The sequence below is a fragment of the Pristis pectinata genome, chromosome 33, assembly GCF_009764475.1.
Source record: "Pristis pectinata isolate sPriPec2 chromosome 33, sPriPec2.1.pri, whole genome shotgun sequence".
NCBI classification, from domain to species: Eukaryota; Metazoa; Chordata; class Chondrichthyes; order Rhinopristiformes; family Pristidae; genus Pristis; species Pristis pectinata.
Window position 1 is genome coordinate 13,151,110 of NC_067437.1, and position 121,896 is coordinate 13,273,005.

Here is a 121,896-nt window from a genome sequence, read left to right on the forward strand (position 1 = left end):
GGTTAAATGCATTTCGCAACCATCAATCCCTCTATTTGCTCGATCCACAATAAATCTGAAATTTAAATATCTCATTACTTTCCCAGAATCAAAATAACAAGGAACCTATCCCACCCTCTTTAGCATCAACTCTCTCACTTTCCCCTCTCAGCTGATTTTGTGCAGTCTCTTGCTTCCCACACTTCTCACTGATTTGGCAAAGGTTCCATTATCCTGGTAGCCACAAATCAGCACTGAACCCAAACCACATCCATCCTCTGCACATTCTCATTTTCCCAGTTCTGATAAATGCACCTAAACTGTTAAGAGTGTTTCCATCAACTTCCGATTTTATTATTCTACAGATGTCCTCAAATCCTTTCTACTGGAGGAATGCCAGATATTCCGGAGTTCTTTTACTCACGGAGAAACAGCTGGCCAGTACCTGGTTCCTAACGTGGTCCAAGACAGGGAATTCCTACCACACCACCCCTCCTGTTGTGCAGAGAGTCCATCTGAGCACAAAGAAATGTCATCAATTCTGACCTTGCAGCAACTGTTGAGAAGAAACAAAGTTAAAAAAAAATCTGACACTTACCCACGTAAAAGTGTTTCCCCTGTACGCATGATTTGCTCACTAATTTGGTCTAAAAAGAAAAGAAACACAGTTAGATAGCACTGTTTGAATATAGTTACCCATACATACAGAAGCCCACTGCAGGGTACAATACTGCAGCTCAGTGTAAATACCCAGCACAACTTTCACTCCAAGTGAAAGAATCAGCGAGAAATAAAAGTCAAACTTAAAAATAGTTCCATATCTTGAAAAATTCAGTTAGGCAAGTAAAGGACAGCAAAACAGGGGATGGAACAAAAGTAAAATGGATTTTAAGATAGGGAGAGTAGCAACTTCCATTTCTCTCCTGTTCACACCTCCTCTAGACAGATCAACTGCAACTACACACACAAAATGCTGGAGGAACTCAGCGGGTCAGGCAGAGTTCCTGACTCGCATATGGAGAGAAATAAACAGTCGATGTTTCAGGTCCAAACCCTTCAGCAGGGCTGCAACGAAGAGGGTAGAAGCCAGAATAGGAAGGTCAGAGAAGGGGGAGGAGTACATGCAGGCAGGTGATAGGCAAGTCCAGGTGAGAGGGGGAGGGTGGGGGAGGGGGAGGGAAGAAGCAAGAAGCTGAGGAGTGATAGGTAGAAGAGCCAAAGGGCTGAAGAAGGAATCCAATAGGAGAGGGCAGTGTACATGGAATAAAGGGAAGGAGGTGGGGAATAGATAGGCAGGTCATGAGGGCGGGGGAAGGGGAAAAAGGGCCGAAGGAATGAGGGAAGACAAAGGAGAGAAAGAAAGAAAATGGGGGGGGGGGGGGGGGGGGGGGGGCGTTTAACTGGAAGTTAGAGGAATTGATGTTGAGGTTGTCAGGTTGGAGAGTTCATAGGTAGCTCTAACTTCAAATAACACCTTTCCTCCTGTCTTCCCTCATTCCTGTGGCCCCCTTCCCCGCCCTCAAGACCTGCCTATCTATTCGCCAGCTCCTTCCCTTTATTCCATGGTCCACTGCCCTCTCCTACTGGATTCCTGTTTTCTTCAGCCCTTTGCCTCTTCTACCCATCACCTCTCAGCTTCTTACTTCTCCTTGCTCCCCCAACCTCGTACCTTCCCCGTCTCACCTGGACTCACCCATCACCTGAGCTCATCTATCCCCTCCCTGCATGTACTCCTCCCCCTCCCTCGACCTTCTTATTCTGGCTTCTGCCCTCTTCCTTTCCAGTCCTGGTGAACCTCAACTGTTCATTTCTGCTGCAGATGCTGCCTGACCTGCTGAGTTCCTCCAGCATCGTGTGTGTTGCTCCAGATTCCAGCATCTGCAGAATCTGCATCTTGAACTGCAACTAAGTGCTTTCACTACCTTCTCTCAACCAGCACCACTACAGTTGCATTATTCAGAATATTCTCACCACCTAGCCCCTCTTCTCTGCAACTTTAAGACTTACTTCCAACTTCTCCTAGTTCTGAATAAAGGTCATAGACAAAGTTAATTTTCTCCCTCCACAGGTGCTGCCTGTGCCACTGAGCATTTCCAGTATTTCCTGTTTGTACTCCATTTGCAGTTTAACAGTAAAACATCCCCAAGGCAATTCTCAGAAACAACTTGATACCAATTCCCAGAAGGACACTTGAGGGGAAACCAAAAGTGGTTTTAAAGAGATTCCAAGGAGAGAGAAGTAGAAGGATGGAAAGGATTAGGAAGGGGACCAATGGAGTATTGATTCAGGTGTAGGATATCAGCCTGTTGAAACAGGAAAATTTTTAAAAAGTGAGAAATGAAAGCACGAGAGTATTAGTGTCTTCTGACCTCTAACTCCAGCCTACTTTGTGCAACCTATTGTCAGCAGACATGCCTTCGGCTATCTGGGTCCCAAACTTAGTAAATGCCTCCATAAACTTCTCACCCATTCAAAATATTACTCCAAACACACTTCTGCAAAAAGGCCATTGCAACCTGATGACAAGCTAAAAGGTCACGACTTTAGTTTAAATTATGCTCCTAGGATATGCCTTGGGACACTTGACTATGCTCAAAACCTTATATTAAACACAACGTACTGAGATAAGCTGCAGAGGTGAGATTGCAGGAGGCAGTTGTTTTGCATTATTGCAGCAATATCTATTCATCCATAAACTCTTCTAGGAAGTACTTAGTGTGAGCACACACCACTGGGAATATCAGACAGTAGTCCGATAAAATCAGATTAAGCTACTCCATACACAAAGAAAACCTTGGGCCTTCAGTTATTTTATTGCCACAGATGATGGAACAAAGGGAAGTAGTAAATGATGCTGTGGACGCACAACATCAGGAAGAATAGAAACGAGAACAAGCGAGTTTGTGGTTCCAAGAATTGCGAGTTTTCCCAGAAGTGATAAGCCTATGATAGGAAACCAGGCCACATGGCAGAAACTAAGGTACAGGGGCTCAGGATAATCCAAGAATGGAGCAGCTTTGCAGATACACACAGACACCAAACTACAGTTTTAGAAAGAACTTCTGCCTTTAATTTAGTGCCTTGACATGCACTCAATCCCAACCAGAAAGGCAAAGTTTCTTCAACAGACAAGAATACAAAGTAAGGTCCACTGCCAGGTACACTGACCAAGTGAGCTGTTTAACATTAGTGTTAAGTCAGGGTGACAGGTCAGTCTTAGACCATCCAAACTAACAGCACAAACAGACCAATCTGACAAAGGGTTACTGATGTTAACTCATCTTCACAGATGCTGCCTAATCTGTTGAGTATTTTCAGCATTCATTTTTTTTTTAAAAATATGATTTTCAGCACAAACAACCAAAATGCTAGCTCATTGGTCTGAGGTTTGCTGGGTTGTTCAGACTAACTACACAAGATTGATTCATAGTGAAGGATTGTGGAACACGAGTGTGACAAGGCACTACAAAGTGTTTGTTCAACTTGATCTATAACACTGGTTTCCACCTACAAAGAGACATCCTGCTTATTTTCATTTCACTTACTAAACTTACTTGTAAAACACTGCCACTTGTCCTGATATTAAATATTGTAGACACAAGATGTCCCAGAGTGAGACATGATCGTTCAGTCCAACAAGAAATCAGGGAAAACAATTAATAAAATTTGCACCAAGCTAACCTGTTCAGTGAAATCATTGAAAACTTGTTAAGCAGAACATCTTTTAGATAACAGCTGGAGTTCCAGACCTGAACACAAACAGTGAACACTGGCAAGACAAGGACCAAGTACAAACTACATTAAACTGCAATTGTTACAAAGCAGATAATTTAGAAAACAGAAGAATACAGCACAGAACAGGCCCTTCGGCCCACAATGTTGTGCCGACATAGCAAATCCCTCCTACCTACAGAATGCCTATATCCCTCTATTTTCCTCTCATTCATGTGCCCATCCAAGACCCTCTTGAAAGCCCCCAATGAGTTTGCCTACACCACCCTATCACACAACGCATTCCAGGCATCCACCACTCTCTGGGAAAACGTATCCCCCATGTCTGCTGTCCTTGTTAATGCTGAATTCTCTCATTCCACCAGTTTGTGCACTAATCAATCCCAATCTTGATCTAAAAAGGTCTGGAAAGTGTCTTCAGCCTGAGTACCAGCTAACCATTTGCTCTGGTTCCTGGTTGTATATCCTTGTAGTTCTCACAGATGGCACTTTCAAGAATTTCACTATGTCCTTGTGTGAGATGACATCCATAGCTCCTGGCGAGAGTAGACTCGCCAACATCTCACAGGTCCTACCACCAGCAACAACTCGCCTTCCCCTTCTTGCATATCAAAGTCAAAATCCAGTTATTTGTCCTGTGCACAAGTACATGTGCACACAAGTGCAATAAAAAACCCACCTGCAGCAGAATCACAGACACACAGCATCAAATAAGCAGCATTCACAAAAACAGAAACCAAACAAATCATACACAATTTTTACTAGAAACAGCACAAACAAAACAAAAGAGAACTGTCCATTTTAGCACAAATGGTCAGAGTGGTCATCATGTTGCCAAACTGCAGTGGCCAGGGCCCCACCGGCCAGTTCAAGAACCAAACGGTTGAAGGACAGCAGCTGCCCCCGAACCCGGTGGCGCGGGACCCCAGGGCCCTGCACCCCCTGCCTGATGGCAGCCGCGAGAAGATGGCATGGCCAGAAACTCTGTGTCGCCTAGTAAACACAGCTGAAAAGAGCAACCAGCTTCAGCTGTGCTGACACAGTCAAAATGTTTGTGATCTTAAATTTACACATGAAGCAAGACAATATGGATGATATCAAAGATGAATGAGATTTCATGTGCAACCAGTCTCAAAAACTAGTACACTCAACACAAAACTAGCTAATTAATCTACAAATACAAAATGAAGTGAGAAATATCTCCGAGAATAAGTGAAAACAGGTCAGAAGTTTCCCCAGACTTGAGAGAAAATCAAGTCAGCCCTCACTACCCTTTTCAAGCCCTGATGCAACATTAATCCTAAACTCTACTCAGTCCCTCAGGCAATATCAGTCATCATCCTCCCTCCACCTTGACTGAGAAGCCAGAAAGCGTCCAGGGGCTTTTTTTTACACCCCCGTGGCAAGGGAACAGAGCCTCCATCTCACCAGCAGATGAAGGAACATGACCACCACCTCCGAGTCCAAGGGGCCTGCCTACAATCACCACACGCACAGCGCCTAGCAGGCAAGCTGACAGCCAACACCCAAGCAAGGGGACAAGGCCTACGACACATTACTGAGCCCCCACCTCCCAAAAGGTGGCAAAACAGGGCAACCTCCACCAAAATAAATGGGACAGTGTTCTTCCCCACCATCACCCCCCCCCCCCCCAGCACCGTCACCTCCGCTGCAAAGGAGATGAGTCTCTCCTTTCTCTGCCAAACCCGACGCAACGGAATATGCCCCAGCAACAGGGCAGGCTGCATCCCTGCAATCCTGACCCGTTGAGGATTCCCAGCTTTTAATTCCCAGTTCCCTGCGTTCAGATTTTGCATTAATGGGAACGGCGCCCTCACCACCTCTGAGCAATGGAACAGGCCTCTCCACCCACACCTCCTCCTCCACCCACCTCACCCTCAGTAACGGGACGGGCCTCCCTCCCCCGAGCGGAGGAGAGAGGCCTCACCCCACCCCCAGGCAACCGGAGAGGCCTCCCCACGGCGCAAGGCCGGGCTGTTCTCCCCGGCAGCCCTCGGGCCACTCCTCACCCATCGATCGCGGCGGCGTCACCCGCCCGGGCACATTCCGGCTGCCCTGCCTCTCGGCATCGGCCGAGCCGCAATCGCCGGCGCCAGCTTCCGCCATCGCGCACCCAGCCGCCAGCCGAACCGCAGCCCGGCGCTCCCAGGTTGCTAAGGCGCAATGCGCATGCGCGACCCCGCCCATCGGACCGACCGACCGTCCGTTCCCCCCCTCCCCCCGCAGCGCTTTTACCGCCTCGCGGCTCCTCTCATTAATATTCATGAGCGCGACCCGCCCAACGTCCAATCGCTGAACGTCCCCATCCTGACTGAAGCGGACGGGCAGAAGGCACTTGCAGCGCCCCCTGGAGGACAGGAGGAGGTAACTTCCTAGAGGACTGTCAGGGGTAACAGGTCCTCCCAGAGGTCCTCCTAAGACCCAAATGAAAGCATAGAAAAGGGGTGTCCAAGTTCTTCCAAGCAAACACCCTTTAGTATTGGTTTATTATTGTCACTTGTACCGAGGTGCAGTGAAAAACTTGTCTTGCATACCGTTCGTACAGATCAATTCATTACAGGGTGCAGTTACATTGAGTTAGTATGGAGTACTGATGTAGTACAGGTAAAAACAATAACAGTACAGAGTAAAGTGTCACAGCTGCAGAGAAAGTGCAGTGCAATAAGGTACAATGTCACAACAAGGTAGATCGTGAGGTCAGAGTCCATCTCATCGTATAAGGGAACCGTTCAATAGTCTTATCACAGTGGGGTAGAAGCTGTCCTTAAGCCTAATGGTATGTGCTCTCAGGCTCCTGTATCTTCTACCCAATGGAAGAGGAGAGAAGAGAGAATGACCAGGGTGGGTGGGGTCTTTGATTATGCTGGCTGCTTCGCCAAGGCAGCGAGAGGTAAAGACAGAGTCCAAGCAGCCCGTTCACATCAAGCTCACAGAATAAACAGTATACATGGTAATAATCAATACAATAAATACAGTGATGAATGCAAAACAGCAGACGGTGCAAAGAGTATGGTGCAATCTGCAGTGAAACAAGAATACGGAAGTGACAGTAGTGAAACAAATGAAGGAGATAGAATCAAGAGCCTGATAACTTGGCAGCACCACTGGGAAGGGGACGTGAAAAAGGGGATGGGTTCAGGAGTCTGACAGCAGTGGGGAAGAAGCTGTTCCGTAGTCTGAACATCTGGGCTTTCGAGCTCCTGTGTTTTCTCCCAAAGGTAGAAGAGAGAAAAAGAAATGGCCAGGGTGGCAGGCTGCCATGACGATACCACCAGCCTTCCAGAGCAATGCATCGTGTAGGCGGATTGAGTGAAGAAAGTGACGAGCCTGCTCCCCTGTGGGCGAAGTGGGGTCGTGGATCACCCTAATTCTGCTCGGTCGTGGTGAGATTAGCCTCTGCCATGCCTTATGCCACCAGCTGGCATGGGAGCAGGAAGCAGAGGGACAGTTTGGAGTCCTGATCCGGGGACGGCCTACCGTGTCTTCTGGGGCTCAGGGCTACCAATTCCACCTCAGTCACCCCCCCAGTGGTACTAATGCCACTGCTCTCTGCCCTGTGCCACGGGGAGTCGGTGCAAGGGTTGAGACAGAGGCAGACAGAGAGGAGGGGAAATCATCTGGGCAGAAGATAGCACGGAGGAGAACATCGCCTGAACACCCAGTCAGAGCCTGAGCTTAGGCCCAGGCCTGACCGCAGGGAGACCACCTGCCCCGAGGCTAAGCAAGGGCCCAGGCAGGAAGATGGGGTGGCGGAGACGGAGACATCCTCTGTGATGGGTACATAGAACATAGAACAGTACAGCACAATACAGGCCCTTCGGCCCACAATGTTGTGTCGACCTTTAAACCTTGCCTATCTAACCCCTTCCTCTCACATATCCCTCTATTTTAAATTCCTCCATATGCTTATCTAGCAATCTCTTGAATTTGACCAATATACCTGCCTCCACCACCACACCAGGCAGCGCATTCCATGCCCCAACCATTCCCTGGGTAAAATACCTTCCTCTGATATCTCCCTTGAACTTCCCACCCATTACTTTAAAGCCATGCCCTCCTGTATTGAGCATTGGTGCCCTGGGAAAGAGGCGCTGGTAAATTGGAAAGTAAGCAAAGGAGGGGGTGTCCTTCCGACGAGGTGGAGTCCTGAAGTGCAGCGGCCATCTGCCGGAATAGAGTCTGCTCCTGGGGTGGGTGCCCCAACTTTTTCTCACCATCAGCACCACTGTGACCACGAGGGGGGCGCTTTGCCCAACCGGAAAAGGGGAAGAAGGAATCCCATAAAAATGCCCTGTCCTGTAGGGCAGAATGAGGGTACCCCTGTGGTTGGTAGTTTGGTTTATTATTGTCATGTGTACCGAGACACAGTGAAAAGCTTTTGTTTGAGTGCCATCCAGACAGATGATGCCATACATAAATACATCGAGGTAGTAAGAAGTGTTTTCTAGCAGAATACAATGTTGCAGTTACAGTGCAGTGCAGGTAGACAAATAAAGTGCATAAATAAAGATGAGGGAGATTGGGGGATCAAGAGTTCATCTTTGGCATATGAGAGGGCCATTGAAGTGTCTGATAACAGCCACGAACATCCCTTCCCCCCACTGAGCCACATCCCCTTCCACTGCTGGATCGGGCACCCCAGGCGGGGGGAAGACCAAAGCTGGTAAACGTTGGGTCTTTGTCCTGGGCAGGCACGGTAGTGTAGCACTTAGCGTAATGCTATTACAACACCAGTGACCCGGGTTCAATTCCTGCCACTGTCTGTAAGGAGCTTGTACGTTCTCCCCGCATCTGTGTGGGTTTTCTCCAGGTGCTCCGGTTTCCTCCCACGTTCTAAAGACGTACGGGTTAGGAAGTTGTGGGTGTGCTATGTTGGTGCCGGAAGCGTGGCGACACTTGCGGGCTGCCCCCAGAACACTCTATGCAAAAGATGCATTTCACTGTGTGTTTCCATGTATGTGTGACTAATAAAGAGATCTTCTCTTGATGCCTAAGAGCTGCCCAACCCAGAGACAATGATGGGTGGTGATGGGATGGGGCAGAGTTTCCCCTCTCTGCCTCAACACCTGACCCCTGAGGCGGGGGAGGATCCTGTCCCAATTCTGCCAATGGGCTCAGCCTTGTGGAGGAGCCCAAGGAGGATCCCTCTACCATCCATCCTGGTAGTGGGATCGTGACAATGGTGGGGCCAGCTGGTGCGGCCAAGGCACCTGCCGCACAGTGTGGGGTGGCCACATCGGCCACTAAGGGTGGCCCTGGAGGACAAGGGGGACGGTGTGGGGCAGGGGACGATTCAGAGTTCATCTCCAGTGAGGCAGTGAACACCTCATCTGCTGTACAGGCGTGCCATGGCAATCTGCTCTGGCAGAGAGGGGAGTCCTCCCACCATCCAGTGGAGGACCAGGGGTGGAGAGTGTTGCACAGAGCGGTGCCATACAACAGGTTTTTCAGTTCGACTCCCAGGCCACCTGCCATTTCTGCGGCCTGGAGGAGTCCATGTAGATGACACGAAGGTTGGGGGTGTTGTGGATAGTTTGGAGGGCTGTCAGAGGTTACAGAAGGATATAGATAGGATGCAGAGTTGGGCTGAGAAGTGGCAGATGCAGTTCAACCCAGATAAGTGTGAAGTGGTTCATTTTGGTAGGTCAAATATGTTGGCAGAATATAGTCCTAATGGTAGGACTCTTGGCAGTGTGGAGGATCAGAGGGATCTTGGGGTCCGAGTCCATAGGATGCTCAAAGCGGCTGCGCAGGTTGACTCTGTGGTTAAGAAGGCATATGGTGTATTGTCCTTCATCAAGCGGGGAATTGAATTTAGGAGCCAGGAGGTATTGTTGCAGCTATATAGGTCCCTGGTCAGACCCCACTTGGAGTACTGTGCTCAGTTCTGGTCGCCTCACTACAGGAAAGATGTGGAAGCCATAGAGAGGGTGCAGAGGAGATTTACAAGGATGCTTCCTGGGATGCGGAGCATGCCTTATGAAAGCAGGTTGAGGGAACTCGGCCTTTTCTCCTTGGAGAGACGGAGGATGAGGGGGGACCTGATAGAGGTGTATAAGATGATGAGAGGTATTGATAGGGTAGATAGTCAGAGGCTTTTCCCCAGGGCTGAATTGGTGGCCACAAGAGGACATAGGTTTAAGGTGCTGGGGAGTAGATATAGAGGAGATGTCAGGGGTAAGTTTATTACTCAGAGAGTGGTGAGTGTGTGGAATGGGCTGCTGGAAACAGTGGTGGAGGCGGATACGATAGGGTCTTACAAGAGACTGTTAGATAGGTACATGGAGCTGAGTAAAATAGAGGGCTATGGGTAAGCCTAGTAATTTCTAGGGTAGGGACATGTTCGGTACAGCTTTGTGGGCCAAAAGGCCTGAATTGTGCTGTAATTGTTCTATGTTCTATGTCCCATGTAAATATTGAGTGTGAGGGGTGGCTGTCTCTGTCTGAATATTTGAAGGGGCAGCTCCTCAAGTTCTGGTTGCACTTTATCCCCACTCTCATCTTTGGGTACCCAGTGTGGGAGTCAGTCAGGGGCCCCCCTCATCTGTCTGCTTCTGGGCCAGGCCAAGGTGGCCAGACACGGATTCAGTCAGCGGGCCATTGAGGGCCAACTACCTGCCCCTTTTCCAAGGTTATGTCCTTGCCCAGGTGTCCATGGAGAGAGAGAACGTCGTGTCCACCGACTCTCTGGAAGACTTCTGGGACCAGTTGGCACCACAGGATCTCCAGTGCATCCTGGCCAGTGAGGATTGCATTTTAATCTAAAATTGTTGTGAGCATTGTAAATAAATCGTTATTGTTTCAAAAAAAAATCTGTAGAAGCTGTATGGGGAAGCACCAGAGTATAGGGGCAAGTTGTTTTACACAGAGAGTGGTGGCGGCCTGGAATGCGCTGCCAGGGGTGGTGGTGGAGGCAAATACGACAGAGGTGTTCAAGAGGCTCTTAGAAAGGCACATGAATGTGCAGGAAATGGAGGGATCAGTAGGCAGAAGGGATTAGTTTTGTTGGGCATTTGGTTACTAATTTAATTAGTTTGGCACAATATCGTGGGCCGAAGGGCCTGTTCCTGGGCCGTACTGTTCTATGTCCTATACAGCACACAAATTAGTTAAAGTTTTTGTTCAAACCTCATGAACTACTTACTTGGTGTGTAAGTGGATGATAACTGATGTGTTAATTTTAAGTAATGGATTAACATTACTTAGAATCATAGAGCACAGAAACAGGCCCTTTGGCCCAACTGGTCCATGCCGACCAAGATTCCCATCTAAGTTAGTCCCATTTCCCTGCGTTTGGCCCACATCCCTCTAAACCTTTCCTATCCATGTACCTGTCCAAGTATCTGTTAAATGTTGTGATCACAAACAAAGTCTACAGGTTCCTTGCAGTTAGGACTAGAGCAGAGGTTAGACTAAACTGGCATGTCATGAAGAATTCCAGGTGGCTCTTATGTTGTGAGACCTCTACTAAACTCTTTCAGGTTCCGACACAAAACAGTAGCAACAAAGTGAACCAACAGGGAAAAAAAGCAGGGACCTGTCTGAACCTTGCACATTCAACTTGAGTTTGCTGCCTTTGTCATTAGCAAGGCACTTAATAGAAATGGCACGACATGAACAGCCCAATTGAACTAGGATGTTGTTAGGAAAATGTTTGAATGTTCTGTATTTATATTTTCTTTTTTTTCACGGTAAAGTTTATTTAGAATTTGTTTTAAAAAGGGATCATTGTCAGAGGGGCAATCCTGTGTGGTATGGGTCTGGAGGGCAAAGGACAATGATACAGTGAGGGGGGCAGCAGTGAGAAAGCAGGGCACTGTTGGAGGTATGCGCAGTAATTCGTTTCTTGTTATGCAGCAAACATGTGCATGTGTATTCTGTACCATGCCCACATCTCTCCATTGGGCACATCTCTGGGCTGCAGGGAGGGAAGGAAGTGTGACTGCATCAAAGGAGCAATATTGAGAGAGTGCAGTGTTCAGAGAAGCAGCATGGAAGGAGTGCGTTGCTGTCAGTAGGGTAGCACCAGGGAGTACAGCATCAGGATCAGTACTGAGAGAGGGATGCATAGTCAGCACAGAGATCCTTACAGATGGAGCACGAACCCAGGCAAAACTATTCACGTGGATATGGAAGTTTTCGTGGGATCGTTATTCACCACATGTTGTTTGACATGAAGGTGTTTGTATTTTCCATGGTCTTGAAGGCGTGATATAATTGGAGGGCATCAGATTATTGTGCAGTGTTATGGGAGGTCACGTTCCTAGAAAACAGTCCGTATCGCAACTTTCCCTAACACGGAGCCTCATCATCTGCGCATACATCAACAACAAAAGCAAGTTGATAAAAATTAATTTTGTGTTTATTTATTTACTTTTTTTCCCACATAAATTCTGTGAGGGTGAATTTTATTTTGTATCTCAAAATTTTTGGGTAGTGATTTGTGAATTCTGTAAGGACGAATTTCCATAACCCGAACGGCCATAACGTGGGAGTCGCCTGGACTAATAAACACAACTTATTTGTTTGCACATGTAAATCACTTTATTTTTCATTAACCATTCTTCAAAAATAATCAAGAATTTTGTTATTAAAGGGGTCAGGTAAAAGATAACACAAAGGAATTCACGTTTGTTTCATTAATAATTCCTTTTAGTAGCTCCTCACATTAACTCTGTAACAGCCTGAACCCTAAAAAATCCCTGGGTGATAAATTAGGTCGTCTGTTCTTTCAGCTTCAAAGACAGAATTGCATCTATGTAACAACTGGATAAATGGACAAGCATGTGTGCATGCGCACACACGCACACACACATACATAAACACCTACGCATGCACATACATACACAAGCACACAGACAACTACAGCATACACCCACAATTTGAATCAGTCACAATGAATAAAATACAAACCTTGCAGCTACTGGATATGCCGTAATCAGCCAACTTTTCTAACGAATAATTTGTACTTTCTAATCCCCTGAGGAAATGAAGTCACATGACCAAATGAAGTCAACGAGACCTGGAACCTCAGCCACCCAAATCACAAGCATTGGATCTTTATCCCGTTTTCCTTTAGGATGGGTGGGGGATGAGGAAAGAGTTCCCCCAGCAGTCCCACAATACTGGAGGGTCTCAAGCTGCCACGTGGTGGGGAGGGGAAGCCTTCTCCTGGAGAAGAATCAATATCTAGTGTGTACATTATTTACTAGCACCTATCAGAACTTTGCCCCTCCCTCTGGTAGCCCTTTGCTTCACGACTGTGGCACTGTTCCTGGTTGCCCACCATCGATGTTATCCGTGGTATGCATGCCATAAACCACTGACGATCTAGAACTCTGCACTCACTGCATAGTGTGAAGTTGTAGAAACATACATTGTCTTCACGGTATGGAGATCTCGAACTGCACTGTAGAGATTTGACAACATAGACTGTACAATATAGAGAGCACAGATCCTTCATTCACCACACAGTATGGTTCTAGACACATGTATGAATGGTAAGTGTGGAAACCTAGAATCAAGCCCAGATTTTACAGTTCTACACATGCTAGAACCATGTATAGTCTACACAGTACAGATATCTATAACTATTTGTCTGCAGTTGAGCTCCAGAATCACACCAACTGCACAGCAAGTAGAAATCTAAAACTGTGCCAACTCTTCAGAACAGACACCAAGCAGCATGCACTGATTGCACAGTATGGAGATCTAGAATTATGCACCAACTAAAACCGTGTAGTGAGATGGAGATCTAGAACGATGTGCTAATCACAACGAATGGAGATCCTAAACCATACACACACTTTACAGCAAAGAGATCTAGCGCCATTACTGATGGTACATTATACAGATCTAGACTTCACAGACTTCACGTATTGCAAACAAGTCTAAAAGATCCAACATCACTGCAGAGATCTAGAACCATACAACAACTGCACAGGATGGAGACCTAGGTTTCTGTATTGACTGCACAGTCCAAAAATTGACTGCACGATGTAGAGATCAAGATTCCCACAAATGCAGCCCAGAATCAAGATCTTGAATCTGATTTTGGATCAGAAAGAGAGCTAGCATCCAGGGCAGTTGATATGTTAGAGTTCTGTTAGCTTAACTTTACTGGTGGACAGGTTATTGGAATCGATTCTGAGAATTTAGAAAGTCACAGATCAGTCAAGGTCCAGAAGGATTTGTTAAGGGAAATAACATGAATGTACTTTTTGAGAAGGAATCAAGGGTGGATGAGGACAAGATGTTTGATGCAGTCTATGTGTATTTTCACAATTTTTTTGACAAGGGCTCACAATAAAAACCCGTGGGATTGAAGGGAGAGTGGCAAATTGAATCCGACATTGGTTCAGATACAGAAAGTGAAGGGCACTTGTTGGCAGGTGTTCTGTGACAGGAAGGCTGTTCCATAGGACTAATTACTTGGTCCCTTGTCATTAATAATACAAGTAATTTAGATTTAAATGCAGATGAAGATGTTTACAGATGATCCAAAAATGAGCTGTGGGGCTACAGGAAAACTTTAGATTGCGAGAGGACAATGAAGAACTGGTTAGTTGGGCAAAAAAGTGGCAGGTGGAATTTAAAGCAGAGTTATGCACTGGGGGAGGTAAAACAAGACAAAGGATGGAGAGACGCAAGAAACCCGCAACGTATATCCACTGATCCACAGAATATAGCAGGACAGATTAATAAGCTGTTGAAAAGGGCATATGAAATGCTTTCCTTTAATATACAAGAGCAGGGTGACTACCCTAGAATGGTATGCAACACTAGTTAGCTTGAAAACTGCGTGCTGGTACAGGAAAGGTGTGATTGCACTGGAAATGATGCAGAGGAGATTTACGAGGAAGTTGCTGGAAACTGGAAAATTTTAACTATGAGGTCGAGATCGTTTCCTTTAGAACAAAGGAGGCTAAGAGGAGATTTAATTAAGATATGTAAAATTATGAAGTGCCTGTAACAGTAAATGGGAAGGATCTATTTCCCCGAGCAGATGGGTCAAAACAAAGGGTCACATATTAAAAGTTATTGCTGGAAGGATGAGCTGGGAGATGAGGTGTGGTTTTCATCCAGAGGGTGGCAAGGGTCTGAAACTCACTGCCAGAAAGTGTGCTGGAGGCAGAAACCTTCATGGCATTTCAGAAGTGTACTTGAACTGGGCTATGGACCAAGTGCTAGAAGGTGAGGTTAGTAGCTGTGCAGCTATTTTTTGACTGGCACAGACACAACGGGCTGAATGGCCTTTTTCTGCTTTGTGAATTTTCTACGATTGTCCGGTACAGAGATGTAGAAACACTGCACAAGAGATCCAAAACACTCTTTGATGATTTGCATGGTGGGTATATGGAACAAGCTGCTACAGGAAGTGGTAGAGGCGGGTACAATAACAACGTTTAAGAGACAGTTGGACAGGTATATAGAAATATGAAAGGTTTAAAGGGATATGGACTAAACGCAGGCAAGCAGCACTTGTTTGGGTCAGTATGGACGAGTTGGGCCAAAAGGCCCGTTTCTGCACTGCATAACTGTATAAATCTAGAACTAGGCACCAACTGGGCAGTACAGACATTGAGATATATACAGATTGCACAGAGATTTACAACCACATCCCAACTGCAGGAAGAACCAGAACCACATGGCATTGATCCAGAATCCTGCATTGAATGAAGTGTGTGGGGATTTAAAACCACACACCAAGTGTAGAGCAGGGAGATTTAGTCATTTGACTGCACAGTGGAGATTTGGAAATGCACAATGACTGCACAGAATAGAGATTTATACCTTGCATCGACTGCATGGTAAAAATCCTGAACTATATACACTGCAAGGTTCTAAAAGCTTGCTGATCATTTCTTGTTTCTTGTTTCTCTTCTGTGGGAGACCCCAGAATATCTCATCCCCAACAGTGTGTTTAAATAACTAATTGTTGAACTAAACAGTGTTTAGTTTGAGTCTCACAATCCCTAGCCATGGGATCCATTTTCACGCGCTGTACAGGTTTGTTTCTCCCCACCCCCCTGCTACTCCCACTTTTACCGCAAACTCACCCCCCTCCCCAGCTCCTAAACCAATGGTCAATATTGTTTTCAAAGTTTTACTTCCCTTTGGGAACTCACTCTTCTTGTACCATGCTGTGTTTTTTTTCTGTATAATTAGTGATTCTTCTCATGCAAAATATAACTTAATTCTAGTAGGTTGTTGCTGAAGTGAAACTTTAGTAAAGGCAGTACCCATTATATGGGAAGATCCTTTCTGAAGGAACAATGTCTCTTTAGGATGTAATGGGTAGAGAGAAAATGTTCTGCTGGCCAGGACAATCACCTCCAAACCCAACCTGATTGGCAATGAAACACCCCCACCCAGATCAATACCAATGGGTGGCTGTGTTTAAAATTTTTTGCACCATATATTTTGTAGAAAGGCCTGAAGTTTCCTAAACAGAACAAGCTCCACAGGAGCTACACCTTCAAATCCAGTTCATGATTTTTGTCCTGTGACATGTCGCCCATTTCAAACACGTCCTCCTCTCCTTCCTCGTCCGAGAGCAGCTCGGACCTCTCCATACCTTCCTCTTCGGTCTCAACTTTCAGGTAGCCGTTTGGCCCCACTGCCTCATTGTCATTCTCATTCAGGGGGAAGGAAGCCTCATCTCCTGCATCAGCCCCGATGTAGACACACTCGGAGTAGTCCGTGCGACTGATCTGTCTGTCCAGCAGCACTTGCCGGATATACATGAGGGGGATGGGCAGGGAGGCGACTATAATCAGGAGGATCATCATAGCCAATGCCCAGTCCGGATACTCCAATAACTCTTCCTCTGCCTGAGAACACAAACAGATGAAAGGTATAAAGTATTACAGGTGATCGAAATCTGAAATAAAACAAGAAATGCTCAGGAGGTCCGGCAGCATCTGCGGAGATAAAAACTGTTAACATTTCAGGTAGATGACCTTTCATCAAATACATTTTGTTTTACACCATGATGAATAATCTTCAAGCTGGGCTGAAATGCAGTCCCAGCCGGCATTGGAATGTTTCTAATGTCCATATCTAGAGTGCAGAGGGCAAGGTTCCCCTGACTGGCCCCGTGGTCAGACATGCTGAGGACCACTGTACCATGCTGCAGGAAGGAATGCGTCCATGACACAGTGTGACAAGTGTTCATCTTCATGTGACCAGTTTATAGGAGAGTGTAGAGGGAGATTTATTCTATTGTAATTCACTGTGAGCTATACAACTGCAACATGACTTTTTATACTCAGCAGTGCAACCAATTAAGGCAAGTATGCCAATACGCCTTCTTTACCACCCTACCTACCTGTGTTGCCACTTTCAGGGAGCTATGGACTTACACCGTGACAATCTTTAATCTTTTCATTGCCACTTTGCACCTGAGGTTTTTGTTTGGTGGCAGATAGTGAAGCATCAGTTCTTGTGTATCTTATAGAAAGATATGGAGAGGTACAGCAGAGAAACAGGCCCTTCGGCCCACTGAGTCCATGCTGACCACCAATACCCCATTTACACGAGAGAGACACAAGACTGGAGATGCTGGAATCTGGAGCAACAAACAGTCTGCTGGAGGTGTCCTGATGCAAAGTTTCAACCTGAAACATTGATAATTCCTCCCCCACCCCCCCAAAACAGATGCTGCTCGACCCTCTGAGCTCCTCCAGCAGATTGTTGACCCATTTACAGTAAGATAAGATTAAGATATCTTTATTAGTCACATGTACATCAAGACACACAGTGAAATGCAACTTTTGCGTAGAGTGTTCTGGGGGCAGCCCACAAGTGTCGCCACGCTTCTGGCGCCAACACAGCATGCCCACAACTTCCTAACCCGTACGTCTTTGAAACGTGGGAGGAAACCGGAGCACCCGGAGAAAACCCATGCGGACACGCAGAGAATGGACAAACTCCTTACAGTGGCCGGAATTGAACCTAGGTTCGCTGGCGCTGTAATAGCATTACACTAACCGCTATACTACCATGCCTTCCCTACATTAATTCTTTTTTTTATTCTCCCCAGATTCTACCACTCACCTACATACAAAGTGATAATTTACTATGGCCAATGAACCTACCAACCTGAACTTTTTTTTTTGGGATGTGGGAGGAGGTTGGAGCACTTGGAGGAAACCTGCCTGGTCACAGGGAAAACGTACAAACTGCACACAGGCAGCACCTGAGGTCAGGATTGAACCCAGGTCTCTGGCGCTGTGAGGCAGCGGCTCTACCCGCTGCGCCACCGTGCTATCCTGTTTCGGTTCTCACTGGTTTGGCTCAACACATAGACAAGGGCTACAAGGAAAGTTACAGCAAGAGTATAATTCCTAGCTCCATTTTCACCAAAGCAAAGCATCCTGATTAGCACGCACAAAACGCTGGAGAAACTCAGCGGGTCAGGCAGCATCTATGGAGGGAAATAAACAGTCAAGGTCTTGGGTCGAGACCCTTCATCAGGACTGTTATTTTAGATTGCACAGAGATTTGTAAATTATTTCCCTCCATAGATGCTGCCTGACCTGCTGAGTTCCTCCAGCATTTTGTGTGTGTTGCTCCAGATTCCAGCATCTGCAGAATCTCTTGTGTCTCCATCCTGATTAGAGCACTTCCAGGAACTTAGTTTAATCACAGTAATAATTAAGTAAGCTGTGGGTGATCTTACCTTGGTTTGATTCCATGCTCGATATGTTGGGTGTTTGATGCACATACGGATCAGACTGGCAAGAAGTAGAGCCACCATAATAATGGGGCAGATGAATTTCCACAAGTACTTGTACAGAAAGAAAGGCCGACGACCAATCATTGCCTGGATGTCATCCATAAACCTGCAACAATAACTTTAGTTACAATGATCTGCCGCTACATCACGAGTGCCAGCACCCTGCTCTCTCCTCCGGGATGGGGGAAACAAAAATCACAATGCAATCATGCTTTGGGAGGAGCGTGTGAGGGGACGATGTAGTGGGACCTCATTTTAACCCTTGCTATCCCTGCCCTGGGTGTCTGTGATGGGATAGTGCACTTTGTATTTAACCCATACGCTCCCTACTGTGAGAAGTACTGAAGAGAATTTTGAGCCTCAAACAATTTAGTGAGTACAAATCTTTCTTTACCGTGATTGGGGATGTTGGGAGCAACTTCACACCTCATCGTCATCATCACAAACACCTCACATAATTACAGCCCATCTCAGACCCTCCTCTTCCAAAGGTAGGTAAACGACAATTATAGGTCAGGGCCTGTCTATGGCAGGTGGGTACCAGGAGGTCATAAATGGCATGGTAAGGCGAAAACTCAGATTCAGAGTCATAATGGCACAGAAGGTGGTCATTTGGCCCATTGAATCCCTGCTGGTTCTCTTTAGAAAAAGCGAAACAATCCCGTTCCGCTGCTCTGTCCTTGTTACTTAGCAAATCCCTTTCCCCATTCAGTCCGTTTGGCTGCCCCACTTCCATCACGTGCTGCCTAAACAAACTATTATCTTCACATCATTCCATGTGTCTTGCAACTAAACTGGTGTCCACAGTCCTTGTACAATCAGCCCGGGGAGAGTGAAGGGCTTGACCACAATGCCAATGCACACCAATTATCCTGAGTACCCTATATTCACCACTCACACTCCACCCATCATCTCCAGGACCACACTCCAACTACAGTTCCTCATCACAGACATTGTGGTCGAAGGATCGACTCATTACAGTCCTGACGCAGGGTTTTGAGCCGAAGCAGCGACAATTCCTTTCCTCCTGCGGATACCGCTGATTTCTTCCTGCAGATTGTTTGTTGACTCATGTTAACCTGTGGTATGTGCGGCACCTCTCGAGCGACCACACACCAATTACCAAATGGGGAGAGAGAGGGCAACAGCTGAAGGGCAGGGGGAAACAAGAGGGTGGGGAAAGATGGGAAGGGTGCATGCTTCAATATACAGTAGGAGGGCAAGACCCTAAATATGGGCTGTAAGTACACTTAAAAAAAGTTTTCAATGTGGATAGTGAAGAAGTAGTGCCAGACAGATAAACGATTTTCTGTGGTTAATAACAGGATAAAGATCACAACAATGATATAGAGGAAGAGGGATAAAGTGAAATTCCAATAATCTGCTATCCCATTGTTCGGAAATCCCAAGGATTCAACATCTGGCTCAACAGTTGTCAATCCCCATGCTCACTTAGACACAACGGGATCCTGTTTCCTGCACTCATTTGAAACTTACTGGGTTCACTGGAAAATTTATTATACCACTGTGCAACATCTAAAGAGGTGAATTAAAAGTGTGTTGGAGGATTAATTGGAATAACATCCAATAGTCTAGAAAATCTGCCACTAAGGCCAGATTTATAGAGCTTTACTGTAAAGAGAAGACACACAGACACAGAGAGAGGCATGTTGGGAAAGGAATCAGCGAATCAGAACCCAAGCCTACCTGTCAGTTCCATAGATCCAGGCGACGGCTATCAGTTCAAACAGGACAACGATAATCAGAGGCAGTGTCGCAGAGTAATCATCAAACATGGTGACAAAGTAATTTCCCGATCGCTGTGTAAAGATCATTCCAGTAATAAACCCCAGGGTACAGCAGAACACTGGAACAAAAAGACAGACAAGGCGTGAGGGACCCAGGGAGAGGGGAGGCAGGGTACACAGGGAGAGGTAGGCAGGATACAGGACCCGAGGGAGGGGTAAAACAGGGTGCAGGGCCTCTGGGGAGGGGGACGCAAGGCCATTCAGCCCATCATGTCCGATGTTACTCTGATCAGGGAAATCCTATCATTCCCATTCTTCTCAGACCCGGGGGAGAGGCGAGGTGGGGGGCGGGACCGGAGAGAGGCAAGGTAGGGGGCAAGACCCTGGGAAGAGTGAGGTGGGGGGAGGGACCCTGGGGAGAGGCAAGGTTGAGGGGGGGGGCGGGGGTTGGGATCCGGGACCCTGGGGGGAGGCGAGGCGGGGCACGGGACCAGGGATCTAGGAGACAGCAGATGCAGAATACAGTATCTCAGGGAGAGGCAAGGTGGGGTGCAGAATTGAAGGGAGAGGCAAGGCACAAGGTGGAATTGTAGGGCTGAATGGCCTCCTCCTACTTTACAGCCAAGTGCAGAAGCAGGACAGAACAAAGCAGAACTTCTACTTTGTGATTTACCAAAGCTGTGGGGCTGAAGTAGTTTCCAATTGAGGAGGATGAAGCTGGAGTGGAGGCTGAGTAGGTTTAGTGTGTCCACAGACATTAAGGTGGGTTTGGATCAGGATGGAGCGGTGGGTTTGGTGATTATTGAGTCAAAGGGAGCCTGGTCAGCTTTGACTGCGCCAGACATTACCTGTGAAGAGCGACTTCCTCCGGGACAGCGAGGGGAAGTTGTCAAGGAGTGGAGTGAGAATTCCCTGCATGTTTCCGAACATTGTGCTCATTCCCAAGTTCAGTAGCATCAGAAAAAACAGGAGAGACCAAAATGGCGATGCAGGGAAGTGTGTGATGGCTTCGGTGAAAGCAATGAAGGCAAGTCCTGTGCCCTCAGCACCCTGGTGTATAGAGAGAAGCAACACTTTACTCAGCAGCAGAACAGACAAAAATCAACAGGCTATTACAGTTAAAATATCTTTTCACTCCCTCCCGATGCATAAAATCCCGATGGTGAACCCTCTTCCAGACTAGTGCCTATTTCTCAATCATAATAAGTTGGCTGACTTACCTTTTGCATTTCTTTTTTGAGGTCACACTGCTGGATACCATAAGGGACCAGCTCCGATCTCCGAGAGTCAAACCACTTGCTGTATTGCTCGTGCGATGCCATTGAAAAGTTTAAAGACTCAGGGATCAAACTTCTTTTTAAAACTCCACTATCAATCAGATCTGTCACTAGAAGACTGTTCCTGAAATACAGCACCATCAACTGATGAATAACTCCACACTGAAGTCAGCTCCTGAATCACACCAGCCAACTCAGTACAGGTCCAAGTCAAAGCTGGAGGATTCTGTCTGTGGCCCTCACCACTGTTTGCCTCCCAGAAGTAGTTCAACATTACCCACAACCAAACCCTTTTAATCCCATTAATACACCAACATACAATTCATTTTTAAACCAGGGATAACCTATTTAGCCCAAAAGCGTAGACACTGTTTATCAGTGTCAATTCTCATGCCTTGTACCTTTGCAGACATTTCTGAATGAGGACATTTGCTCTGAAGCCCAGCACGGCGAAGACAACCAGCGTGGCAAACACAGATGTGAAGAAGTTGATGATGGAGACAAGATAGGCATCAAAATGGCAATTATTGGTGTGGGAGTTGTAGCTGGAATAAGCAATGACACTGCCAAAGCCCAGACCCAAGGCAAAGAAGACTTGCGTTGCAGCCTGACGCCACACTTGAGTGTCCACCAAGATTTCAATCTGCAAAAGATGCAAATAATCTGAAGTCAGGAGAGAGATCTCATTTAGAAATGTACAGCAACTCTGCAAGTGGAGATCAAAGCAGAAGATCGCCTAATCTTTAACGTGATGCACTCTTTAAATTTATTAATGAGCCACAGGCTCCTAAGCTTCAGCCATACAGCACAGAAACTGGACCTCAAAGTCTGCAGTGACCATCAACCAGACATTTACACTCATCCTATTTTATTCTCCCCACATTCCCACTGTCCATCCAGATTCTACCTGTCACCCACACACTTGGGGCAATTTACAGCAGCCAATTAACCTACCAACCCTCATGACTTTGGGATGTGGGAGGAAACTGGAGCACCCAGAAGAAATTGCATGGTCCAGGGAGAATGCGTAAACTCCGCACAGGCAACACCAGAGGTCGGAATTGAATATGGGCTGCTGGAGGTGTGAGGGAGCATAGCTGTACCACTGTGCTGCCCTTAACCAAGGTCTCATCCTGCCAGGGCAGTGTGACAGCTGATGTGCAATGGCCACCCATGTCAAAAGAAGTTGTACGCAGGCATCTCCCACTCTTCAGAAACGGAGTGGAATAAAGTCACCTTTGTCCCCGAGGGACTGCCTAGTAAGATGACGAGACAGAGCAAAACCTCCTCTATAATGCCCCATGAAACACTGGCAGACACAGTATATTACCGTTGCTTGATCATGAGAACCTGGCTGAGAACGTTGCAAACTATCTTCACTTTCTGAGGTTCCTGGAAAGAGTCCGAGACATTTCCTCCATCAGTCTATCCCTTTGGCTCATTCTTCCCTGTCTATAGATCCACAGCAGTGTCAGCACCATTTGTCCATTTGTACGCCAACCAGCAATTAAATCTCACTGAGACAGGAGGAGAAAGAATTCTGATAGCAGATTTAATGGACTGATTGAATTTCTTTTCCACACACAGGGGCAGCTGGCAACTGTTTCCCAGTCACTGCTGGATTTACACTGACCCTGCTGCCGCTGGGTAGGAACGAAACTTCTGTTGTTACTCCTGCTCCACCTCCTGCACAGTGACACTTGTCGACAATGGGCACATTTGGGAAAGTGAAAGATTCTACCCCCCCCACCCCAGTTACCTTCCCCACCTTGTCCACCTGCGAGTTAAAGTAGAATGGATGCAGGGAAAGAGGGACACAGCTCTTGTCACAGTATCATAGAACATTACAGCACAGTACAGGCCCTTCGGCCCACGATGTTGTGCTGACATTTTATCCTGCTCTAAGATTATTCCCAACTTCTTTTTCCCATTATTGAGTCATCCAATACCAGAGGGCATGCATTTAAGGTGAGAGGGGGTAGGTTCAGAACAGACGTGAGGGGTATGTTTTTTTACTGAGAGGGTGGTGGATGCCTGGAATGCGTTGCCTGATAGGGTGGTGGAGGCAAATTCATTGGGGGCTTTTAAGAGGGGCTTGGATGGGCACATGAATGAGTGGAAAATAGACGAATATGGGCATTCTGTAGGTAGGAGGGAATAGCTACGTCAGCACAACATTGTGGGCCTGTTCTGCGCTGTACTGTTCTATGTTCTAAGATCTATCTAACCCTTCCCTAGCACATAGCCCTCCATTTCTCTATCATTCACGAGTCTCTAAGAGTCTCTTAAACGTCCCTAATGTTTCTGCCTCCACTACCTCTGCCGGCAGTGCGTTCCAGCATGAGCTCCTGCCCCAACCTTTCACCAGTCAGTATTACTGTCTGAAGCCCCTCCCCTGGTCCAAGTGTAGCCCCTCCCTTTTAACACTGCCTCAACGTTTCCCTTTACCTTCGGAGTGAACATGTAGCGAATTCCATCCGCTGACCCTTCCAGCAGGAGACCTCGAACGAGGAAGCAGAAAAGCACGAGGTAAGGGAAGAGGGAACTGAAGTACATGACCTGCGGGGTGAATGGCAAGGACGTTAACAACTCTCTGCTCACCAGAGCAACGCACTGACAGCCACCATGTATGGGTGAGTGCGCCGAAAAATATTCCCGCTCAGAAACACGAAGGGAACAGAAGAGGCTGTTCAGCTCTTCCCGGAGCCCCTCATTCACACTAATGCAGACCTCTAGTGCCACTGGTTCTCCCGCTCCCGCTGCTTACTCCCATCCCTCTACGAATCAACTCTTTGACCCGATCTGTGTTTCATACTCTATATTTTCTGCATCATTAAGATCACTAATTATTGCCCTCTGACACTGCCCATCTCTGCCCAACCCCACAGTCCCTCTTCCAGTCTGTCATTACCGGGGCTCAATTATGCCTTGGCTTTATCTTCTTTCTTTATCCACACTCAGTAAGCCTCGTGCCCGGTTTCGACCTGCTCGCATCCTGCCCAACAACGTCTTGTTCGTCCGACCACACCCATCCTCTCAGTTGCACTCTACGCAGGTCATTGAATTGTAAGCCAGTGTCCTTGTTTCCAAGAATTGGCTGTGGCCACTCCCTGCAACCTTCTCCACCTTCCGTCCTGACTTTGGTTTCCTCAGATGGGCTTCCTGTACAACCCAGCCCCCCAACAGTAGCAGAGAGATGGATCTGCCCAGGTTGCACTTTGAAACAATCTCCTAAGACCTCTCTCCCTTTCTTTCCTCTTTAATGAAAACTTCAACTTCCAGAACCCCCTGAAACTTTCCGTCCCTGTTCTGCAAAACCCCAGGGGACATTTTCTACACAAGGAATATCTGACTCGTTCCCTTTTCTATCCAACCCATTTTCTCCAGGAGCTGACTTGCTCCCTTGGGGAATTCCAGGGGACGCAGTGGAAATTTCTGGGTACCTCCTGCCACCATCCATTCAAGAGATGAATGTTAAATCTACGAGACGTTTCAGTCACTGGGCTCAGACACCTCACTAACAGGAGTTGCTGTAGTTCCCTCTGGAAACGAAGATAATGGGATCATGTGTTACCTTCCCTGAGGACTTTATTCCCTTGATCATTGCAAGGCACACAATGACCCACGCAGCAAGCAGGCAGCCCGTCATGGTGGGGTCCAGGCCTCCGCTCTCATTGATGGAGCTGGTGATTTTTAAGGCTTCACGGTACCAGAAGTAAGTGGTGGGAGAGCTCTCACTGCACTCGGTCACTGCAGCAGAGAGTGGACACAACATCAGGACAAGTACCGGTGTGGAAGGGAGCAGACACAGGGTTGGGGGGTTGGGGTGGGGGGAGGGAAGGAGGGGGAAGACAACCTAAAGTGTAGATACCTACCTACTCCTGTGTTGTTGGGGAGAGAGGGACACGATTCCCAGGGCAGTGGGTACTGGAAGGAGTGACCAAAGTAGAAGAGACTCCAGGCAATGATGACATTATAGTAGAGCGAGACAAAGGTGCAGACCTGTGGAGTCAGAGGCAACAAGTAAAGCAGGTGTCAATCCTGGGTCTCACAGAGTAACCTTGCCATCGACTTCTGTACATCTCCATCCCATCCCATCCCATCATCTCTGATTAATCCCCTCCCTGAAAAGCTGCAGTTTCCCACCAGTCACCTCACAGCAACTAACCACGTTCCCACCCACCAGCACGCACCCTGCCATCCTCAATACCCGGACCTGCAGCCATTCCATTGCGCGCCCCTCCCCCACCCCCTCACTCACCATACAACTGGCAAATCCAATGCCAGCCAGCTTTGGGTTAATGTGCTTCCAGACTCCAATGCTGCCTTGGCGAATGCTCTGTCCAGCTGCCAATTCCAGGAAAAACAGCGGGATTCCCATCACCCCCAGCAGAATTAGGTAGAGGAAAAGGAACGCGCCTGGAAGAGTAACATTTTGTTTACTAGGTCATGGACCATATTTCACTGGGCAAAAGCAGCTTTGCTCATCTCTAGTTGCCCTCTGAACAGAGTGGCTCGCTGGCACGTTTCAGTCAATCATAATTATGGAGCAGAGAGATAAACTATTTCCTCTAGTGGGGAATGGGTTGGGGATTCCAGTAGGGGATTTTCAACCCTGTTAGAACCAGGCTGAACGGGTGTGATGTCAGGAAGCATCCCGTCAAACAAAGGCTGCTGAAAGTTGTGAACTGTCTCTCGTCGTCTTCTGGACCTTCCAAGGTTCAGATGTCAAGTTTTAGGGTACTGGGAATATAGAGCAAAGGTTTGTAACAGTGCTTACAAGGCATTTGGACAGGTCCTTGGATAGGAAAGGAATAGAGGGATACAGGACTAATGCAGGCACATGGGATTAGCATGGAAAGGCATCATGTCAGCATGAGTGAGTTGGGCTGAAGGGTCTGTTTCTATGCTGTACAGCTCTATGACTATAAACCATGGTCCAGTTGAATGGCAGGAGGTGATCACAGGACCAAATGGCCCCGTCCTCCTCCGAGGTTCAACGCATGTGATGCACCTCGCTCTGTAGCACTATTACCTCTGCACGGATGCTTGCTGTGCACAAATTGGCTGTTGTATTTCCAACTTTACAGTGGTGAATACACTTCATAATATACTTCCCTGGCTGAAAAATTCTTTGGACACCAAGCAAAATTTCGAAAAGGAAGTATTTCTTACTGGGTTTGTCTCACATTAATCAGAAGATACTTCTTAATCTCTCTCAGGTGGGTGTCACTGGCAAGGCCAGCACTTATTGCCCATTCCTTGAGATGGCAATGAGCTGCCTTCTTGAATTGTTGCAATCCTTCTGGTGAAGGTGCTCCTACCGAACTATTGGATAGGGAGATGAAGGATTTAGACCCAGTGACAATGAAGCTCTGGCAATTTATTTCCGACTCTGGTAGGTGTACAACTTGGAGGAGGTCCTGCAGGTAATGGTGCCCCCTCCTCTATCTTCTCCCTCATTTTAGAAGCACCGAAAATTTAGGCACAGAAGTGGCTATTGTGCCCATCATGTCTGTGCTGGTCAATGAAGAGTAGCTAACCTAATCCTATCTTGGCTCAGAGCCTTGCAGGTCACGGCTCTTCAAGTACACATTCAGGTGCCTTTCAGACATAATGGGGGTTTCTGCTTCTACCACATGTAGAGGCCACAGGACTGGAAGGTGCTGTACATGCCCTTCCCTCCCCCTATCAATCACAGACTCTTGTCCGCTGTTTCATCCACTTCCCTTGAATTGTGGAATTGTTTCCCTGGAAAGCTGTAGTGCCGCACCAGTGAAAGGTTGCTGGAGTGTATTTTGTAGGTTCCCAATCCATGGTACAGTCATCTATGGCCCACTGCAGGGTTAGTTTCAGCTACGGTATCACTGGATTGGATAGTGTATGGATCAGACTGAGGTGTGCTGCTTTCCATAGGGGAACATACTATCACCTGCTATTCTGATGAGATGCTCAAATCATCCAACAAGTCGGCACTTAAAGAGGAGCATGGAATAAACCAGCGATAAACTACTTACCACCCCCATTCTGGTGGCAGAGATACGGGAATCTCCAGACATTTCCGAGTCCCACGGAGAATCCCACCTGGGCAAGGATGTACTGCAGCTTGTTCCCCCATGCAGGTCTGTGAGGCTGCTCCAGCACTAGCCCCGTGCTGGACTCAGTTGCATCGACACTCTGGGAATCCGTCTTGTTCTTTTCCATTAGAGGACAACGTGAAGGAGATGTGGCTGAGCGGCAGCAAGCTTTCAAGGAACTAGCTGAGGGAGGTAAAAATGCAATGCGTGATCAAGGAAACCCAACACCTAAAGTGCCTCATTACAGCAGTGGAAAATTCCACTGGCACCACTTTCTAAAAACAGAGAAATATCTCAGTACCAAAATCACACCGTGTATCACAGTCAATGAAAGCAGATCCCCCAGAACACATCCAAGTATAAGGTTTCTGGACCACAATTTCTGGCAGCAAGTTCCAGACTCCTACCAACCTCTGGTGAAAAACTCCTTCCTTATCTACCCGCCAACCTTTCCAACAATTACTTTAAAGCTATGCCCCCTAATTTTTGACCACCCACCCCCCATCCCCCATCTTAGGGAACTGGGCCCTTCCTATTAAGCAGGACTCGCTTTATTTCATGTACTTCAATGAAGTATGGGCTTGGCTTCCTCTGTACCAAAGAGAACCTCCTCTCCTCTGTACTCTCTCAAATGCTATCACATCCTTTCTAAAATATGGTGACCATAATGTTTACAGTACTCAAGCCATGGCCTGACTAGTATTGGATACAGTTATAACCTAACCTACCTGATCTTAATATCTATACCTCCTTGGCTAATAAAGGAAAGCAACCCATGTGCATTTTTAACCACCCTATTGACCTGTTTTGCTAGACGGCTCCCAATATCCCTCTGTTACCACACACCCATGTATTGTACATCCCCTTGCCCTGGTGCACCACCACAAATGCATTAACTCACAATCCCGTGGGTTAAATTCCATTTGTCATTTTTCTGCCCGAATTACCAGACCATCTATACCTTCCTGCTGTCTGAAGCTTTCCTCCTGACTGTCAACTACACGGCCAATTTTCTTATCATCTGCAAACTTCTTTATCATGCCTCTAGATTTGGATCTAGATTTTTGACATATATATTACAAAAACCAAGTGACTGAGTATGAAACCAGGGAACAACAATAACAAGAAACATCAGTCAACTATTATCATACTTTGCTAATCTAATTTATGCACATGAAAGCACATGGGTTGCTTTCCTTTTTTAGCTGAGGAGGTATAGATATTAAGATCAGGGAGGTTAGGTTATGACTGTATAATAGTTAGTAGTTAATTTTTAGATTGAAGCTAATTTTTAGATTCAATCTGTCACTTTCACTATATCTTAAGATTTTCTTTGATTTCAGAGGTTTCCCCCAGTTAACAAATCTTAACAAATCTTCGCTAAAACCAAGGGTTTTATTTAAGTTTAATTTGTTAATAAAGGTTTCATTCACTACAATGCAGGAAAGGGAACAGATTTAGAGAGTACTTTTCAAACACAGGTCAGTGAAAATCAGTAACATTTAAGAGTTTTTTTTGATTGGGTTAATGGGAAGGAATTTGTAAAATAAATAAAACTGTTTAAAATGGAAGAAAATCTCACTTCAGCACCTCTGCTTTTTCATGTGGCAATAATGGCCAGTAGATAAATGACTTTAAGCTTCAGCAAGCACAGTCTGCTTTACATTCACTGCATCCTTGCTGGGAGGAGATCCAACTAGCTTCTGAGTTCATACTGCCCACTTACCATACCTCCTGCTGTACAGATTTTCACAGAATGAGAAAATCTCTGTTAATTGGAGGAGAGATCTCCTTGCCTATATTTTTTCCATAGCCTAATTTTAAAACACTCTCTTTGCTTTCCAATCTTCTTCCCTCAGACACACTGCTACATTTTTTACATTCTTTCAGTCTTTCTGCAGCATTAGGCTCTTGGTATCTGACATAAGCTCCTCTTTATGGACTTATCCTGTCTTCTATACACTTGTCATCCAGTAATCTCAAAATGGGGCAGTCTCACACTGTTTGTCCCTGGGAATATTTAATCTGAATATCTCACATCTACTTCATAATTTCCTTCCACTGCTCTGAGACTGATTTAACTTTAAGTGGCTATTTCTAGTCCATTTTTATGAAATCACTTCACAGTCCAGTAACACTGGCCTTCTGCCATATTTGAACCATTACACCTATTTTCCTAAATCTAACTGATCTACAATCATCACCAGAAAAGTGCTCTCTCATTGATACTTCTTCTACCTGTTCAGCTTCATTCTCTAAAACTAAATCAGGAACTGCCCCTCTCTCTTGTTGGGCTTGCTATATACCAGCGAGAAATAATCTCCAGAACACAAACTAGGAATTCTGTACACCAACTAATGTTAGGATAATATTAGTAAGTCATTTGACCCCTGATTTAATAAGGTCATGGCTGATCTTTTATCTCAGCACCACCTTCTTGTGCTAATCCTGAATCTCTTGATTCCCTTCCTACGCAAAAATCTATTGATCCATGATACAAACTGTACTCAGCAACGGAGCTTCCACAGCTCTCATGGTTAGATGAACTTCCATGGGATGAAGATTTTTTTTACTCAACTCTGTCTTCAATGGCTTACCCCTTAGTTTGAGACTGTGACCCTTGGTTCCAAACACCCTGACCCGGGAAACTGTCAACTCTGGACTGACTCTGACAAGCCCACAAGAATTTTCAATGGGATTATCTCTCATTCTTTTAAACTCTCTACTAACGTATGGGCTCAGTCTGCTTAATGTTTCGTCATATAACAAATCTGCCAACCTAGGAATGAATCTGATGAACTTTACTGTACGTACATCCTTCCTAAGATGGGGAGATCAGACCTGAACATTACCCCAGGTCTCTAAATAAATGGAACATCTTTCTTCTTGTACTCAAAACCTCTTAAAATAAAGGCCAACATACTGTTTGCTTTCTTCACTGCTTGCTGAACCTAACTTTCAGTGATTTGTATACAAGGCCATCCAAATCCCACTCAGCTACCAACACCATTGAATATCTCGTCATTTTGAAAGTACCGTGCCCATCATTTTTTTACCAACGTGGGTGACCTCACATTTTTCCACATTATATTCCATCTGCCAAGTCCTTGCCTTTTCATTTAGCTTGTGTACATCCCCCTCCAACCTGACGGCATCAACACTGATTTCTCGAACTTCTAGTGACCACTCCCCTCTGTTTACCTCTCCCCCCCCCCCTTGTTTTACCTCATTCCTGTGCACCTCCACCTTCCCCTCCCCCACCCTCAGGACCTGCCCACCTCCTTCCCTTTATTCCATGGTCCAATGTCCTCTCCTATCAGATTCCTTCTTCAGCCCTTTGCCTCTTCCACCTATCACCTCCCAGCTTCTTACACGATTCCCTTTCGCACCCCCCCCAAACACCCACCCACCTTTCCCCTCTCACCCGCCAGCTCGCGTTCCTCCCCCACCCCCTACCCTTTTATTCTGGCTTCTTCCTTGCCAGTCCTGATGAAGGGTCTCGGCCCGAAACGTCGACTGTCCATTTCCTGCCACAGATGCTGCCCGACCTGCTGAGTTCCTCCAGCATTTTGTGTGTGGTGCTCCATATTTCCAGCATCCGCAGTCTCTCTTGTGTATAAATCCCCCTAAAGCCTCTCTGCCTTCCTCTTATTGCCAAGTGGCCAAAGCCCGTATTATGGCACAGGAGGTCTGTATCCATTTGTGGTCTCTTCGCATGCTCCACATAGCTTACATTCCCATCTACTTAAGTATCATCTTACATTTGGTCCCCTCACCTATATCACTGATTCTGGGCGTGCAGTACTCTAACAGTATAAAGTGCTGGGCAGATTACTCGCCACTGATTACAAGCCAATTGGCCCTTTGTCCCCGTTTCCTACCTTCCTCCCTTCTTCAACAGCAAGATTATGTTTGCTACCTGCTAAAACCCTTTAGTTACCTGCAAGTGACCATTCCAACATCCTGGCCTCCTTTATTGTCCTTTCCATAACCAGATCATCCAAAGCTCCACAACACGTGTCCTATTTCACACCAGATCCTGTCCACCTATAAACCTAAGCTTTGCATTAGATTGAGTCTAGCTATAAAGCATCCTTAGTTTCAAATCTCTCCCTGGCTGTTCCTCTCATCTTTGTAACCCACTCAGTCCTAGAACCCACCTCCAATTCTGGCCTGAATTTTAATCCCTCCTGCACAAACCCCCTGCCTTTAGTAGCCAAGATGTAATGCTCTGCAATTCTTTGTCTAAACTCATCTCTCTCTTTTACAATGCTCCTTACACCCCATCTCCTTGACAATCTACACTTATACCCCTTTATGTGGCATCATGTAGATCTTGCCCGATGACGCTCCCATGAACCACACTGAGAGAACAGAGTATGCTAAAGGCAACATATAATTTGATTTCTTGTTAGTCAAGGGGGTCTTGTGCCAGTAATTGAATATTTCAGCCACACAATCCTCAAGGACACAGAGGGAACTGAGAGACAACAGTGACTAAATACAACAATGAGAGAGGTGGTCAGTTTCATCAGTCACTACACAAATAACTAATTGAGAGAAGTGGAGAGACACCAGCTAATACACAAACACCTAACGGGAGAGAGAAGAGGTAATTCAAGACACCTGCTGGTGTATAGATGTCTCAAAAGGTGGAGGGAGAGGCAAACAGTGGGGAAAGAGTCAGGGGATGGGGAAGGGTCAGTGGAGGGGTGTGTGGGAGAGGCAGAGTGAGAATGGTGCAGAGTGGGAAGCAAGGGGATGCCAGTGATGATACCGATACTTCCCACAGGAGGGACCTGAGCAAGTTGAAGGACACCAGACATTGTACAGCTCTCTCCCAGAAGAGGGTGACTGACACACACCAGTGGATAAATCCATTCTATAGGAGTGGCTAGAGTCATGGTAGAGAGGGCATAGATACCTCCCCATGGGAGCCACACCAGTCAGCATGAGGGGGACAGAAGCGGAGGGATTTACTGGGTCACCAGTCACGGTAAACCTACCTCTGAGAGAGAAGGACAGAGATACCCGTCAAAATAAAAATATCTGCCTGAGAAAGAGGGAGCTTGTAGATGTACAAATATCTGCGATAGAGAAGCCGAGCCACACCAGTGTACAGGCATCAGTGAGAGGGGCTGAGAGACACACCAGTGTACAGGCATCGGTGAGAGGGGCTGAGAGACACACCAGTGTACAGGCATCGGTGAGAGGGGCTGAGAGATACACCAGAGTACAGGCATCGGTGAGGGGAGCTGAGAGACACACCAGTGTACAGGCATCGGTGAGAGGGGCTGAGAGACACACTAGTGAACAGGCATCGGTGACAGGGGCTGAGAGACACCAGTGTACAGGCATCGGTGAGAGGGGCCGAGCCACACCAGTGTACGGACATCGGTGAGAGGGGCCGAGCCACACCAGTGTACAGGCATCGCTCAGTGGGACTGAGACCGCAGTAAACAGGTATCTGCAAGTTCTATAGAACACACATTCTCTGATTTGGACACACTCACATATTCTCCTGTAAGCTCCCCAACACACTCACTACTTCAGTGGCAATCTTTTCCTGATGCTTCTTGGCCAGTGATTCCTGCTGTCAGTTTCTGAATATGGTCGAATGCAATACTCAGTAACAGCTGCTCGCTGTTTCTTAAAAACTAATCTTCATCAGTGTCACATTCAATCACCACCCCCAACTGCTCGTCCAATCAGACTCTGGCTTGGTCTCAGCACACGTGGGTTCTGGGCCAAGTGCTTGTGAACTGTGGGAGACGGTGGGACACACTGTTCCAGGATAAAACCAAATTTAACATTAGCTCCCCCGTAACTGAGTCCCTTGCACTTGACAAAAGCTTAAAGTCAGTCCATCACCTATGATAATGGTACCTCCTGATCCTTTAGCTTAGATTTAACAGAGCAAAGGAACTCATTCCGCCCACATCACCACAGAGAGACAGTGATACAGAGGAGGTCACTGCACTGGAGTGGGAAGAGATTCAGAGTCACATCAAGCATTCCATCTAGGGACAGCAGACAGATTAGTTTCAGGGTGAGGTGCCATCCACACTGTGGTTTCCAACATTCCAGGATAGGCTGAGAATTGGTCAGAGCTAAAGTAAAGCTGTCCCATCAAACAGTCCAAGGCAGGTGCTGCATAGGTTAGAAAGAGAGCAAAACAGTACTCTATGTCAGCCCACAGCAGATACAACATGGGTTACAGTCCTGAGGTAGTGACTCTCGGTGATCACCTTGCACAGCAAGGTGTTCCAGACAACAAGCAGAGGCACCAAATTTTAACTGAGCCTTTCCCGGGGCTTGCAGGCCAACACGTTTTCTAAACAACGTGCTGTAAAGTTGAAGGTTAACAATGCCAATGTCTTGCTCTAACTGCAGGGGATGTTACAGACAGACGATTTTGACTGAGGAGCACGTGGATTGTATGTGTACCTGCTGAGACGTAGCACTGGCTAATGCACCGAAACTGCCACCACCCCTGATCCTTCCATGTCCTGAGGCACAGAGTAATTTAACTGGTTGCTCGAACTACCATTCCATCTGCTATAACCCTGAGCCTCTAGTTTTCCACACTTCTGTGCTGGGCCAGATTGGGCTGCTTGTTCCGGTTTGCTGATTCCCAGTCCTGCGAATGTATCTATTTCAGATTAGCGTTGTCACTTGACTAGCAGTATGAACGCAGCCAACACTGGACACTTGATCATACTCCCTCACTGACTGGACCCAAGGACAAGGCAGAGGGGTCAAGGATTGGGGTGGGATTGGTCTGCGAAGTGGGAGAAGGGCAGGGGCAGGGAATGCTGGAAACCCTGTGAAGAGTTCTGCTCCTAGTGTGCCAATTACTGAGATTAATGGTTAATGATTACTGAGACGGTGTTTCACGGGGCCGAGGGTTCCATGTGCCCTTGATGTTTATTCTCGTGGAGCTTATCGCAGATTGAAACACAATTGAGAATCATTTAAACCCACAGCTGGAAACAGGCCAGAGGTGGGGCCAAGGGACAGCAGGGTGGGGGAGTGGAAGGGGAGAAGGAAGGTGGGGAAGGAGAGCAAGCACTGGAGAGGTGGGGGGAGAAGAGAGAGAGAGAGAAAGGGGGAGAGAGAGAGAGAGAGAGAGGGAGAGAGCAAGAGGGAGAGAAAGGGGGAGAGAGAGAGAGAGAAAGAGGGAGAGAGCAAGAGGGAGAGAAAGGGGGAGAGAGAGAGAGAGAAAGAGGGAGAGAGTGTGGCGTGGGGTGAGCAGCACAGAAGGATGATGAACACTCCAGGTGGGAGTGCAGGGTTTGCCAATGTGTAGTGTTGGGAGGGGATGTGGGGTTGGAGGCAACTTCTGCTTGTCTCAAACTATGGAAGAATTTGCTGTCAATTACAGGAGTTTGTGAGCTTAACAAAGCCTCCTTGACCTCCTCTGCATCCTCAGAACAGGTTGTCTGCCCCAGACACCCCATTGCATCTCCCAGACCACCCAATGGACAGGGGCTATGACTGTGGTTTCAATCCAGGGCTTCTCCAGCTGAGTTGTGGACTCCCAAAAGTCTGCTCCCTGCCAGGGTATAACTCTACAAGTTGGGGCTGCAACACAGGGCAAAGGTGCTGAAACCAAGGAGGATGAGGGAAGCCAGCCACATTCATAGAGATACAGCATCGAAACAGGTCCTTCAGTCCAGAGTTCATGCTGAACATCAACCACACATTTATACTAACCTTACATGAATACTTTTGTAATTCCCTCCCACTTTCCCATCAACTCCCCCCAGATTTTACCACTCACCTACACACTAGCGGAGGGGGGAGAGAGTCAATAGGGAGTAGGGGGTAAGAGACAGCCAAGAGAGAAGGAGGGGAGAGAGAGTGAGAGAGAGAGGGGGGCAGGGGGAGGAGGGAGAGAGAGCTGGAGTGAGAGGGGATGTGGGAGGAAACTGGAGCACCTGGGGGTTGGGGGGGAGAGGCAGGGAGGACCCACACGGTCACAGGGGAACGTGCAAACTCCACACAGACAGCAGCTGAGGTCAGGATTGAACCCGGGTCTACAGCGCTGCAGGGCAGTGGCTCTGCTAGCTGTGTTGCCCAGAGTCTTAGAGAGGCAAAACTGGATCTGGCAGTGCCCTGATTAACAGGGTCAACTCAGTGCTCAGCTGGAGTCTGAGAGGGTCTGAAGGATTAACACAGACCTATCCCAGTACATCCCCAAGGTCTGTAACTGCTCCCCCCCTCAACCCTGACGGGTAACGATTGAGTACTGGCTCACCTTCCACTCCAGCTTTGCTCCAAGTCCTTCACACAGCTGCCGGTGGTCTTCCTTCAGCTCTAAGCATTTGCAGTGGAACGGGTGTTCAGGTTGCTTCCATAGGGGAGAAAGCAGAGTCCAAGCAGGAGACAAGCAGCGATGTCCAGTTCAGAATGGACTGCAGGAAATGAGACGTTCACCTTGGAGCAGCACGCAACCCAAACAGCCCGAAAGACTCAGCAGGCAGAGCCCCTCAGTCGCAGAATAAATTCAACCTACAGAAAGAGCAAGTGTGTTAATGTCAATGTGTGGTGCTTGCGGGAAAAGCAAGAGAATGTTCACAGAGGGCAACGCTGACTGGCGACGTCTGTAACACGATCACCAGTTTGGGAGTTAATAGGTTAACTGACTGGCAAACTATTTTGAAAGATAAACAAACAAGACAGCAACACACAGAGGACTCATTCTAAGCCCTGCACACTCCTGGGACACTCCTGCCCTATTTCCCTGCATCCGGTCTTACCCCTTGTGCTACGTTCCATAATCGCTACTGCCTAAAATATTTCAGTCTCCAAACCCCCCATACGTGTGCTCAAACAATGTCAAACCCCAAGAGGGGTGGGAAAGACGCAAGATTCAATGACACAGGCACTTCACTCTGCAGTCAGTTCCAGACTGAGAATCAGTAAAGACTTTACTTTTTACAATAGAAAGAATGTTCAGGGAACAAAAAAACAAGTGTGGGGTTGCACAAGTGGTCTGCAGATGTTCAATCTACCTGTCAGCTGCTACTTGTGACCTGCGATGCGGGGCAGAGGCTGAGAGTGAAGTGTACAGCTGCCTCCTGGTTGCAAGAGTGCTGCTTCTGGCCAGTCCAGCAGTGGGAGCTGCAACTGAGGCAGTCAGCTGCTGCCACATCAGCAAGGGAAACTGTCCAGCTTTCCTTGTTGGGAATGTAGGAAATCCCTGGCACTGGAGGTCCAGAAGAGGGTGGATAGGGGACGGGGGGGTGTGGGGGGGGGGGGGCTGAGGTTGGGGAGACTGTGGGGGGCTGAGGTGGGGGGAGGAGGTGGGGGCATGCTGTGGTAGGGGGGATTGGAGGGCTGTGGGGGTGGGGCTGAGGTGGTGGGGGGCTGAGACTGGGGAGTGTGACGGGCTGAAGTGGGGGGGGACAGGTGGGGGGACAGGTGGGGGGAGGGCTGAGGTGGGGGGGCTCTGTTGGGGGGTGCTGAGGTGGGGGTGGGGTGTGGGGGGATGTGGGAGGGAGATGTGGGGGATATGGGGAGGGGGTAGGTGGGGAGGTAGGGGGAGGGGAGGTGGGAAGGGGTAGGGGGAGTCAGAAAGGGGAAGGGTGGCAAGAGGGGGAGAGGGGAAGGGGAGGTGGAGGGTGTTGGGGAGGAGGGGTGGGCAGTGGGGGGGAGGGGGAGGTGGACGGAGGTAGGGGTGGAGGGGGAAGGTAGGGTGGAAGGGGGAGGTAGGAGGTATATGGAGGTGGAGGTACAGGGGAGGTAGGGGTGCGAGGGGAATTGGGGAAGTGGTGTGGGCAGTGGGGGAGGGGGGAGGTAGGGGGAGTGAGAGGAGGGGGAGGAAAGGGGAGGGTGAGGAAAGGTAAAAAGTGAGACGAGGTTTGGGTCAAGTGGAAGAAGAGGGCAGGGGAGAAACCGTACAGTGAAGGGGTTTTGTCTGAGGATTGGCAATTCCCTCTGCTACTCTCTCCCCACACATCTTCCAACCACTCTCGTTCTGAACATATGGATTATGATTTGATTGAATTTTTTGAAAAGGTGACCAGGAGGATTGACGAGGGCAGGGTGGTAGATATTGTCTACATGGTCCTTAGCAAAGCCTTTGAAAAGGTCCCACTTGGTAGCCTGGTCCAGAAGATGAAGGATGAGCTAGCCAACTGGATACAAAATTGGCTTGGTGGCAGGAGTCAGAGGGTGGTAGTGGAGAGTTATTTTTGAACTGGAGGTGTGGGACCAGTGGTGCGCCACAGCGATCAGGGCTGGGTCCCCTGTTTGTCGTATATATTAATGACTTGGATGAGAATGTTGGTAGCATTAATAGCAAATTTGCAGATGACACCAAAATTTGTGGTATAGTGGACAGTGAAGAAGGTTCTCTCAGGTTACAACAGGATTAGATCAACTGGGAAAGTGGCAAAGGATCGGCAGATGGAACTCAGACAAGTTGCAAAGTGATGAATTTTGGGAAGTTAAATCGGGACAGGATATGACAGTGAATGGCAGGGCCCTGGGGAGTGCTGTAGAACAGAGAGATCCAGGGGTACAAGTACATAGTTCCCTAAAAGTGGAGACACGGTTAGACAGGGTGGTGAAGAAGGCATGTGGCATGCTTGCCTTCATCGGTCAGGACATTGAGTGCAAAATTTGGGATGTCATGTTACAGATGTACAAGATGTTGGTGAGACTGCACAGAGTTTTTCATAGAGTTCTGGCTTTCATGCTATAGGAAGGAGGAGATTAAGCAAGAGAGGATGAAGAAAATATTCACAAGGATATTGCCAGGACTGGAGGGCTTGAATTACAAGGAGAGACTGGATAGGCTTGAGACTTCTTTCCTTGGAGCAAAGGAGGCTGAGGAGTGACCTTACAGAGGACTGTAAAATCATGAGGGGCACAGATAAGATGGATGGTCACAGATTTTTCCCCAGGGTAGGGGAGTCTATAGAAGTAGAGGACATAGGTTTAAGGTGAGAGGGGTAAGATTTAAAGGGGACTTGAAGGGAAAGCACAGAAGTTAGTTCTGCTGCCTCAAAGCTCCAAAGACCCAGTTCGATCCTGATCTCAAATGCTGTCTGTGTGAAGCTGGCACAATCGAACATTACGTGGGTTTCCCAATGTGCTCCAGATTGCCACCAGCCCAAGTTGCGCTGGCAGATTAAGTGGATACTGAAAATCACCGCTGTTGTAGGTAAGTACCAAAATAAAAAGGGAGTCCTTCCATTCCCTGTGAGAGAATAAACTTCAGGATTACAGGGGAATAAGGGGATGAACGGGGTTGCTCCACTGGGAGCCATGGACTGGATGGCATATTTTCTGTGTTGTAGCAAATAATAACTATATTCATTTCTCTAGTATCATTTGTCCTATGCAAATTTACAGGTGTTTGAATCTTAATTTAGTGCCATGCTTCCCATATTGACTGTACAGAACCTCCTTCTCTGACCCCCACATCAATAGGGCCACAATGACTGACTCACACCCCCTCCTCACTAGTTCTTCTCCAGCCCATAGCAGATATCCCAAAATCTTCCCTTTACTTCGATGTGCCACCTCATTTCACCCCACCCCCTTCTGTTCCTTCCCGTCAGTTCCTTCCTCCTCCTCGTTCACAGTTTATCCTGCCTTTCTTTGCTCCTGATCCCCTTCTATCCTCTCTCCTTCCCCATCTCCTGACCTCACTCCTTTGCCCCCTCCTGACCCCCCCTCCATCGCCCCTATCCCTGCCCCATTTCTCCTGCCTCCTGCCCTCCTTTGACCTCATCTGCTCTCCTTCCTTCTTCCGCCTGAATCCCCTTCATCTCCTGCCCCTGCCCTCCCCAACCCCCTCCCCTGCCCTGATCCCCCTCCCCTGATCCCCTTCCCCTGCTCTGATCCCCCTGCCCTGATCCCCTTCCCCTGCTTTGATCCCCCTGCCCTGATCCCCCTGCCCTGATCCCCTTCCCCTGCCCTGATCCCCTTCCCCTGCTCTGATCCCCCTCCCCTGCCCTGATCCCCTTCCCCTGCCCTGATCCCCTTCCCCTGCCCTGATCCCCCTCCCCTGCCCTGATCCCCTTCCCCTGCCCTGATCCCCTTCCCCTGCTCTGATCCCCCTGCCCTGATCCCCTTCCCCTGCCCTGATCCCCTTCCCCTGCTCTGATCCCCCTGCCCTGATCCCCCTGCCCTGATCCCCTTCCCCTGCCCTGATCCCCCTGCCCTGATCCCCTTCCCTTGCCCTGATCCCCCTGCCCTGATCCCCCTGCCCTGATCCCCTTCCTTTGCCCTGATCCCCCTGCCCTGATCCCCTTCCCCTGCTCTGATCCCCCTGCTCTGATCCCCTTCCCCTGCCCTGATCCCCTTCCCCTGCTCTGATCCCCCTGCCCTGCCCTGATCCCCTTCCCCTGCCCTGATCCCCTTCCCCTGCTCTGATCCCCCTGCCCTGATCCCCTTCCCCTGCTCTGATCCCCCTGCCCTGCCCTGATCCCCTTCCCCTGCCCTGATCCCCTTCCCCTGCTCTGATCCCCCTGCCCTGATCCCCTTCCCCTGCCCTGATCCCCTTCCCCTTCCCCGATCCCCTTCCCCTGCCCTGATCCCCTTCCCCTGCCCTGATCCCCTTCCCCTGCTTTGATCCCCCTGCCCTGATCCCCTTCCCCTGCCCTGATCCCCTTCCCCTGCTTTGATCCCCTTCCCCTGCCCTGATCCCCTTCCACTGCTCTGATCCCCCTGCCCTGATCCCCTTCCCTGATCCCCCTGCCCTGATCCCCTTCCCCTGCCCTGATCCCCTTCCCCTGCTTTGATCCCCCTGCCCTGATCCCCTTCCCCTGCCCTGATCCCCTTCCCCTGCTTTGATCCCCTTCCCCTGCCCTGATCCCCTTCCACTGCTCTGATCCCCCTGCCCTGATCCCCTTCCCTGATCCCCCTGCCCTGATCCCCTTCCCCTGCCCTGATCCCCCTCCCCGATCCCCTTCCCCTGCCCTGATCCCCCTCCCCGGGCCTACCGACCTGACATTTACCTCAGACCGCCGGCCCCGAGCCGATTCTGCCGCCGCCATCACCGCTCCATCCCGCCAACAACCACATGGTACCGATTCCGACAGGCCCATTGCATCAGCCCAGCTCCGCCCATTCCCTGCAACCTCCCGCCCTATCGGCGCTTCCCTTTCCTCCTCTCCCTCGGCCCCCAGCATTGGGGGGGGGCGTCACCCTCGGAACTGCCCTGGCGCCGACACTCAACAAGAAGCACCTCTGGCCCGGACGGTGAGAGGCGGCGGCGGGTGTTGTGCTTTCACTCGGTTGAGGAGGCTGTCCCCAGGCTGGGAGGGCTGCCAGTATGGTCTTGGAAGCTTATTCAAATATGCGCAGTTATGAGGAAACCGACAGAAAGCCATGAAACGGATTACAAATGTTGCAAAGGAAATAATGTGGTAAAAGGGACATGAGAGGCACATATAAGTACTTTCTAGTCGAGCAGGTTTGAGTTGTGAATTAAAGCAGTGATAATTGTGTCTGTGGTACTATTGTATCTGCAGGCTGGAGATTGAAGGGCTGGAGGACTGATCATTACAGCACCAGAACATGGGCGTAGGGCTAAATAGGAATGGGATGGCAGATGGCCAACAATTGAAAAAGTAGTCATGTTTTACAACCCTACTTTGCATAAGAATTTGTTTACATTGTTCACGTGTCAGATAAGCCATTGCTCAATGTAAATCTGCATATGTTACATTGTTTTTGTGAATGACCTTGCTAAGTAGTCACCTTTCCAAGGGAATAGTTTCACCTTCCCTCTCTGCTTTTCACGTGTGTAAACTATAATTCTGCTGATCAGATAGATACAGCACATGGGATAGGTTACAGGGTTGTACAGAACAACATCCTCCCAGCTCTGAACCTTATCATTTTTGTTGGCAACTCAAGTTCAAGTTATACTTTACTGTCATTCACCCATATGCTATAAAAACACATGGAGGAACGAAATGTCGTTTCCCCCAGACTCTCACAACAGAGAACATACATAGAACAGAGGACATACAATAAATGCAGACAAAAAAATTGTGCAAGTACAAATAGTGCAAAAAACAGTATATACAGAATACAAAATGAGTGCAGGGTTAGTGCAAAACCGAGTTGGATGAAGAAAATACAGAACTCAGTGTGTTGCACTAAATGTTCAGTAGCAGCCAAAATTCTTATACACCGTTGTGCAAACCAGGGCTTTTGATGTGGCATTTGTCTGAAACTGCTTCCAGGGTATTCAGGAGCCTGACAGCCTGGGGGAAGAAACTATTTGTACAGTCTAGTAATTCTGGCCCGGATGCTCCGGTACCACTTGCCAGACGGCAGTGGGACAAATAGGTTGTGGGAGGGATGAGAAGGGTCATCTATGATTCTTCAGACCTTGCGTGTGCATCGTGTGTTGTAGATGTCCAGGATGGAGGGAAGAGGTACTCCAATGATCTTTCCAGCTGTACTCGCAATTCTCTGCAAAGTCTTACGATCAGAGATGTTACAGTTACTGTACCAGGTAGAGATGCAGCTGGTCAGGACACTCTCAATGGTACCCCTGTAGAGTAAAGTCAGTGTAGAGTCAGGCAGATTAAGGAAGCTGGATAGTGTGCTGGGGTGGTAAGCTGATTCAGAGTCCACAGGATACTGAAAAACAACCTGGTTTGACCTGGGGAGCCCACCTATCCCACAGCTGAGCTAGGGTCCAAGAGAGCTGGACAGAAAGAAGGTGCAGGCAAATACCTCAACAGTGATAGAAGTTTCCCAGCCCTTCAGAGAAAGAGGAGGAGGTTCCTGGTGTGTGGGGCTTATCTGCTGGTGAAGAGCTCACTTCTCGCACCTGTCTCCAGACTTCTGCTACTGGCACGTTCTCTACCTATCCCCCAGTGAAGTTAACACCCATCCCCCAAGGGTAGTGAAAGCTTGCCTGGTAGGATTCCACCTCCCTCCCCTTCCCCGCTGCCCACCCCTTCCCCGGAGTTGTCTCCCTCCATCCTGTGTAAGGTGAATGACATGTCCAACAAAGGTCAGTCCTCCCCAACCTACCCCACTATTGTCCAGGAGCAGCACAGGGCAGAGGCAAACATTATCTCATGAACGTAGAGACTGAGGGGTGACCTTATAGAGGTGTATCAAATCATGAGGGGCATAGATATGATGAATGCACACAGTCTTTTTCCCAGGGAAAGGGAAGCAAAAACTAGAGTGTATAGGTTTAAGGGGAAAGATTAAAAAGGGACCTGAGGGGAAACCTAACAATGTTTAAAAGACACTTTTACTAAATTAACTACATTTAAAAGACTTGTTTGGCCCACATCCCTCTAAGCCTCTCATATCTCTGTACTTATCCAAATGCCTTTTAAATGTTATTGTTGTACCTGCCTCAACGACTTTCTCTGGCAGCTCATTCCATATACGCACCACTCTCTGGCTGAAAATGTTGCCCCTCAGGTTTCTACTAAATCTCTCCCCTCTCACCTTAAACCTATGGCCTTTAGTTCTTGGGAAAAAGACTGTGGGCATTCATCGTATCTATGTCCCTCATGATTTTGTATACCTCCCTCATTCTCCTACACTCCAATGGATAAAGTCCCAGCCTGCTTAACCTCTCTCTATACTCAGTCCCTCAAGTCCTTGCAACATCTTCGTAAATCTTTTCTGCTCTTTTTCCAGCTTAATGGCATCTTTCCTAAAACTGAACACGATATTACAAATGCGGCCTCACCAATGTCTTGTACAACTGCAATGTAATATCCCAACTTCTATGCTCAGTGCCCTGACTGATGAAGGCCAGCATGCTAAAAGCCTTCTTCACCACCCTGTCTACCTGCGATGCCACTTTCGGGAACCATGTACCTGTTCTCTTAGGTCCCTCTGTTCTACAACACTCCCCAGGGCCTTACCACTCACTGTGAAAGTCGTACCCTCATTTGTCTTCCCAAAATGCAAAACCTCGCACATCTGAATTAAACTCCATTTGCCATTCCTCAGCCCACTTACCCAGCTGATCAAGATCCCGCTGTAATTCTTGATGACCATCTTCACTGCCTACGACATCACAATTTAGCAGTGTTGGGTCTAGGTCTTTCTCACTGTTGCTGAGGGAGTGGAGGGTGACAAACGACTCTGCAGTGGGGCATTGATGGTGGGGCTTAAAGTAACCTTTTGCAGGGAAACTACAGTGTTCTGAGGGATGGAGACTCCTAGCTCATAAATTAGCGAGGGCAGGGTGGGGAGAGAAGGGGGGCTCCATGGGTCACCTCTTTTTCCACTGGAGAAAGCTATCTTGTCAGGCCTGACTTTTCAGCTGGAGATGTTGGGGATCAAGGATCTCATGCTGGGCCATATGCTCTGTTTCACCATTCACCTGGATAATGTGCTATTATCTTGTTCACACCCAGGCATGGTACATTACAAGTTCTTTTCTTTAAATAAGAGTGTGTTCACTTCAGTTCCACTGGTGACAGCAAACACAACATCCTTGATGGGGTTTTCATTCAGGCCCTCAAGTCAAAGGTCGTTCTGGTCCTCAGCACAACTAAGCTTGGGTGAGAGACTGAGGGAACTGATCTCTTTCATGGCATCCTGACTCCAGAACCCTCACCTGGAGGTTTGGAGGAGGGGATCCTGAATTGACCAGCTCTGTGATTTGAAGGATTGCATTCTACCAGATGTTGGTGAGACTACACTTGGAGTATTGTGTACAGTTTTGGTTGACCTGTTAAAGGAAAGACATCATTAAACTGGAAAGAGTGCAAAGAAGATTTACGAGGATGCTGCCAGGACTGAGTTATAGGGAGAGGTTGGGCAGGCTGGGACTTTATTCCTTGGAAGGATCCCCCTTCTCCAGGTGAGGGTTCTGGATTCAGGATGCCATGAAAGAGATCAGTTCCCTCAACCTCTCACCAAAGCTCAGTTGCGCTAAGGACCAGAAAGACCTTAGACTTGAGGGCCTGAATGAAAACCCCAGATGAGGAGTCACCTTATAGAGGTGTATAAAATCATGAGCAGCATAGAAAGGCTGAATACACACTGTCTTCTTCCCAGGAAAGGGGAAGTAAAAAACTAGAGGGCACAGGTTTAAGGTGAGAGGTGAAAGATTTAAAAGGGACCTGAGGGGCAACTTCTTCACGCAGAGGGTGGTGCGTATATGGAACGAGCTGCCAGAGGACGTGGTTGAGGCAGGTGCAATAACAACAGCCTAAAGACATTTACATAAGTACATGGATAGGAGGGGTTTAAGCCAAACGCAGGCAGATGGGACCAGCTTGGTTGCACTATGGTCAGCACAGACGAGTTGGGCTGAAGGGCCTGTTTCCATACTGTATGACTATCTGCGTGACCCTGTGGCTGGTGCTGTGCTCGGACCACCATTCAGCGTGGGCAGAGCTCACCCTGCTATGCATGCAGGTGGGGTCAACATACTGGCACTTTAACAACTGACTGCTGGAGGGCAGAGGGTTCCAGGATTCATTCTGTCAATTTTGGGCTAACTGGAACAGGAAGCAGGGAATCTTCCTTTCCTTGAAGCTGTGGTGAGATGTGGATAGAACTCAACTCTTTTCATTAGGAGTACCCATACGGGTTGATCAATAAGTGAGGGTCTGAGACTTGAGCGCCCTAAGAGCAAAGTGCTCATGGATTGAGCCATTCAGGATCTGGTCCTGTGCGGCCACAGAAGCCTGCACTGAGGGGCTTGCGGCTTGCGGGATCCCAAGGGGCATACGTAAGGTTGCGGTGGACCTGGCAAGATTTGGACTCTGCCTGTTTCTTCTGTTTGCTGGAGGCATGGTGGGGAATCCACAAGTAGCTCGTTGAGTTGCTGTCAGACAGCGGATCCCCTGTTACGGATCTGGAGGGAATAGGCAGCTTGGTCCACCCCTTCCTTGAGGCTCTCCCAGCCAGTCCAGCAACAATGCTTGCAGAGTTTTGTGGGAGGGTTCGCTGAACGGCACTATGAGACCGGGTGCTTATGGTGGTGACTGATGCCCTCTACCAGCTCTCATGGGACAAGTCCTGAGACTAGAATGGCTGACTGTCAGTCTCTTGGGCTTTTCTGGGATGTTTTGGTGGGAGGTACGGGGAGAAGGTGAGAATGCACAGACCCCAGGGGAAAGCCTGGTGACTGGAAACCGCTCCTCTTGTGGTTCAGGGCAGTGATTGTCCTATTGGTGAAAGGGAGCAATCTCTAACTTTTTGAAGGAAGAAAACAAGAATTTGGTCTTTCTCCTTGCTGGGATTCTGGGATCTTTGCTCATGTGTATCCACCTGGCCCGTGTGATCCACCTGGATCAGAACACAAGAAAATAGGAGTAGGAGTAGGCCACCCAGCCTGTCAAGCCTGCCCCACCATTCAATATGATCATGGATGATCTGCCCCAGGCCTCAACACCTCTTTTATGCCAGTTCCCCATCACCCTCAAATCCCTGATCCTTCAAAGATTTATCTACCTTAAATACTTCTCATGAGCCAGCTTCCACAATTCCATGGAGCAGAATTTCAGAGATTCACAACCCCCTGCAAGAAGAAATTTGTAGGCACCTCTGTATTAAATGACCGACCCCTTATCCTGAAACTCATTTCCTCATTTGAGATTTTCCACTAGTGAAAAATCACATGCAGGCAGAGAGACTTAGTTTAATTCAGCATTGTGTTCAGCACAGACATTGCGGGCCAAAGGGCCTGTTCCTGTGCTGTATGAAAGTCACTACTCGGTTCTGGCACCAGATAAGGCTGCTCTGAGTCCTTTCCTTCACAGGCTGAACACTGGCATAAACCAGCTGGTGGCCAGTGCTGGGCAGCTGATTGGTCACTTTGGTCCTGCACCATGCCCCCCCCCCCGCTTTTACCTCCAAGATCCAGAAGAACCTTGTTGTTTTCTTCTGTGGCGAGAGGACACACGCAGGTCAGCCACTGATGAGGTTGGCAGGTTAATTGGCCACTGTAAATTGCCCCAAGTGTGTGGGTGTGGTAGAATCTGGGGGGAGTTGACGGGAATCAGGGGAGAATAAAACGAGTTACGGTGTAAGTGGGTGCCTGATGGTTGGCATCTACTCGATGGGCTGAAAGGTCTGTTTCTGTGCTTTATCTCTCAATGACTCTATGACTCGGGCTGCAACTCTCCACCTTCAGACCCAACATACAGAGCACCCTCCCAGATGGTGTGCATAAGCAATGTATTATTTCTGGCGGGGACCTGCCTTCAAGATAACACCCAGCTTCTGTCAGGAACCATTGGTGATCTCTCTCTGAGGGAGTTGCCTGTCTTTTACTGGGATAGATTCGGAGTCTGAGATATGGCCACTTCCAGGAGAAGGAGAGAGCTCTGCGCATGGGAATGGACTGGATGGTGGAGGAGCAAGTTGGAATACTCCAAGGCTTATAGCCTCTGGGAGGCCCCTTACTGTGGGGACTGACAAGTGTGATGTGATTCCAGCTGAGCTGGTTTCTAATCAGCCAAAAGTACTCATCGGAACCTTTCCCTAGAGCAAGCCCCACACAACTTAAGATAAGGTTTCTTTATTAGTCACATGCACATCGAAACACACAGTGAAACGCATCTTTTGAGTAGAGGGTTCTGAAGGCAGCCCGCAAGTGTCGCCACGCTTCCGGCACCAACATAACATGCCCACAATTTCCTAACCCGTACGTCTTTGGAATGTGGGAGGAAACCGGAGCACCCGGAGGAAACCCACGCAGACACAGGGAGAACGTACAAACTCCTTACAGGCAGCGGCAGGAATTGAACCCAGATCGCTGGCGCTGTAATAGCGTTACACTAACCGCTACATTACCGTGCCTTGAGCCATCTCTTAGAACAGACTGAGACAGACATCAAGTGCTGCTGGAAGGTCATCAACTCGGTGAAGGATGCCCTTTGGCCTGCCCAAAATTTGTTGGTCTTCCAGCACAGCGAGATGTCCGTAAGGGAATGCTGCCGACTAGCACATTCAGGCCGCAGGAGCACGTGCTGAGGGATGCACTGAAGCTCGGTGCAACTAATGCAAAGGCTCCCTGGGGAAGGACCACAGTCTGTGCTCCTTCTGCTACTGCACATGGAGGGGCTGAGTTGGGTGGGGAAGCCCCTCGAACAATGAAATGGTGTATCACCCCAGGGGGCCACATGGTGCTATGGTTTTTTAAAAAATTAAGCTAACACTACTGAATATAATGACCATGAATGTAAAATGTTTTGTACTGTGTTTATTTTTTGTATATATTTTATATTATGAATAAAGTTTATTTTTGAAATATAAAAAACTCTTGGAAGTGATCTCCATGGTACCTTGTGGAGGTTTTGCTACAGGCGAGTTCTCTTCTTTGACATTAGTGACCTGGGGTGGAGAGTACTGCACAGAACAGTCCCATACAACAGATTTTTAAAGAGGTTCACAGACTTGGGCTGTCTACAATCTGTTAACTCCAGGTACCATGTATTTAAATTGGTAAATTGGTTTATTATTGTCACGTACCGAGGTACAGTGAAAAACTTTGTTATGCATGCCATCCATATGGATTATTTCATTAGAACAGTGTAGTAGAAGGGAAAACAGTTGGTACGGAGGCTCCAATGCACAGGATCGCAAGAGGCTGCAGAGGGTTGTAGACTCAGCCAGCTCCATCACGGACACAACCCCCTGCACCATCAAGGACATCTTCAAGAGCCGGTGCCTCAAGAAGACGGCATCCATCGTCAAGAACTCTCACCACGCGGGACATGCCTTCTTCACGTTACTTCTGTCAGGGAGGAGGTACAGGAGCCTGAAGATCCACACTCAACGATTCAGGAACAGCTTCTTCCCCTCCGCCATCAGATTTCTGAATGGTCCATGAACGCTACCTCGTTATTCCTCTTTTGAACTATTTATTTAATTTTGTAACTTATAGTAATTTTTATGTCTTTATGTCTTGCACTGTACTGCTGCCGCAAAACAACAAATTTCATGACATATGTCAGTGATAATAAACCTGATTCTGATTCTGTAAGTTACAGAGAAAGTGCAGTGCAGGCAGACAATAGGGTGCAAGGCCATAACAAGGTGGATTGTGAGGTCAGGAGTCTATCTTATACCAGGGAACCATTCAATAGTCTTATAACACCAGAATAGAAGCTGCCCTTGAGCCTGGTGGTACATGCTTTCAGGCTTTTGTGTCTGTCTGATGGGAGGTGGGGAGAAGAGAGAATGTCCGGAGTGGGTGGGGTCTTTGATTATGTTGGCTGTTTTACCAAGGCAGCGAGAAGTATAGACAAAGTCCATGGAGGGTACGCTGGTTTCCGTGATGTGCTGAGCTGAATCCACAACCATCTGTAGTTTCTTGTGGTCCCGGGCAGAGCAGTTGCCATACCAAGTCGTGATGCATCCGGATAGGATGCTTTCTATGGTGCATCAGTAAAAATTGATGCAGGTCGACGGGGACATGCCACACTTCTTTAGCATCCTGAGGAAGTAGAGGTGCTGCTGTGCTTCCTTGGCTGTTGCATCTGCATGGTTAGACCAGGACAGGCTATTGGTGATGTTCACTCCTAGGAACTTAATGCTTTCAACCCTCTTGACCTCAGCACTGTTGATGTAAACAGGAGCATGTGCAACGCCCCCCACCTTCCTGATGTCAATAAGTAGCTCTTTTGTTTTGCTGACATTGAGAGAGAGGTTGTTGTCATGACACCATGCCACTCAGCTCTCTATCGCCTTCCTGTACTCCGACTCATCATTATTTGAGAATCGCCCCACTACGGTGGTATCATCTGCAAACTTGTAGATGGAGTTAGAGCAGAATCTGGCCACACAGTCGTAAGTGTATAGGGAGTAGAGTAGAGGGCTGAGGACGTAGTGTCGATGATGATTGTGGCAGAGGTGTTGCTACCTGTTCTTACTGATTGTGATCTGTTGTTCAGGGAGTCAAGGATCCAGATGCAGAGGGAGGTGTTGAGTCCCAGGTTTAGGAGTTTGGAGATGAGCTTGCTTGGAATTATAGTATTGAAGGCGGAGCTGTAGTCAATTATCAATCGTCTAACATTGGTGTCTTACTGTCCAGATGCTCCAGAGATGAGTATAGGGCTAGGGAAATGGTGTCTGCTGTAGACCTGTTTTGGCTGTAGGCGAATTGCAGTGGGTCGAGGTTGTCTGGGAGGCTGGAGCTGATGTGTGCCATGACCAGCCTCTTGAAGTATTTCATGATGGTGGATGTCAGAACCACCGGGCGGTAGTCATTAAGGCACCGTACCTTATTTTTCTTAGGTACCAGGATGATAGTGGTCTTCCTAAAGCAGGTGGGAACCTTAGATTGAGGTAGGGAGAGGATAAAAGTGTCTGCAGATATCTGTAGGGATTGTGGGAGGTTGCATCCCCTTTGTGAATGTTTGAAGGGCTCTGCTCAACCATTGGCTGCACTTCATCATACTCCAAGTCCTCGTGCACCCAGTGCTGAGACAAAGGGAGGATTGGGACTGAGGTTTCCTCTGCCCCAATTATCTGCCCCTCTTCCAAGGTTAAATAAACTGGTTAAATACTGGGCATAACACCTTCTGCACTGACCTGTCACACTGCCAGGGCAGCTACAGCATGGTGTATGTACAGAGCAAAGCCTCTGCCACACCTTCAGTACCAGTCCTACAATACAGTACTCCTTCAGAATCTTCACTCTGGCAGTGCCCCACACTGTGGTATTGTCCTTGTTACAGATATTATTAGAGAATATTTTTCTGGCATTTGAGCTGTGGACACAGGTGGTATAAAACAAGTTGTAACATGTATCTCTGGCCTATTAAACAAGTCAGACCTTGATTTCTATAATTGAACTACCAAGCTTGCCAGTACAAATAACAACAAGCAAACAGACCACTGGAATGTTATCCTAGAGCACAAAGTTCTGGGTTTGCAATAGTCTTGTAGGAATGTCCACAGCAGTTGAACTGTTGTCTCCGAATGGCCCTGCATGGAAAATCTACAGGAATGCAAGAGATACAGTGGTCATGGGCTTATCCATAGAGCAGTTAGCCTCTGCAGGGACACAGGGAGAGGTGTTAGACTTGTGAATAGATGGTCAGCAGAGAAAATGTGGCTGTTAATAACAAGCATGTTGAGTATAGGTCTGGAGAGTGGGTGGGGTGTTTGGCTGGAGAGTGGGTGGGGTGTTTGGCTGGAGAGGGGTCTCAAGTGTGGGCCAGTTATGTGTCTAGAGCTGGGGTCTGGGGTGTGGGCTGTGGGTGGGGAGTGGGCTGTGGCTGGGGTCTGGAGTTCTTGATTCAGCTTCTTCTCATTACTACCATTGCGGAGGAAATACAGGAGACTGAAGACCCACACTCAACGATTCAGAAACAGCTTCGCCATCAGATTTCTGAATGGTCCGTGAACCCATGAACACAACTTTCTTACTCTTTTTTTCATTGCACTATTCATTTTTGTAACTTATAGTAATTTTATGCCTTTGCACTGTACTGCTGCCGCAAAAACAACAAATTTCACGTTATATAAATCAGTGATAATAAGTCTGATTCTTTTGACGAGTTGGAACTCACAAGCTGAAATGTTGCTGTAGCCATGGAGGGTTGACCACTGTACGTCATTGCGAGTTTTATTGTTATCCAGGGAAGTCCTTCGTGAATAGCAAGGACTATTTATTTGGCTTGTCCAGGGTTTCTGGTCAGTGATGATCTGCAGGATTTTGACGATGAGGGGACTTGCCATGGTGACACTGGCGAGCTAATGGACATGGTTGGACTCTCTCTCCTTTTAGAGATGGTCATTGCCTGGGACTTTAGCACAAATGTTACTTGCTACTTTACTGGCTCGTGACTACATGTTATTGAGGTCCTGCTGCCTGCAAACATGATCAGTTCTGGTTTCTGCACTGGGCAATGTTCAATGGAACATCCCTGTTACAGTGGAAGGTAGTAATTGATGAGGTAGCCGAAGATGTTTCTCACTATTGTCCTGACGAACTCCCACGGCATTGTCCCAGGGCTGGAGACACAAGAGACTGCAGATGCTGGAACCTGGAGCAAAAAACAAACTGCTGGAGGAACTTCGCCACCAGAGGACAGGAAGGAACCTGTGTCACTGGAGTTGTGAGGAAGCAACTATACTGGCTGTGCCACAGTGCCGCCTTCTTGGAGATGTTACATTTTTGTAAACCCATGGGAGTCATGCACACACTCCAGCCATAATTTCCTCTACAGGTATGTACAGGTCATGCCCTCCCAAGAGGCACCGATGTCCTCTATGGCTACCCTGATATTGTATCTTGTCTAAATTTCCTGAATGGTGGGTTTGTCATCGCCACTCCTCATTACCCACTGTGAGCAGTCGCCCTTGAGTGTAGTGGTAGACCCCTGGTCCATGGGTTGTACCAATGAAGGATTGCCAGGCAATTTAAAAAGTTTGAACTCAAGTTCATTGTCAGGCATACATACCCAGGGTCCAAATGCCATGAAAGTGAGCTTTTTGCGGCAGCAGCACAGTACGTTCCAGACACAACAAACATAAGTTAACATAAAGTTAAATTAACATAAAAATGCTACCTTAATGCTGTCAGCATTTCCTCAATGTTCACTGGACGTCCAGGGCTATTGTCAACGAAGAGCACAGTTCTGTTGTCCCGGTAGTTCCTTGTAGAATATTACGTAATGAAGTTTGGGGGGGTGGGGGGGAGACAACGTGGCATAACCTTGGGAGAGCGGTGTCTTCACCTAGCTTTCCACACCACTGGAAGACCGGCCTCTGAATATCCTTTTAAAGCCCTTGGGTTCTCTGAGTCGTACATTAAGGGAAGCTTAATCTTACAGTTGCCCAGGAAGTGCAGCTGTGGCAACAAAGATCACTATCGACTCAACTGACAGCTGCTCCGAAATGCATTGCTGTTTACACGGATGGTTGTCATGTGGGGACACAAGAGGCTGGAGATGTTAGAATCTGAAGCAAAAAACTGCTGTAGGAACTCAGCAGGTCAGGCAGGTCTGTGGAGGGAAATGGACAGTCAATGCTTCGGGTCGAGACCCGGCATCTGGTCACTTAAATGGTGAGCAGTTTTAGTGGAAACAGGATGAGTCTGATGGACTAGATGAGGATAAAAGGGAATTATCGGAAGATGCAAGGGCTGAAGCTTAATGGATTGGGGGATGGAGTGAAACAGCAGAAGAGTATGTCAATGAAGTTCATACCTGTTGGAGGAGAAGGGTGTCAGGGTTTAAGGTTTGTAGTAGAGGTACGAAGCTTGGAATTTTTTTCCTGGATCCTAGGTTGACTCTGAGACGTGGAATGGTTTTGGGCAATAAGGTCAGAGCCTGATACTGTTTTAAGGGGTCCAGCCCCTTCCAGAACCAGTGAAGTATTCCACCGCATCTCTTCCATTAATGAAGGCCGTTCCGAGTGTACTGAGGACAAGGGCGCCATATGTAGAGGTGGCGGCTTGGTTGAGCAATTCACTAGAAATATTTGGGGTGAATAAAGAGGCAAAGATCAGACAGTTGGAAGTGTAGATATAAGTGAATAGCAAGGGAGCCTTCTCCATGTGCAGAGACAAAGAACTAAGGTGGGGAAGGGAAATCTGGGTATTGGTATTGGTTTATTATTGTCACTTGTACCGAGGTGCTGAAAAACTTGTCTTGCATACCGATCGTACAGGTCAATTCATTACACAGTGCACTTACATTGAGTTAGTACAGAGTCCATTGATGTAGTACAGGTAAAAACAATAACAGTACAGAGTAAAGTGTCACAGCTACAGAGAAAGTGCAGTGCAATAAGGTGCAAGGTCACAACAAAGGTAGACCGCGAGGTCAGAGTCCATCTCATCGTATAAGGGAACTGTTCAATAGTCTTATCGCCGTGGGGTAGAAGCTGTCCTTGAGCCTGGTGGTGCCCTCAGGCTCCTGTATCTTTTGCCTGATGGAAGAGGAGAGAAGAGAGAATGACCCGGCAATATGAGGAGGAGCTTGGAAACTGTCCATCTGTGGTTTAGATGATGGGGTCATGATCCCTGTGACCACCTTTAGCCTTGAAACCCTTCTGCATGTCCTCCCCAGCTTACAAACACCCGATATGTGCAGCCCATACGTATGAAGGAGCGTGTGGGAGACCGACGGGATGGATTTGCCAGCTGCTGTGGGGCTGCAGGCATCTTCTGCCAGATGGGAACACGGTTCGCGGCCGCATTTCCCACTTGCGAAGCGTTCGGGTTACGGACAGTTCTTAAGATTTCTTTATTAGTCACATGTACATCGAAACACACAGTGAGATGCACCTTTGCATAGAGTGTTCTGGGGGCAGCCCACAAGTGTCACCACTCTTCCGGCACCAACATAGCACGCCCACAACTTCCTAACCTGTACGTCTTTGGAATGTGGGAGGAAACCAGAGCACCCGGAGGAAACCCACGCAAACATGGGGAGAACGTACAAACTCCTTACAGGCAGCAGTGGGAATTGAACCCGGGTCGCTGGCGCTGTAATAATGTTACACTAACTGCTACACCACCGTGCTGCCTAACAGAATACAGAGTAAAGTGTCACAGCTACAAGGGAAGTCCATTGCAGGTAGACAATAAGGTGCAAGATCATAACAAGGTAGACTGTGAGGTCTAGAGTCCATCTCAGGGAACCGTTCAATAGTCTTATCACCGTGGGATAGAAGCTGTCCTTGAGCCTGGTGGTACAGGATACGGGTGCCCTCAGGCTCCTGTATCTTGTATCAGGCAGCCACTCCAGCCTGGTTGGGGCCAGCGAGTGAAAGGACACTCCAGAACGGGGTGCCATTGGGGTGAGCTCCTTCCAGCCATTCAAAGAGAGTCCACCCCAAACCCTCCTGTAGATCGATCAAAGGGACTGAGGGACTTGTGACTCTTCTGTCATGATACGGAATGTGAACTATTGTCTGTGAACCTGAGATGAATGAAGTTACCCAACTGGTGCCCTTTGCCCACATGGTAACTACTGACAACCATGTCTGATAGTTTCAGTTGTCAGAGATTGAATGGGCAAAGACAGAATGCAATGTGTGCCACAGTGACCCAGCAGGGAAGGGGTAACAAGCAAAATGTCATGAATGACAAAGCTGCATTGTAAAGACTGGTGGGAACCGAGAGGTCAAGTGTATCCAAGAAGAGGATGTGATCAAATGCCTGGAACGTTTTATCGCCATCTCTGCTAGAGGCTTGCAGACAGCCAGTTAGGGACAATAGAGAATGTAGATGTAGGTCCACATAGGGAGGTGGTAGCCAAGTCATCGGGGAGGGGATCTTAAGTGAAGGGCATTTTCGCTGCCCTTTTTAGATCCTCCTCAAAGTTTGGTCTTTCTGGGACAGATTTCTGTCCAGGGTCATGTTAGGGATTATTCTAGAGTTATGAAATTATAGATAGCAGCTATTAATTAAAATGAGAACCAGTCTTCAGGGAATAAAACCGGTTCACAATTTAACTTCAACTGATACTTTAAGGCTATTGAGACCAATGACTGGGTGTAGGACATTCTGATTCTGTACCATTGAAGACAGCAGATGAACATTCATGTTAACTAATGGTCATTGAAAACTTCAGGATGAGATCAGGAAAGGCATTAAGTGGCCATCTCCTGTATTAGCACATTGTTAAGGCGTATCCCTACCACTTGACACACAGTTCAGGACAGGTCTGTTTTGTCACTTAATATTCTGGCGAGCTGTATAGTCATGGAGCCATCCCTCAACGCAGTGACAAAAGAGGGATATTTTGGGTGTCTGGAGATTGTGCTCAGAAGCTTTCGGAAAAGGCACCAGTGCCTTTCAAAAGGGTTCTGCTAGTTGGGGTGTGCTCCCATTGTAGATATGTAATTCTGCAAAATTACTTGACCAGATTCAAAATGTTAAAGTTAAGTAGGTGATTATAGTCATTGAAACTATAGTTAATCGTTTATTGTCAACTTTTGTTTAAACAGTATAAAAGAGATTCTCTTAGACTCTCTCTCCAGAAGATCTGCTGTGTGAATAAAGAATTCTATATCTCCCAGTTGCAGCTTCGTGTGACTTAGTTATGTCAGTCACAACATGCATTGATGCAATCACAAAGAAGGCACCCCAGCAGCTCTACTTTGTTAGGAGTTTCAGGAGATTTGATACGTCACCAAATAATCTTGCAAATTTATATAGATGTACGGTGGAGAGCATTCTGACTGGTTGCATCATCACCTGGTATGGAGGCTCCAATGCACAGGATTGCAAGAGGCTGCAGAGGGTTGTAAACTCAGCCAGCTCCATCATGGGCACAACCCTCCCTACCATTGAGGACATCTTCAAGAGGCAGTGCCTCCCCACCATCCATCACTAAGGACCCTCACCATCTGGGACATGACCTCTTCTCGTTACTACCATCGGGGAGGAGGTGCAGGAGCCTGAAGACCCACACTCAGTGATTTAGGAACAGCTTCCTCCCCCCTGCCATCAGGTTTCTGAACGGTCCATGAACCCATGAACACTACCTTGTTATTCCTTTTCATTTGTACTATTATTTTATTTTTGTGATTTATATTGGTTTTTATGTCTTTGCGCTATACTGCTGCCGCAAAACAACAAATTTCACGTCATATAAGTCAGTGATAATTAATCTGAAAATGATGTTGCTGCATTTTGGCATTGGTGCCAGCAGAGGGCGGTGCTGACCCATTGATGGAATGTGAGCGCCGCAGGGATTCCCTCCCAATCATTTCCTCATCAGGAGGCTTCAGATCTCCGGCACTGACTCCCTGCTTTCTCTGCGGTGGCCGCCTTTCCCACTGATCACTGCCTGGCTCACCTGGATTCTACGTTCAACACTCCAGAACATGAGGACATAAATAGAAGCGGGGATGGACTGTTCATCCAGCCCCACCATTCAATACAGGCGAACCCTGCGCTAGGGCCGTTCAGGTTACAGACTTTCACCCTTACAGAGTTCACAAATCACTCCCCAGAAATTTGAGATAGGGAATAAAATTCACTAACGCAGAATTTATGTGAAAAATAAATAAATAAACAAACAGATTTTTCCCCAACTTGCATTTCTTGATGCATGGGCAGATAATTGGGATTGGTTTATTATTGTCACTTGTACCGAGGTACAGTGAAAAACTTGTCTTGCGTACCGACTGTACAGGTCAATTCATTACACAGTGCGTTTACATTGAGTTAGTACAGAGTGCATTGATGTAATACAAGTAAAAACAATAACAGTACAAAGTAAAGTGTCACAGCTACAGAGAAAGTGCAGTGCAATAAGGTGCAAGGTCACAACAAGGTACATCGTGAGGTCAGAGCATCTCACTGTATAAGGGAACCGTTCAGTGGTCTTATCACAGTGGGATAGAAGCTATCCTTGAGCCTGGTGGTACGTGCCCTCAGGCTCCTGTATCTTCTAGCTGATGGAAGAGGAGAGAAGAGAGAATGACCCAGGTGGGTGGGGTCTTTGATTATGCTGGCTTTCTTGTCATGGAAAATTGTGATGCGGACTGTTTTCCAGGAATGCGATCCCTCCCCCATGTAACGCGGATGTCGCCTGTGTCATGGCTGAACCATCACCTCAGTTCCACCTTCCTGATCCAACCCCATGTTCCCTTAATATCCAAAAATCTACCAATTTTGTTTACTCTTGACTATACTCAGCAACTGGGCCTCCCCAGCCACCTTGTGTTGAAAATTCCAACGAGTCAATACTCTCTCTGTAACAAGAGGCGATGTCTCAGGAAGGCGACATCCATCATTAGGGACCCCCACCACCCAGGCCCTGCCCACTTCTCAACGCTACCATCAGGCAGGAGGTACAGGAGCCTGAAGACCCACACCTCAAGGTTCAACAACAGCTTCTTCCCCACTGCCGTCAGGTTCTTGAACCCACCTGAAAAATCCTAACATTACGTGGGACTATATTTTTCTCTGTCTCAACTTGCACTAATTTCGTTGTGTTTATTATGTTATGTAAATCATGTATAATTTGTGTTAATCTAAGTTTATGTTTGTCATGTCTGTAACGTACTGAGCTGCTGCTGCAAAGAGCTCATTTTCATGACATTTATACCCTGTGTATGTGTGCCTCTGACAATAACCTTGAATTTGAGATACCCAAGCCAAGGGAAATATCACCTCTTCACTACCCTGTAAAAATTGTGTGTATTTCAATAAGATTAGCTCTCATGCTTTTAAACTCTAAAGAGGCCCATTGCTTAAGGGAGGCTATTAGGGACATCCAGGCCAAAATCTTTCAAACCTCTGTAGATTCAGGAGTTGTGCCCGAGGACCTGAACATTGTTGATGTTACATCCTTGGTCAAAAATACATTGTAGGGACAAACGCCTTGACTGTAGGCTAAGTTCAAGCTTATCATCACAGGAGTATATACCCAGGGTATCAATGCCATGAAAGCACTGGTGCAAAAGTTTTAGAGACAGAATCAGGAATTCACAGTCACTTGGACAAGAGTGGACTGATTAGAGAAAGCCAGCATGGATTCGTTAAAGGCAAATCGTGTCATTCAAAGGGCCGGTGTTTAGTTTCTATCCTTAATCACCTCTGGAAAGATGGTGGTGAACATCTTGGACTGCTTTTTTTTATTATCCAAAATAAACTTTATTCACAATAAAAGACAAACTATATACAATAATAAAACAGTGCAAACCTTTACATTCGTGTACAGATCAATTATTAGTGTTACTTTTTGCACAAACCACAGCACCAATGCCACTTGTGTGGCTCCTTGGGGTGATACCCCAATCCCATATTTACAATCTTTCTGGGAAGGTCCTCCCTGGGTGCTGTCGAGCAGGGAGTTCCAGGATTTCGAGCCAGTGAAGCAACAGTGTTACACTTCATAGGATGGAACGGAACCTGGTGCTCCCATCCTCTTGCTGCCCTTGCCCTTCTTGCTGGTCAAGGTTATGGGGTTGGGAGATGCTATCAGAGTAAACTGGGCAAGTAAACTGCAGTACATTTTGTAGATGGTACACACTGCAGTGCTGTGTGTCAGTGCTGGACGGAATGGATTTTTGGGGTAATTGGTGGGATACCAATCAAGTAGGTGGCTTTGTCTTGGATGGTATTGAGCTTTTAGCATGTTGCATTTATCAAAGCAAATGGAGAATATTCCATCACACTCTTGTGCCTCATTGATTGCAGAAAGGCTTTGAGGTGTCACTCACCACAGGAAACCCAGCTCATACCTACTCTTGTAGTCACGGTATTTATGTGACTGATTCAGCTGAGACTCTGGTCAGCAGTGATGTTGCTGGTGGGGGACTCAGCAACGGTAATATGTCAAGGGTAGATGGTTGGATTCTGTCTTGTTGGAGATGCTCATTGAGTGGCACTTCTGTGACATGATGTTACAGCTCATGCCTGGAAGTTGTCTCACTCTTGCTGTGGGCAGCGTCTACCCCACGGTGATAAGACTATTGAACAGTTCCCTTATACAATGAGATGGACTCTGACCTCACGATCTACCTTGGTGTGATCTTGCACCTTATTGCACTGCACTTCCTCTGTAGCTGTGACACTTTACTCTGTACTGTTATTGTTTTTACCTGTACTACATCAATGGACTCTGTACTACCTCAATGTAACTGCACCGTGTAATGAATTGACCTGTACGATTGGTTTATAACACAAGTTTTTCACTGTACCTCAGTACAAGTGACAATAATAAACCAATACCAATACATTGTGCATTATTAGCAAATGTCCACACTTCTGCTTTACGAAGGAAGAAAGTTCATTGATGGAGGTGGTTGGGTCTGGGACTCTGCACTGAGGAACTCCTACAGTCTAGGTAGGATGACTGACTTTCAACAACTACAACCATCTTCCTTTGTGTGTGCTATGACTCCCAACTATTGGATTATTTTTCTCTAGATGCCCCCAAGGCTTCTTCATGCCTCACTCAGTCAAACAGTGCCTTGATGTCAAGAGCAGTCATTTTTTTTTAATAATAAACGTTTATTCACTAAAAGCACTACTAAAGACAACCAGTGTCAATACACTACATCTAATACAGAAAAGAAGAAACTACGCAACGACATACTACGATAGAGAATGCAAACTAATACTAACGAAACACACACGCGACGCTACACCCATCAACACGACACGCGACACTTCAAATAAGAATCGCGTTTGTACCGTCCACGACACACGCGATCCCCTGAGGGGCCCACTGAGCGCGGAAATCAGGGTGCCCGCGGAAACCACGTGCTCCCTCTCTAAATGCACCTGCGCGCGCACGTAAGCGCGGAAGACGGGCAGGCAGGCCAACCTGCCGGTACCCTCAGCCGCCTGCCGCCGCGTCCCGTGGATAGCCAGCTTGGCCAGGCCCAGCAGGAGACCCACCAGGAGATCCGCCGCGCGCCCCTCCCCGCGCCGCACCGGGTGCCTGTAGACCGACAGCGCTGGGCTGAAGTGCAACCAGAACTTCAGCAGCAGCCCCCCGCAGATACTCGAAGAGGGGCTGCAACTTCTCGCACTCCGCGTACGCGTGGTACACCGTCTCCTCCCGGCCGCAGAAGTGACAGGCGGCCGGGGTGTCGGTGAACTGGCTCAAGAATCAGTTGCACGGCACAGCCCGGTGCAATACCCTCCACCCCAGGTCCCCGATGTACAGTGGGAGGACTCCCGCGTAGAGAGACCCCCACCGGGGACCGCCCTCACCGCCCGCTGGCAAGACGGACCGCCACGGCGTGTCCGGCCGGCAGACCAGGGCGAGGAAGTGAAAGGTGTCCAGGTGGCTCAGCTGGGTGCGCACGCACACCAGCAACTGACCCCACTCCGCCTCAAGAGCAGTCATCCAGAGCTGTGACGGGGTCTGGAGCTGAGTGGTCCTAGTGAAACCCAAACTGGACGGAGGTAATGAGGTTATGCCACTTGATTGCACTGTCAATAACCCCTTCCAGCACTTGCTGGTATTTGAGATAAACTGATCGGGCAAGAGTTAGCCAAAGAGAGTTGCCCAGTTTTATTGTGAAGAGGACATATCTGGGCAACTTCCCTCACTGTTGCTGGTGAGGTAACTGTATTGGAACAGATTGGCTGGAAGCACGGCCAGTTCTGGAGGGGAGATCTTCAGCCTGGCTTCGTAGCCTTTGGCGTATCAGAGCTCTCAGCCATTCCTTGATATCACATGGAGTGAACTGAATTGCCTGTCAGATATGCCATACAGCACACCGGAGGGTGTCCCTGGTGTGCAGACAAGACTGTGCAGTGGTCACTTCTACTGATGGTGTCATGAACAGATTCCATTCCTTGATGTTCATCACTCATTCTCGAGTAAGACCATGACGTCTAGTCCATAGCGTTGTGATGTGTATGCAGATTGGTATTGGTTTATTATTGTCACTTGTACCAAGGTACAGTGAAAAACTTGTCTTGCATACCAATCGTACAGGTCAATTCATTACACAGTGCAGTTACATTGAGTTAGTACAGAGTGCACTGAGATAGTACAGGTAAAACAATAACAGTACAGAGTAAAGTGTCACAGCTACAGAGAAAGTGCAGTGTGATAAGGTGCAAAGTCACCACAAGGTAGATCGTGAGGTGAGAGTCCATCTTATCGTATAAGGGAACCGTTCAACAGTCTTATCACAGTGGGGTAGAAGCTGTCCTTAAGCCTGGTGGTACGTGCCCTCAGGCTCCTGTATCTTCTACCTGATGGGAGAAGAGAGAATGACCCGGGAGGGTGGGGTCTTTGATTATGCTGGCTGCGTCACCAAGACTGCGAGAGGTAAAGACAGAGTCCAAGGAGGGGAGGCTGGTGTCCGTGATGCGCTGGGCTGTGACCACAGCTTTCTGCAGTTTCTTGCGGTCCTGGGCAGAGCAGTTGCTGTACCAAGCCGTGATACATCCAGATAGTTACCACAGGTGGAATAGGGCAGGTAGATGAAGTAGATGTAACATGTTGGCTCAGGCAATGTCCGCCATTGACTCAGTCTGGCAACTATGTCCTTCAGGACTTAGCCAACTCAGCCAACAATGGTGCCACCAAGCTGCCCTGTGTCCTTGCTACTTTCAATGATTCTTCCAGGTGTTGCTCAACATGAAGAGGGTGGAATCAGAAAGTTTCCTTGTCTGTACTTGTTCTAATGCCCTGAGACCATGGGGTCTGGAGTCACAGTGGAGATCTCCCACAACTACTTCCTCACTATATAGCCCCACTTTGGTGGGGTTCTGTCCTCCAGTGGGATTGTGATGGAGGAGTCTGATATCTATGTAAGGTATGATCCTGTGAGTACAACTCAGAATCAGAATTCTTATCACTGACATATGACGGGAGGTTTTCTCGTTTTGCGGTAGCAGTACAGTGCAAGACATAAAGAGCTATAACTTACAAAAATAAATAGTGCAAAAATAGGAATAATGAGGAGTGTTCATGGGTTCATGGACCGTTCAGAAATCTGATGGCAGAGGGGAAGAAGCTGTTCCTGAATCATTGAGTGTGGGTCTTCAGGCTCCTGTACCTCCTCCCCGATGGTAGTAACGTGAAGAGGGCATGTCCCAGTATTGGTATTGATATTGGTTTATTATTGTCACTTGTACCGAGGTACAGTGAAAAACTTGGCTTGCATACCGATCGTACAGGTCAATTCATTACACAGTGCAGTTACATTGAGTTAGTACAGAGTGCATTGATGTAGTACAGGTAAAAACAATGACAGTACAGAGTAAAGTGTCGTAGCTACAGAGAGGGGTGGTGAGGGTCCTTAGTGATGGATGCTGCTTTCTTGAGGCACTGCCCCTAGAAGATGTCCTCGATGGTGGGGAGGGTTGTGCCCGTGATGGAGCTGGCTGAGTCTACAACCCTCTGCAGCCTCTTGCGACCCTGAGCATTGGAGCCTCCATACCATGTCGGTATTTCTGTGGGACAGCTCTCCCACTTTGGACACCAGGCCCCAGATGGTGTATCCAGTTTCCTCTGTTTTAACATTGTGATTATAGTTCAACCAAATGGCTCCCTGGTCTAATTAAAGAGTCAACCACATTGGTGGGTCTGGAGTCACATATGGACCAGATGGGTCTTAATGACAATCTGGCAGCTTTGTGGCGTGGTTTTATTCACTGCATATGTCATGGTGCAGTTTAAATTCATACCTCTGGAACCCTGGTCCAATAATGTAACCACTGCACCCTAACTAACTCGCAGGTTTTTCTGATGAAGGAAGAAAGAAGGTGGATGAGGGGCATGGACCTCCAGGAGGCATTTGATAAGGTGCCATGTTAGAGGCCTGGCATCGACATTGAAGGCTGTGGAATAAATAGGGGCCACAATGGCAATGATAGAAAACTGGCCACACAGCAGGAAAGAACGCAGGAGGGAGAAGGTTGGTCTCTGTACTGGAGGCAGGTGCACAGTGGAGTTCCCTGGGGTTGGGACTAGAAGCACTGCTTTTCCTAATGCAGGTGACGGCAGGGTTCCATTCCCGTGAGCTGTCCGTAACCCGAACAGTCCGCAAGTCAGAAATGCAGCCGAGAACCGAGTTCCCACCCGGCGGAAGATGCCAGCCAGCAAATCCATCCCGCCGGTCTCCCGAACGCTCGTTCGTATGTACGGGCTGTACATAAGTCAGGCATTGATAAGCTGGGGAGGAACTGCACATATTAACGATTTGGACTTGGCTATCCAAATCTGCAGATGACGTAAAGCTCAGAGACGTCGTGGATTCTGTGGATGGTGGGAGATTTGAAGGGGTCGCGGAATGGGTGGACTGGACGGAAGGTGGGAGATAAAATTTGGTGCTGGGAAACGTGAAGTGTTGCATTGTGATGGGAAGAATGAGAAGATACGATGTAGGTGCCAGGGAACACGGTCTGACAATGGTTCGTGTACGGTTGAGATCTGCGGGCATGTGTGAGCAGTTCAGTAAAAGCAGCAGAGCAGGTTAAGAAAGTTGTTAAAAATGCAAACAGGAACCTGGGCCTTATAAATAAAAGCAAGGAAGTCACGTCGAACCTTTACAAAGCGAGAATCAAAATAAAACTGGAAATTTAAAGTAAGCACTGGGAATACGCAGCAGGTCAGGCCACAGCTGTGGGAAGAGAAACAGAGACAACGTTTCAGGTTGAAGACCCTTCGTCGGAACTGGGGAGGAGACCAAAGAACTTGTTAAACTGCAGGGAGGGTAGGGGGATGGGTTAAACTGCAGGGAGGGTAGGGGGATGGGTTAAACTGCAGGGAGGGTAGGGGGATGGGTTAAACTGCAGGGAGGGTAGGGGGATGGGTAAAACTGGGCTGACTGAGGGGATATGCTATAAATAAAATTATCTGGGAGCTGGCAGAGAGTGAGAACATGGACCAAAGTACAAAGACAAAAGAAGGTGGGGTTGTTAAATGCAGAGCAGGAAGACGTGCCCAGCAGGTTAGGCTAGGTATGTCCTCCACTCCCAGAGGGAAAAACAAGGGAAAGAACAACAAACAAGCTGTGCCAATGCCACAGTGAGTGATTTGGGACTGGAATGCACTGTCACAGGTAGAAGTGGCGGCAGATTGTAGTATTCTAAAGGGAAGGGACAAGTATCTGTGAGGAAAGAGTGGATTAGTTGTAGCATTGGAAGGAAATCCTCTTCAGAGAATCCTGCTGTCTCAGGAATCAGTCTGGTGAAAAATAAAACTGCTGGAGGAACTCAGCTGGTCAGGCAGCATCTGTGGAGGCAAAGGGATGGTCGATGTTTTGGGTCAAGGCCCTGCAGAAGTTCTGATTGCAGGGTCTCGACATTGACCATTCTTTTGTCCCCACAGATGCTGCCTGACCTGCTGAGTTCTTCCAGCAGTTTTTTTTGGCTCCAGATTCCAAACATCTGCAGTCTCTTGTGTCTCCAATCAATCTGGTGAATCTTTAACGTACTCCCTCTGTCACAAGTATATTCTTGGGCAGGGAGATCAGACTTGTACATAATATTCCAGGAGTAGTTTCACTAAGATAAGATGAGATATCTTTATTAGTCATGTGTACATTGAAACACACAGTGAAATGCATCTTTTGCGTAGAGTGTTCTGGGGGCAGCCCGCAAGTGTCACCACGCTTCCGGTGCCAACATAGCACGCCCACAACTTCCTAACCCGTACATCTTTAAAATGTGGGAGGAAAACCGGAGCACCCAGAGGAAACCCACGAAGACACAGGGAAAACATACAAACTCCTTACAGACAGCGGCAGGAATTGAACCCGGGTTGCTGGCGCTGTAATAGCGTTACGCTAACTGCTACACTACTGTGCAAGCCCTTTAAGATTACAATAAGACATCCCTGCTCTTGTACTCAAATCCTTTTGCAGAAAGGCTGAAGGTTTCTGGGATAATAAAAATCCTTAAACAGTGGGCGGCACAGTAGTGTAGCGGTTAGCGTGACGCTATTACAGCGCCAGCGATCGGGGTTCGATTCCCGTCGCTGTCTGTAAGGAGTTTGTATGTTCTCCCATGTCTGCGTGGGTTTCCTCCAGGTGGTCCGGTTTCCTCCCACATTGCAAAGACATACGGGTAGGTTAATTTGGGTTTAAAATGGGCGGTGTAGACTCATTGGGCCGGAAAGGCCCGTTACCACGCCGTAAGTAAAATTTTTTTTTAAAAATTGGACTTTGTGGGAAGGTGCAAGAGGTCCAGTGCGATACTAAAAGAAAAGCAGTGGACTCCCAGCCACAGATGACTAGGATGACTGCAGATGCAGAATTGGCGGTATAGCGGACAGTGTAGAAGGTTGTCTAAGGCTACAACAGAATCTAGATCAACTGGGAAAGTGGGCAAAGGAGTGGCAGCTAGAATTTAACTCAGACAAGCGCGAAGAGATGCATTTTGGGAAGTTAAACCAGGCTATGACATTCACAGTGAATGACAGGGCCCAGGGAGTGTTATGGAACAGTGAGAACTTGAGGTATAAGTACATAGTTTCCTGAAAGTGGCAACGCAGTTAGTAGGGGCGGTGAAGAAGACATGTGCTGTGCTTGCCTTCATCAGCTGGGGCATTGAGTATAGGAGTTGGGACGTCGTGTTACAGTTGTACAAATCGTTGGTTAGGCTGAATCTGCTCTTCCAGCACCACCAAAGTCCTGGGCCTGCTGGATTAGTGGAATTGTACTGTATATTGAATGATTTAGCAGGCTACAGCTATGGAGAGTTAACTTCCCCTGGCACTGACATTTCTGATATTGGGTATTTCTGGTGTCTGGGCTGGGTGCACAGTAAGATCCCAGCTCTTGCAGACGTGTGGAGGAACAGCACCTCATTTTCCATCTTGGAACCTTGCAGCCTAACGGCATGGACATTGAATTCTCCCACTTTAGGTAATTCCCATCCCCCTTCCCCCACACCACCCCCACCCCCCCACCCCCACCATGCTTCTTCTCTTCTTCCCTTTTCTAGCCCCCAGTGGATCTGCTCTCCCCTCCTCCCCAGCACCTGCCCATCACTATCTCTTACCTGCATCTACCTATCACCACCCTGTCCCCACCCCACCTCCCCTCTTTTGTCCACCTATCACTGCTCTGCTTTTCCCTCCTATATATTGGGCTTCCCCTTTTCCTATCTTCAGTCCTGAAGAAGGGTCCTGACCCGAAACGTTGACCGCCTGCTTTTCTCCACGGATGCTGCCTGGCCTGCTGAGTTCCTCCAGCATCATCGTGTTTTTCTTCCTGCAGACATGTAATATTTTTACCTGTTCTCGGGCGAGAATGCAGCTTAAAGTCCATTCCTTTTTTTCCATGACAAGTTGGCGGTGAGATGTCTTCTAGAATCCCCACAGACCGACAGGAGAAGGTGCTCCCACTGTGCAGGGGAAGGGAGTTCCAGGATCTGATGAAGGGAATATTTCCAAATCAGGAATACTCAGCAGATCAGCCTGCATCTGTGGAGAGAGAAACAGAGTTAAACTTTCAGGTGATCATGTTTCCACTGAGCTACAGGGTATTCCAGAATGATCAGTTTTCATTGGTTGGAGGGATCTTGCTGTGTAAGACGGGCAACATCCTGGAGGAGGGATATGGCACGGCCCCGCCTCCTGGCTGCGCTCTCGACATTCTGGTTGGTTGAAGGTCCCGCTCCTCCGCGCCCTTTTTTTAACTGATTGGCTCCTCGGCTTGTCAATCAAACGCGGACCGTCTTGTCCCCCCCCCCCCCCGGTTGTGCGGTGGACCAATGGGGAGTGGCGGCGACTGGCAACATCGGCGGAGAGTTTGCGGAGAAACTTTCACTGAGGAGGTGAGAGACAGGTGGAAAAGTAGAGAGATAAAGCCAGAAATTAGATCGGGTGTAGAGAGGGGGAGAGAGAGAGGGAGCCGAGATAAAGGGGGAGAAAGAGAGAGAATCGGGGAGAGAATGAAAGAGAAAGAATTGGAGGAGAGAGAGAGAGAGAATCGGGGAGAGAATGAAAGAGAAAGAATTGGAGGAGAGAGAGAGAGAGAATCGGGGAGAGAATGAAAGAGAAAGAATTGGAGGAGAGAGAGAGAGAGAATCGGGGAGAGAATGAAAGAGAAAGAATTGGAGGAGAGAGAGAGAGAGAATCGGGGAGAGAATGAAAGAGAAAGAATTGGAGGAGAGAGAGAGAGAGAATCGGGGAGAGAATGAAAGAGAAAGAATTGGAGGAGAGAGAGAGAGAGAATCGGGGAGAGAATGAAAGAGAAAGAATTGGAGGAGAGAGAGAGAGAGAATCGGGGAGAGAATGAAAGAGAAAGAATTGGAGGAGAGAGAGAGAGAGAATCGGGGAGAGAATGAAAGAGAAAGAATTGGAGGAGAGAGAGAGAGAGAATCGGGGAGAGAATGAAAGAGAAAGAATTGGAGGAGAGAGAGAGAGAGAATCGGGGAGAGAATGAAAGAGAAAGAATTGGAGGAGAGAGAGAGAGAGAATCGGGGAGAGAATGAAAGAGAAAGAATTGGAGGAGAGAGAGAGAGAGAATCGGGGAGAGAATGAAAGAGAAAGAATTGGAGGAGAGAGAGAGAGAGAATCGGGGAGAGAATGAAAGAGAAAGAATTGGAGGAGAGAGAGAGAGAGAATCGGGGAGAGAATGAAAGAGAAAGAATTGGAGGAGAGAGAGAGAGAGAATCGGGGAGAGAATGAAAGAGAAAGAATTGGAGGAGAGAGAGAGAGAGAATCGGGGAGAGAATGAAAGAGAAAGAATTGGAGAGAGAGAGAGAGAGAGAATCGGGGAAGGAGAGAAAGAGAGAATCAGTGAGAGGGAACTGAATGTTCAAGGATCTTTGATATTTTGGATGGGCAGGCGAGGGGGAAAGGGGCTGGCATAGCATCATTAATAAAGGGAGATATCAATGTTAAAATGGTGCCGAATTAAAACCAATCTGGGGCAACTAAAGGGCAGTAATCATTGGTGGGCCACCAGATGGCAGTTGTAATCTGGTGTGTAGCATTTGTCAGGGGAAATTTGAGGTGCCTGTGGCTGATAATACCTCAGTCATGGGAGACTCTAACCAACACACAGACTTGACAAATTATGATGGAAGATGAATTCACTGAATGTACGCAAACTGCTTCTCTAGATCAATATGTTAAGGAACCAACCAGAGAAAGTGATAGTTTGGATCATGTTTCGTTCACGAAGAAATGGTTAATTGATTATCTTGCTGGCAAATTCCTTTGGGGAAGAGTGATCAGAGTATGTTGGAATTTTACATTAAGTTTGAAGGTGATGTAGTTCAATGCAAAACTAGTACTTTTAGTCAAGTAAGGGAAACAATGAATGTCTGAATGGAGGTTTGGCTGTGTGTGATTGTGAAAGTATGATTAACATTTAAAGAAATAATGTGTAAGTAGCAAAAAGTAAATATTATTTGGTGCTTGGACCTCAGCTATTCACAATCTACATCGAAGGTTTGGCTGAGGAGACAAAGTGATGTATTTGCAACTATTGCTGATGATACTAAACCAGGGGGATTGTGAATAAGGAGGGAAATGTAAAGAAATTCCGAGAGGCAGTCCTGATGAAGGATCTCGACCCAAAACGTCAACTGTCCATTTCCCTCCACAGATGCTGCCTGACCTGCTGAGTTCCTCCAGCACTTTTTATGTTGCCCCAAATTCCAGTATCTGCAGAGAGGATATAGACAAACTGTGTGAGCGGGAAAGGACGTGGCAAATGGAATATAATGTGGAAAATGTGAGGTCATCCACTTTGGTGCAGATTAGATTAGTTTATTGTCATATACACCAGGGTGCAATGAAGTTCCTTCCCTGTGTGAAGCTCACAGAGTAAACAGTGTACGTGGTAATAATGAACACGATAAATACAACAACGGGCGCAAAACAACTGAATGGTGCGGAGTAGAGTAGGTGCTGACTGAAGCAGTGCAAAAAGAAACGCTAAAGTGACCATAATGGAAGAGGTAGAATTAGGGTCAACAGAGCAGAAGACTGGAAGCTTCATTAAATGGTGAGAGATTGAGTCATGTTGATCTTCAAAGAGACCTATGTTTAGAAGTCACTACAGGCACAATGTGTAGATGCAGCAGGTGATTAAGAAGGCAAACCATAATGTCAGCCTTTATTATGAAAGGATTTGAATACAAGAGTAAAGAAGTCTGTCACGAACCAGCAACAAAAGAAACACACTGAGCATGATTTAGTGTTAAAAACTATTTTATTAATTACTACTTATGATAATACGTAAAATAAAAGTAAAAATGTTAGTATGTTAGAATTCAAAAATGTTAAACCTCAAACGGTAACCCCAAAACTAAACTCTTCGTGTGTGTGTGTGACAAAGTCCAAAACTCCCAGTTCCGGAATGGTTCTTAAAGTTCAGTTCCTCAAGCCATAAGGTGAAACATGAGCAAGGGCTTCTTCAACAACCACCGTTGTCTGAAGATAAGACGTAGACGTAGAGAAACATAGAGAGAGTAAATACGAAATCCAAATGTTCCACGATGGAACCCAAACGACACTTCAGTGTTTACTCGGTAGTGACTTCCTCACCCCGAAAAGCATCCGAACCGTGGTCGTCCACACACAAATACCTGTTTCCTTCTACAGGTCAGCAACAAAGTGAACTCCACCGGATTACTTCCAACTTCCATACATGGATTTCTATGGCAAACACAGTTATTGTTTCTCATCCATCGATAGAGAAAACAAGCAGGCTGGTGTCTCTCTCCCTTCTCTCTCTCTCTCTCCTTCTTCTTCTTCTTCTGACCTCTTCAATAACGTCATTACGTCCTTTATCTTCTATTGACGTAAGCATGCCCCACACACACATACACACACACACTCTATCTTAAAGGGACTTTCACTGAGTCCGTAACAAGTCTTATACCAATTGCATCAGGCTTTGGTGAGACTGCACCAGAATTGTATAGAGTTTTGGACTCTATACCTTGGCTTGACAGGCTGGTTAAAGGGGGAATGTTTCCCCTGGCTGAGGAAGAGACCAAGGCACAGTTCCAGAATAAAGGGGTGCAGGGTGGAGCAGAGTAAGGATCCACCCCAGCCTGCCGATTGTCACTTTCCATCCTGCCCTCACTTTTTCCCGATCCCTGACTTCTGCCTTTCCTGACATTTCTAAATCCATTTCAGGTAAATATCTGCAGATAAGCCTGTTGACTTCCACGTCCATCTCGAGTACCTTTCTGTTCAACCTGCGGCCACTGCAGGAACTCCATTCCATTCTCCTGGTTCTCCAGCTCAGCTGAATCAGTCATGACATTGCTGCCTATAATTTCTGCCACCTTTAGCGCAAGGCCACCGCTAGACTCATCTTCCCCTCCCCTCATCAGCAGCCCTCCGCAGTGCTGCTTCACTCTGTCATCTGTACTACCTCCCAGTCCCCTTCTCACCACACCTTCTCACGCAACCGCAGCAGCTTGAGGCAATGTAGACCAAATTCAGATTGGCTGACCACTTTGTAGAAGTTGCTTACTTATTGCAGCCATTCAGCCCATCAGGTTCATGTTGGTTCCCAGCAGAGCAATCTGATCAGTCCTATTCCCCTTTTCCTTGTAGACCTGTAACCTCCATGCCCATCAAGTCCCCATTGATTCTTTTGCCACTCACCTACACCAGGGGGTAACTTACAGAGGGCATTTAACCTTCTTTGGGATGTGGAAGGAAAACAGAGCATCGGGGGGAGATTTACACAGTCAAAGGGAGAAGACAACACCTTAGATCAGGATTGAACTCAGGTCCCTGGAGTTGTAAAGCAGTAGCACTAACAGCTGTCTCACCCAAAGAACATCTCCATTCCGTTTGCTAAGGTGACCCTGAGCTTGCAGTTGTCTATCATTTTGATTCTCCATCCCACTGCCAGTTCTAATGCAGGGTCTCAACCCGACACGTCGACTATCTCTTTGCCTCCTCAGATGCTGCCCGACCTGCTGAGTTCCTCCAGCAGCTTGCTTTTTGCTAAGATCCCAGCGACTTGCGGGCTGCCCCCAGCACATTCTCAGTAACGCAAGAAGACGCATTTCACTGTGTGTTTCGATGTACATGTGACTCATAAATAATTATCTTCAATATCATAACATCTGCAGTCTCTTGTATCTCCACTCCCAATCTGTCTTGGACTGTCTACATGGTTTCAGTGAAACTGAGTGTACACTCAAGAAACAGCACCAACACTTCAGATTATCAAGCACCCCAGCCACATATCACACATTTTCAGCCTTCTGTTTCTCTCTCCATCTAGTTCAGTTTTAAATTGTCTTCTCCGTATTTACACTCTTCCAAGCCCTCTCCGTCAGCCGACACCATCTCCACGTGTAACACACTGCTCTCCACCCTCCCACAGTCCTTCTCTTTCAGTCACTCCCACCCATCCCTCCCTCTCTGCAACGTGAAGCTTGTTTCTTTGTTATCTTTTCCTGGTTCTGATGTCGGCAACCTGAAATATTATCTGCTTTCCTCTCCACATGAGCTACCTGATCTGCTGAGTATTCTGACCATTTTCCTTTAATATGAGGGAGGGAAAGAGGGTATCTGGTTTAGATAGATAGTGAGAGAGAGAGGGGGGGGGGGGTGCCCAGGACAGAAAGCAAGTGTCATTCAGACAGAGACCTGGGAGAGAGATTCTAGATGTTACATGAAGCTAAGGAACAGTTGTAGACCATTCAGTGCCTTGAACACTGTTCTACCTCCTCCACTAACCTTTCACCCTTGCTCAAGAACCTACCTATCCATTATACTCCATTTGCCAGGTTTGTCCACTGTCTATATTCTTTTGTAATTTCCTTGAGTCCTCTTCAAAACTTGTTTTCCTATTTATCGTTTGTGTCATCAGCAAATATAGCAAAAAAAACCTTCAGTGTCTTCGTTGATATAAATTGTAAAAATTTGAGGCCGCAACGCTGGCTCCTGCTCCACACCACTCCTTACATCTTGCCTAGAAGAAAAAGATAAATGGGTCTCCCTGTCTCCTAATAGCCAGCCGATCTTCTTCCCAGACCAGTAGCTAACTTCCTGCATTCTGAGCTTTTATTTTCTTCAGTAGTCTTCAGTTCAGCACCTTATCAAATACTTCCTAGAAAACTAAATATATTACATCCACCACTTCACCTTTATCAACAACACATGTTGCTTAAAACATTTAGAACAGAACAGGAGTAGGCTCTTTGGCCTACAATGTCTGTGCTGACCATGATACCAGTCTGAACTAATCCCATCTGCCCATGCATAATCTATATCCCTCTACTCCCTGCCTGTTTAGTGCCTGTCTAAATACCTTTTAGATCGAGGCTACCGAATGAACACGTATAATTGTAAAATATTTTCCATCAGTATGGTGTGCTGGGAACTGGGGAGGATGGAGAGACCAGAATGAGAGGAATAGACTTGCAGAAGGGAAAATAATTATAGAAATGGGGAGAGGTGAGAGGGCATTGGAAACTGCAGGGAATATTAAATTCTAGGCATTGCTTTACTGGGAGATGTAGTGAACATGGAACATAGGTAACGCAGCGGTTAGCATAGCACTATTACAGCACCAGCGGCTCAGGTTCAATTTGGCCACTGTCTGTAAGGAGTTTGTACGTTCTCCACGTGTCTGAGTGGATTTCCTCCGGGTGCTCCGGTTTCCTCCCACATTCCAAAGACGTACGGGTTAGGAAGTTGTGGGCGTGCTATATTGGCGCCGGAAGCGTGGCGACACTTGCGGGCTGCTGCCAGAGCACTCTAGGCAGAGATACATTTCACTGTGTGTTTCGATGTACATGTGGCTAATAGAGAGATCTTATCTTAAACATTGACATTGTATCTGCTTCTACCACTTCTCCTGGCAGTGTGTTCCAGGCTCCTACCTCTCTCAGTGTACAAAGGGTTGCCTCATAAATCTCCTTCAAACTTTCCCCCTCTCACCTTAAATCTATGTCCTCTTGTATTTGACATTTCCACCTTGGGAAAAAGACCCTGACTATCTACCCTATCTACGCACCTCATTCTTTTATATACTTCTATCAGGTCGCTCCTCCGACACTCTGGAGAAAGCAATGCAAGTTTGTCCAAGCTTTCCTGATAGTTAGTACTCTCTAATTCAGGCAACATCCTGGTGAACCTCTTCTGCACCCTCTCCACATCCTGCCTGTAATGTGGTGACCAGATCTGGACTTAATACTCCGAATGTGGCCTAACCAAAGTTTTATATAGCTGCAACATGACTTCCTGACTTTTATACTCAGTGCCCTGACCGATGAAGGCAAGCATGCCATACACCTTCTTTACCACCCTATCTACTTGTGTTGCCACTTTCAGGGAGCTATGGACTTGCATCCTAAAATCCCACAGTATATCAATGGTCCCGATGCTACTTCTTCAAAGAATTCCAATAAATCGAACAAATCTGTATCACAAAGTCACATTGACTTTGCCTGTATTTTTCCAAGTGCTTTGCTATAATGTCTTGAATAGTAGCTACTAACCTTTTCCCCGCGACAGTTGTTAGGCACACACGCTTGCAGTTTCCTCCTTTCAGTTTCCTTCCCTTTTTGAATAAAGGAGTTACGTTTGATATTTTCCAATTGAATGGAACCTTCTCTGAATCTAGAGAATTTTGGAAAATTAAAATCAATGCATCATCCATCTCATCAGACACTTTTAAGACCCTAGGATCCAGGACCCAGGGATCTGTCAGCCTGTAACTCCCAACAATTTGCTCAGTACTACTTCTGTTCTGATTGTGATTTTCCTGAGTTTTTCCCTCCCTTCCAGTTCCTAATTTACAGATATTTGTAGGATGTCACTTGTATTGTCTATTACAAAGACTGATGCAAAACGCTAGTGTAGCGGTTAGCGTAACATTTTACAGCACCAGCGACCCGGGCTCAAATCCGACCACTGTCTGTAAGGAATTTGTAGCTTCTCTCCATATCTGCGTGGGTTTCCTCCGGGTGCTCCGGTTTCCTCCCACATTCAAAACACGTACAGATTAGGAAGTTGCAGGCATGCTATGTTGGTGCCAGAAGCACGGTGACACCTGAGAGCTGCCCCCAGAACACTCTATGCAAAAGATGCATTTCGCTGTGTGTTATGATGTACTTGTGACTAATAAAGATATCTTATACTGTAAACTGTTTAATTCATTTTCCATCTGTTGTCAGATTATTAATTCCCCACACTTGCTTTGTGTAGGAACAATACTTACTTTATTAACCCCTTGTTTCAAAATATCTATTGAAACTCTTATTAGCACCTTTTAGATTTTTGGGATAACTTTGGAATAGGGTGGCATAGTGGCACATCGGGTAGGGTTGCTGCTTCACGGCTCCAGCAACCCGCGTTCAGTTCGGACCTCCAATGCTATTTGTGTTCAGTTTGTATGTTCTCCCTGTGACCACGTGGGATTCCTCTGAATGCTGTGGTTTGCTCCCATGCCGTAGGGGATTCACTTAAGGTTAACTTTTGGGCCTTGTATCTAAGGAAGGATGTGCTGGACCTGGAGAGGGTCCAGAAGAGGTTGATAAGAATGATCCCAGGAATGAAAGGCTTAATGTATGAGGAGTGTTTGTTGGCTCTGGGTTTGTACTCGATGGAGTTCAGAATGATGAGGGGGGAGTCTCATTGAAACTTACTGAATACTGAAAGGCCTGGATAGAGTGGACATGGAGAGGATGTTTCCATTAGAAGGAGAGTCTAGGATCTGAGGGCACAGCATCAGAATAAAGGGGCATCCCTTTAAAACTGAGATGAGGAGGAATTTCTTCAGCCAGAGGGTGGTGAATCTGTGGAATTCGTTGCCACAGAGGGCTGTGGAGGCCAAGTTATTGGGTGTATTTAAGGCAGAGATTGATAGGTTCCTAATTGGTAAGGCAGTTAAGGATTATGGTGAGAAGATGGGAGAATGTGGTGGAAAAAAAATCATCCATGATTGAATGGCGGAGCAGTCTCGATGGGCGAAATGGCCTAATTCCGCACTGGAAGCGTGGCGACACTTGTGGGCTGCCCCAGAACACTCTACGCAAAAAAGATGCATTTCACTGTGTGTTTTGATGTACATTTGACCAATAAAGATATGTTATATCTTATGGTTTCTTTTTAGAGACCTGCAGATTGGCAGATTAGTTGTCTACTCAGAATTGCCCCTGGTGTAAGTGAGTGTTGAAATCTGGAGGGAATTAATGGGAATGTGAGTGGAATAGTGTAAATGACGATGGTCGGCACAGATTCGGTGGGCCGAAGGGCCTGTTTTCCTTTCTTGTTGAAACATATCTATGCTGTACATTCTGAAAGATCCCCTTACACATCTCCCTCTTTGTCTCCATTGACTGATCACAATCTAATTTACCAGTTCACTTTGGTCTTCCAAATTCCCTAATGGCTCCATAAAATTGGTAATGTAGGCTCCCTAACAAGAAAAATAGAGGGAGATAGGAAGCAGGAAATATTAGCCGAACAAGTTTCTATTATAAGGGAAGTGATAGTAGACTGTTTAAAAAATTCATAATACGGTTCAGCAGTGAACTTGGTTTTATGTAAGGGAAATGGTATTTAACCAATTCTAGTGGAGCTCTTCAAAGTTACAACTAGCGGAGTGAAGTCGGGTAAATGTGCATTTTGGTTTCCAAAAAGGTGCCGTATAAAAGCTTACAGCACAGGCGGTCATATTCCCGTATATTTATTTTCTTACAACATGGAAGGTGACTATTCATTCCACTGAATCTGTGCTAGCTCTCAGAGCAAGCCCATTCCCCCAAATTATTTCCTTGCAACTCACTCTGCCTTACATGCTCATCAATTCTTATCCAGCCCCCCCAACCCACACCCCCCACCATCATCCACCTACACTATGGAAAATTTACAGCAGCCGATTAACCCACACGTCTTTAGAATGTGGGAGGAAACCCACACGGTCACAGGGAGAACATGCAAACACTGCACAGCACCGGAGGTCAGGATTGAACCCCAGTCACTGTGGCTGTGAGGCAGCAGCTCTGTCTGCTGAGTTGCCATATCACCCTGGAGCTGACAGTAATATATTGATGTGGTTTGGCTAACAGAAAACAGCATCAGAGTGTATGAGTCATCTTCATGTTGGCAAGCAGTGACTAGTTGAATACTTTGGGATTAGCACTGGAGCCGCCATCATTTGCATAATTGACTCATTTGTAGGAGTGTGTTACAGCCAAGTTGCTGACGACACATTCAATTCTCTGGAACAATGTAGGTGGCCAAAGAGACAAAGGTTAAATTGAGAAAGCAAGTTGTACAGAGGGCATAAAGTGCCTGTAAAAGAGGGTGAGTAAATGGGCAAAATTTTGCCCAATGGAGATCCTAAAAAAAACCTGAAAATGTTCAGCAGGTTTATTCATTGAATTATTCATTCATGGGCTTCGCAGGCTTGAGCCAGCATTTAATTGCCCTTTTCCTGATTGCCCTTGAGAAAGTGGTGACGGTGAGCTGCCCTCTCGAACCGCTGCAAGTCCCTGAGGTGCGGGTGTACCGACAAAGCTGTTGGGGAGGGAGTTCCAGGATGTTGATCCAGGCACCATTTGTGGAAGGAGAAACAGTTAAGGCTTCAAGTCTGAGACCGTTTCTCAGAAGGGGTCCCGGAACTAAAATGTCAACTGTTTCCCCTTCCACAGATGCCGCTGAGGGTTTCCAGCAACTTTTTTTATTGTCTCAGAGTTCCAGCATCTGCAGTTTTTTTTCGATTCCCTTGTGTAATGCGAGGTATCCATTTTGGTTCAAATGATGAGAAGGCAGAATATTGCTTGAAAGGAGAGACTGCAGAATGTTGGTGTACACCGCTGTCCGAGTACTTGTAAGAGAATGGTAGTGTAGGTAACAAGGAAGGCAAATGAAATGTTGGCCCGTATTGCGAGGTGTGTTGAACACAAAAGTAGAACAGGGAGGAATAGAGCGGTTCTTGCTGCGACTGTACAGGACGTTGGTGAGACCGGATGTGGAATATTGCATACAATAGGAGCCAGATCACAGAAGGTTCATTAGTTTGATTCTGGAATGAAGGGGTTGTCTTTTGAGGAAAAAAATGAGGAGATTGGGGTGATACTGAATGGAATTTAGATGGATAAGAAGATGTTATTGAAGCCTCAGTGCTCCAGGGATGAGCATTCAGTACTGACATCCAGTGCTGTCTGTGTGGAGTTTGCATGTTCTTCTTGTGACCACTTGGTTTCCGCTGTGTCTTTTGTTTTCCTCCTACATCACAAAGATGTGCTGGTAGGTTAATTGACCACTGTGCTTTACCCCTTAGTGTAGGTAAATGGCAAGAGAAACAAAGGGCATGTGTGTGAGGATAAAGCAACGATGCTATAGGAAAATAAGGTGAGTGGCAGAGTTACTCTGCTGGGAGCCAGCATAGACTCAGGGCTGAATGGCCTCCTACACCGTTTGAGTAAAACAAGATTCTGAGGGGGTCTGACATGTTGAGAGGATGTTTTCCCTCATGGGGGAATCTAGAATGAACAATGATAGTTTTAGAATAAGAGATTGCCCATTTGAAGAGAGGAGGAGATATTTCTGCTTCGAGGGTTGAGAATGTTTGGAATTCCCTAAGGTCAGAGAGCTGTATTGGCTGAATCATTGAATGGATTGAAGACTGAGATAGATTATGGAGGAATGGGGTTGGAGACAAGGATTATCCAGAGAGGGCAGGAAGGTGGATGGAGGGAGGGAGAGGGAAGGGTGGGGAGATCAGGTCAGCCATAATTTTACTGAACAGCAGAGCATTCTCCAGTGCTCTCTTCACCAACTCCTGCTTGTACCACTTGTCCCTATGGAAAAAGAAAAGGACTGGGACGGAGGGAAGAGAGTGCAGGAAAAAAATCAAGACTGAGGGAGAACGAGCAGTGGAGCCTGGTGGTAGGGAGGAGGGGGGATGTGGTAGTTCTGGGGTGCATGTGGTTTGGTGAGATTAAGTCTTTATTCTCACGCAGCTGCCCTTTGTTTCTTCATCAAACTGCGGCCCCCCACCCCCACCATTTCCCTGCTCAGGATCCAGGCAACATCCTCATCCCCGCCCGGGATCCTGACATCATACCTTCCATCCCCAAACAGGACCCAGGCAACACACTCTGCATCCCCACCAGGACCTAAGCATCTCCCTTGTCTCTGCACGTGACGTGAGCATTGCACTCAACCTGCCCACCAACAACACAGGCAGTGCACTCTATATCTGGGTGCAGGGGGCCACAATTTGATGGCTGTTTGGGTGTCCCATGTTCTTCTGCACAGTGCCTGGGTCCTAGGCATGGATGAAGATGATGCTTGGGTCCTGGACAGGAGAGGCCAGTGAATGAGTTCTGGGTGGGGATCAGGACAACGCCCAAGTCCTGGGTAGGGATATAGAGTGCATTTTCTGGGTTGTGGGTGGGCAGGTACACGAACCGAGATGAGGGAGATGTTTCGGTCATGGTGGGGATGTAGGGTGCGTTGCCTGGCTTCTGTTTGGGGAGGGAGGAAACGATGCCAGGATCCCAGGCATGGATGAGGACGATGCCTGGATCCTGACTGGGGAAGAGGAAGCGTTGCTTGAGTCTTGTCTGGGGAGATGGACAATCACCAGGTCCTGGCCAGTGTCAGGAAGAATGTTCCCCTCAGGGAATATGATCGTCCTTCCCCTCCCCCCCCAACCACAACTCATTATTTCCTTACTCCTCACTTACCCTTGCTCTTGGTCACTCCTTTCAATCGCTTTTTAATTATGTGTTTATTTCAGTTCTGCACCTTATTCTGCATTCTGTTTTTGACCTTGTACTACCTCAATGCACTGTGTAATGAAATGATCTGTATGAACAGTATGCACTGTACCTCGGTACATGTGACAATAATAAATCAATATACCTGTTCTAACCAGGAACTGGGGGGCAATGCTTACTGTTTATGTCAGTTGATATTGTATGGTACTGAACATTGGGATTCAGCCCATGTTATCCATGGAGCTGGCTAATTGGACCTGTGTGATTCACTTCCCATTTTATAGTCTGCTCTTAGACATGTATTTCTGCTAATGGAGTTGCCTATGTAAACAGTCACTGTGTAATTACACTCTCCTGCCAGCATTGGTGCTGATGAGGGGGTGATCCCTGCTGTATAAATGTGTGGGAATGAATGTTTAACCAAAAGGAGTTGAAACTTGCTCATGGGAAAGTCAAATGTTTATCCCAGATATATCTATCACCGATTTAAATGCTGGAAGAAGCTGTGGAAGGTGTTGTCTGGGCAATGCTAAAGAATTGAAGTGCTGCCCATGATTGGGTGGGACTGAGGGAGCCCAGTTGGCTAGTGAGCTGCGCTTCAGACATTTCAGCTGCTGCAGCTGGTAGTGAGGGTGCCAGACAGCTCAAGGGACCCAGCTTCGATCCTGACCTCTGATACTGTCCGTGTACACAGATTGCACATTCTCCCTGTGACCATGTGACCATGTGAGCATTCCCGACATTGGTAGGTTAATTGGCCACTGTAAATTACCCCTGGGATACCCACCCATCATTCTTACCCCCTACCCCTCATTCCCGACAGCTCTGCATTTCACCTCCTCTACATTCCTTTGTTTGGTTCTCTCTCGCTTTCAAACTGCCCTCATTTCACAGCTTTTATGTTCCATTGGTAATGTTCTCTTCCCCTAAGTATCCTCATTAACCTATCAACCAAATGACTTCAGCAACTGCTTATCACCAGGGCACCATTGGCCTCACCATATCAGGGATATATCCCCTTTGTTCCAACCGCCACACCCAACCCTCTCTACCACCTTAAACTAACTTGTTTTCCCTGACAAAAAGTCTTTGACCTGAAACATTAGCTAGGTTTTTCTTTCCACAAATGCTGCCTGATTTGCTGAATGTTTCCAGCGTTTTCTGTTTTATACCCCTGGGGGGTGGGGGGTGGCAGAAGCGTCAGGCGGGAGTTGATGGCCATGGGAGGGAGAATAGGTTAGCAGGGAATGGGAATGCTCTGAGAGACAGCATAGACACATTGGGTCCAATGGTCAGGAGCTTGTGCAGAAAGGCTCTCCAGCAAATGTAGGGCACACATATACACAGGTACATGTATGTACAAGTGCAGTGAGAAACTTGCTTGCAGCGGCATCACAGGTAAATCCTTCTTTGCCCCTGCTCATACATGTACTTGTGCATATGACAATAAACTCGACTTTGACTTTGATGCTCAGGGTGAGGGGAGTGAGTGAAGAAGTAATGGAAGATAGTCTTTGAATGATTGGAGATCCCTAGATCCTTCCTGGGTCTGGATGTGAGGCAAGCCCGGTGGAACTTAGTGTGTCATAGTGGGGAAACAGGCCCTTCGGCCCACTGAGTCTGTGCTGACCATCAACCACCCATTTTTATACCAATCCAACCCTAACCCATTATATTCTCCCCACATTCCCATCAGCTCCTAGATTCTACCCCTCTTCCATACGCTAGGGACAATTTACAGCGGCCAATCAATATACCGACCTGCACGTCTTTGGGATGTGGGAGGAAACGAGAGCACCCAGGTGAAACCCACACAGTCACAGGGAGGACGCGCAAACTCCACACCGGCAGCGCCTGAGGTCAGGATCGATCCCGGGTCCCTAGGACTCTGAGGTACCACTAGCTGCCCCACTGTGCTGTGGGAGAGGGGACTGAGATGGTATAATGGAGATCGGGCAGGGAGATCCCAGTGAAATAGTGGATCATTTTCACAAGTGTAGCTGGGGCAGAGACAAGGAGGCCCCTGTGGTTGATGCTGTGTTGACAGGCCAATGTCCCCTGCACTTTTGTTGATTTGTCCTGGATTACAGGTCAGTCCCCACACTCGCCTGTTTACACTTTGTTTCGCTCACTGAAACTTGATCACAAACTCTCCCAGAATTGGCACCCAGCCACTTGGCTAAAAAACATGTTCCAACCAACCAGTTAAAGATGAGAAAGTTCCTCTTTCCTGTTTGTGTGAGTTTTGTACAGCTTCCTGTGATACCACATTGTGTCTGCCCGAAGAAGCCATCTCTGAATGTTCTGTATGTGATCTGAACCTGTTTGAACAGATCCTCCCCATTGTCCTGCCTGGATAAGAGCCGCGTAACCTCCTGGCACAGAATCTTCAGCAGTCCGTTATTCGACAGAAAACAGGCAGCGTCGCAGGTCTGTGTGATAAAGTATGGCTGGGAGGGGGATGGGTGTGTGCACAGCGGGCAGTGACGACGGTTAAATCTGTTGCTGAGAGATTATTAACACAGTCCGAAATGCAGTCTTTATCTGAAGTTTCAATTAGTGCCATTTCTGCAGAGATCCAGGTGGATCAGAGTTCAGCTGTGACAAAGAACGGAACGATGTGGGTGTGGATAGGAGGAAAGGGGGGAGGGAGAAAGAGAGAGAGGGAAGAAAAAGGAAAAAGAGACTGGGGGAGAGGGAAGGAGGGGGCGAGGAGGGAGTTAGTGAGGGGGATTAAAAGGGGATTGAAACGAGGGGTGTGTAAAGAGTGGGGAGGGAAAGGGGGCGGCTGAGTGTAGAGTGAGGAGGGAGGTGGTGGGAGGAAGAAAGGGAGGATGAGGAGGGTGAGAGAGAGGGGGAAGAAGAGGGAGCGCTGGAGAAAGAGAGGACGGGTGAGGAAGAGGGTGAAGGGAGAACGAGAGGGTGAGGGACAAAGAAAAGAAGAGAAAAGGGGAAGGGAGAGGAGGTGGGGAAGAGGGCGATGGAGAAAATTAGAGTGAGAGGCAGGGAGAGTAAAAGAGATGGCAGGAGACAGGGAAAGAAGGGTGGAAGAGAGTGGGATCAGAAATGGGTCGAAGGTGAGGAATAGAGGAGGGAGAGGGGCAGATGGAGTGAGGGAGGGTGGAGTACAAGGGCAAAGGGTGGGGAAGGATATACGAGTGAGGTGGGTTGGGAGGGGCAGGAAGGGGTTAACCAGAAATATCAGCAGTAGCACATTCAGCCCTTTACCCCTGTGCTCTAACCCAATCTCCTTCTATTCTGAAAACCTATCAGACTGAATCGTGAATATATTCAGAACCAGACTCTCCTCAACCTCTTGGGCAGTGAATTCCAAAGACTCACCAACCTTTGGGTGAAGACATTTCTCATCATCTCGGTCCTGAATGGTTGAGGCTTTATTTTTCTGTGACTCCGATTTCTGGACACCCCAGTTGGAAGAACCAGCACACCTCTGTCAATTTTGTACCTTTTGATGAGATCATCTCTTCTTCTAGATTCAGTCTGCTTAATCTCTTCTCAAAGGACAAACCTGTCAGTCCATGAATCAAACTCATGGACCTTCACTTCACTCTTTCTGTACCAGACTTGCACACATTGTTCCAAACACAGTCTTACCAGAGCTGTAGCTAATTGAAACAAGATGTCTCGACTCTTAGACTCAAATGCTTATGTAATAAAGACCGATGTACTGTTTGCCATTATAATTGCTGCAGTTGTTCTAACTTTCGGTGGTTTGTTTACAAAGATACCCAGGCCCCTCTGAACACCAACACCTTTCAAACTCTCAACAATGGAAAATATGGTCCACATTAGAGAGAGAGGGAGGGAGGGACGGCGAGTGTGGTGGAGAGAGGGGGAGGGTTAGTGGAAGACAAGGCAGGGAGCGAGAGGGATTGAAGAGGAAGGGGTGAGGGAGAGGGGGGAAGGGGAGCGGGAGGATGGAGTTGGGGGGGGAGAGAGAGACTCAGAGGAGGAGGAGGGGCAAACGATAGGAGTAAGCTGGAAGTGTGAGGATAGACGTGAAACATGGGACTGGGAGGTGGGAGTTGTCGGGAATCAGCCGCAGCAGCTGGGGGAGGGGAATAGTGTTGTTAGCCAGCGACCCTCCCCTTGTACGTATGCCTGTTCCAGGAATATTTCTTAACAACAGGATCCATGGAGACAGGAACTGAGGCTGTGCGTTGCTAATAGGTTTGCAGATGTCGGGATATTTGTGTTGGAGATTAGGGAACGTTCTCACCACTGTTGGTTTGTTCTCAGGCTGAGGTTTATTCATGGAATCTCCCAGATGTTCGCATAATGTTCCACAGGTTTCTCACCCTTTCCTTCAACATCTGTCACTGCCCCTTTATCACGGTCGGGTGTTGGAGTGGGGGCTTCTGCCCCTTGCCCCTTCTCCCAGTGCACTCTCCCCCACCCATGCACTCTCTATTTCCCTCTTTCTCTCTCTCTCCCCCCCCGAGCACTCTCTCTTCCTCGCCACCCTTGCACGCCTGCTTTCTACCTTCCCTCTCCCTCCCCAACCCTCTCTCCCCCTCCCACTTCCTCTCTGCCTCCCTCTCTCACCCCCCTTCTCTCGCTCCCCCTCCCTCTTTCTCTCTCAAGGTCCCTCTCGCTCAACTCCCTTCTCCCTATCCCCCCTCTCTCTCTACCCCTCTCTACCCCCTCTCTCTCTCTACCCCCCACCCCAGCTCTCCCTCTCTTTCTGTCTACCCCTCTCCCTCTTTCCCCCTCCCTCCCGCCTCTCCCCCTCCTTCTTTGTCTCTCAAGGCTCCACTCCCTTCTCTCTATCCTCTCCTTCTCTCTCTCTACCCCCTCCCTCTACCCCCTCTCCCTCTCTTTCTCTCTCCCCCTCCCTCTCCTGCTCTCAATCCCCTTTCTCTCTCTCTCTCCGAACCCCTCCCTCTCTCTCCTTTCTCTCTTCCCATCCTTTTCTCCATCCTCCCCCACTGCCCCATGCCTTCCCCTGTGCCCACTCAATCCTCGGGCAGTTTTGGAGTGAGGCCCTTTGGCTTGCTGGCACCCATCAGCTATTCTGTGGCTGGCATTTACTCGCTGGCTGCAGGCAGGCTTTTTTGGCTCCAGGGACGGTGAAGGCAAAGCCGAGGTCCTCTGTGCCAGCAGTTTGAGTCAGACCCAGTTGGGCGCCAGGCAGCCAGGATGGCAAGATTGCTTAACCCCTGCCTGGATGCTGGAGTCTCCCTCTGTTGGAGTGCTGGTCTCTGCCAGGAGCCTGCTCTGTTTCTGGGTGGTTCAGAGAACAAGTGCTTGATGCTCATCTGAGTGGTTCAGTGAACGAGTGAGTGGTCCAGGGCGGTGCCAAGTCACTCTCACATGGCCTTGCTCTGAGCCTGGTCCCGAGGTCTTCTTGGACAGCCCGCAGGTGTCCCGAGGAGATCAGATCTGCTGGTTCCTACCACTGCCCCTCTCCGGCCCTGCTGGAGTTGACCCGACCATGGGGCGTGAGGGAGGGCAAGACGCCGGATGCCAACGGAATCGTCAGCCCCAAACGCCAGCCCAGCGCATCACGCAAACCAGCCTCCCCTTCACGGACTCCGCCTACACTTCCAGCTGCCTCAGGAAAGTAGCCAGCAATATCAAGGATCCCACCCCAGTCATTCTCTCTCCTTTCCCCTCCCATCGGGCAAAAGATACAAAAGCTTGAAAGCATGAACCACCAGACTCAAGGACAGCTGTTATCAGACTCTTGAATGGCCCTCTCATACTCTGAAGGTGAACTCTTGATCTCCCAATCTACCTCATCATGGCCCTTGCACTTTATTTGTCTACCTGCATTGTACTTCCTCTGTAACTGCAACACTACATTCTGCAGTCTGTTTTCACTACCTTGACATACTTATGTATGGAATGATCTGTCTGGATGGCATGCAAACAAAAGCTTTTCGCTGTATCTCAGTACACGTGACAATAATAAACCAATACTAATACCATGTACATAATTCAACCTTTGAATGCACACAGTCTTTTCCCCAGGGAAAGGGCATAGGTTTAAGGTGAGAGGGGAAAGGTTTAAGAGGGACCCGAGGAGCAACTTCTTCACACAGAAGGTGGTGCGTATGTGGAACGAGCTGCCAGAGGAAGTGGTTGAGGCAGGTACAGGTACATTGCTAGGAAATGTTTAGAGGGATATGGACCAAACAAGGGCAAATGGATATATTTATTAGTCACATGTACATTGAAACACACAGTGAAATACTTCTTGTTGCATTACTTGAGAATGTTCTGGGGGCAGCCTGCAAGTGTCGCCACTCTTCTGGCGCCAACATAGCATGCCCACAGCTCCTAATCAGTACGTCTTTGGAATGTGGAAGGAAACCGGAGCACCAGGAGGAAACCCACACAGACACGGGACAAACTTAATTGGGCGTCTTGGTTGGCACAAACGAGTTGGGCTGAAGGGCCTGTTTCCGTGCTGTATTACTCTATCACCAATACAGCTATCTGTGTGGGAGTGCAGCAGGGAGTCAGGGCTGAGCACATGCCTCCACCCCACAATGTGGGAGATGATGTTGGGACTACTTTTGGCAACAAATCCAAGGGCCTGAGATTTGGATTTACCCTACTGTTTTCTACAGTGCTCTGTGTTAGAAAATCAATTTTTCTGGCGTGGAGTGTGACCTTTTCCAGATGGAATCACTCCTTTCTTGGAACTCAGCCAGTAACTTCCGGTCGATGTTTATCCACCCATACCATACATGATCCCCGCACTGGCCATGTACATCATGACACCTCCTCCTTTCGGAGCATTGGGTAGGGAATTAGTGGAAGTGACTGGGAGGGGGGAGTGCTGGAGTGGGCGAGCACCAAAACCAACCTTGGACTTGGCCTTTTGTTCCCCCCCCCCTCCCCAGAGAGCACCGAACCCCAGATCTCACTCTCAACCTTCACCCCGAACTCAACCCCCAGCCCAATCTCATTCTTGAATCCCCCTGATCACCCAAGTCTCATCCCAATCCACTTCCCCACCCCAGCTGCAGCCTTCACTTTGGGCAGCACGTTTCTCACAATGGAAAGCTCTGACGCCCTTTCAGGTGTTGCTCAGGTACATGGGACTCTGGAACCACTGGGATTTACAACAGTGGACTCACAACCGAAATAGTTACTGGTGCACAGCTGCTCCGAACATCTAGCCTGAGCATTGGGCGTTACAAGAATTTCTAAGCTGCTTGATGTGAAATAATTGTGCTTTAGGAGTTGCTCTACAGTTTATAGAATATTCTTCAACACCCCCAGGACTCCCAGAGTGAGTCACATCCAATCAACTCGTGGTTTCTGTTTAGGAAGCACGCACAGCTGGATCCCAAAGCAAGAGACATGTAACCATACGATCCGTATAAGTGAGCTGTTATAGTCATAGAGTCATACGGCACAGAAACAGGCCCTTTGGCCCAACTTGTCTATGCTGACCAAGATGTCCATCTGATGCTTTTGGATGTACTTTCCCTCTCTCCCCTAAGCTATCTTCTTTCACCAGCTCCCACAATATTTTCTCTCCACTCTGTTGCAGAATATTACTGATGACCTGATTTTGTTTTTCTCTTGTAGGTGGACATCATCAAAGATGGCTTCAAAGAGCTGTATCGTTATCACAAAGTATTTCTTGTTTGTCTTCAACCTCTTTTTCTTTGTAAGTATAATTCAGGCTTGAGGGGCAGTGTAGGGGGAGCCTTACTGTGTCTAACCTACATTCTCTCTGCCCTGGGAATGTCTGGGACAGTTTAGAGGGAGCTTTACTTTGCATTTGACCCCTGCTGCTCCCTGACCTGGGAGTGTGTGACAGGATTGTGTTAAAACATCTCTGCTCTGTATCCAACCCTCTTATTCTGTTTCTTTTTCCTGAACCCATGCTGCCCCTTCCCTGTGAGTGTGTGATGGGACAGTGTAGAGGGAGCTTCACTCTGTATCCAACTGGAGGTCTCCCTGCCCTGGGAGAGTTTGCTGGAACAGTGTAGAGGGAGCTTTACTCTCATCTAACCCCATACTGTCTATGCCCAGTACAATCCTGATGCAGGGCCTCGGTCTGAAATGTCGACCATCCCTTTGCTCCGCAGATACTTCTACACCTCAATGCACTCTGTACTAACTCAATGTAACTGCACTGTGTAATGAATTGACCTGTACGATCGGTATGCAAGACAAGTTTTTCACTGTACCTCGGTACAAGTGACAATAATAAATCAATACTAATACCAATACCAGATGCTGCCTGACCCACTGAGTTCCTCTTGCAGTTTGTTTTACCACTCCAGATTTCTGCATGCGCAGTCTCTTGTATATCGACAGTACAGAGACTCTGAATCCTAGCATTCGTTCAGGGAGGTGGGAGGAAGCTTGGATGGTTTGGTGTGGACTTGATGACTCACCAAAACTTCCAGGCCCGTAGCCAAGGACTGATGTTTGGGATCCATGCTCCAGCTGTGCAAGTTTGACCTTGACTGTGGCAGCTCACAAGGTGTTTCTGCTACTGGTTCCTGAACGTGTGAACTGGACCATGTTAAACCGAGAGGTAGTTTGCTTTGCTTTGGAGTTGTGTACTGGCAGTGAATGTGAAGCAATTGTGCACTGATCTCTCCCTTTAACCTGTTGCAGTTTCTGGGTGGTGTGCTGTTGGGATTTGGCCTTTGGATTCTCTTTGACAAAACAAGTTTCATTGCAGTTCTGGGTAAGTAGAACCGGAAACCCCAGTCCCCCCGTCAGCCTGGGCCCTTCCTCTCTCTTCGTCGCGATGTATCTGCATTGTTGAAATTGTTATAGATTGGGTAAGGGGGAAGGGGATCAGAGGAAGAACTTCCACACTCAGGGGGTGGTTGGAACCTAGAACGCACTGCCTGAGGGGAAGCGGTGGAGGCAGGAACTCCCTCAACACTTGAGAAGGACTTGAATCACCAAGGCATAGAAGGCTACGCACCAAGTGCTGGTAAATGAGATTAGCATTGATGGGTACTTGATGGTTGGCGTGGGCAAGATGGGCTGAAGGGCCTGTTTCTGTGCTGTATGACTCCTGACACCCTCATCCATCCATCCAGAGTATTGGCAGGGCTAAGGGAATGGGGGGGTTTGGGGGAAAGCTTGTTGGTGATGGCACATGAGGGGTGAGGGAGAAGGAGGAGAGAACCCTGGATGAGTAGATTCAGTGGTTAGGGAGGGATGCCAGATACCCAATACTTGCCTTCATTGGAGTACAAGATCAGGGAGATCATGTTGAACCTGCATGAAAGCAATTGTTAGACCACAGCTGGGGAATTTTGTACATTTCAAGCTCCCCCATTACAGGAAGGATGTGACACCACTAGAGACATTTATCAAGATACTGAGATTATAAAGAGAACAGAAATAGATTGCAGTTGACAGAGCTAGATAGTTTCACAGCTGTGCAGTCCAACCATATCTAGTCTACCATAATTGTCTACCATGCGGTAGTAAACAATTAAACCAGTTACAGGAAGCTGAGGCAACAAGATGTCCATCCTAAACAACAATAGCAGCAACCAGAATGTGAGAGCGATGCACAAGGCTGAGGAGTCGAGGTTCAGCCAGATGTATTGAGTGGATGATTCCTCCCCAGGTCTTCACCACCACAGGAGCCAGTCTCCAGCCAGTTCACATGGCATTGAGAAAGGGCTGAGAGTGCTGGATTCACCAAAGGCTGTGGGACCAGACAACATCCGAGCTCTAGTACTGAAGACCTGCCCTGCAGAAGGAGCTGTGCCTCTAGCCAAGCTGTTCCAGTACAGCTACAACATTGGCAGCACTGTGAAACATTGGCCAGGCATGTCCATAAGACCATAAGACGTAGGAGCAGAATCAGGCCATTCAGCCCATCAAGTCTTCTCCACCATTCAATCATGGCTGATTTTTTTTCAACCCCATTCTTCCGCCTTCTCCCTGTAACCCTTAACCCGCTTACCTATCAAGAATCTCTGCCTTAAGTACACCCAATGATTTTCCCTCCACAACCCTCTGTGGCAATGAATTCCACAGATTGACTACCCTTTGACTGAAGAAATTCCTCCTCATCTCAGTTAAAGGAAGGTCCCTCTATTCTGAGGCTGTGCCCTCGGATCCTAGACTCCCCTACTAATGGAAACATTCTCTCCACGTCCACTCTATCCAGACCTTCCAGCATCCTGTAGGTTTCAATGGGATCCCTGCTTCAACCGTCTGAACTCCATTGAGTACAGGCCCAGAGACATCAAACGCTCCTCATACATGAAGCCTTTCATTCCCGGGATCATTCTTGTGAACCTCCTCCTTCACAAAAAGCAGGACAAATCCAATCCGGCTAATTACCACCCAATGAATCTACTCTTGATCTTCAGTAAAGTGCTGGAAGTCATTGTTGAATTCAACTGGCATTTACTGACTCACAACTGTCTCACTGATGCCCAGATTGGGTGTTGCCAGGACCTGTCAATGTGCCCTGGTAAAACTGGTTGATGGGCGTCAAAGGAAAACACTCAGTGGTTGGAGTTGTACTTCATGTAAAAGAAGATGGTCGTGGTTGTTGGAGGTCAGTCATCCCTGTTCCAGGACATCACTGCAGGAGTTCCTCAGGGCTGTGTCCTATGTCCAACCACCTTCAGCTGATTCATCAATGATCTTCCTTCCATCATAAGGTCAGAGGTGGGGATGTTCGCTGATGATTGCACAATATTCAATCACATTTGCATTTCCTCAGCAAGTGAAGCAGCCCGAGCCTACATACAGCAAGACTTGGGCTTGTGTGTCGTAGGTAAACACTCATGCCACAGAGGTATCAGGCAATGACCATCTCTAAGAAGAGAGAACCTCGCCACCTACCCTGACATTCAGTGGTTTTATCATCACCAGGTTCCCACCCCCCCCCCCCCCCCCCCATCAACATCCTGGGGGTCACCATTGACTAGAAGCTCAACTAGACCAGCCACATAAATACAATGGCTACAGGAGAAGGTAGAGAGCCTGGGTATCCTACAGTGACGGACTCACTTCCGGGCATCCTAAGGCCTTTCCACTATCTACAAAGCACAAGTTTGGAGTGTTATGGAATGCCTTCTACTTGCTTGAGTGCACGTACCGCCAGCGTCTCTCGAGAAGGTTGACCCCATCCAGGGCAAAGCAGCCCGCTCGATTGGCACCTCATCAGCAACCCTAAACATTTGTGGCTGCAGTGCGTGCCATACTTGCCCAGGCTACTCCAACACCACCCCCCAAACCTGTGGCCTCTACTGCCAAGAAAGACAAGGATAACGGACAGGGAACACCAGCACCTGTAGTATCCCCTCATAGTCACACAGAACGCTGACTGGGAGTGTCCCCAGGTCTAAATCCTGGAACTCCCTCCCCAACAACATTGTGGGAGCACCTTTACCTTCACCAGAAGGACTGCAGCCCTCCTAGGACGCTCACCATCACCTTCCCAAGGGCATTTAGGGATGGGCTATAACCGCAGACACCCAGATACTGACATTGAAAATCCAGAAGATTGACCAGGCTGGTATTGTGTTCATTCAGTCTAAAGGAGGCTGAGATTTACTTCGGGTGTGTAAAATAACGAGGAGAGGAAAGGAGGAGAGGTTGATAACCAGGAGAGACAGGGTGAGAGTGGGGTAGGGGTTGGAAAGAGGGAGCGGGGAAGTAGGAGAGAAAGAGAGATTATGGTGGGTATAGAGGGAGGGAGCAGGGAAGAGGGAGTGCAATGAGCGAGGGATTGCTGGAGGTAAAAGCTGTCTTTCTCAAACTGGAACAGGACCTGAGGTGTCCGTGCTGTGAGGGTGAATGGGGGCTGCACTGGGATGACACTGTATACTGTATATCTCCCTCTGTCATGAACTCACGCTTTCAAGTTGCCCATTTCCAGCATACCTGGTTTGGTAAATCCAGGTTTTTGGCTTGGCTGTGGCGTCAGGAGGAATCAGATGGTTGTGGGGTTTACTGGGAGGCAGTAGCAGCTGCCATAGAACCTAGAACTGTACAGCTCAGAAACAGGCCCTTCGGCCCACCATGTCTGTGCCGACCACAATGCCTGTTTAAAATGCACACCTGGCTGCACAAGGTCCATCTCCCTCCATTCCCTGCCTGTTTGTGTGTCTGAGTAAATGCTTCTCCTCTTTCGCTCTATTTATTTATTTTTTGGTAACATAGTAATTTTTATGTCTTTGCACTATACTGCTGCTGCAAAACAGCACATTTCACGACATATGTCAGTGATAGTAAACCTGATTCTGATTCTGAAAGTGCCTCTTAAACATTGCTAAGGTATCTGCATCCACCACTTCCCCCGGTAGTGCGTTCCAGGCACCTACCACCCTCTGTGTATAAAAAAAACTTGCCTCCTTTAAACTTTACCCCTCTCACCTTAAAGCTGTACCCTCTAGTATTTGTCATTAAAGAGTTTCAAAAAGCTCAAGGTCAGTGGACCTTCCCTGTCCCAACTGAACATGACCCTGACTCTTTTTTTGGCCTGATTCAAAGTGAGGTGGAGTGGGGGTGCAGGGAGGTGGGGTGGCTGGAGGTGGGAGGGGGGGGTCTGTGAAAGTCAACCCGCGCTGTAATAAAGCAGACAACAGCAGAACCAAGGAGCGTACAATTAATGCTTTATTATTTAACGCTAGCGGGAGTGAGGGATACAGAGAAAGAGAAAACAGTGTAACCCGAGCTCTGTGCTGATCCCCACTCAGAGATTTACATGTTAGTGTCCCTCCTTTTATACTAAATTTAAAGATGCCTACGTGCAGAGTTGCACATACTAGTGGCAGTTGCTTGCAGCAAACTTTAGCAAAGCAAGATATGCCTTAAGCACTTCTTTGTTTCACCCAAGCACCTGCACATCTTGCAGTCATAACTATAGTCACGCCGTGATTAAAGCAATAATAGCTGTGCACCATTAACCCTTACATTTCCAGTTACCTTTTACAGGTCAGAGGCTGTGATTTTGGGAAGGTGCAGATGAGAGGTCAGCTGGTCCTCTTCCCACAGTACCTCAAACCAGGGGCCCATTCGGTGTGATCCCTAAGTCACCGAACAGTGTGACATGTACTCAGCCAGAACCCAACCCACTCTTGGCAGAGAGTCCCTCAGCAGACTGGACTCTCCGAGCCCACCCCACCCTGCCACTCCAGAACTCAGTAAATCATTGTTTCCTGAAAAATTATGGACCACTTTCTCTTTCTTTCTTTCTTTTTTCAATCTTTTTATTGAATTTTAAATTAATTCAAATTGATGTACTTAGTATTAATAATTATATATATGATACAAAGAGATTGGGGTAACAATAATGACAGTTAATATTTATACTCACAAGGAGTTAAATATATAATCTAGACCTCCCGCACTCTCGCTAAGTGTACATGATGGGAAAAAAATATTGAAAGGGAATTTAGTTATATGAAGAGAAAACCCCGAAGTCAAAAAAAAATAATATTAAACAAAAGCAAACCAAAAACTTCAAAGAAAAAAAAACTGGACTGATATTTCTTCGATTTAAAAAAAACCACATTCTTATGTTGTCAGCTCCACTCCTCTATATTCAAAGGTTATTGAAGAGGATTTGAAAAAGGTCAATCACTTTCTCAGATAGAAATCAATTTTTTGCACTTGGCGTATTGTGTGCAATTCTGGTCGTCCATTACAGGATGGATGTAGAGGCTTTGGAAAGATACAGAAGAGGTTTGCCAAGATGCTGCCTGGATTAGAGGGTATGAGCTACGAGGAGAAGTTGGACAGACCTGGGTTGTTTTCTCTGGAGCAGCGGAGGCTGAGGGGAGACCTGATAGAAGTTTATAAAATTATGAGAGGCATAGATAGAGTAGACAGTCAGAATCTTTTTCCCAGGTTAGAGAATTGGTAAATACACACAAAAAAGTCAAGTACCAGAGGCATTTAGGGTGAGAGGGGGAAAGTTTAAAGGAGATATGTGGAGCAAATTTTTTACACAGAGAGCGGTGGGTGCCTGGAACGAGCTGCCAGGAATGGTGGTGGAGGCAGATACGATAGTAGCATTTAGAAGGCTGTTAGACACATGAATATGCAGGGAATGGAGGGATATGGATTATGTGCAGACAGGAGAGAAGTAGTTTAATTTGACCATGTGCTTCACAGACATTGTGGGCTGAAGGGCCTTTTCCTGTGCTGTTCTAAAGGATATGGAGTTAGTGAAGGAAATCCTCACTGTGGCAAAAGGTCAGCCCTGATCTTATTCAGGGGCAGAGTGGGAATGAGGGGTCAAATAACCTACTCCTTCTTCTGTTTCCCATGAAAAACTCTTCCGTTGGTTCATGAATCAGGTAATTGTGAGTAGGAGCGGTTTTGTAAAAGAGTTCTGACGTGTTTGTGTGGTTGTGTGTGTTCATGTCTCTGTAGCTGTGTGTGTGTGTGTGTGTGTGTGTTTGTGTGTGTGTGTGTGTGTGTATCTGTGAGTCTGTGCATGTGTCAATGCATTTGTGATTATAAGAGGCATAGATAGGGTAGACATATCTTTTTCCCGAGGTTGAAATGTCCAATACTAGAGCATGGACCAGTTGGGCCAAAGGTGTTTCTGTGCTGTATAACTCTATGAACTCTATGCACTAGAGGGCATGCAGTTAAGGTGAGAGGGCAAATACGATGGAGGCGTTTAAGAGGCTCTTAGGCACATGAATATGCAGAAAATGGAGGGACATGAACATTGTGTAAGCAGAAGGGATTAGTTTAATTAGGTGTTTAATTACTAGTTTAACTGGTTCCGTTCAACATAGTGGGCCAAAGGGCCTGTTCCTGTGCTGTTCTATGTTCGATGATATGTGTGTGCGTGTGTGTGTTTGTCTGTGGATGTGTGTTTGTGTGCGTTTGTGTTTGTATGTGGGTGTGTGTGTTTGTGTGTGAAATGTCTGTGTGTGTTTGTGTGTGTGTATTTGTCTGTATCTGTGGGTGTCTGTGTGTATGTTTATCTGTGTCTGTGTGTGTATTTGTGTGTGTGGATGCCTGTGTGTGTGTATTTGTGTTTGTGTGTGAGAGAGAGAGAGAGAGCCTGTGTATCGGTATGTGCAGCCACATAACCAGGGTCTGCTTTGGTGACCTGCCTGGTGTTCCCCTGCAGAAACGGCCTCCGTCCCTCTCCACCTGTGGTCGTACCTGTTCTCCGGCCTCGGCATCTTCACCATGATGATGGGGTTTCTCGGCTGCATCGGTGCACTGAAGGAAGTGAAGTGCATGCTGGGAATCGTAAGTAGCCATGGCGCTGGTGCCGCAGAGATTGGTGCGGAGCCCGATACACAAGCCGCGCAGTCCTGCAGTCTGCACTCGAGGGCCAACACCGACCTGAACACGGGCCGGGAGCTCGGCATGCAGACACCCTGGATGGGGAGTGAGGCGGGAGTGGTGACCTGTATTACCGCCACCTGCCGTCCCAGCTCTCCCCCGTCCATCCCAGGTGTGAATAAAGAGGGACAAAACCAGAAGAAGACCTCTTATCAGGGCAGCTCGTGGTGTCCAGTCCGCCTGGGCTCAGCTGTGAACACTTTCCAGTGATTCTGGTGACTTGCCCTGGGTTTGGGACCTGTCCATGGGATTTGGAGGAGGGGTGCAGCCTCAACTAGTTCTGCTCAAGTTCTTACCATGTCCCTCTTTGTTGGATCTTGCTGTGTACAAACGGCAGCCACGCTTTCTACGTCACAGTGCACATCAGCAGCTGGGACGTCACAAGATGGTTCAGGGCGCTGGGTTGAAGGCTGGGGTGGGAGTGGTGGAGGATGAGCCATGGGGGATCAGGATACGCGGAGAACGGTCTCTGGGTCATGTGGGGAAAGGGGTGGCTGGGTGAGATTTTGGTGCCGGTGCATTCACCTAATTGGTCAGATGACTGCGAGCTGAAGGAAGCGACGGGATGGAACTGATCAGATGGCGTGGCAGAGTGGCTCAGCTGGTAGAGCTGCTGTCTCATAACACCAGAGACCAGTGTTCAATCCTGGCCTCGGTAACTTGGTTTATTATTGTCACATGTACCGAGATACAGTGGAAAAACTTTGTTTTGCCTGCCATCCATTACAGATCATTTCATTACAACGGTACATTGAGGTAGTACAAGGGAAAACAATAACAGAATGCAGAATGGAGACACAAGAAATTCTGCAGACACTGAAATCTGGAGCAATACACAAAAAGTGCTGGAGGAACTCAGCAGGTCAGGCAGCACTAATGAATAAAGTGTTACAGCTACAGAGGAAGTACAGTGCAGGCAGACAATAAGGTGTAAGGCCACGACGAGGTAGATTGCGAAGTCAGTGGTCCATCTTATTGTACTAGGGGGCCGTTCAATAGTCTTATAACAGCAGGATAGAAGCTGTCCTTGAGCCTGGTGGTACATGCTTTCTGACTTTTGTATCTTCTGCCTGATGGGAGGGGGTGCTATCTGTGTGGAGTTTGCACATTCTCCCTGTAACCGTACAGGTTTCCTCCAGGTGCTCTGGTTCCACTTCCCAAAGACGTGCGGGTTGGTAGGTTAATTGGTCGCTGTAAATTGCTCCTCACCCCATGTGTAGGTGAGGGGTAGAATCTGGGGGTAGTTGATGGGAATGTGGGGAGAATAAACATGGGATTAATGTAGGATTGGTGTAAATGTGTGGTTTGTGGTGTGGATTTGGTGGGTTGAAGGGCCTGTCTACAAGCTGTGTGGCTCTAGAATTGCCTTATCCACAGGGAATTTGCAATTCTGGCAGGAGCAGTGAGTAGATGGATTTGGGGTGAGGTTAATATAGATGGCAGAACACAAAAGGCGCTGGAAATGTCGACTGTCCATTTCCCTCCATAGATGCTGCCTGACCTGCTGAGTTCCTCCAGCATTTTGTGTGTGTTGTTCCAGATTCCAGCATCCGCAGTCTCTCGTGTCTACATATAGATGGTGGCTGTGGGGGTGTTGGGGCGGTGGGGGGGAGTGGGAGTAGGAAATGGATAGGGGAAACTAGGAATGACCAAATAGGCAGAAGTTAAACAGGAGCTGGGAGGGTGATTCTTAGAGAGATGGGAGTCTGGAGGAAGAGAGAGTTTAGGTGATTTTTACTGTTATAGTGTGTGACAAACGTTAAGATGGGGAAAACCAACCAACTGCTGAATAAAGAAAGAAAAGGGGAGGGAAGGGTTAGATAGATTTTAGAGCAGAATAAAATGTCGGCACAACATAGTGGGCCGAAGGGCCAGTACTGTGCTGTAGTGTTCTATGTCTTAAAAGACCTTTTAGTAAAACATCTGTTCCTCACACCGGTACCCCAAAGCTGTCAGCCACCCCTGGTTTAAAACACAAAACAAAACTCCCCCAAATTTTGCTTAAAACCATTTCTCAGAAATAGGCAGAGCTCGGGAACTCCCTGCTCTCCCTGCCCCCCCCCCCCCCCCAGCTGAAGTGCAGCGACAGCCCCTGGACAGTACAGAGACAAGTGACAATGTTAGTTCCCAGCGTGTGGGAGACAGAAGAACAAAGGGCGATTTCAGCGCCGTCTGGAGCCTGTCAGGAAGAGGTCACAAGACTGCAGGGATAGCTGGAGGCACGTGAGAGGGGACGCAGGAACTCTCCTCTGTAACCAGACCCTCTTGTTTTTGGGAGCTTTTGCTCCATCTCCAGCCCCTGCTACCCCTGTCTCACAGAGAAACACGGCACGGAAACAGGCCCTTCGGCCCACTGAGTCCATGCCGACCGTCAACCACCCCTCTAACTAATATTACATTAATCCCTTGTTTTCAATTCTCCCCACATTCCCATCAACTCCCTCTAGATTCTACTCCTCACCCACACACTAGGGGCAATTTACAGTGGCCAATTAACCCTCCTAACCCGTATGTCTTTGGGATGTGGGAGTAAACCAGAGCACCAGGAGGAAACACACGCAGACACGGGGAGAACGTACAAACTCCTTACAGACAGCGGCCAGAATTGAACCCAGGTCTCTAGCACTGTAATAGTGTTACGCTAACCACTACACTACCATGACAAATCCAGCCTTCACTGCCTGATTAATCTACTCTCCCTCATCTGTAAGGTGAAGGAAGGTGTTTGCAATAGTGATATCAAGCTACATTTACCAAAACCCTGCTCACCAATATTCTCATGGAGTAATTCAGCACAGAAACAGGCCCTTTGCCCGACTGAGTCTGCACTGACCATCAAGCTCCCATTCACACTACACTAGTTCCATTTTATTCTCCCCACATTCCCATCAACTCCCTGTGGGTGGATAGTCCCTCACCCACAGACTAGCGGCAATTTACAGCAGCCAATTAACCTCCCAACCCACACGTCTTTGGGATGTGGAAGGAAACCAGAGCACCCGGAGGAAACCCGCACGGTCACAGGGAGAACGTGCAAACTCCACACAGGCAGGACCTGAGGTCGGGATTGAACCTGGGTCTCTGGTACTGTGAGGCAGTGGCTCCACTGTGTTGCTCCTGTCCTGGAAGTATGTGATGGGATTATGTAGAGGGAGTACTGCTCTGTATCTAACCAGTTTTTTGTTGATGGTTTATTTACATTGTTATAATATTTACATCATTTCATTTAAACATTTACAAAGTTTGCATCATTTTCAAATTACAACATTATCATCCTTATCTGGATGTACTCCAGCCCCTAAAGCTCCCACTGCTCCCAGAAGCCAGTGGACATTCTTGGTTGGCATGGACAAGACGGGCTGAAGGACCTGTTTCCATGCTGGATGACTCTATGACACTGCATGCTCCCGCTCCAGGGACATCTGGGTACGGACATATCTTCAGTCAATGGGCAGGCAATCAGCTCAGCTTGACCCTTCAATGGCCCAGGAACAGACTGATGAGGAGGTGCCCCAATAGATCCACCCTTCCCCACCGGGCGCTCGAAGATCAGGAGCGTGGGGCTGAAGTGCCGCCAGAATTTGTGCAGCAGCCCCTTCAAATGCTCAAGCAGGGACTGTGAATGTGGAGCATGGACTCCTCCAGACCCCAAACCCATCCTGGGACAACATAGAGGGAGCTCTGCTCTGTGGCTGACCTAATTTGTCCTGGACACTATCACTGGGCCCCCATTTTATGTGATTTTTGTTTTTAAAAAAAACTTTATAGCATCAACAATGCCTCTTAAATTAAAACACTGTCCCCTGTGTTCAGAATGCACTCCAGCCCCCAGTGTACATGCTGGTCCGGAAAGGTCTCCTGCGAACCAGCAGAGACTGCGCGCTCTCTCCCCAGGGACACCCAGGTACAAGCGTAATCTTGGAAGAAGGGTAGGAGGTCGGCTGGAACACACCCCTCCAACGGCCCACTCCCCGCACCTGTGAATGGCCGTCTTGGCCAAGCCCAAGAGCAAACCAACAAGGAAGACCTGCCCCTCTCCTCATCGAGTGTCCACGCAGCAGGGACGTGGGAACTTGGGGGACCCACTTTGCCGGGCACTGTTGCTCCATCCGCTGTGACAGCTGGGATCTCCCTGTCCCCTGTCACTTTAAATCTCCTTCCCATTCCCACACTGTCCACAGCCTCCTCTACCACCAGGTCAAGGCTAAACGCAACAGAGGAACAGCCCCTCATATCCCGCCTGGGGCAGTCTGCAACCTGGTGGCATAAACACCGAATTCTCAAACTTCTGGCCACTGCTCCCCCTCTGTTCCTTTCCCCTCCCTCCACCCTCCCCATCTGCCCGTCACCCACACACTCCTCCCACCGGTTCCCCTCCCCACCTCCCTCCCTTTATTTCCATGCTCCACCTTTGAGATTCCATCATTTTCAGCCCTCTGTCACTTCCACCTATCACCTCCCAGCTTCTGACACCATCCCCACTCTCCACCCCCCTCACCTGGATCCACCTATCACCTGCCAGCCCTTGCTCCACCCCTTCCCTCCACCCCTTCCCTCCTGCTCATCTCCCCTCATTCTTTCAGTCCAGATGAAGGGTCTCGGCCCGAAGCATCGACTGTCCATTTCCCTCCACAGATGCTGCCCGACCCGCTGAGTTCCTCCAGCACTTTGTGTGTTGCTCTAGATCCCAGCATCTAAGATAAGATCTCTTTATTAGTCACATGCACATCGAAACACACAGTGAAATGCATCTTTTGCGTAGAGTGTCCTGGGGGCAGACCACAAGTGTCGCCACACTTCCGTCGCCAACATAGCATGCCCACAACTTCCTAACCCGTACGTCTTTGGAATGTGGGAGGAAACCGGAGCACCCGGAGGAAACCGATGCAGACACGGGGAGAACGTACAAACTCCTTAGAGACAGCGGTGGGCATTGAACCCGGGTCGCTGGCGCTGTAATAGCATCACGCTAACCGCTGCACTACCGTGCCTGCCGTCTCTGCAGTCTCCGTGGGAACTCCTGCTGCACTTGCCGTGGAATCGTTTTGTACACAAGAGTACAACTGAAGGGAAAAGAGACAGGAGACACTGGAATCTGGAACAAAAGTGTCCTCGATGTGGGTCTCGACCCCAAGGGTCAATTTACACGTTTTACCTCCACAGACGCTACTTGACTCGCTGAGTTCTTCCAGCATTCTGTTTCTTGAATAACATTGAGGGGCTCAGGGGATTTTTATCTAGGTAGTCCATGTGGGTTGGGGTTGTCAACAGGAAGAGATTCTCCCTGCTCTCTATCCCCACTTGTGCTTACTCTTGGTATTATTTTGAGCTTAAGGATCGAAACAACTCAAATTACTCATTTCTCTTTTTTCAAAAAATTATTTAAAATTTCTTGTGGCTTTTTAGCACCCGCACTTTCTAATTTAATCTTTGATGTTGTTTATGCTCAGTTCCACTTTTTGGTTACGGGTGAGAGATTTAGAAGGGAGGTCCCGGCAGGTGTTACATTATGGGGTAGTCTGTGGGTCAGAGGTCAGTGTGTCGGTGTCAGGGATCGATTTGCGGTGGGCAGGGGTTGGAGTTTGCTCTGTGGGTCCAGACACTGATAGACGTTTGGATAATAGGGAATCCAAGGGATGTGGAGTTGGTGCTGGGGAGAGGTGTAAGGGCGAATGGTGGAGTGGTTACAAGGGGCTGATTGCCTTTCTGTTTCACGTTGTGGATCAGCAAGTGATGAGAGGTCACGGTTGTGAACCTCATACCCAGTTTGTTTGTGTCTTTCCCAGTACTTCACATTCCTCGTGTTCCTGATGGCGTCTCAGATCACCATCGGAGTCCTGGTTTACACACAAAGGAAGATGGTGAGTGGGAGTTGTGGATTTGGAAAGGGGGTTGGGTGGGAATGTTGGTGGTGGAGGAAGCAGGAGAAAGGTTATGGGAGGGGAGGTGGGAGAGGGGAAGGGGTTTGGAATGGGTGAGGGGAGAGGAGGAGGGGTTTGTTGGGACAGGAGGGAGTGTAGGGGTTGGTGTGGGGAGGGGTGAGTGGGAGTGTTGTGGTGAGGTGGGATAGGGTGGGGGATGAGGGGTTTGAGGGTGGGGATGAGGGGTTTGAGGGTGGGGAGAGGGAGTAATGTGGTGAGCAGAAGGTTGGACTTTGGGGAAGGGAGGAGGGTTGGGTGAGTGGAGGGTTGGGGATGTCAGAGGAGGGATGAAGCATCCTCCTCATTCTAATTCCTCGAGGATCTTCTCCTTCTATGTCTCCGCCGATCTTCTCAGATCTCCCGGCTCCTCCAGTTTTGATCCGTTGACCTCCCCTGAGTTTAATTGGCCCGCTGAAGGACAGTCCCCTGCACCATCTTCCGCCTGGCCCCCTCGAGCCCTGTCCGCCCTCTGACCCATTCCCCGCTCTGGGTTCCCCACCCACCCTTCCTTTCCCAGCTCCCCTCCTACCCTCCGCCATTGGCTGTCCTCCCCACAACCTCACAACTCCTTCTTGGACACTCCCCCAGGCTGAGATCCCACCTCCCACCCCCTTTGCCACCCTCACCCCCCCCTTCCCCTCTCAACCACCATCTGTCTCCCTCAGCCACTCTCTGCCACCCATTCACTTCCTCCACCCCCCTCCCAGCGGCTCATTCCCCACCTTTCTAGGTCACCTCGACCCCCCCCCCCGCCCTTTTTGACAACCACTCCTGCCCCCTCACCATTAGCCCCTCCTTTAAGAAGCTCTTTGACCAAGCTATTGGTCACATAGAACAGCACAGGACAGGCCCTTCGGCCCACAATGTCTGTGCTGAACATGATGCCAAATTAAACTAAGTCTCTTCTGCTTGCACAAGAACTACATCCCCCCATTCCCTCTATATTCATGTGCCTATCTAACAGTCCCTTAAACGCCACTATCGTATCTGCCTCCACCACCACCCCTGGCAACGCATTCCAGGCACCCACTGTGTAAAAAAAAACTTGCCCCGCACATCTCCTTTCAACTTTCCTTCTCTCACCTTAAATGCATCTCCTCTCGTACTTGACAATTCTACTCCATTTCTACCCCCAACACACCTTCTGCAGTAATCCCCCTCTGCTTCGAGTTAATCTAATGGCCTTGTCCAGGATAAAGGGCTGAATATGTAGAAATCTGGCCTCTGGAATTTCCTGGTCAGTTGAGTTTCCTTGAGTCTGGTTTCCATCCTCCTTGTCCTTGCTCAGATTGAGAAGAAGCTGAGTATCGCGGTGAAAGACCTGATTGAAAAATACAACCGGGACGATGAGCAGTTCCAGAACCTGGAAGATAGTTGGGATTATATCCAGCTCAAGGTGAGTGGGAGAATTCAACAGCTCCATAAAGGGACTGAGTCTCCATCCATCAGGGAGCCATGGCTCTGAGATGCCAGCAAGTCTGAGGCACTTTCAACGTTTGGGGTTTAATTTAAAGAGCCAGGTTAGAAAGAAGTTCAGAATCAGAATCAGGTTTATTATCACTGACATATGTCCTGAAGTTTGTTCTTTTGTGCCAGCAGTACAGTGCAAGACATAAAGACATAAAAAATTACTATAAGTTACAAAAACAAATAAATAGTGCAAAAGAGGAATAATGAGGGATAACAGTTCATGGGTTCATGGACTGTTCAGAAATCTGCTGACGGAGGGGAAGAAGCTGTTCCTGGATCATTGAGTGTGGGTCTTCAGGCTCCTGTACCTCCTCCCGATGGTAGTAACGTGAAGAGGACATGTCCTGGATCGTGAGGGTCCTTAATGATGGATGCCGCCTTTCTTAAGACTCTGCCTCTTGAAGAAGTCCTCGATGGCAGGGAGGGTTGGTATTGGTGTTGGTTTATTATTGTCACTTGTACTGAGTTACAGTGAAAAACTTGTCTTGCATACCAATCGTACAGGTCAATTCATTACACAGTGCAGTTACATTGAGTTAGTACACAGTCCATTGATGTAGTACAGGTAAAAACAATAACAGTACAGAGTAAAGTGTCACAGCTACAGAGGAAGTGCAGTGCAATAAGGTGCAAGATCACACCAAGGTAGATCGTGAGGTCAGAGTCCATCTCATCGTATAAGGGAACCATTCAATAGTCTTATCACAGTGGGGTGGAAGCTGTCTTTAAGTCTGGAGGTATGTGCCTTCAGGCTTCTGTATCTTCTACCCGATGGAAGAGGAGAGAAGAGAGAATGACCTGGGTGGGTGGGGTCTTTGATTATGCTGGCTGCTTCACCAAGGCAGTGAGAGGTAAAGACAGAGTCCAAGGAGTGGAGGCTGGTTTCCGTGACGCGCTGGGCTGTGTCCACAACTCTCTGCAGTTTCTTGCGGTCCTGGGCAGAGCAGTTGCCGTACCAAGCCGTGATGCATCCAGATAGGATGCTTTCTATGGTGCATCAATAAAAGTTGGTGAGTGTCAAAGGGGACATACCAAATTTCTTTAGCCTACTGAGGAAGTAGAGGCGCTGGTGAGCTTTCTTGGCCGTGGCATCTAAGTGATTGACCAGGACAGACTCTTGGTGATGTTCACTCCCAGGAACCCAGGAACTTGAAGCTCTCAACCCTCTTGACCTCAGCACCGTTGATGTACACAGGTGCATGTACACTGCCCCCTTTCCTAAATTCAATGACCAGCTCTTCTGTTTTGTTGACATTGAGGGAAAGGTTGTCGCCATGACACCATTCCACTAAGTTCTCTATCTCCTGCCTGTACTCCGACTCATCGCTGTTTGAGGTACAGCCTACAACGGTGGTTTCATCTGAAAACTTGTAGATGGAGTTAGAGCAGTATCTGGCCACACAGTCATGAGTGTATAGGGAGTAGAGCGCTGAGGATGCAGCCTTGTGGGGCACCAGTGTTGAGAATAATCGTGCTGGAGGTATTGCTGCCTATCCTCACTGATTGCAGTCTGTTGGTCAGATCCAGTTACAGAGGGAGGTGTTGAGTCCTAGGTCTCGGAGTTTGGAGATGAGCTTGCTTGGGATTATAGTATTGAAGGCAGAGCTGTAGTCAATAAACTATAGTCTAATGTAGGTATCTTTACTGTCCAGATGCTCCAGAGCTGAGTGTAGGGCCAGGGAGATAGCATCCGCTGTAGACCTGTTTTGGCGATAGGCGAATTGCAGTGGGTCAGTGTTGTCTGAGAGGCTGGAGTTGATGCATGCCATGACCAACCTCTCAAAGCACTTCATGATGGTGGATGTCAGAGCCACTGGTCGGTAGTCATTGAGGCATGTTACCTTGCTTTTCTTCAGTACCGGGATGATAGTGGTCTTCTTAAAACAGGTGGGGACCTGAGATTGAAGCAGGGAGAGGTTAAACATGTCTGTAAGTACTTCTGCCAGCTGATCAACACAAGATCTAAGCACGCGGCCAGGGACACCATCTGGGCCAGGTGCTTTCCTCGTGTTCACTCTCCGGAAGACTGATCTTACGTCCTCAACGGTGACCACGGGTTCAGTTGCATTGGAGGCTGTCAGGGTGGGTGGTGACAATCCACTTCCGTTCTGTAAAAAACACACATAGAATGCATTAAGTTCATCAGGAAGGGATGCGCTGTTGTTAGCTATACAGCCTGTCTTTGCCTTGTAGCCTGTTATGGCATGTAAGCCCTGCCATAACTGACGGCTCGTCAGGGACTCTATTTTGAGTCGGTATTGTCTCTTGGCATCCGTGATAGCTTTCTGAAGGTCATACCTCGATTTCTTGTACAGATCAGGATCACCAGATTTGTGGGCAGCAATCCTCAACTTCAGTAGGGAGTGGATCTCCCGGTTCATCCATGGTTTCCTGTTTGGGAATACCTGTATTGCCCTCTTTGGTACACAGTCCTCCACACACTTGCTGATAAAGTCTGTGATGGTGGTGGCATACTCATCAAGGCTGGCAGCTGAGTCTTTGAAGATGGACCAGTCCACTGTGTCAAAGCAGTCGCGTAGGAACTCATCTGTTTCCTCAGACCAGCACTGCATGACTCTCTGTACCGGATCCTCCCGTTCCAGTTTCTGTTTGTATGAAGGGAGAAGGAGCACAGCCTGGTGGTCTGATTTCCCAAAGTGAGGACGAGGGGTGGCTCGGAAGGCATCTTTGATGGTTGTATAGCAGTGGTCAAGGGTGTTAGTGCCTCTGGTGGAGCAAGAGATGTGCTTGTAGTATTTTGGTAACACACTCTTGAGGTTGGCCTGGTTGAAGTCACCTGCGATGATGAAGAGGGCCTCAGGGTATCCTGTCTCAAGGTTGTTGACTATGGCGTATAGCTCAATGAGTACAGGTTTCATGTCCGTCTGTGGTGGGATGTAGACTGCCATCAGGATAGCTGAAGTGAACTCTCTTGGCAGATAGAATGGTCGACACTTCACCGTTAGATATTCCAGGCTGGGTGAGCAGGAGCTCGCCAGGACTGTCACATCCGAGCACTACAAGTTACTGATTAAGAAGCAGACCCCTCCACCCTTAACTTTGCCCAAGGACGCTGTAAGGTCCATTTGATGGATTGAGAAGCCCTCAGGTTGAATGGCACAGTCAGGTGAAGCAGGTGTGAGCCATGTTTCGGTGAGACATAGCACACAACAGTCCCGCAGTTCTCTTTGGTTGGTCAGTCTTGCCCTTAGTTCATCATCTTTGTTCTCAATGGACTGGACGTTAGCTAGTAGTATGCTGGGGAGGATGTTGTGTCCGTGATGGAGCTGGCTGAGTCTACAGCCCTCTGCAGCCTCTTTTGATCCTGCACATTGGAGCCTTCATACCAGGCGGTGATGCAACCAGTCAGAATGCTCTCCACTGTACATCTGTGGAAATTTGCAAGAGTCTTTGATGACGTACCAAATTTGGGTGGAGAACAGTGAATGGCCCCATGGAAGTTATAGAGAGTGATGGTGCTGGGGAAAAGGAGAAAATCATTGGCAGAAAAAGGCTCAGAGAGAGTGAGTTTTATTGGATTTCACATATTCTAATAGACTGACGACAGTAGTTCCTACTGAGGTTGAGTCATAGAATCATGCAACGCAGAAACAGGCCCTTCGGCCCGCCATGTCCATGCCATCCTATCTACGCTGATCCCATTTACCTGCATTAGGTCTGTAGCCTTCTATGCCTTGACAATTCAAGTATTTGTGTAGCTGTTTCTAGACAAGAGGGTATCTGCTTCCACCACCTCTTAATTTCAAAAATAAATTTTATTCCTAATAAAAAAACAGATGTGTTAACACTACTGAATAAGTACATGCAGTAGTGTTAACACATTTTTATATAACACCATTACCACTCATGTGGTCCTTGGGGAGATGCACCTTTTCACCAACTCTCAGGCAGCACGTTCACTGACTCCCACCACCCTCTATGTGAAAAAAGATTCCCTCTCAGATCCCTCCTAAACCTTAAAAACATGGCCTCTTGTCTTAGATATCCTCACCACAGGATAAAGATTTTTACTGTCTACCCTATCCATGCCCCTCGTAATCTTATACACCTCTATCAGGTCACCCCTCTGTCTCCTCCACTCCTGGGAAAACAAGCCCAACCTGTCCAGTGTCTCCTTATAACAGTAATGCTTCAATCCAGGTGACACCCTGGTGAATCTCCTCTGCACCCTGTGTTCCAGTGAATCCTGCACAGATCAGGATCAGATGGTTTCAGATTAGCACTGTTCAGGCTGTCCTTTGAAGTTGTACACACTTTAAACCTTGCTTTGGGAGTGGAAGGTGAAACCAGATAAATAGAAAGAGAGCCACAGGCCGTCTGTACAGTTGGTAGGTAAATGGTTGCTTCATATCTGGTCTCACCCCACTGTAATATTTATGAATGGCTGATCTTGTTCCCTCTTTATAACACTAATTGTTGCCAGGTAACGTGATTAAAGGGCTCAGGTGGCATGTTACCATGGCGACAGTGAATCACTTTGGTCGGAAAAGTTTTACACCGGCAATCCCAATCAAAAAAGTCAAAGCATTAAGTATGGGGTCAGAGAGAGTCAAAGTCGAGTTTATTATCACATGCACAAGTACTTGTATGCACAGGTGCAATGAAAAACTTACTTGCAGCAGCATCACAGGCACGTAGCATCAGATAAGCAACATTCACAAGAAAAATATAAATTAAATATTAATTAAACACAATTTTTACAAGAAAGAATACTACTAGAACAAAAAAAGTCCATTTTAGTGCAAAGTGGTCATAGTATTGTAGTGATTAAGGTTGTGCAGGTTGGTTCAAGGAGCGAATGGTTGAAGGGAAGTAGCTGTTCTTGAACCTGGTGGTGTGGGACTTCAGGCTTTTGTACCTCCTGCCTGATGGCAGCTGTGAGAAGGTGGCATGGCCCAGATTAGTTGAATTATCCAGGGTCACAATCCAGAGATTCCTTTGTATGAGGAGAAGGGTGGATTGTGCTTTGAAGACCATCACAGTCCAATAGCCTGGTGACATCCCTGTCCATCCAAGGGTTAGTGAGACAACAGTTCCAATACCACCGTCTCCCTGTTGATGGCGCAACCGAGCCCACAGACTCTGGCATTCATTGCCGTCTGCTGGCCAACCTCTCCCCTGAAGCTGCAGGCTGAATCAGAATCAGGTTTATTATCACTGACTACGCCGTGAAATTTGTTGTTTTGCAGCAGCAGTACAGTGTAAGACATAAAAATTACTATAAGTTACAAAAATAAATAAATAGTGCAAAAGAGGAATAGTGGGGTAGTGTTCATGGGTTCATGGACCGTTCAGAAATCTGATGGTGGAGGGGAAGAAGCTGTTCCTGGATCATTGAGTGTGGGTCTTCAAGCTCCTGTACCTCCTCCCCAATGGTAGTAACGTGAAGAGGGCACGTCCCAGGTGGTGAAGGTCCTTAATGATGGATGCTGCCTTCTTGAGGCGCCGCCTCTTGAAGATGTCCTCAATGGTGGGGAGGGTTGTGCCCGTGATGGAGCTGGCTGAGTCTACAACCCTCTGCAGCCTCTTTTGATCCTGCACATTGGAGCCTCCATACCAGGTGGTGATGCAACCAGTCAGAATGCCCTCCGCCGTATATCTGTAGAAATTTGCGAGAGTCTTTAGTGACACACCAAATCTCCTCAAACTCCTAATGAAGTAGCAATACACAAAATGTGCTGGAGGAACTCAGCAGGTCAGGCAGCATCTATGGAGGGAAGTAAACAGTTGACGTTTCGGGCCGAGACCCTTCATCAGGACTGAAACGTTGACTGTTTATTTCCCTCCATAGATGCTGCCTGACCTGCTGAGTTCCTCCAGCACTTTTTGTGTATTGCTCCAGATTCCAGCATCTGCCGAATTTCTTGTGTCTCCTAATGAAGTAGAGCCACTGGCGTGCCTTCTTCGTGACTGCATCAATGTGTTGGGTCCAGGATAGATCCTCTGAATGTTGACACCCAGGAACTTGAAGCTGAATCCCCAACCATTAAATGAATACTCTGCTCAGTTACATACAGTGGGAGTGAGAATGAGCGTTATATAGGGAGGGATTGCAAGCAAATATTTCTTCCAAATATGGGTAAATCAGTTTTTTAAAATATATTTGCAAAATATGGGCTTACCTGGCAAGTCAGCAGTTACCTGAAACATCGACTGTTCACTTCCTCTGCAGCCTTCAGTACAGGGCTGCACAGTAGCACGTCTAGTAGAGTCACTGCCTCACAGCGCCAGAGACCCGGGTTCAATCCTGACCTCGGCTGCTATTTGTGTGGAGTTTGCACATTCTCCCTGTGACCATGTGGACTTTCTCTGGTTGCTCCAGTTTCCTCCCACATCCCAAAGGCATGTAGATTGGTAGGTTAATTGGCCACTGTGTATTGCCACTGGTGTGTAGGTGAGTGGTAGAACCTTGGGGGGGCGGGGGTGGTATTGTTGAGAACGTGGGGGGAATTAAATGGGATTAACGTAGGATTAGTGCAAGTGGGCTGCCCGACCCACTGAGTTCCTCCTGCGGTTTGTTTATTGCTAGTAGCAGCCAATATAAAGACCTCTCCCACCCCCCTGGACATTCTCTCTTCTCCCCCATTCCAGCGGGCAGAAGAAACAGAAGCCTGAAAGCACGTCCCACCAGGCTGAAGGTCAGCTTCTGTCCCACTGTTATAAGACTATTGAATGGACCTCTTGTACAATAAGATGGACTCTTGACCTCACAGTCTACCTCATCATGGCTCTTGCACCTTAATTATCTGCCTGCACTGCACTTTCTCTGTAGCTGTAACACTATATTCTGCATTTTGTATTGCTTTCGCTTGTACTACCTCAGTGGACTGTTGTAATGAAATGATCTACATGGGTGGCATGCGAAACAAAGTTTTTCACTGTACCTCAGTGCATGTGACAATAATAAACTAATTTGAAGGAGGGAGAGATTCCTTACAAACCAGAACATTCAACAGGTCAGGGATTGAGATCGACCCAGAAGTCTTGGGGAGAGGCTGCTTTCACTTGCCCTTGGTCCATGGGTGAAATTAATCATTTACAGTTTGGCTGCTGTAACGTCACAGATTGTCACATAATGTGCTGGCCTTGGAGTGTAATGCTTAACCAGCTCCCTTCAATTATTTTTCCTCTATATAGTTCTCTTGTTGTGGTTGGAACAGCTCTCTGGAGTGGTTGAAAATCCATCATTGGAAATAATGCTTCAACGTCATCACCGAATACCAACCACCTCTTCCCGTGCTCCTGCTACAGCTCCTTCTCCAAAAACTTCACCCACTCGAACATCACAGAAGTTGGGTTCTGCTTGGCGTCTGGCAACCCACTGATAGAAAAGACCCAGGTAACCGTTCCCTGTGTCTGTCTGATCCTCAAACCCAAGGAGTCCCAGGAGTGGAAATCGAAAAGTACCGCAGATGCTGGAAATCTGAAATAAAAACAGAAAATGTTGGAAATACTCAACAGGTCAGGCAGCATCTGTGGGAAGAGAAACAGAGCTAATGAGTTAACAAAAGCAGAAAATGCACACACAAGGGACTGCAGATGCTGGAGTCTGGAGCAAAACAACAAACTGCTGGAGGAACTCAGCCGGTCGAACAGCATCTGTGGAGGGAAAGGAATTGTCGATGTTTCAGGTCAGACCCTCGGAACTGAGAGCAGAGGGGGAAAATAGCCAGTATAAAGAGGGGAGGGAAAAATAACCAGCGATCCATCCCTCTCCTGTCTCAGTCCTCTTGCAGGGTCCCAACCCAAAACATCGACGTTTCCTTCCCCCACAGACGCTGCTCAACCTGCTGAGTTCCTCCAGCAGATTGCTTTTGCGACTGAAAATGCCACCCTGGTTTTACCCCGTCAGAGACATCTCCCCTTTCACTTCATCCCTGCAGCTTCACTTGCTTTTATTGTCTCCTTCCCAGTTCTGATGAAGGGTCTTCGACATAAAACATTACCTCTGTTTCATTGCCCCCCGATGTGGCCTGATCCACTGAGTACTTCCAACAGTTACTGTTTTTATTTTAGATTGCCCAGAATGGGTTAGTGCCTACCAGATTGGTCTCGGGCTGTGATTAGCTTGACCCTGTCCTATGAGTCAGAACATAGAACACAGAACAGTAATAGCGCAGGAACAGGCCCTTCGGCCCATAGTGTTGTGCTGAACTAATTAAGCTAGTAATTAAATGCCTAACTAAACGAATCCCTTCTACTTACATGAGGTCCAGGTCCCTCCATCTCCTGCATATTCACATGCCTATCTAAGAGCCTCTTAAATGCCTCTATTGTGTCTGCCTCCACCACCACCCCTGGAGCCACATTCCAGGCACCCACCACCCTCTATGTGTGAAAAATTTGCCCCGCACATCTCCTTTGAACTTTCCTCCTTTCACCTTAAATCATGCCCTCTAGTATTAGACATTTTGATCCTGGGAAAAAGATACCGGCTGTCTATCTGTGCCTCTCATAATCTTATAAACCTCTATCAGGTCTCCCCTCAGCCTCAGACGCTCCAGAGAAAACAACCATAGTTTGACCAACCTCTTCTTATAGCACATGCCCTCTAATCCAGGCAGCCGTCCTGGTGAACCTCTTCTGCACCCCTCTCCAAAGCCTCGACATCCTTCCTGTAACGGGGTGACCAGAATTGAGTGCAATACTCCCGATGCAGCCTAACTAGAGTTTTATAAGGCTGCAAACATAACTTCCTGACTCTTGAACTCAATGCCTCGACAAATAAAGTCGAAGCCTTTACCACCCTATCAACCTGTGCGGCCATTTCAGGGAACTATGGACTTGGACCCTAAGATCCCTCTGTATATCTTTCTTTTTCAATCTTTTTATTCGTTTTCAAATTAATACAGATTGATATATAGCATCAATATTTATACATGTAATACAAAGAGATCAGGATAACAATCATAGCATATATAATCATAAAGAACAATAAAATATAAAAAAATCTGTAGATCCAACGATCTCTTAGTAAATGAATATAATATAAAAGAAAGGAAAGAAAAAGATTTATTATATAAATTTAAAAAAAAACAAATCAATAAAAAAAATATAAACAATATAAACTAAACAAAAAAAACTTTTTAAAAGAAAAACAAACAACAAAGAAAAGAAAGAAAAACTGGGCTAAAATTTCTCAGTAGAAACAGAACAATATTATGTCGTCAAGTCCGTTCCTCCAAGTTGAAAAGTTATTGAAAGGGATCTACATCATGTGAAAATATTGAATAAATGGACTCCAAATATCTTCAAATTTAAGCGAAGGATTGACAGTACCACTCCTAATTTTTTCCAAGTTAAACATGATATAGTTGAGAAAACCATTGAAAAGTAGTAGGGGGTATTGGATCCTTCCATTTAAGCAAAATGGATCGTTTAGCCATTAATGTAACAAAAGCAATCATATGGTTAGCAGAAGGAGATAAATGGCCAGACTCTATCCTTGATAATCCAAAAATTGCAGTGATAGGGTGAGGTTGTAAATCAATCTTCAATACGCTTGAAATAATGTTAAAAATGTCTTTCCAATATTTTTCCAGAAGAGGACAGGACCAAAACATATGTGTCAAAGAAGCCACATTCAATTTACATTTATCACATATAGGATTTATATGGTTATAGAAACGAGCTAACTTATCTTGGACATATGGGTCCTGTGGACCTGCCTTAACACTGTATCAACGAGTGTCTGGCACACATTGAAGATGTATTAACTAAATGAAGAATTTTCTTCAAGTCTCTATAGGTATAGATGTCTGGAGTTCGCTTTCCCATTCATTCTTAATTTTGTCTAATGATTCTAGACGTATTTTCATAATTAAATCGTAAATTATCGCTATGAAGCCCTTCTGATAAGGATTAAGACCTAAAATTTTTTCCATAGTTTCAGTTTTGTAAGGTGTCGGAAAAGAGGGTATGGTAGTTTTTAAAAAATTTCTAATCTGCAAATATCGAAAAAAGTGTGATCTAGGCAAATTATATTTATTAGACAATTGTTCAAAAGATGAAAAACAGTTATCAATGAATAAATCACAAAAACATACTATTCCCTTCCTCTTCCATATGGAAGAAGCTGAGTCAACTCTGGATGGATGAAAGAAAAAATTAGATTGAATGGGATTTGACAAATTAAATTTATTCAATTCAAAAAATTTACGAAATTGAAACCATATTCGTATTGTATGTTTAACAATTGGGTTAGTCGTATGTTTACTTAACTTGGTAAGTGCAAAAGGGAGTGAAGCACCTAAAATAGAAACTAATGAAAAGTCAGGAACTGATTGGTGCTCAAGGTGTACCCATTTGGGGCATTGAATTACATCAGAATCTTGTATCCAAAAAATTAAATATCTAATATTAATTGCCCAATAGTATAGTCTAAAGTTAGGCAAGGCCAAACCACCATCCTTTCTTAATTTTTGTAAATATTTCTTACTTAACCTTGGGTTTTTATTCTGCCAAATATATGAAAGAATTTTAGATTTCAGGACAAAAGTTGAAATCGCTTGAAATAAATATAAAATTTTTGTAAAATATTCATCTTAATCGCATTAATTCGGCCTACCAATGATAAAGACAGTGGAGACCACTTAGTAAATAATTGTTTAACATGGTCAATTAAAGGCAATAGGTTAGCTTTAAATAAGTCCTTATGTTTCTGGGTAATTTTAACACCTAAATACATAAAATAGTCAGTTACCAATCTAAAAGGTAATTGGCTATAAATTGGGGTTTGCATATTCAATGGAAAAAGTTCGATCTTATTAAGATTTAATCTATAGCCAGAAAAAACACTAAACTGATCTAGTAGTGATAGTACTGCGGGGATAGATTCATCCAGATCAGAAATATAAAGTAACAGGTCGTCGGCGTAAAGAGATATCTTATGAGTCATCTGTCCGTGAGTAACGCCACATACATTTGAAGAGTCCCGGAGTGCAATAGCCAAGGGTTCTAAAGCAATATCAAATAATAAAGGGCTTAAAGGGCAACCTTGTCTAGTACCTCGAAAAAGCCTAAACAAAGGAGATCTTTGATTATTAGTAAGTATTGAAGCCATAGGTGTATAATAAATCAGTTTAATCACAGATATAAATTTAGGGCTAAAATTAAATTTTGATCCCTCTGTATATCAATATGTCAAGGGTCCTGCCATTAACTGTGCTAATGCAGAGGAAAAGCTGGAAGTTAAGGTAATGCTGCTGAACTGACTGGACTTTTTGTCTTTCCCTCCCAGGGCTGCAGGAAAAAGGTATTTGAGTGGGTGCAAGAAAATATCATCAGCATTATGATCACCTGTATTGGTATCACCATGGTGGAGGTGAGTTGCTACAGACTGCTGGAGCCCTGTCAAGTGTGGAAGGAGAGAGACCGAGGGGTTGCATTCACAGGGATGCTAAGTGCGTGAAAAATCAAAAGAAAACTGCGCCACAGATGCTGGAAATCTGAAATAAAAACACTCAGCGGGTCAGGCAGCATCTGTGGGGAGAGAAACAGAGTTACTGTTTCAGGTGGGAGACCCTGAGTGTGCAGTGTTTAGTGGAGGAGGAGGGCGGTCTGTGTTGGAGGTGTGTGGTCGGAGGGAATGTGGAGTCATAGAGTCATACAACACGGAAACAGGCCCTTCAGCCCGACTCGTCCATGCCGACCAAGATGCACACCCAAGCTAGTCCCAATTGCCTACGCTTGGCCCGTCTCCCTCTGCACCTTTCCTATGGAGGGGTAGGTTCAGGGTGGGGTTTGGCAAGGGGTTAGTGCCTGCTATTAACCCGTGTTGTGTTCAGTTCCTGCAGCTTCTGTGCTGTAGCGCGAGCTGGTGCCTGAGTTGGAGACGTACAGAGGGCGTGGGATCCTGGTCTGATCTCCCGACGCTTCCCTTAAGGTGCTTGGGACTGCTGCTTTGACTGGAGTGGTGTTTGCAGAGTTGATGGGGGGGGGGGGGGGGGGTGGTTGGCCGGGGTCGAAAATAAATGTCTTGCTCACGAGAGCCAATCCATCACGTTAGAAGGAACTTCTCCCCCATCTCTCGCTCCCCCCCCCACCACTTCTGTCACCTCCTCCAACACCCTCCACTCCTCAGCCTATAACCCTGAGCTCCGGGAGCCACAGCTCCTTCACTGTGGTGTCGGGGATGGGGGGGGTGCACGAATAGAGAGGGTCACCCCAGGAGTGAGCGAGCAGGGTCGGTGGAGCAGGTTAATGGGGAAGGGAGACTTTGGAGCAGGTTTGCTGAAGGAAGTTGGTGGATGGAGCTAGTTGGTGGGACTGGATGAACCTGGGTATTGGGGGAATCCTGGAGAAGAAGGGCTTGAGGTGGGGTCAGCTAGGGGAACTTGGGGCAGGTTATTTGTGGTGGAGGGGGATTGGAGCAGGAGTGTGGGTGGTGCCGGAACAAGTTTCGGGCAGAGGAGAGCATCGGTAGAAGAGTTTGGACCCGGTGACTGAGGAAACTATTGGGCAGACTGCAGATGCTGGAATCCGGAGCAATGAACAAGAAGCTGGAGGGACTCGGCAGGTCGGGCAGCATCCGTGGAGGGAAATGGACAGTCGATGTTTCGAGCCGCGGCCCTTCATCTGGGCTGTTTAGAGAGTGTGGTCGAAGAGCAGGAGGGCAGCAGAAGCTGCAGAGGGGAGCAGTGAGAGAGGGACTCGCCGAACTCCCATCACACAGAGGAGGAAACCTTCTTCAGAGTGGGCACACCTTGAAGAGACTTTGCAAAATGGAGACACAAGAGACTGCAAATGCTGGAATCTGGAGCAACACACAAGAGTAGTCCAGGTGAAGGGTCTCGACCCGAAACGTCGACTGTCCACTTCCCTTGAGTTCCTCCAACTCACTGCAACACACACAAAATGCTGGAGGAACTCAGCAGGTCGGGCAGCATCTATGGAGGGAAATAAACAGTAGAAGTTTCGAGCCGAGAGTCCTGATGAGGGGTCTCAGTCTGAAACGTCAACTGTTCATTTCCCTCCACAGATGATGCCCGACCCGCTGAGCTCCCCCAGCATTTTGTGTGTGTGTTGCTTCAGATTTCCAACATCTGCAGAACCTCTTGTGTCCTCATTGTTTGTTATCGCTGTTGGGGAGGTGGGCTGGGACAGTGAGCGAGTGAGTGAGGAGAGTCTGGTGGCAGGAAGGAATGGAGTGGTTTAGTGGAGTGGGAGCTTGCAGTGGCCCAGACGTCCCCTCCTTTTGACAGCTGCCTGGGTTTGCAGGTGTGTGAAGTGTTGACAGTCGCTGGCTGTACTAACCCAAGTCTCTTTCGTTTGGTTGCATTTCGCACCCAGGGCTTCCTACTTGGAATATTGGCAAGGTAACTCCCATTGGGACGGGTGAACGTTAACATCCGCATGTTGTGTGTGTGTTTGTGAGTGTATTTGTTGCACGCCCATCCTCACATTTGTGAGGTGACCAGATACTGTACGATTTTGTTACAGTTATCTTAATGAATTCATTGGAATTGGTTTATTATTGTCATGTGTACTGAGATACAGTGAAAAGCTTTTGTTTGCAGGCCATCCAGGCAGATCATCCCATACATAAGAACATCTAGGTTGTGAAAAGAAAATAGAATGCAGAATAGCAGCTACAAAGAAAGTGCAGTGCAGGTAGACAAATAAAGTGCAAGGGCCACAATGAGTAGATTGGAGGATCAAGAATTAATCTTTTAGTGTATGTGAGCTCCGTTCAAGAGTCTGATAACAGTGGGATAGAAGCTGTCCTTGTGTCTGCAGTTGATGCCTGTGTTGCCTGGCCCCCAGTGACGTTGTGTCAGTGGATCTGCACCCCCGGGAGAATCTTGTCACTGGAGATCGTTTGAGAATCGGTGTCAGTAGGAACAGTCCCCCAGTGAGGGTCAGTGTGTGTGGAACCCATTCCCCAGTGAGGGTCAGTGTGTAGGACCAGTCTCCCAGTGACGGGGGTGTGTGTGTGTATGTGTGTGTGTGTGTGTGTGTGTGTGTGTGTGGTGTGTGTGTGTGGTGGGAGGGTGGGGGGTTTGGGTGGGGGGGACATGTCCCCCAGTGAAAATCAATGTTGTGGGACCTGTCTCCCAGTGAGGGTCAGAGTGTGTGGGAACCATCTCCCAGTGAGGGTCGGTGTGTGTGGGACCCGTCCCCCAGTGAAGGTTGGTGTATGTGAGACCCGTCCCCCAGTGAGGGTCAGTGTGTGTGTGTGTGACCTGTCCCCCAGTGAGGGTCAGTGTGTGTGTGTGACCTGTCTCCCAGTGAAAATCAATGTTGTGGGACCTGTCTCCCAGTGAGGGTCAGAGTGTGTGGGAACCATTCTCCAGTGAGGGTTCGGTGTGTGTGTGGGACCCGTCCCCAGTGAGGGTCGGGTGTGTGTGTGGGGACCCGTCCCCCAGTGAGGGTCGGTGTGTGGTGTGGGACCCGTCCCCCAGTGAGGGTCAGTGTGTATGTGATCCATATCCATTTAAGAGTCCGTTCTTTTTGGATTGTACTCCAATGGCAGTCAGTCCATATGGGACCAGCATCCCCATTGGAACTGTACCTCAGCAAGAATCAGTGTATCTGAGACCCACCCCCCAGTGAGAGGGTCAGTGTGTGTGAGACCCGTCCCTGAGTGAGGGTCGGTGTTGAGCAGAGGGAAGGAAATTGTTTTGTTACTTCATGTGGAGTACAAATCTCACCTGTGTGTGGGTTCTACAGACACCTTGGGCATGGTTCAATACTCTTAATGGAGTTTCAGGTCCCATGGTCACTGATGGTCTCTGGAAATAATCAACCTCCACTCACAGGGTCACTGTCTCCACTAACACCAGCCCTCACTGGTGGCAGGATGATAATATGGAGACTATTTCCTCTCGTTTAGAAGCCAGATACAAAGTTCATTAGAAGCATTGAAGGATCACTTGTTCAGGGTGGGGAAGTCAAAAGGTAAGGGAGCAATGATTCACTTGTGCAGCAATTTGAGGCAAGGCCCTGAAAGGAAATTACAGGGATGTGCACAAGGTGTGGCGCATGTCCCCCCTCATAGTATAAGAAATAACAGTGTGAGGTTTACGAGCACTGGTTCACCCAAGAACCACAAGGATGTGCACTCATGGTCCTCCCAAACAAGTTGAATCCCTCTGTATGCCCCTGACAAAAGGAAACTGCTTCCTCTGGTTGAGGAGTCCACAAGAAAAAAGGAGTGTAACGTTAAATTCAGAGTCTGTCCATTGTGGTTGAGCTCAGGAAAATTTTCATCACTCCAAAAGAAAAATTGGTATCGGAATACTTTGTCCCTACGCCATTCTGCTGCCCAGACACCCCAAAATATAATATTGGTTGGAATATTATCTAAATCCGAGTTTGGTAATTTCTTTCTGTAAGGGTATTAAGATTCAATGTAGGCAGGAGCTGTGATACAGATCAGATGATACAATTGTTGGGAATTGGCCTTGAGGAGCTGAATCAACATTGGGCAGGGTTCCAAGTAAAGCAGAGAGGTTTCCTTAACCTGACACCAGGTTTGGGGGGTGAGGATTGAGGGCACTGGGGTGCAATGGGACATTAAATTTATAACAAATTTCAAACATGGGGAGTTCAAATAAAACCAGAGATGTCAGGTGGAAAGCCAATTTTCTGTCACCTTTCCTGCCTTCTCCTTTCAGTTGCTGCTTCTTGCATTCTCGTTCATTCTGCTGTTGGACCAGTATCCGCTCAGCACTGCAACCAGACTGCTGCAGCATTTGGGGGCATCTGCAGGGCCCTCCAGCCTTTCAGGAGATGTGCAGCCACGGGCAGAGCCGCCAGCTAAGCCGTCCATTACAACAGTGCAGACGAAACAAGGAGAGCAGTCAGGGCTATCAGCTAAACCGTCCATTATAACAGTGGAGACTGTACAGAAGGAACAAGGGTCAGGTTCATTGTCTACACTGTCCACTATAACAATGTAGACAGTACAGAAGGGAGAAGAGTCAGGTCCATCAGCTAACCTGTCCACTACAATATTGTGAACTGTACAACATGGGGAGTGATCAGAACTGCTGCACTGCCTAGTGAAATGATATCGACCCAAGATTGTAGCATGCCATTCAATACTGACTTCACTACACTGAATACTGACCAGTGAGTTGCTGACAAAACTGAGATCCTTTCTTTTGAAGCTACCAGTCTTTACCTGCCTAATAAAACATTGAAGAACTACTGCGTTGTAGGTTTGTGATATCAGTATCTAATCACAGCATGATGGGGGCTTCAGTTCAATGGTGGAAGGATTAGGGGGGAGATGAGGAAAAGTATCTCCGCCCTGATAGCATGAGGTCTGAAATTCACTTCCGGAGTGTGTGTTGGAGGCAGGGGCCCCCATCACGTTCACAGGTGAGCAATAAAGGACTGCTGACCAAGAGCTAGGAAGCAGGAGGAAATGAGCCGGTTCATTTTGGGTTAATGTAGATTTGATGCGGAGATTTGTCTATAATCATGTTGACAATTCCTATGGCTCTTGAGCTGCTCACTGGGCCCCGAGTCATGTGTCCAGACTAGCTTCTGTTTGATTGGAAGGTTGGCCGGTGCAGGGGTAATTGGTGACCTTACACTCCGCAGGTACTGCAGTCGGCAAGTGGGAGCACTGAAATTGTCTGCAAAACCTTCTGAAATACTCTGTCCATGTCCGTACCTTCAGGGGAGGAGGCACCAACTGTGAACTGCCCCCCACCCCCACCAACGACTTTTGTGGGGGCGAAGTTCCTTGCATAATATTGAGAGTTCTCACACATAAATTCATTGCATAGCTCTGATGAGCTGGGTGCATTGCCTGGAATTTTTAGCAGGCTAGGTGGGAAGGGTGTACAGGGATTTCTGTCAGGGGATGTGTGTAAGGGTGGCTTTTATTCACAGCTCGAACACAAGCAATGGCCTTTCTCTTCACGTGGAAACACTGTGCACCTTGTCACTGTGTCCACACAGGATGCCACTCCCCTGTGTTCCAGGTCTGCATTGGGTGGTGTGGTGCTGTTACATTCACACTCTCTCTCCTCTCCCACAGCTCCTTGGGATGTCGCTATCGATGTTATTGTGTAGGAACATCGACCCTGATTACGACAAACTCATTCGCTTTCAGTAAACTGGAAACCTTGCGGGCAAGTGTGGAAGGATTGAAAACCAGCAAGTTTATTTTTCTTTTTTTATAACTTCCTGCCAAAATTTTACTTCTAGTTTGTGTTTAATCCCTCGAAGGATTTGACCGGAACCTACATTTCAGATACTGAACCATCTGATGACCAACATGATGGTAATAATGGACTTCATGAGCACACCCACTACTAATCTTAATCCAACAATTTTACTCCAAACAAATTCATTCAACTTAATCCGGCCGGCATCTATCCATGAGACCCTGGCATTCCTGGGTTTTATCCAGGAGTAGGATCGACCCAACGGATGTTATTGGGCAGTGGTGAAATATTCCATATTGGAAAGTGGAAATAGTTTGCAAAAGATAAGGAAAAGTTTTTGTCTGAGGAATCCTACCACCTGCACAGGACTTCGGCCTAATCCCGAGAGGCTGATGGACACCACCTTGGGTGTGTTTTGCTTTCCTTAGGTTTTGTTTCCTTGGATAGTTGGCTTGCAGTGAGCAGGAATCGATTGCAGATTACGTTTTAATGGAATAATTCATTCTTGACTTTGGTTTATTGGGTGGGCATTGTGCAAAGTGGCTGTTACTGCTCCTCTAGGTTACCCAGAACCATCTCAGTATAGTTCCACATCTTGGGCACCAAACTCATGGGCTCAGTGCTTGGTCGGTGTTAAGTTGGCTTCTCCAAGCTTGCGTGGTGGTCGCCTTCGTCACAATGCTCTGAAGTTAGAGAGAAGAACGTCTGCCTGTGTGTTCCTGCTGCAGTGTCCAGTGTCTGCTGTGGAGAGGGGCATGTGAGGGTTGGCTGTGCTGTGTCATACATTTCAACAACCCATAGCATTCAAGCTCAAACCTGCCTAAGGCAGTGGTGGAGAACTGCCCTCCCTCAGCACAGCAACAAGCCTAATCCAGGGCAAACGATGATCAATGCCTTGGATTAATAATTCGAGGGGGATTAGGGATTGAGTTTTATTTTACATCCTTATGATTTGGTTAATGTGTCTGGTTAATGAATCATTTCAAAATAATTCGTCTCCATTCTGATTACAACGTCCAAGCCCCCTGTCCTTTCATCCCAGACGCCACTGGTGACCTTCAATGTTTTCCATAAAATGCCTTGTACAGTGACCGACAGTTGGATAGAAATGGATTTTTGCTGGAAATGTAGAACATCCCTTCAGTAACCAAGAGTAGGTACAGGCTTGTGTGTCAGCTAGATTAGTGAGCAGGGACTCTGCATTAACTTTCCATATTTGCCCTAACATCTCACCAGACTTTGCAGCTCCCGTGCTGGGATTAGGCTTGTGGGCAGTGGGATCTTACATACTTGTTGGTTTGTTAAATGTTGAATTGGGAAATGATGAATGAGGAATTGAGAAGTTCAGCAATAAACCATGTTGCCTTTTGCAATAGATGATGGAAAGCACTGGGTGGTCTGTCCCAATTTTACATTTTATAATGGATATTTTTTTGACATTATTATCATTGTGGTCATAAGCTTTCCTGCAGCTAATGGTACAAAACATCAGTCAGATGGGTTACTTTTCAATAGCCTTTCCTCCTCCTCACGTGCATCATCTGGACTATTTCCATTTTGATCTTATCTCTATTGTGGTAACTGACAGCTCTGTATTGTAAAGTAACACTCACCTGCGGCTTCAGAATCGCCCCATACAGGAGCCCAAAACTCAGGCTGATGTACCAGTACTATACTGAAGGAGCACTGTCAGAGCGGCAGTACTGAGGGAGTGCCACACTGTCGGAGGGGCAGTCCTGAGGAAGTACCGCACTGTCAGAGGGGCAGTACTGAGGAAGTACCACACTGTCGGAGGGGCAGTCCTGAGGAAGTACCGCACTGTCAGAGGGGCAGTACTGAGGAAGTACCACACTGTCGGAGGGGCAGTACTGAGGGTATGCCGCACTGTCAGAGGGGCAGTACTGAGGAAGTGCCGCACTGTCAGAGGGGCAGTACTGAGGGAGTGCCACACTGTCAGAGGGGCAGTACTGAGGAAGTACCACACTGTCGGAGGGGCAGTACTGAGGCAGTGCCGCACTGTCAGAGGGGCAGTACTGGGGCAGTACTGAGGCAGTGCCGCACTGTCGGAGGGGCAGTACTGAGGCAGTGCCGCACTTCAGGCAAGCAAGGAAGTGCAGTATATTTTGAGATCCTGTACTTCTGTTGAATAATTTTTATGACCCTCATGAAAATCCCATGAGAATTTTCTGAAGAAGGGACAGGAAAGGTTCCCACTGTCTTGCTCTCACCAGTACCTGTGGTTGATAGTTTATTAACTTCTTGTCAGATCCCATAAAATAACTGACTTGAAGTACAGTCCTTTACACATACAAAGGATTCATTCCTTTAACAGTAATGTCAAATCAGTGGTACTGAGGGGTGGGATGCACGGTGATCGCTGTGGTAAATAGTTTACCATCTAGTTCAATACTACACACTGAGGTACACTTACCTGTTATAACATTTGGTAAACTCCCATCCGATATGGACCATATAAATGGGATGAAGTGGTAAGGGCCCAGAGCTTACACAGTCAATACAATAAAAACCTCACACACCAATTCCAGTGTCTTCTAATTCTGAGGTCTATTAAATGCAGTTAGCAGTGTGGTATACTTTGTGATAATTTCTGGTCTCTTTACTATATCAGAGCACTTGGAAGCTCTATCAGTGTTACAGTATAAAAGTTCCAGGACTCTGTTCATATCTGAATTATATCTTTAATAAATGCTTGATGGTTGCATCAGACTCGATGTTTATTGTTTGTCTGTTTGAATAAATACGTTGGGTTTTAACTGAAGAACAATCTGTTTGCTTTGATGCTTGTGCCAGAAGCACAATCAACTTTGGGGGAATGGGTGTGTGGGCTTGGATTAACAAAGCATGGTAGAAATTTGTCTTCAGTTTGCAAGTGACAAATTGTCATTGCTGGGTATTAAACTTAAGTAAAGGCAGTAGCATAAGTGTGAGAAAGACCCTGGCTAAATTAGCTAAAGAGATGGCACAGCAGTTACTGCTGTATACTCCAGTGACCCTGGTTCGATCCTGATCTCCGGCACTGTCTGTGTGAAGTTTGTACGTCCTCCCTGTGTCCGTGTGGGTTTCCCTTGGGGTGCTCTGGTTTCCTCCACTGTAAGCTGCCTCTGGTGTAGGTGAGAGTCGGGAGAATCAGCACAAGTTAATGAGCATATGAAAGGGATAGGTTGCCAGAGAATGGGGTCGATGGGGATGTTCTGAGTTGGTACAGACTTGATGGGCTGAAGGGCCTCTTTCTATGTCATAGGAAAATATAAGCCAAGAATAAGAAATACATTGAAATTTATATTTCATTGAGAAATCGAGACTCCATGGGAAAAGTGAGCCATATGGGGCTAATTGAAGGGTGGTGTTAGATTTAAGGCAAAGACTTGTAAAAATTACAAACATTTGTAAACTCAAGGATCGGGAGAACAGACTAAACCAGCAAAACTGTCAGATTAACGGAGA

At 47.6% G+C, this 121,896-nt stretch overlaps 3 protein-coding genes and 1 long non-coding RNA gene across 6 annotated transcripts in view; 2 read left to right on the top strand and 2 right to left on the bottom strand.

Moving 5' to 3' along the window:
* The window catches only part of LOC127585596 (apoptosis regulator BAX-like), a 20,076-nt gene extending 14,145 nt beyond the window's left edge, over nt 1–5,931 (bottom strand). Inside the window, exons 1-3 of the mRNA XM_052043187.1 lie at nt 5,742–5,931; nt 578–626; nt 1–55 (exon numbers count right to left, since the gene is read on the bottom strand). The exon at nt 1–55 is cut by the window's left edge and continues 113 nt beyond it. Coding sequence (XP_051899147.1) covers nt 1–55; nt 578–626; nt 5,742–5,919 — 282 coding nt within the window. The 5' untranslated portion in view covers nt 5,920–5,931. The remainder of the gene's footprint in view (nt 56–577; nt 627–5,741) is intronic.
* An 8,254-nt stretch (nt 5,932–14,185) lies between these two features.
* On the bottom strand, nt 14,186–40,785 carry LOC127585528 (sodium-dependent neutral amino acid transporter B(0)AT2-like). 3 transcript variants are annotated; one of them, XM_052043065.1, is made up of 13 exons: nt 40,549–40,785; nt 35,835–36,088; nt 27,515–27,753; nt 25,759–25,916; nt 25,373–25,499; nt 25,072–25,247; nt 23,946–24,056; nt 21,899–22,140; nt 21,441–21,621; nt 21,069–21,270; nt 20,180–20,339; nt 18,416–18,578; nt 14,186–16,565 (listed from the first exon to the last, which is right to left on the bottom strand). In XM_052043065.1, the coding sequence occupies exons 3-13, from the start codon at nt 27,699–27,701 to the stop codon at nt 16,203–16,205; spliced, it is 2,070 nt and encodes a 689-aa protein (XP_051899025.1). In that variant the 5' UTR covers nt 27,702–27,753; nt 35,835–36,088; nt 40,549–40,785; the 3' UTR covers nt 14,186–16,202. The 3 variants fall into 3 exon arrangements, with proteins under 3 accessions (XP_051899025.1, XP_051899023.1, XP_051899024.1); XM_052043063.1 differs by having other exon boundaries at nt 27,515–27,757; XM_052043064.1 differs by having other exon boundaries at nt 27,515–27,757; nt 40,538–40,785.
* A 25,851-nt stretch (nt 40,786–66,636) lies between these two features.
* Nucleotides 66,637–121,158, top strand: LOC127585600 (CD82 antigen-like). The gene is made up of 9 exons (XM_052043193.1): nt 66,637–66,710; nt 86,166–86,247; nt 87,210–87,282; nt 93,676–93,800; nt 99,683–99,757; nt 101,106–101,213; nt 108,446–108,647; nt 112,548–112,631; nt 118,302–121,158. Exons 2-7 carry the CDS (start codon nt 86,182–86,184, stop codon nt 108,503–108,505), a joined length of 507 nt encoding a protein of 168 aa, XP_051899153.1. The 5' UTR covers nt 66,637–66,710; nt 86,166–86,181; the 3' UTR covers nt 108,506–108,647; nt 112,548–112,631; nt 118,302–121,158.
* Nucleotides 80,721–82,303, top strand: LOC127585601 (uncharacterized). The gene is made up of 2 exons (XR_007958539.1): nt 80,721–81,029; nt 81,873–82,303. It is a non-coding gene; the product is annotated as an uncharacterized LOC127585601 (long non-coding RNA).
* Nucleotides 121,159–121,896: the final 738 nt, after the last annotated feature.

Coding starts and splice junctions, on each gene's coding strand:
- LOC127585528 (XM_052043065.1), bottom strand. CDS start 27,701: ATGGAAAAGAACAAGACGGATTCCCAGAGTGTCGATGCAACTGAGTCC. Junction 21,271..21,440: donor TCAAAAAAGAAATGCAAAAG/GTAAGTCAGCCA, acceptor TCTATACACCAG/GGTGCTGAGGGCACAGGACT. Junction 16,566..18,415: donor GAGCATGGAATCAAACCAAG/GTAAGATCACCC, acceptor TTGTGTTCTCAG/GCAGAGGAAGAGTTATTGGA.
- LOC127585600 (XM_052043193.1), top strand. CDS start 86,182: ATGGCTTCAAAGAGCTGTATCGTTATCACAAAGTATTTCTTGTTTGTC. Junction 87,283..93,675: donor AAGTTTCATTGCAGTTCTGG/GTAAGTAGAACC, acceptor GTTCCCCTGCAG/AAACGGCCTCCGTCCCTCTC. Junction 99,758..101,105: donor TTTACACACAAAGGAAGATG/GTGAGTGGGAGT, acceptor GTCCTTGCTCAG/ATTGAGAAGAAGCTGAGTAT.